At 41.4% G+C, this 144179-nt stretch overlaps 2 long non-coding RNA genes across 2 annotated transcripts; one reads left to right on the top strand and one right to left on the bottom strand.

Annotated features, from left to right (window-relative positions):
- Nucleotides 1-10237: 10237 nt before the first annotated feature.
- Nucleotides 10238-16746, top strand: LOC135327331 (uncharacterized). The gene is made up of 3 exons (XR_010387443.1): nucleotides 10238-10332; nucleotides 14040-14112; nucleotides 16473-16746. It is a non-coding gene; the product is annotated as an uncharacterized LOC135327331 (long non-coding RNA).
- A 72550-nt stretch (nucleotides 16747-89296) lies between these two features.
- On the bottom strand, nucleotides 89297-143068 carry LOC112991217 (uncharacterized). Its single transcript, XR_010387815.1, has 9 exons — nucleotides 142770-143068; nucleotides 132199-138264; nucleotides 130956-131048; nucleotides 129528-129599; nucleotides 117554-118618; nucleotides 107207-107345; nucleotides 105306-105372; nucleotides 97602-103049; nucleotides 89297-97069 (listed from the first exon to the last, which is right to left on the bottom strand). It is a non-coding gene; the product is annotated as an uncharacterized LOC112991217 (long non-coding RNA).
- Between the last annotated feature and the right edge of the window lie 1111 nt (nucleotides 143069-144179).

Here is a 144179-nt window from a genome sequence, read left to right as displayed (position 1 = left end):
GATTTACAGTTTTGATATAAAGTGTCAAGGATTTGGACTAGACTTCTTGCTCTTTTCCATTGGGATACTCAGGGAGCTGGTCATGACTTTCTCAATGCTTAGTAATATTTCACCTGAAAAAGTCCAAAGATCCAGCTGATGTCTGAGCTGCTGAGCTGGATGGAGCCAGCCAGAAATTCTACCCCTTTACCTTAACCTTTATCCATTTGGGGACTTTGCTCTTTGAAGAGGAATATCTTGCTTTTTCACTTGCTATATGCTGATAAGGCTATGAATTGACTCCTTTGCTCTGAATTTTCAACACTTTTGTTCTTTTAAAGATCATCTTTCTTCTTTCCCTTCTGCTCCCACTTCCCCCAAAGTCCCCTGGCCATGATGAAATAACACCGGGCATGACCTAGGAAGAAAGGAGCACTGTTTGAGTGTACGTGTGCTTGTCGCTTTCCTGTGCTTTCATTTGGCACTGAACTCCCCATGCAAGAAGAGAATTAAAATGACATGAAAATTTTTTGTTTTCCTCCTCAAAGTTTCCATTTTTGAATTCCAGGTAATGATTTTTGATTTCTGATGGAGTTGTCCGCCCCCAGGATAAAGCCTACGGGCTATATAGGATTGAGTGCTGTGGAACAGCAGCGTGCATTGAAAATCACCCTAGTACACACTTGGGGGCAGTTGTGTTTTTCTGCAATTCAGTCAAGCCGCTCTGTAAAGTAGGAATCATTATCTTTGATCCTAATGGCTAACAGGATGGCTAACGTGACAATTTTGGTGATAGTTACCTCTTGCTGTCTCATGTGGATGCTAGATAGTTACCATACGTGTGTGCCTGCAAGAGCAATTGCCCATTTTTTTCCCTCTGGTGTTATCATACAGCTGTCAGAGACAGGGAAACAGCTTCATTGTAAAAAAATATGTAAACAATTCAAATGTGGTGAAAGTGCTTATGGTTTTATATAAACTAAAAAAAATCAACCCATGAATCAAACAAAAGACTGAATACTAATTCAAAGAATGTATGTTTGCTAATAGCAAAAGCTGAAAGCCTTCATGGAAGAATAAACAGAGGACCAAAAGAAATTTGAAAGAGGCAAAGAGAACAGAAAATCGGCCGAAGAGGACTTGCATAAGGTTCATTTTAGTGCAGGTAACCCACTCCTGCTATCCCTGACCCCACCTTCTTGGCAGTGACAGCAGTGGGAATTGTTGTATGACCGGCTACCACCGGCTGCTTGTGCCTTGTCCTGGGCATTACTGGGATTTGCTCTGTGCTAGTTATCTCAGTGCTGTTCCCATTGCAGTTGCAGTAGTAATATCAGGAAACTCTAAGGATAAGCCCAGCTTTAGACCTCAGCTGATACAGGCTACCTGCTTGCAGCTGAAGGCGGCTGGTGCTTTATTTGGAGAAGAGTTACCCCATACAAGGTAGGAAATGTTCTGCAGGCTGTTTCTGTGTTAAATCACACCTCCTTCCACTTCTCTGAATTCAGTAGAGGGGCAGGGTTATAAACCAGAAAAAATCATAGGCCCCTTGTGTCTGCGCCTGGCCTGCTCAAGTTAATTCATTTTTTGGCTCATTACATTTTCTGCCCCATTACTAATTGCCTCTTGGGCTCTACTCATTGCCAGGGTTTTCTATGACCGTCAAAACATTACTAAACAAATGAACTAAATAAAAAGTAAGCCTTCTTCAAGAGCCTTCCCCCAACACTTCCCCTGTGTTAGTATTCCAACTGCACCCAACAGGTAGGTGTCTGCACTCATGTTATCTGTATTAATTAGACTGTAATACCCTTGGCACAAGACAAGGACAGGGAGGCTAGAGAGTCTCTCCTGCAGCTCTCTGATAATTTATACCAACTTAAAGCTTGCTGCAGTGTCTTTCTTTAGTGTCATATGTACCCATAGAGATGTATAAATAATATTAATTTTTATTAGAATTTTTTCCCTCCTTCCAACTAATTAGCACCTCCACCATAATGTCTGAGCCCCACACAGTATTTAATGAATATCCTGCAGCAGACTTCTGAGGCAGTACTTTTATCACCAGATAACTGGGTGTGTTGTCCATTGCCGTGGGAGAGTTCCTGATAGAGTGAAACCTCAACCCACCTTTTTCAAGGTCTAGGTTAGTGCTCTAACCAGTGAATCCTTCTGCCTAGCAGCTACTTCTTCTGCGTTTTTATTGCTCCTTGATGTTCTATACATGTATTTTATGCTGAGCTTACCTAAATCATATAGGTATAAAACGTAACAGTTGAAGCAATCTGTCGTCCATTATGTTTCTTATCCTCACAACATCAACATGTTGTGGAAAGAGGAGTGGAAACCTGACTGACTCAATAAACTTGCCATGTCTTTCTTAACAGCTGATTACTTGGGATCCCTCACATTCTTAATTTAATTGGTTCAGTAGCGAAAGTACTACAGTGGATTGCTTAACTTTGGGCCTCTATTGCTTGACCAGACTGTGATGGCTCCTCATCCCATGTTCGTGTTAATAATACCTGCCCTGCTGTTACAGTATGCAGCCCTGGTAATCAAAGAAGCACTGAATGTGGATTGAGGTATTACTGTCTGAACCCATGTTATCTGCCAAGGGCCACATCCTACTCTTGCATGGCTGGAGATGACTCTTCTTCTCCCACAAAGCTAATGGGACTCAACATGTAAAGGCAAGACAACCAATACACATCTCCTCTTGGCAAAATAGTGTAGCACCAGGGGTCATCCTCTGCTACTCATTGCTCCTCTTCCCTCCCCTTTTCCTCACACTCACCCCAGTGGTTTCTGTCTCCTGCCTACCTGGCCTTTGTAGACCCATTGCCCTCTTCCTTGGCAGCAGCAGTAGCTGGTAGAGTCAGACATCCTATGGCCCCAAGTGGACATCTTCCGTCTTGTGCCTGTTGTGATGCTGTAGATGAAGATCGAGAGCAGCATGCCCACACCCCCTGGACTGCACTTTCTGAGGCTGCTGCAGTCCTGTGACCGGTGTGGGAGCGGGGGGCATGACAGTGGAGATGTGTGAGCCCACGTGCATGGAACGGGTGGCCAGCCTTCTGCAGGAAAAATGGAGCACCACCAGATGCAGGATTTACTGTGGCTTTGAGGCTCTGTGCAGGAGGTTCAAGGTTTAGCCCTCGAGGCAGGCTGTAGGTTTGTTTAGAGCAGAGCTTTTTTCCCTGCTGTTCTTGCTATATTGTTGACATCATGTTCCGAGCCACTTTGGGAACTTGCACCTTTGCCAAGATCTTCACTTTGCTGCATTCTTTTAGTTAATAGAAATATTTAGCTGAAGCATGAAGGCATTGTATTTCCAAAAGGAAAACACACAGGTCCGATCATTTTTTTTTTCTTTGGGCCTGATTGTCTCTGCTTGTTTATGGCTGCCACTAATTTGCTCGTTTGCTTGCTGGAAAATAGCTAATTAAAACCCACTTCAGCTAACAAGCTGACTGGGACCATACAAATGTCACTCTCTGCTGTCTGCTATTTTCGTTTATACTTTACATTATTAGTGTTGTTTTTCCTCCCTCCATAGTAATAAACGCAAGGATAGATTTAGTACCCTCTTCACAGGTGTGTGCTTGTACATCAGCACATCATCCCGAGAAAAGTGCTGCTGTTTTACTGCACTTCAGTACTTTGAGTGTTATTACCCCTGACAGTTAATGGTTTCAGACTACACTGCTTGTTAGCACTAGATTCTGAACAGCTTCATCTATCTTTTTGTTTTTACACTGACTGGTCACATTAAGTATATGTGTCTGAGCTATTAGTCCCGTCTGTTCATTGCATGCATTTCATTTGGTGCATTTTTTCACTAAAATTAGTATGTATTGTCATCCATATACTTCAACACATCGACTTTTGTTATAATTATGCTGTCATCATTTTGCTTCCACACACTTGCTAATTTATTGTAGCTAAATTAGACCTAATATTAGCAATTTTGCAGCTGTTCGCATAGACCATGCTCAGCCATATATTTGTACATTGTTTGGTAATTGGATTTGAGGGCTCAGGAATGGACTGGGGCACTCTTTAGAAACAAGGGAAAGATTTGAGGAAATGGGAGAAAAATAAAACATACAAGTCCCAGAAGAGGCTTCGGGGTGAATTTCTAGAGCCAGCTTAAAAGGTTTTCACATGGCCAAACAAATCAGAGAGCTTGTGTACCAGATCACAAACTTTCCAAAAGGCATGTTGCATTCAGGCAGGGGATTAGTCATTCCTCTTGAATATGCTTTTTATTTTAACCAGGAAGGGACCACGAAAAATCTCCAGGGACCTATGGAGGGCCTTGGGAAATGGGTTCTTATTGCAGCGCTTTAGAAATCTCTAGGAAAGGATCTTGGCTTCAGGGGGAGGCTGCTCTGAAATGATTTCTTTAGATAGAACTGAGGGGAGAGATGAAGAAGGAAAAATGGTTTTGTTTTGAAGTGCGTGCACTCCATTGCCTTGTACTGATACCCACTTCTTGCTGCTTATCCATCCCCTCTTCAGCTGACATTAATACAAGCAGGGAAGAAAAGGGCTAGTTTTTAAAATAAGCAGAGAAAATGAAGAAGGCAGAATAGAGCTGCACAGCTCATGTACCCTTCCTGTCACAGGGCACACATTATTTTATGATCAAGGAGGGTACAACAAAAGCAATTATGAAAGCCCTACATTGAATCTCTTATGGCCTTTTATAAAAATAGTTTCCTGATATGGTAGAACACAAAATTGTGGCAGAGACTCTGTTCAGACTGACACCACAGAATCAGTTTAATTCCCAAACCAATGGAAGAAATAGAAGAAACATAATCATTAAAGAGCATATCCTCCAAAATGGAACTAAATTCTCTCTGCTCACAATATATCCACCTGCTTAATAGGAATATTATAATAAGATACAGTGCTGCTGGCAGATGCACATGCAAGTTTAAAAATAAGACAGTGAAATTAACCAAAAAAAGGGTATTTGCGCAGCTCTCATCTATAACACAGAGTTCTTTCCAACTCACTACAAGCTGTTGCAGCAGGCTACATTCTGCTCTGTTTCTCCCTCGTCCAAAGCTTAATTTCAGTTTGGAAAAGAATAGAGCAAAGTGACCTGCCAAAAAGTAATACTGCATAGGCCAAGTCACGTAAGAATTCAGGTCCAACGAATGTCTTGTGCAGGAAAAAAAAGTGAAGGGTAAAAGCCAGGCCATTTAACACATTTTTAAATGATTGCAACTCATAACAAAATATTTAAAACAACAAATCCAATTTAAAACAACTCACTCCCTCGCATAACACCATTAGTAACCAAATGCTTGCCAGATGATATTCTCTTGTCCTGACAAAGCCTTAATTATCCTTCCATTCTTCCCTAATGCTTGGGAAAATACATAGGGAGGCCTTGCAGTAGCTTGGACAGCTACTGGATGCAGAAATGGAGAAGCTGGTCTCTTGGCAGTTGTTTCTAGGAGATGCTGTGGCCACAGTCAGCATATACTGGTGGGCATAGGGAATATATGTGTTCTTCATTTATTCTGCTTGGGTTTTTTTGTTTTTTTTTTTCCATTTCATTTCACGCCAAACTTTCCTCTCCTGGATACCTTGATGGGAGGAACCAACTAGGTCAACTACTTCTTTGTGACTGCCATCAGCATACCATGCCCATTTGCACTTCCCCAGTTTTGGCATGATTTCTTACCCTCTTGTCTTTACACTCAGGTGAGATCCCCTCTCAAGTAGAGGAGGAAAAAGGCCTTTCTGCTTCTTTCTTTTCCCCAGTCATTTGCAGTTATGATTTGTATTGCTGATCAGTGTAGAAATATGTATGCAAACAGCACTGCAAAAGTGATCAGATATACGTTATCATATACATTCCAGGGTGAGCATAAAAAAAGAGGAAGTTTGGCTAACTTAAGTCTTAGCTTATACATACTCTTTAAGCTCTTGTTTTTATTATTTCACCATAACATCATTTCTGTCGAGCTGCTAAACACCTACTAAGAGGGTACAAAATGAAGTCGTTAGCAGAAACTTGTTTGAGGTCTCCACACACACATATGTGCTCTTCAGGTAGCTGGCTGGGCAGTGCTATGAGGCTCTTACTTGGAAGCTGGAGCAATAAATGTCATGTCAGGGGCCAACTGTCTGTAATCACAGTTAGCAGGTTGAACAGACTTGTGAAAATATTTTCTTTATGTGAAGGGAGATGCTGCACACTTTGCCACAGCAGAAGTTGCTAAACCTAATGTAATATGACAAGTCCTTTGGCAGCAAAAGCCATGTTTAATAGACATACTGCCTGTAAAATGGGAAAGAAACAAAAGCAGTTTGCTGTACAAATGTCATCTCCTCTCTTTTGTGCTGTCTCTTCCCTTCCCCTACTCCCACATCATTTGTTTTATGAGTGACACCAGTCATGCGGCGCAGTCTCCTGCCACGTTGTCCTCAGCCATCTCCTCTTTCAGATACCCCGGGATCAGGCCGTTCCTCATTCACAGCCTCCCCAGCGATTCTCACCTTAATTCACCATCCGCACGCCTAGAAATCAGCAGTCATCAGGATCCTTTGGGGTGCCATGAGGAGAAGAAAGTGGGACCAGGGAAAGAAAATGAATGAACTTGCTCTCTGCTGGCAGCCTCATGGGAGCTGCTTTGTGGTGTGTCCAAGCCATGGGGCCCGCAAGCACGAGCCCAGCTCATGGGTGAGGATGCCTGTCAGCCCATCCTCGCTCTGCTGGAAGGACACGGGGGCACGGAGGGAGGCTGGCACATGCTGATGGCTCCCCTGGGCTGCTGCAGCAGGAAGTCACCGTGCAGGGCCCTGAGGAGGGGGCCTGCCCCACACATTATTACCTGTGTCAGCCCCATGTTGCGAACAAGGTGTTTTTCCACCTGTGTATCTGGTCGTAAGTTCAGAAAGCTTCAGGGGACTGGTGTGACACAGGAAATATCCCTCCCTCTCACTTTGCAAATGCAGCCTGCACAGTGTTTGTCTCTACAGCTTTGCACCACACTGAGTGCTAAAACTATTTTGCAGGCATAGTGAAATTGCCCTACCAACTGGCCTGTCAGAAAGCATCCTTAAGTCAAAGGCAAAAAAATGAAGCAACTCTGTCCCCCTGCAAACAGGAGTGGAGTGCTTACCTGCCCTCAGACCCTCTCTAAAGCTTTTGGAACTAGTTCTTCTCTGTTCAGCGTGGTGGAAGAAGGTGATGCAAAGCAGCTGAATCAGACCTCTCTGCTTGCAGCTGTGTGATAGCATTTTGCACTCATTTTGCACCGATGTAAATGATTTCCTAAGGTGAGGCAGTGGAGAATCAGGCTCCCGAGGGCTTCTTACAAGATGGCAAATAATTAATGACTGTGCAAAGTGAGTGCAATAGCAGTACCAGTGAAATCAAGACTTCTACTTGCAAAACAATTGTTCTGTCACTGAACTAACAAACCATGGGTTTAAAAAAGATATTCATAGAAACATTCCTGGTATTAAGTCCCAGGCCCCAGGGTGTTACTTGCAGTGACTTTGCACAGAATCCAAAGTGAATCTTTTGGGCTAATGGGTCCTCAGTACCAAGACAAGTTCAGTGATGGAACAAAGGGACCTTGTCAAGAACTTTGGTTCTCAGGCTTCCCCTTCCTAAGAATAATTGCCATGATTCATGATGACTGACAACAACTTGAGGGCCTACAGGCAAGCTCAGTCCTGGCTTACCTGCTGTCCAGTCTTCCCTATCTCTGTAGGGCTTCTCTTTCCTTTGGCAAGCTCCTTTTTCCCTGGAGACCAGCTATAGGAGGAGTATGTTACTGAAGCAGTACAAGTAGTTCAAAGGGGACAGATATGGGGGCTTACAGTTATTGTCTGATCTTTTTCTGTTGAATGCCCAAGGATGAGACCTTAAAGAAAAGCAACAGGAAGGTGAAAGATGTTAAGGTTTCTGCTTCCTTTCACAGTTTTTTCAGCAATTTGGTTTCTTAATGAGACGATGTCATTAGGAGGATAGGAACAAAGCATGCGTGAGGGCATATGAAGGGAAGGAGGTTAAGAGAGACACTGCAGCAGGATGCCAACGTCTCATTTCTTACTCTTGAGTCATTCCCCTACAGGTTACTCCACATGAAAGAATGCAGTGGCAGTGATTGGAAAACCCAGTATAGCATCCCTTGAACTGCAGATTGTTTCTAAGTTGTGCTGGGCATAACAGACAGAAGAGCTGAAATAGTGGTGAGGGTATGTATGCTTCATTTCTTTAAAGCTGTAGTAGGAACCACCTAAGAATGAGTTAGGAAAGCTTCTAGGCAGAAGCATTATCAATGAGAAAAGTAACAGATTGGTACTTGGGATAATAGTGTTTGTGTGCCTTGAAAGAGTGATTTAAGCATCCTAAAATCTCAAGCAATTGCACATTATCCCTTAGGTTTTATCTGAGATCAGTCTTTGCTGTCTTTGTTGTAAAATCAGGCTGCAGACCTTTCTGCCTTTCTGCCATCCACTTTTCTCTCTAGCCATTCATCAGACTTCCAGGTTCATAAGAGGTAGGAGCACACTAGACTACAGTGGTCCTCCTTGCACCAGTGCCATCATCTATATGTCTTTGGAAGGCTAGTAGTCTGTAGTATTTGACATGGACACAGGGCAAGGGGAGTATCAAGGTCCCTGAGGGCACAGCCTCTTGGAGCTCAATACATCAGTCCAAGCTGAAACTAGGAAGTGCAGCAAGAAATAAGTACGTTTGAGCTGATTCATATTTAAATCACATCAGCTTGCTTCATAGAGTTATTTTCACCATCATGGCTTCTTAAGCAGCATTTAAACCTGTTCTCTTAGCCCACAGTTACACGTTGGAAACGACATTTTCAGAATGGCTCCAGGTCGCTTTCAGTGTACTTACAGATTTATAGCCTGTGCTGCAGAGGAAATATTTTTTGCTGACCTGGCTTTGTTTCTTAAAGCTCAAGTGGACCCTGAAGATATTTCATGTGCTGCACTGGTTAGCAATAGCATTAATGTTCCCATCCTAATATTTTTGAGAACAGCAACTGTATTGCTTTTAACATAGGAGTGACATTCATTTTGGATATAAATTCCGTACATAAATGTATAATAAATTGTTTAGTGGTATCAGGGCAGTAACTTTTTCTTTTCTGAACAAACCACCCAAATGACTGAACCAGTGTAGTTAATTAGAATCGATCTTACGTTTTAGCACCAGGAAGTGCATAATGGAAGATAAGATTGATTGTAATGCTGGATCACTTCATTTAAAGACTGCTAATAGGCTAAAATGACAGAACCAATCTAAAATTATAATTTCGGAATCAATATAATTTTTATAACATTGTCAAATCTGAAAAATTAATCTAAATTTATGCTGTGAAACCAGCAAATCCTTCTTAGCTGTTATAATGAAGTGAACCATCATTTTATTATATTACTTCTTTAAATAGAAAAAGGCGTCTTTATTGGTGTAGTGTTGCAGCAGGCTAGATATCCAGTCTCTCAATTTGGGAGATGTCTGTTCATTTCCTGCTTGGGGCAAGAGTAAAAATGAGTTTTAACCTTCCTTGTTTCCATCATTGACCCATTTTATCCACATTATGAAACCACCACAAAAATGGGAGAGCAGGCTTCATTTCAAAAGAGGAGATCAGGACTGGAAGGAGAGTAGCACTTCAGGAGGGAATTCAAGTTTACTAACAAAGCTATGATAGAAGCAGATGACTCTTCATTCTGCATTGCTATTCCTATGCCCTCAGAAGAAATGTACATTCACCTCATCCAGAAGAGAGAAATTTATGGGGGTGGTAGCTTAAAGATTATTTTTCCTTTTCTTACTAATTCATTATGGGATTAGGGCCTGATTAAAAAACACATTGCCAGTTTTGTCAGTACTGAGGATTTTGGTGTATTTTGCTACTGCAGAAATCAAAAAAGCTGCTAGCGTGGCTTCATTGAGGTTTCTTTGAATGTCAGGTGTTCAGGTGGTTCTCCCAATTTTTTTCAGTAAAAATTACCTCGCAGAACTTGTAATGACTTATTGCCATAAGTTCATAACCACTCTTGTATCCAAAGCCATGCAGTGTTAGCAGCGGTGACTCGGCTGAAATGGCCCCCATGTGTTTCTGGCGGCAGGGCTCACGTGAAGCTGTGGATTGTGCTTCTTTCACGTGCCCTCCTCTGCAGCAGCAGCAGCAGACCTCCCAGAAGCTTCACTAGCCATGTGATAATGCAGCTCTGTCCCACTCAGATCAGGGCCGTTTCCACCCTCGAGTGCCTGCTGGAGCTCCCTGCTGTCTGCAAAGCACCACTCAGGAGGAAAAGAGATGTTCTCCCCTTCTCTCGCGATAACCTGTGAGTAATGAATCAAACCACATTCAGGGTATCACCTGGCTGTGAATTATCTCTGTGTGTTTTCTGACTGATGTTAATGTGGTTGATAATAGCCTTATCCTCAACTCTTTGCACTGTGCTGTCTTAGCATGAGGTTGCTCTTTTCAGTGGTAATTACCCTATAGAGCCTTTTTCCTGCTCAATGCAAATGCCAGTCTGAGGTCCGTGTTTCCTTCTGACAGCACAAATTACATGTGAACTGTTCCCTGCACTTGTTGTAGTCACTCGGGACTGGGAGGGTGAGGGTCTTGGTGGCGCCGAAATCAGAAGAGCTTTGACATTGATTTCATTTAGGCCAGGACTGCGATCCGACAGCCCTGCTTTTGGTAGAGGGGATCACGATGTGTGCAAAAAAATTAGCTGGAGGGCTATCATTCCTGTTTCTCCAAAGGAGCTTCTTACTCCTCCGTTCTACAAAGGAGAATGAGACCCGAAAAGTAGGACAGGGCATCCTTTCACTCAAGGCAATTCCTAGGACTCCTCACAGAAGAGCAGTGGCTACAAACAAGCAAAACTCATCCTGAATTCATTTTGCAGTGATCTGGAGGGTGTGGTTGAACTTTTCTGAGTGGGGCCTGCACCCAGGAGCTGACCCTGAGACAACACTAATTACTGTGAGGAAGAGTGAGAGAACACGTGCGTAGAGACCCCAAAGAGCACTTCGGAGAGCTTTGTATTTCTCGGAGATTTAATGTATTATAATCTGATTCGGCACAAGCCAGTCAGGGAATAAAAGAGAAATGCAGAAAGACTAATGATTTGAAGCACAGGGGAAAGTGGAAAGAAAACAGCACTTTTAAGTGCATTTTTTCCTTTTTATGCAAGATCTGACTGGGGCCAGGCAAGAGAGCAAAAAGCTTCTGTGAGTTGACGCAAAAGTAAAACAGTACTTTAAAGAGGTGTTATTTTCTCCTTAGAGTCTTCTTTTGATTTTTAATATCTCTGAGGCTTGTCAGGGAGAAAACAGAAAAAGACATTAGATACCGAGTCTTCAGCAAAGCTCAGGGACTTGAGACATCAACAAAAGGAAAAAAATACAGCAAGAAAAAGTTAATGACATTACCCGAAGTGCTGCTCCCAAAACCAGGGCTGTGAAACATCAATCAACCAGGAGCAAGCTCATCCATCGGCTGTAGAAGTTGCTCATGTTAGCTGGAAATGTGCTCTAGGCTGATCCCAGTATACCCCAAAATTTCTAGTTGAATTATTTCAGCTGGATACAGAAGGAAAGTAAGTAGGGAAGAAGCCCTACACCAGAATGGAGCTGTCACCTCCGTTAGCTCCAGGAACTGGTAGCCGTCTGAGCCGGGAGTATGCACAACTTAGATTTGCTTTTTAAAACCAGCTTTCTTACTGGCTGATGGGCCTGTGGCCTACATCCAAGTCTCTGTTTCTGAATGCTGGATGTAGGTATCAAGGCACACTCTGGCTCTACCAGATGTTATAAAGGATGCGCTTTTTGTTCAGTAGGTCTGTAGCTGAAGAGTCCTGAAGCCACTTCAGCTCAGCAGCCAAGAATCTGAGCTTATTTTTCACTCAAGGTTAACTTGATTTGATTATCTGAGTCTGTTTTAACTACATAAAGGACATGACTACAGTTTTATAGTGTATCTGTCTGCTTCCTGACAGTTCTGTGCATTTGTGACACTTGCCTGCCTTCCACTGGTTTCAACCAGAAGAAAATAAGGTTAATGGTAAAGATGTTATAAAAAATAGAGCCTGAAGTAAATTTTTCTGAAAGCCAATTAGAGACCTGAAAAACAGATAGATGTTTCAGGCCAACCTGAAGCTTATCAAGTTGAAATTTTGTTTGTTCCAAAAAAAGCATAGATACTGAACTGACTTAGAAACACTGAGGAGGTGCTGTTAGAGAGATGTGCAATTAGCTAGACCCTCTACTGAGAGAGTCTCTGAGCCTGCAAGAAGCCCGCAGAACATGATGGCCGCAACAGGACATAGTGAGAGTGGTGGCGCCTCAGTTCTCTGGGACCCCGACCATGGAGAAAGTTGGCACTCTTAGGCAGCACCACAAACTCCATTTGAAAGCAGCCAGTGACCAGTACAGAGCACTTAAAAGTCAGATAGCTATTTTCAGAATCATTTGGAGTCTTCCAGTGGTTTGTGAAGAATAGGCTGCACTACTCTAGCCTAGAGATTGCAAAGAAGTGGGCTCCCTAAGCAGCGTAGGCCTTGACTTGAATCAAGCATGGGAAAATGGGCTTTTGTAATTATGGATGGAATTCATTGTGATAAAACATAAAAGCAGCTTGCATTTGTAGGTTAAAAGTCACCAGAGCAAGTTGTGAATTGGCCTATATTTATTGCCTGATTTAGGATAAGGAAGTGACTGCCACGAAAAGAATGCACAAAGAATATGTTGAGAGCCTACTAGCTATTTTTAAGCAGTTGATTTCTGCTGAGTGTGAATCCTATGTCCATTACTTAATCTGCAAGATTACCACCGTTCTTCTCAGTGAGGACTCCCACACATATCCTGTTTTTCACATTTCTGCAAGAACATCTGCTTGTGGTTCCTCCAGCGGAATTTGAAAATACAGAAGTCACTCGTGACGGGGGTTTTTCCACCATGACCTAAAACCTTAAGACTGCCCATTCCAGGAGAAAATTGAATGACTTTGACCATCCAGAACCCTTGGGTTTATCTGCTGGAACTTAAAGTTCTGAAGGTGGAAATGGAGTCAGAATAAGTGAGAAATGACCTGTTGCTAATACAAAAGAAAAGCGAGGACATTTGAGACATCATCAAAAATATGCTGTCTTTTTTGGGCAGATTCTTCAGAGGGAGAAAACATGAAAGATGATGCTCCAGCCCACCCAGTCTGTTACTGCTGTAGAAGTCCTGCTTGGATTCTGATTTCTGCTTATGTCTCTGCTGCTTACTGTCCATTACTCACAGATGTGTGAATTAAGAATCTCAAGGAATGAAGCCAAAGTTTCAATGCCTTTTTTTTTTCCTGAAGAAATGTCTGTGTTTTCCTTTAAAATGTGAACATATATGCATGGGAAGGAGAAACTAGGATTACAAACAGTTCTCAGAAGAGAGCAGCAATCCTCCTCCTCCACACCTGTCCATCAGCTCTAGCTAGGGAGATGATTTAGGGTCGAAAAGCATCATTGTCCCAAAGCCATTATTGTATATGATTGATGTAAACCTCACTTCTCTGTTACATCTGTGGAAGAATAGAGTTCACCCTCTCTAGACCACCCACTTTAGGGAAAAAAATGCACTCCACACTCCTGCATTCAGCAAGGAATCTAAGAGTATTTGTGTCTCCAATCTGACTGCTAGGCTGAACAATACTGGCAAAAGAAAGAGGTGGCCTCAGCGCATGTGTCTAAATCAGGAGTTTTCAAATTTTGATTTACAGCCATCCTCTGCTGCAAGAGAAGTTGCTTCAGGATCCTATGAAGCTCTAAAGAAATAAAGAATGTTCAAGACCAGGAGCTTTTCTTTTACATAGTGTGTAATTTTGGGGGGGAAAAAAAAGATTTTTCAATCTCCAAACTTCATGCAGCTATTTATATATTGTTTTCAATGTGGATAGAACTTCTCATTGAAACTAGAAAGACAGTCTCTTTCACCCAGAATAATAGCTCGAGATATTCATTTGATTCAGTGACTTGAGTCTCACTCTTTTATGTTGAAGGTACATGTCTGAAACTGCAGGTGACTGGTTATTCTCAAGCGGATAATCTCCTTCCTCTCCTGTGGTATCTCAGGTAACAGTTCTCCAGTAAATTTCTGAATATTTTGAAATGGATTAATTATCACAGATGAAAGCTTTTACAAAGCATGGGTTGGTTCTGCTGTGGAAGAAGGACCCCCATCTTTTTTTCTGTATTTACCTAATCCCAAAATGTTTGGTGGGGTGACTAAACTGTTCTCCCCCAGCTCTTGTTTTGATAGTTTGAAATCTATTTGCAGTCTTCAGAGTGATAACCTGTTTTCCTGAGGATTTGCATTAACCATAAGAGTGTAACAAGAACCAGTGGCTGAGAGTGAAAGGCAGGTGTATTCAATTTAGAAGTGAGGCATGTATTTGTAAGAGTGCAGGTGACTGTCAGAGACCTTCACAGACAGAGATGACTTTCTTAAATCTTGATATCTTCTGGCTAAGCACCTAGCAGGAAGATACACTTTAGTCAACATGATATGGGAGTAATAATGCAAAATTCTTTGATTTGTAATAGCTGGAAGATGGGATCAGAAATATTGGTATCCCTCAGTCTTGCCTATAGATAGTTCTTCATATATGGCAGTGAAGGGGCAGGGACTTGCAGCTGATGCCCTGCACCTTTGATCTGTGAATGTCTGTCTGAGACTGTGGGGACATGTCTGCACTTCTTCATGTGCATCACCTGGACTGTGTGCCTGCATGCACACCAAGCAACAGCAGAGCAGCTGTGCACCACAGGACTAGATGAACACTCACCTTAAAATCTATGCAATGATACAAGTACAAGGTTTGTACTGCCCAGGTAGATGTTGAACTGATTTTCTTTTCTCTGTGCCTTTCCTCTATATTGTACCATAGAGAATTTCTTATCTGGATGATAAGGAAATATAAACAGGACATAAAATCAGGAGGAAATTCTTGGTTTTAAGATGACAGCTTTTTCCTCTGATCCCATTCATAAATGTATTAAGGAAAGAGTTAACCTACACTGAAAATACTGCAAGGGACAGGTACTTGTGGAACCTATCCCATGTTTAAGAAGCCAGGGGTAATTAGGGCAGTTAGTTTTTAATTATCACTGATGTCAGTCCTTGCAAGGCCCCCCAGCCTGGTTAATGGTCATCACCATATTGCTGAGTCAGCAAAACCACCATGCTTGCTCTGAGAAGTGGCTCCTGCTTGGCTGAGGTTGGTGCTTTTTACTGGGTGTGCTAAACTCCTCTCTGAATCCAGAATAATTAAAAGAGAGAGTAATCTGTAGCCTTAATTGTTCTTGCAAAAATGCACCTTCCAGATTTTTTGAGATGAAGTTTTTGTTACCTCCTGTCCTCTGGCTTGGTAGCAGTTTAATGAAAGGCTGCATATTTTTCTGTTAGCAGCTCAACCACTTAAGTTCCTTCAGAGCTCTCAGATGTATGCCATCTGGTCATGGTGACTTGTTGCTCTTTAATTTGTGAATTTGTTCCAGCACTTCCAGTTTTGACACCTCAATCTCTGACAGAGTCTCATCTTTATTACTTGAAAAGGATAGCTCAGAGGGCTGTCTCTCTCTCTCTCTCTCTCTCTTACATGCATCTTCTTGTAGCTTCAGTTTCCTTAATACAATTTTAATTTAAAGCAGACTTTATAGCTTTTCCCAAATATGCCACCTCTCCACCTCCTACCCTTCCTACAACATTTTATTGTGCTATATTCTTATTAAATGAAAATACATTTGAAAACCTGTAGAACCTGTGCAGGCAGGTAACCAACACCTTTTTATACCTTATAAAGAGTCTTAAAGTGAGTTCAGAGAAATATTTGGTCTATTACATCCACCAAAGGAATATTATTAGTTCTTTAAAAAACAGGGAGTTGGATAGCTTATTTAAACACAACTAGAATGTCTCTTTGTGGTCCAATGTTATTTGTTTATGTATCGTAAATATTTATTATTTACACTATTTGCATTTTGAGGTTTTCAGGGAAGTTGAGTCTCCATTGTAATAAGCATTCTACAGGCACACAGTTAGAGGCAGTTCCTCTATTTTAGAATTTACAAATGAGAAGACAAATGGCTAAGAACAGACAACATGCAAGAAGTTGTCAAAGACAAAGTTCTTAATAGTTACATTTTAAATGGATTTTTTAATATATATATACACAATGTCCTCTACCCTGCAGTATTTCTCAGGACTTTTACCCCCAGCTCGCTTCATCAGGATTTCTTAGGATGTTTTATGTCTATCCTTTCCCCACTGCCGGAAGATGCAACAGCAAAAGTCTTGGCAGCGTAGGATGAGAGCCCATGCCAGCTGTTTTGTCTTCTTCCTGGGAGAGTGAAATGGTTTTCGAGAGATGTCCTTGCTCATGGTGGTCAGGGCAGGGGGTTCACATGGCTTCTCTGTTCTTTCTCACCCACAGAGTACTGGTGGCATGATGACTGTATTGCCGTAGCAGCGGAGGCCACTGCAGAAAAATGTCCTTTGCCTTCAAAGCATAGCACTGTGGGAGGTCGCAAGGGGATGGCTGTTCTGGTGCCCCTCACTGTACTTCCAAACAGCAGGAACTTTTTGCAAACCTCTGAAATGGGTTGGCTGGAAGGAACAATTATGGATGGGCATGAATGTGGGCAGTAGCTTGAACCTTCTCTTCATTTCTTTATTAAATCTGGGGAATAACAGAAGCACACTCCTCTCCTGACAAAGTGTGAGGGTCTCTAGTGATATTTATGTCACTGGAAAGGCATATAATATGTACACTGTGATTTAATTTTATCTTAATGAAACAATATACATATAAAACTATCCATTAAATATAAAACAGTGAAGTAATTTGCAAATTTTCCTACGGCATAATAAATTAAGCATGGAGAGCACTAAGGAATGCAATTTGCAGTCATTTATAATGCAGTGTTTTATGTTAATAATTCAAAATCACATGCTATTTGGAGACACTTCTAATTAATGTATTTATGAAATTGTGAACTGTGACTGTTTTGGTTTCATTTAGCTAAACATTTCAACAGAACGCGCTTGCTGTTGTTTTATGTTTGCTTAATGGCACCAGCAAGCATCAAACGTACAACTGGGGAAAGTTGGGGGTGGTATCTATCATGGCTTTTTCTATGGGTATGTGTTTTTGTCTGTATACTGTGTACATGCATGTGATTTCACTCCTGATCTCACTGAGGGAAAGTAAGTTCTGCAATAATTTGAGGAGGAAATAAGTTAAGGAAAATTTTATGGATGAATAGTTAATTGCAAGAAAAGTTCAGTACCTTCCTAAAGAATCTCTAAAATATTCAGTACTTTTCAAATAGCAGATCTGTATACTCTGACATTTCTCCTGACTGGTTAATTGTGACTGATACAGCTCATAAATTTATATTCATATTTTTATTTGGATATTATTCAGCTTTAACATCAGACTAAGTATTTGTCATGCTGCTTCTTTATCAGAATGCTATGAAGAATGCCATGATTCCCTAGAAGTTTCTGAAAGGAGAGTTGTAGAGTTTTTTGGGCATTGTGATAATTTTAAATGCATTTTAACAAAAAAGATACATATCAGAATTTTTAGTGAATTATTACAAATCAAGGCCCTGATCCTGAAAATGGCTTGAAAGGAATGGGCTTCTAGGTACATGCAGAACCAGATGCTAACAGTAGCTCTGCAGAGGAAAGTGAAGGGGAAACTCTTTAAATAATTCTCTATGAACAATCTGCTTCATATAGTAAAGCAATAAAAGAAAGGAAAGAAAACCTGAAGTTCCTCAAACCCACAGTAAAGAGGTCTAAGTCACTACATGTCACATAGAGTTCTGAGAATTCACCTGGCGGCTAGATCCAAATCAGCATGTCTACTAGCAATTTCAAAGTTAATTTGCAGACCAGTAGCTCCATGTTAAATGTTTTATTTCACCACTGTGCTTTCTGTATCATTGCTGTTCTTCTTCTTTCTTGCTTGTGTTTTTGCCTTTTCTTTTTCCTTTTTTTTTTTTTCTTTTTTTCTTTTTCCTCTCAATGCTTGGGACAATATGTATATGGGTGGAAAAATATTTTAAAAGTTCTCATGGCCTTTAGCTGTGGTCTTGGAAATCAACCAATGTAATCATTAGACTGAAAATTAAAGCTGGATTTTGACCACTTCGTGTGATTTATATTTTAAACAATGCAGCAAGTGTTATGATTTAGGAGGCAATATGGGTGCCTAGAACCTAGCTCCCTATTACTTTACATCATTTGAATTGCTCTATCGAGTATTTTTATTTCCTTAGTATCAAATAACAAATATTGGCAACACATTAGATTAGCTGAGCGATGATCTTTTAGATCATACTTTAATAACCTACTTCTTTCTAAAATGAAAAACATACCCCTTCTTATCCATATGCATTCAGAATAAGAAGTCCCATATATTTATATGTTTGTCTGCTTCTGCTTCTAATCTCAGACTAAACTGAAACTGCCAGGAATTAGTGAAAATAAAGATTCATATTTGGGTCATATTTTAGGTGAGTTATTTTATTTGAATGTCTTTTCTCATTTCACTGTTAAGTAGAACTGGGCTTTCACTAAATGAGATGGATTTGGGGGAGATTTCATAAACCAGGCTTAAATTTCTGGGTGAAAATTTTTATCCTAGATCTATGCTCTTTCAGAACATTTATCATTTTAAAAAGGGCTTAATACTTATCACAAGGACCGAAGATAATGGCGATGTCTGTGGTACAATAGCACAGGATTCAAGGCGATGCAGTGTACTGCGAAACATATTATGAGACATGAAGCATATGGAATAGATGTTCTGTGGACTTTTCTGAACTAATCAGCTATCACCTGTTTGCCAGCAACCATGGTGGTCTGGATACAATGATCCAGCTTTATTTCAAGCGTTATGCTCCCAGGTTTATGTCTGAATCTGAATTTTGTGGCTTGTGCCCACCTCTGAAATTAATTTATGGTAACACAGAAATAAAGTGGCTTTGCTGGTTTTTTTTTGTTTTTTTTTTTTCCTTCCACTTCGAGCACCGCATTTTTCACTTCACTGTAAGGCATGGTGGCTGCTTACAGCTTTTGTTTCAGCCTTGTGGTATTTTGGAGTTCAAAAGATTATGGAAGGCTTGTTTGAAAAATCCTTTCTCCAGTGGTGGGAAAATGACAAAACTTGGGAATGTGTGCACTGTTCTTTTTTCTTCTAATTCTTTTGGCATGATTTATAAGGCTAGACCTCCAGCTACTTCTGCTTAAAAGCTGTTTGTTAAAGGTACTCTAAAGCAAACAAACAAAAAAGAAACATAGATTCTGGATGTCCTGTCCAAAGTGATATTACCATTTTTGGTAGTAAGTTTTTTTGGAAACTGTGATTTTCTTTTCTAACATATACATTCTAACCAATGTTAGGGACCTACAATGAGGATGTAGTTTCCTATTGAATTTCATTGGTTGATCTGAAAATTCAGCAGGGAAGCTATCGTTCCTCGATGTTCTAAATTGCCTTAAAGGACTTTTATTAGATGATTTGTTTAGAACTCATTAGTATTTCTGTAGAAACAGTATTCTCTTTCTAGAGATCCCTGTTGCTTTACTTCCATTTCAACTGGATAAGATTTTTCAAAATGGAAGTCTGTTTTTTAAAAAACCTTGAATGATACCAAACATAAGGGTTTGAAGGCCACCAGAGAAAGATGGAAAAACAAAAGAAGACTTGAAGAGCTACTTACAAAGGAAGAAATGCCATATTTCTATTCCTTTTTTAATGGACATTTATTATCCTGTGTTCTGTGGATAAATACACCTATGTATCTAACTGTAAATTGCTACTGATTAAGGTAAATACACCATTTTAAGTCCTTTGCTTTATTAGCAAAGTGTTTCGAACAAACACTTTATCTGAAAGTCCTTTCCCCTCCTTTTGCCCCCACTATTTTTTGGATGGTAAGAGGACATGTCCATCCTCATTTCTGGTTCCACCCAGAACTGTAATGCTGATAGGCAAGATATTCAGGAGAAAGGATGAATGCATAAGCATACTCCAGAGATGGAGTATGTGGAGAAAGAGTACAAAATACTGCAAATCTTCCTGATGGGAACAGAGCACTCCCTGTTAGAGGAAAAAAGGACTGATTTTGGGAAAAGGTAGGCTGTGGGGCTCCGAACCAGATGGAGACTGGAAAAGAAGCAAAATCTCTCAGCTTCTTCAGCTATAGGAACTCATAAAAACCCTGTGTAAGGGAAAAAGTTTAGGGGATTTTGGTACCTTTCTACCACAAAAGGATAAATTAACCAACCAGTAAAAGGAAATCCAGTACCTGCCACAAAGGCAGCACACTAAGAGGTAAAGGATTTTGCCATAGAGCTTAATACCGCGCCTACTGAGTTTCCTGGGAATTGAATTGAGCCTTTTCAAGTCAGAGCAAAAGAAGTTTTCCAAGCTGTTCTGAATATTTGTATTGCCATGAAGAAAGCTACTGGGCAAGGTATAAACAAACAAACAGAAAAACTGAGATACAGTAATTACCAGCAGTTTATGAAGTTGTCTAGCAGCAGGCAACAACAAATATCCACACATACTCTGCTGAATCATTAAGCATCCATTTCAGCCATGTTTGTGACCCCCATTGCATCTGCTTGTCACACACATTGTGCAAATGAGTTTACTAGTCCAAATGCTTTGGGAAAATGGATTTCAAGTTCCACTTTTCTAATATTCTGAGGAAGAGAAGAGAAGAGAAGAAATATGAGAAGGAGTTTTATGGGCCAGATTTTTGGAGATAAATCCCCATAAGCCACGATGAAGATGATGGGACCTGGGAGTGCACAGGCCTATGATCACTGCTATCAAGGATCACAAGAAGAACTTAGTAGGACCCACCTTAAGTAGGTCGATCATTTGAATAGAAACTCTTGAACTAAATAATGTTTTCCAAACATCATTTAGTTACCAGAGCACTTTAGAAAACAATGGTATCTTTAAGACCATTAAGCAAACTGAAAAATAGGGAAAAATAAAGGAACAGTTACTTGCTCTGGATTATTTCCTCAGCTCTTTCCCCATCGCTTGGTTAAATAAAACCTGGAGTAGCTGTTTTTTAAAACTGCCCTCTCCCTATTTCCTTCCCCTGGATTTCCTGCTACTACAGTGTAACTACAGGGAGCACGCTGGGAATTAATATCAGCGCTTCCAAGACTTGCAGTTCGAGGGGTGGTGGGGGAAGGCTTCTTGTGACTGTGCGTCATCAGTAGCGCAGAGGGTTAACAACGGCCAGAGACACAAGTGAGATAATGGAATAATCTTGGGCAATCCAAATGTACTGGGAGAAACCAGGCTGGACAAAAACCCCCAACTTTCCTCTCTCCAGGGCATTTACACTGCCAAGCAATTTATTTTACATCCATCTATGATGCGAGTATGTTGTGAAATGTAACTCACTTGCTAAATATTGTTTTGATGTGTTGTTCCGGACGCAGAGAAAGAGAAATGGACTGCATTCAATCTCTATTAAAGCAGAGAAATGTCTTACACAGAATTTATTTTCAGAAGCTTTGCGTTAACTTCATTTTCTTATTAGCTGAAATTGCTAGTGAGACAGTTTTAGTACTGCTGCTAAATGCGTTCATGGAAAAAATGTGTCTGTCTGTCTGTACTCAATGAATTGCCTATTGTTGTGTCAGCTCAGACAGAACAGATCTTTACTGTGGGATTCAAGGATCTGGGATTAAGTCCTAGTGATAATTCATGTGGGAAAAAAACGTTATAGAATTATAGAAAGGCAGCTGTGCAAAAGATAGCATGAAAGTGTCACAGGTAATTAGAGTTGCAGGAAAACAGGAATTTGTAACCTGCAAAAAGTTCTGATCTTTTAATGTTCGTGACTTTTGAAAATTGAGTAAAAAAAATCGGGATACTGACTTTTTTTTAAATCAAAAGTCCAAAAGAATTAGCTTGGAAATACACTTCTGAGGCATTTTTTTATCTCATAATGAAACACTGAGAGAGAGAAATTAAATTGATCCAAAACATACTGGTTTAGACTGGTTCACCAGAAAAATGTGTTACCCAACATGGTACACTGAAGTTGAAGTTCAGGAGCATTAGGCTCCCATTTTTTCCACAAGTGCCTAATTCCTTATTTGAACTGCATCTCTGATAATGCATCTGTAGGGATATGGTTCCCATGGCAAACCCTCCCACTGAAGGAAGATATTTCATGGCATCATGGGATGCATGGGCCCATATGAGGCTATGTACCGCTAAAAGGAAATTTGCTTTAGGCTGGAAATGCCTCAAAGTAGATGTCTTAGGTCAGTTCAGCAGTCTAAGGAATTCTGATTTGGAACAAGTTCATGCAACAGAAAGTCTTTAATGCTGATATTTGTGACAGAAAAAATTAAGAATATTCTGACAAAAATAAGAAAAAAATTGATCTGGAAAATTTCAGCCTTGTGGAAACTGCATTTTTCACAGGAAAGTAATTTGGAGGAAGGGTTACTGAGCAGCTGTCTTGATAGCCTTCAGGATGGTAATCCATAACTTCCAGGAACCTGACAGTGCAGCTTTAATACTCCTGTGGATAGTCTTTTTATCATTCTCCTGCATGGATCATGTGTTGCACAGGAAGGAAAGCTGTATCTTTAAAGGAGCACTTGTCTGAAAAAACTGAGGGGTATGTGTAGAGAACCTGGGCATTATACAGATTGTAAGATGGACTGCACTATTTAGGCTCCAAAAGCTTCAGAGGTAGATCCTATCTTATCTTGTAGCCTTACCTCTATCACCTCCTTCTTAAAGGTCGAGCATGAAATATAACTATCAGACTGGGTTGAATCAGCCTTGATGGGCCATACAGATATATGTTACTGATTTCGGGTCAACCCAGTTCTATAGGGAGTACATCACTGGATTGTTCCCATTTCATGAAAGTCTGAAGAATCTGGGGTGATGTTAATTTGGAGGGTGGGAAAGGTTGTCTCAGCTGTAGCCTATCAAAGACAAACCTGCCATATTTTGTGCCACTTTTCAGAGTGAGCTAGGAAGCCAAGAACTATGTGGGATGCAGATACTCAACTGCCTCTGAAGGAAACGTTGGGATTGATCAAGCTGTTGGATTGATGTGTATGGAAAGTTTGATCTGGGGCTGCCCGGGTGAATTTGTTTACCCAAGCCAGTGCCTTTCAACAGCTCTACATTAATACCATTTTTATCTGCATTCTGTAGAAACATAGTGTATAAGACCATGTTCTGTCTGTATATCTGTCTCTGCATCCCTGTCCCCAGTAACTTTTGCTGTTTTATCCAGATTTGACATAGGGATAGAGGTCTCACCAGTAAGAAAATTCCTAATATTGTAAAACTGATGGGTACACAGAATAAGAAAGCCAAAAGAAAGGCTGTGTAATGAGCTCATATCTTGCTAGGGACTGGAGATACCCTTCTCCACCTTCTCTCTGAATCTGTGCTAGAGAGATGGAGACTGGAGAGTTTATAAAAATGCCCCAGTTTTGCAAGAAGCTTACAGGCACTCCTCATTCTTCCGCATAGAAATCAATCGACATCACAAATAACCCATTTGGAATCAGATTTCTTTTGCTTTGGTTGATTTTTAATGTGATATTTATAGTTATTTGCCAGCTTGTTTGCTGGATGTGAGTTATCAAACATGGAGCTAACAAAAACATGATAGCTCTGGACATGCATGGCGGCTCATTTACAAGATTATGCTGTTGCTGTTCACTCAGTATTACCTTCACTTGCCCATTCTTTACTTAACCCTGCCTTTAGAAGCAGGATCAAGAGCAGAAGCAGCTGCTGCCAGGAAAGGAAATTGTGGGAGTCAGAGGGACACATGTGAGGGAGTGCAAAGACACAGGCTTTCACTGTTCATGGCCTTGGCTTCTGGTATATCCCATGGTCAGCATAACTACTTCTAGAACTCGAAAGCTCTGGGGCCAAATTGTGCATCCCATTTAGGGTTCTGGAAATGGAAAAACCTGCTCTGCTTAATGAACTCGGTGAATTTTTACTTACCATTACGGCAGCCGTATGTGAAAAAAATACTTCTAGGAATGATCTTACCCTTTAAAAAAAGACCTAATCCTCCATAGCCATTAAAGGGACACGGGCCAGTACTTGTTTCATCGTCCTCTCTGCTCTCCAGCATTTCATACACTCTTGAAAGCATTTTGTTCAGTGTTCATTTCTGATGAAACGTTGCCCTTATTTTTACCATTCTGTAGGTATGACTCTTCTTCTCATGAGTTACATGAAACCATGTTTTAGCTTGGTGTAGTTTCTTCTCCAACCACCTCTTATCCAAGAAAAAGACCTTTTTAGGTGACTGTTGCTGTTTCTGTTAGATATGCAGTACCATCACCAGATGTATGTAAAACATTCTGGAAACCTTATTGAGGGAAGGAAAAGCACTGCCAAAAATGGAGAGTTAAAGTAAATAAAATGAATTACTTTTTAAAAAGTTCTAGCTACCCTTCTGCGGTGACGACCTTTGTATAGACTCGGGAAAACTGTACTCAATTTTGTTCTTTGGTGGAGTCATGTACAAAATGAGTTGGACAACGACTAAATAACATGGACAGTTATTGACACTTCCAGTAATCACATTTGCAGGTGATTGCAGCAGCAGTGAGGCAATGAAGACTCGTGCCCAAGGAATGTCCTCAGAAGCCTTTCATGTCCTAGGCCTGTAAGTAAAATTCCATCTGTTATTTCACACGATGTTCCCTTGGCTACATACTTTTTCATTCTCACCTTATTTGTTTTCTATCTGCTCACACCACCTTTCCATTTTTCTTAATTTTTTTTTCTATTTTTTCTCCTGCCTGTTTTCTGTTTTCACAAGTGGAATGAGAATCCAATAAATTCAGATTTAAATACTTGCGCCATTATATTTGAATGAGCTTGGAATTGCAAAAAATAAATGCGTCCATTCCATGATGCTTTTCTTTTTTATTTCCTGCACATCCCCAAGGATAGTGAACATTAAATGCTGTATTGCCAAACTTAAATATTAAGATGGTTAAAAGACCATCAGAAATTGCCAATAAAGTTACTTTTCTACTGGAAATATTTCTGGGGAGAGGTTGTGGGGAATGATGTTTCTTTAATGTGGGAGTAACATGTACCAAGTACTGAATATATTTGGCCAGCTGATTTCAGTAAAGGACAATTCCTGCATTTTTTCCACTCTACAGTGGAAATTCTACAGTGTGAATTACCCATGAATATTAAATTGATTTTGCAGAGGAGATATGTGAAAGCATGGAAGTGATCAACAGTTGACCCCCTGCTTCAAGTGGAGCTGTGCAGTTAAGAAAGCAATAGGACAAAGAAAGATTTTTTCTGAGTGGAATATGACTATGAGATAAATAAGAGGCTATTTTCATGCAAGTTTTGAGTTAAAAGCAAGAAAAAAACTTTACATGCATCAGGAAGCAGGGCTATTTTAAAAGTTATTGATAACCTTTTGGCCAAGAGGAGGACTCTCCTTCCATTTCCATGGCCTATACAGAGTCATGATGATTGCTACACTGTACTTTTGGCTTTCAGTGAAAAAATTAAGGCAAGAATGATTTTATTTTTCATCCTGGAATTATTATTTTTTAAAATCTTCTCAATTCCCTTAATGTCATGAACATTTATGTACTATTTTGGTAGAATTTAACCATGACCTAGAAAAACTTATGTAGTATCTGTGGTAAAGAGTGACTACGTCTATCCTGCAAGTGCAGGTGCCCTGTAGTGTTCGCCAGCTGTGCTCTGGGACTCAGCGCTTCTCGCCTTCCCCTTATACACCCTGCTTCTGCTTGGAAGGAAATCCAGGTGCATAAGCATGGAAGGAACCACGATGCCCTCCAAGAAGTCAGGGGCCAGGTCTGTGGTGGACATTGTGGATCTTATCTGTCCCACAGTAGGCACAGGTGGAGTTAGTTCACAGTAACTGTATTAGTGCCAGTAGCTACATCTTTGTGCCAGTTAAAGAGCTGAATCAGGAGGAGCTAAGAACACGGCATTCTCCTAGATGGAGTTCCCTACTTTCCATCCACGAGGCTCTCTGGGGGAAACTACAAAAATAAAATATCAGCCTTTGAACAATGAAGCTTGCCTGGATAGCATGGACTAAAGGAAGGTAAGTAAATGAGAGTCTGAACTGTGTTTGTTGTCCTTGAAGTGAAACAAGCCCAGTATCTTTCGGTACCTGCTTTGATGTAGAAAGGCTAGAGCTCATTCACTCGGTCTTGTTGCATGCTGTACTCATTTCAACTCTCTTCACCTGAGCCAAGGAATTTGAGTAATATGAATGGAGGCTGTTATCTTGTGAGCAATTATATCTGAGTTTAACATAGCTGTAAGGCTATAATAGGTTTAATTCCCCCCCCCCCCCATTATTTTATGGCAAGAATATTCTATATATGTAGAAGGTATAATGTGGCCTTTTATATTTACAAATCTGTTTTCAAGAATTCTCATTTTATAAAATTACATAGGTTTGTTCCAGAATAAAATCTCTGGCTTTTAACTGGCTGTACCTATTTTTATAAGGGATAGAGCTTTTCCCCACTGTTCTTTTCCTTTGACTTTAATTTTGTTTGCTTTGTGCAGACCTTAGGTCAAAGAATTTTTACATTTAACATATGTATCCCGATAGGGGTTCTAAGCACATTCTGGAATCTGGGAATCTACAAGGGAACCTCTATTTGATGTGTGGAGATATATGCCCACAAAGTCTCAGCGAAAACATTCAAACCTGCAGCCCTTAAAGTTACACTTGTGATCCCACACACGTACTGATTTGTGCATGTACCTATTGTTCCCTTTAACTTCAGAAGCTGAGGGAATTTAATGTCTGAATATGCTGTTTGGGATCTAACTGGAGGCACCTTGGTTTTGTGAATGCTGCCCTTGGTTCACACAATGTTATCGAATGGCCAAATGTAAGTGCCTCTTTCTTTTCCTCTTTGTTGTAGGTGTCACCGTAACATAGTTATATCCCTCCCTTTTCATGTAACAGCAGCCTAATCATGCTTTTGTAAGAACTGAAGTCTTTTAGACCAGTGAGTTGTGTCTTTATAATGTCCAGGGAGCAATAGTTTCATGTTCTTTGACTAAAAGCAAAACAAATCCCCCCTTGTATTCAAGGTTGAACACACTGTCATTATTTCCATCCCTTCTGTGTTATAACATTGCAATGTAAGGTGTCAATGTGTGCTTAGTGATGTTTCCCAAACACAAACTGGGACAAGCACAAGCACAAGCTAGGGTTACTTAACTAGTGTTAGCTCAATACAGAAAGACTGGATTGTAGGCATTTCTTACTGGCTATATCTGTGTTATACCATATAATGCAAATGGCTTCTGCCAGCAATGCTGCAAATCTGTTTTGTTTAGTAGAGAAGTATTTTTGTAAGAGGTTTGATAAATTGTCTTGTCACACTTGGATTAAACTATTGATTTACCAACACTTTTTGTATGTTGACCCAAGAAAACACAGCGGATGCTATTTGGAATATTACAAACTCTCTGCCGTATGCATGTTGTCTAGCCTACACTTCAACCCTATCACCTTTCAGCAGATTGCTTTAGACAAGAGATCTCATGGGCAGGGAATCTGCAATGCATATAAGCTTACTTGCTCATTTAATACAAAAGAGTCCTAGACACTGACCTTGTCTATAGCTTGCAGCTTGGCAGGACTCTAACACTGCAAAGACCTGCAAATCCCTTTTTAACAAGGCTACCTGAACCCTGTGGCCCAAGTCCAAACAGATGAAAACTTGAAGATGTCCAACAGATCAGTTGCTTATACTATTAAGTAGAAAATTGTCTGACTCTGCACATACTGGTGTCTGCTCACATGATTCAGTACCAGCTCCTTCATAATAGTGTATCTGTTGTCAGTTCCTAAAACACTATACATATTGTTATTTCAATAGTGAACTGTGAAAGGGTATTATTTTACATGGCAGATATGGAAGTACAAATGTTTACCCAACTTGTCCCTTGATTTGAAGCAAAAAATAGGTTACATAAAGGTGGATTTTAATTTTAGTTGTTTGAAAGAGACAACCCCAGAGTTTTGGGGTTGAATAGTCTAAAAAAAGCCTTAATGTAAATAAGAATGAGTTTCTTTGTCCATATGATTGTATCAGGACATGAGCTAAGAAGGTGTTTGGGGAGTGCATGGAGAAAGGAGGGTTCTTCTATATCCCCACAAGCTTGTTTTCACCCTCCTTTCTCTCAGTCTTTTTCCTCCATTTATTGTTAACTGCTGCATCTTTAACACAGAACAGAAGGGAACTAAATATATAAGGATACATTGTGAGGCTTCTGAGCAATCAGGTACAATAATGTGACATACTAGATTCCTACAAGAATTTGCTATTTTACAGTAGCAACCCTCCCTTGGTTGAGATCAAAATTTCCAGTAACATCAGCACAAGCAGGACCTGTCTGAGTGTATTTAATATTTGTTGTCTTTTTAATCATTTTTATAACCATTATATGAGCCATTTCATGGGAGTGGTATTGTACACCTAGTACCAGCAAGTAATATTAAATTTGAAATAAACAATTAAAAACATGTGTTTGACCCCAGGGAGAAAGTAGGTAGCCAGTAAGCCTAAATGCAGTTTAGCAAAAATGTATCAATTAGGGGTTACAGTCTGACAGAACACAACCAAAGACAGTTGTCTTTTCTGGTTTACCCAGACCAGCAAAATTCAAGATAGTGTCAGAGATAAGTGCATGAGATTTCTGATAAAAAGACTTTTGTCTTGCCTTGGACTTGCTTGTGTGTTAGAAGCTATACCATGTTTTACTTCATCAGTGATAAAGAAGGGGGAATGCCATAGCAAAGTATACTAGCTGCATTTTAAAGCATTAACTGCGTAACTCGGCAGGATTGTCAGTCTACTGCTTGTTGTATACATATTTAAATAGTTACACGACCAGGGCCCTCTGCACTGCTCAGAATTTGCCACGTCCTTCTTTATGCTGTCTCATTCATGACACCACTCAGATTGTATGACGTTGGGTCAAATGATGTCATATCATAGGATGTGATATTCTCTGGTACACTGTGCAATATAACAACCTCTTCAGCTTCTAAATAGGAAGAGACAAGCACTCTTGAAAGCTGGATATTTTGCTGCTTTGTTATTTAAAGATCTGGAGTGCCTGTTGACACAGACAGCGGTTAGTCGTGTGTTAAGACTTTACATAAAAATAATAAAATGTATAAACTCACCACCCACAATGGATGCAGTTAAAATTGCCACCCTTTTGTTAGCTTTACATTCAGGTTAAAAAAAACCCTGAAGTCCTGCAGAAGTGAAAAGAGCTGAACCAAACAAACTCCTCTTAAATCATGCTCTGAAGTTCATGGAAGATGTGCATCAATAGACGTATTAAAGGGAAGATTTCCAGACAAAAGTCCTTGCATAAGAAAGCATTGCCTCTGAGCCTGCCAGCTCCAGGGACTGACAGCAAAAGCTACTCGGCTGCATTTATCTACGAAGGCTGGAGGGGGTAAGTGGCAGATGTATAGACAAGGTGGTGTCCTTTGTACAGAAGGCTCTGAAAAAGTCAGGGTTATCACTGACATCTTGAGCAGTGCTCAGAAAAGCACAGCAAGTAAGTGTAAGAGTGGAACATAAGATATCTGTGTTTGCAGCAACCCCCCAGCAGGCAGGAATGGTGGTAGTATGTAGTTGCCATATCACTGTTGCTGCTACAAAAATGCTGTATGTATCAATCACCCAATCACACTTAACAAAGGCACCCAGATGAAAGGTATAGAAGGTGTGGCTTGGTTTGTGAATCCTGTTTCTCAGCTGTTTTGTAATGTATAACATGCCCAGCATTGTGACTTCTAAGCACAAGAAATGAAAATCAAAAATGAAAATCACCAACCTGTGAATGTGTGAGATTAGAATCACTGTCCACAATTTACACCAAACATTACCAAAAAAGAAAAGAATAAAAAAAACAGTCAATCGAACAGTTGCTGGGCAACCAATAGATAACTCTCATAGTACAGAAGGAAGTTGTATCACTCTCTTGCCCACACTCGCCAATATAACGTTCTCCAAGCAGGCACCATTCTGGCTTCAGCCGTGTAAGTCCTCTCCATGCACAGATATCCTGAGACAGTTGATACAGGAGGACAGATGGGCAGAGTACCAGTAGTGAAAAACACTGCTAAGTTTTCTGGAAACTAATGCAAAAGGATATTCAGAAGAGAAGTCTAATTAAAGGAGCTGTTTGGTAGTGTGTAGCTTTCTGAGTCCTTGCTGTTCCCTGTGTAGGCAGATAGTAAAATATTTCCCAGGGCAAGGAGGGAAACTTTCTCATGGAGAAGGCTGCTTTTTGTCTGGATTTCATTTTCTGCTTTCAAGAATAGGGCAGGGAAATGATTTGATCTTTGTAGGCTGACTGCCAAATCAAAACACTCCACCAAATTCCCAATACCCAAGTTTTACTTCCCAGAATCACTTGTGATGGCTTTGGTAGTGTTAATCTCCATCCCTGATTCAATGGATAGCATAAATATCCCTTACAGTGCAGAACACTAACAGGAGAAACAGGAGGATTCCTTACCTCAAATTATTCTATAATTAGATGTTGAAGATATTTCCTAAAAAACATAAACCTTTTCTTCAGTCATGTCCCAAGTCTACATGTCCACCAGCCCTCTTCTTTTCTGGTTTTGAGGTCATCATAGGTAATGTTGGATGTTCATTGATCATTCCCTCAGTAAGTAGCTTAAGGCTTTTCGTTAGGATAATTTCTTTTTTCTTATTTTACATTTAAAAATTTTCTATTGATGTTCAAAATAATTGCTCCTCATCATTAATACCATTACTTATTTTGTTATCTTCACAGTTTTTATAGACATTCCCATTTTCTACTCATTTTAACTTTTTGTACTGGGCAGATTCAAGTATGCTTATGAATCTTATATATTGTTGGGATTTTTAATGCATGCAGTTTGCAACTGTGCTCTCTTCCACCTTCCTACTAGAACTTTGATTGTGAATAAAGACATGGTGGTTTTTCTTCCTCCTGTTCCTCTAGTGAATGACTGCAGCAATATCTACCGTACAAGTGGCATCAATGCTATTCTGAGAGCTCTATGTCCACCCTTCCTTGTACAAGCAGGAATGAACATCTGTTACATCTAGGACTTGTGTGGTTGAAGAGAAAGGCTAGACACACTCATGTTCTTGCATAAAACCAATTCAAATGACCTCCGTGCAAACAACCACAGGTTTGTTACAGCCCTAGTTCCATTTCTCTCTGAGTCTTTCCAGTTGTGTTGATAAATGGACCCTGCCACACAGCTATTCAGATTGTGCTCATGTGCCAGTTGCGACTGGATTTGAACTCATGCCTTTGGTGTCTGAATGCTTTAGCACTAACCCAATTTTCACTTAAAAAGAAAAAAGAAAAGTGAAAAAGAAAAGCATCTGTCCATGCCTGTAATAAAAACCTAAATTTTGACAGGTCTCTTGGGGAAGGTTTGGCCCAGGCAAGTAGGAACACCTCAGAGAAGAATTGTATAGATTTCCCACTCAGACCCTACTGCTGATGCCCTTTATTCAGTCACCCACAGCTGCAGTAATTGAATCTTTAGGCACAGGTTAATGGCTAATTAGCCAGATGAGCTCAAAACTGTATGCTGGGTAGAAATGGATGGTTGCTGTCTCACAGCTGCTTCTTGTATGCTGCTAGGGCAATGTGCATCTCTTTCAGATGGGCAATAAAGTAGGAGATGAATTCAATGTGGGTGATTCCATCTGCTCCTGGTGGTGAGGACAGCTTCACTGGTATTGCCGTATAAAGAGCAAATAATACAATTAGCAGTTGTGGATGGAAATAGATTGGCAGGGATGGCTTCCATTCATTGTTCTCTCAAGGCAGGCCAAGTACTCGAGCCTAAACAGTCTCAATTTGAGGCTGTTCCTAGGAAACAGTACTGCCAAGAGAAGGGCTGCCTGCTAAACTGTCCTGATATAGAGGACCCTGAACACTCTTCATTTTCTCTAATTCTATAATAGAACTGAAACAGACAGCTCTGATGGCCCATGGAGCTCGCATTTCCTCATAGTTCATAGCTGACATGGAACTGACCTATGGCTTGCCTGATTAGAGTAAGAGAGGATGGGCATATGTTCAGATCTGAATATTTCCAGGAATCTTTCAGAGGAAAATATTTTAGGTTTTAATCTGGGTTTCTAGGACTACCAACAATGCTTTTCGTTCCGAGATCTCCTTTTATATCATGGCTTTAAAGGTCTTAGAGACATAAATGGACTAATATTCTTATAAAAGTTATGACAGAGGCTTTATTCTCCCTACACTGATAGATGAGGGAGCCCACAGAGCAATATTTAACTAATGCCAGAAAGATGTTTTGTGGTAGAGCTGGGAATGCCATCCTGGTTTTCAGACTTTTATTACTTACTGAAGAAGCCATCTTCTACAAACTGAATGATTCATGCATACTTATTTGAAAGGAATGTGTTTGAATGAGCTTCCTGTGTATTTGTCACAGTTTAACCATGTGGTTATGGCTTTTTAATAACAAATTATGATTACTGTGAATTATTAAGCCAAAATCTTCCATAAATCTTTTCCAGTTGATCTCTATTTATATCCTGGGGAGGAACCTGTTTGCTGTTTTTTTTCATTCCATTGTTGTTGATTCACTGATTATTATTAGATAGCTTTTAAAAATTTTTCATAGCATCAGAGAGTAGATTTTGTTCACAGACTCATGATTTTTTACTTTTTTTTTGTAGTGACAGAGAGTCAGCTTCATTTACATTGCATGCTACAGTACAGAGTGCAGATACTACTGACAGCGTAAATCATCACCCAGCAGAACTGAATCTGTCAAGCTGCAGACATGACTCTAGTGTAGTGCATTAAACTAGCTGTAAACCAGCTGAGGAAGGGGGTAAACTTGCTGACAGCGAGTACTGCACTGTTGTGGCCAGTCTGCCACCTGAGTGGACTAACTTAAAGTTACATCAAACATCTCCACCTAAACTGCAGTCACATTTTAGATTAGAGTAGGGACACAGATAAGATCCATTTTTTTCCCCATTTGCTGCAATTAGAAGCAGCAGTTGTCAATGAGCCAGAAATAATGTGAAGGCTGTGCAGATAAGCACCCTGAAGTTTAGCAAGTCAATCTGAGCTCATAAATTACATTTGGACTTTACTTCCTAGCAAAATTCCCAGAGCTTCCTGTTGCAAGCGCAGTAATAACATGGACAGGTGAAGGTATATAGACAGAAAGGATAAAGTGAACCCTTACTTAGACTCCTTGAAAGCTTCCAGTAATAGACTGTGGTTTTTAGTCAGCAGGCATATTGAAGAGTTGGGTCTGAAAGCTGATTTTTCTTAACTGGTTCAGCCTTTCCTATACGTGACCAGCATGGATCCTGAATCTGCAAGATACTGATAAATCTATAGGAGGCAAAGGCATTCATCATCTCATAGAAAGTGTTCATTGTCTAGTAGCATGAGGCCATGATGTTTGTAGTCTTCTAAATTGGTGAAAGCATTAATTACACGGAATAATGGTAACCCTGGTATCTTGGCAGACATCTGAAACCTTGGATAATTATAGCTTCTGCTAAACAAATTTTAGTTCTTCTCTGAATTTTGATTTTAGGAGACAGAAATAATTTTAAATAACGCAGTGCCTGAGAAATCAGGATGTGAAGAACTGGAGGTTCATCTGTACTAAAATGACTTATAGACAGCAGTAAAAGACAGAAGGTAAAAGACTTTTCCTAACTACTTCTGATGAGATCATGTATTTTACCTAACTCTAAGGAGATGGAAAGCATTGAAAATCAGTGCAAAAGTAAACCAAACAAACTTAGAGGACACACGTTTAACAAAGGAACATGACATAATGGAACGTGAACTTAAAAGAAAAATTAGAATCAATCTTGATGAGGACTGGAAAATCTACATGTCAGCAAAAATAAACTTGTTACTTAATAAGTTTAATAATAGATAAAGTCCCATAAAAATGAATTGTTATCACAGTTGATGACCATTTTATTAAAATGTTAATGGCCTGAGGCAAAAGCAAACTGTTCTCTTAATCTGCCAGAAGAACCGCTTTCTCAGGAATTATACACGCCAGAGCACTTGGGATCTGAGCTAACTATAATAAGCATGTTTGAAAACTGGAGCATTCACGGCTTGTGAAACTCTGACTAAAATGGAATGGATCTCACGTGTCTTAAAATGGCTATATCTTTTTCTGCCTAACAAAACTTTCACTCACGTTTTCAAATGAAAATCCGTTGATTCAATTGCTACAGTTAAAATAGCTGAGATGTCAGTGATTGAAGAAAGGACTTCTTCTCTTTCTTCCATACTAACCATGCAAAAGGTATAGCTTAATAAATGCAATTGCTGTAATAGCAAGCAAAATAGAACTAAGTTTTTATCAGCATCTTTAAGAGAGGCAAAAATATAAAGCAAGTTGGCAAGCAGCTAAGCATTCAGTGAATTGTGATGGATTGTTTGGGATGAGAACATCAACAACCCCCCCCCCCCCCCCCCAATATTTGAAGAAAATTCAGCCATACAGAGGTATTTTTTTCTACGAGCATAATATCAGCTTAAAACACAAAGGAGCTGATGGAGGACAGTTCATATCCTATCTTTCCTTGTGAGGCATTGACATGCATATCCCTCAGAAGCTCTTGGACACCTGAGCGATGAGAAAGAAAAGGTAAAGCAGAAAGCATTTGTGGTGCTGAATATTGTATTTCTTCTCAATATATCTAAATGACAAAGGTATAAAAAAATAAAGAAAAGCTATAAAATACATGCCTAAACCTCAAATATCCTCTGCCAAATTTTTGCATGAAATAAAAAGGAAAGACTAAGATTAAACCAGTTTAATATCACCTAGGTTGTTTCCACCTTTGTGGAAGAAGGTATATCCTGATTTCTGAGTCATTTCAGCATGGGGGATCCAGGAATCTGGGACATTCTGATTTAATTCTACCACCAAAGCTTGCTCATGTGTGCAGCAGGCATTCAGACTCCACCGAGTCTGATCTGAGGAGGAATGTTACCAGACCTTATCACCTTCCTTCCCTCCCTTACCCAGGGGGTGCAAGGGGGGTGTGGGTGTGGGTGTGGGGTGTGTGTGTCTGTGTCTGTGTGTCTGTCTTGAGAGGCCCTATACTTGGCACCAGCCCAGGGGGACTCTGGGAAGAGGCATAAAATGCTCCACTCAAACCCAGAAGGCATTCCTTATGTGTGTAGTGTTTACAGGCACTCTAGGTCACCTAGTGAGATAAAAGAAGTGGTTATACCATCTTATCGTTGGTAGCATTTCTTCTTATTTTAACCACTCTTCATGTATATAACTTAAAAGCAGTTTTTAAACATGGGTTCTCTACTTTTACTCAAAGAGTGCAATTATTTAAAGTGAAGCTTCCTCCTGTCTTTTATCTTTATAAAACAAAAGGCAAAGGTTTCATGGATGTAAAACTATCACTTTTTTTGGGAGACACTATGCTTTTTGTTGAATTTTCTGTGCCAGCAGAATCAGAGAGAGAGAGAGAGAGAGAGAGAGAGAGAACAGATATTTTGGTGCAGAGATATAAAAGAAGATTGGTAATGCAGTCTTTTTTTTCTTTGTAACACATATGCATGCACTTATTCTCCTTTAGTGCCTGGTTTCCAGGCCAACTATTAACTTTCTTTTATAGAAACTGCAATTTTCTGGGCCCAATTGATTTAACTACCTTGCTACACCTGCAGTTCATTTAGTCATTTCTTTCCACAACAGATATCAGTCTTCCTGAAAAATTGGGATATGGTCAACTATTAATTACTAATAACATTCTCACGTTTTTACCTTCAGCTTTGGTATAACAAAAACTATTGCTTTGTGTTTTCTGCATGAATAGAATTCTCACCTCTGAGATAACTCTTTTTTAGACTGATGTAAAAATTTTCTACCTAATTATTGCAGTTAAGAAACTCAACGGGGCAGAAAAGATGGTGTCTGTGGTTATTTCTACATCGTGAAAAGAACAGCGTGCTCAAACACCTTTCCTTCTGCAATGATGGCAATTATTCCATCCAAGGTTTGTGCTGTGCTTGGTAGGGATGAAGCTCAGGATAACTACTTGGGAAGTAGCTTGTGGTGTGCTTAGCTTTGCTTGGCTTGTCCACACTGCAAGATATTTGGTCTAAGCTAAAGCCCAACATGTGTTCTCTCACAACAGGAAAGGCTCCAGAACTGTGTCTGTCTTTGTGCTTGAGAGAGCACCATGCACTTGCAACAGGGCCCTTTTGTGCTTAAGGCATTTTATGTGTGTCCACTTTCCTTCATTGTTTCATCATTTTTCTCCTCAGACCAGCCCTGAAAGTGTATTGCCTGCTTACGGTGGCCACACAGCAACATGTGCAGGGCAGGCCTGTGCGTGGGAGGCAGGAGGACAGTAGGCAAGTGGTAGCATCCTCCTTGACAACAACTGACCCAAGATGCTGCTTTGTCAGGCCAGTGTAGACATAGCTATGGCTTCAAAGCAAGAAGCAAAGGCCAGGATGCAGAAGTAGGCACGCACTGTGTAAATTTTAACAAATAAGATCACATTTCCTGTGACTGTGAATGTGAAAGCATTTTATCACCTTTCCCTTCTTCTACCCTGGTGACTGATGTGAGATGTTGCAAGTGATTCAGAAGTGGTACTGGTTGGTGCTAAGTGGAGATGACTACACAGTTTTATTAGGCTGGAGCACTTCTGCATTGCAGTGTCAAGAAATACAGACAAAAAATACAGTACAGCAACATAGCCCCCAGTTTGGTGCTTTATTTGTAGATGGACAGATAAAGCTGACATCACCCAAATAAAAAAGTGCACACCAGAATGGCTCCCTTTGCTTTTGCAATAGCAGTGGGGATTTTGCAGTAGTTGTAACCATTCAAAAGAAGTATCTGTTAAGGGTACTGGATGATTGACTTTCAGGGGACTCCCTCACAGAGCTCTGCAGTGAGGCTGATGTGTGGTGGGCTTGTCTGTACAGGGAGTATGGATACGGCAAGGGGTGTGTGTTTTTCACGGTGGAGTGAGCAGCCACAAAGCTGCTAGTGGGGTGGTAGGGAATGTTGTCTGCATGGCTGGGGTTTGCCCATGGACTCTCCCAGAAGATGACAATCTCTTGTTTGGAAGTGCTAAGTCTGCGATGACACATTCAGATTTTAGCAGAGTTTAGGAGAAGCACTGCACTGTTGCAGCTCTACAGCTGTCAAACCAAAGCCCTCTTATGCCTGGCCAGCTCAAGCTCTAGCAAATGAACATGTGCTGGTCTGTGCCCGGCCTAGAGTGTCCAGAAAGGGTTAGTGCCAGAAATTAACAGCTTCCATTATAGCACTCTAACTTCCCCATGTGGGCAAACCCTCAGAAGCCACATTAACCTGAGTTTAAACCGTAATATGAACTCTCTGGCAAAGGTACTTCCTAACTAAATGTAGAAAATCTCTATGATGATCAGTAACAGTGCATATAAAATAAAATAACAGTAGGACTGGGGAATAGCAGTGGCATATCTTTCCTTCCAAATTGAATTGTTCACTTTGCTGTAAGAAGAAATAATTATTGTGTTTATTGTGTTTGGCACAATTAGGCTGGAATCTTAGGCCAGGAGCCTTTCTTTTTACATTTCTGTAAATGAGGACCATGTATGGCTGTGTCAGCACTGATTTTGCTATCATGATGGTACCGCACCTGTCCTGCTGAACTGGAACATGCAAACCGATGTTGGGGACCAAGATAGAATGACACTGTGCAAGACAGCAGAGAATCTTTAAAGTAGAAAGTAATGATGTAGTAACTATGATTGGTGGCCAGAATGTGTGCATGTGAGTTGCCAGTGATCATGATGTGCCTTCCTCCCTATGTACCAGCAGCCATGATGTGCCTTCTTCCCTACGTACCAGCAGTCATGGTGTGCCTTCCTGCCTACGTGTCAGCAGCTACGGTGGGCCTGCCCTGCCTGCCTGCCTGCCAGGGATCATGAGATGTCTTCCTACCTATCACAAGATGCCACAATGCTCAGGAGGTACTTGGAGGAGTGGCTGGGCTTGGTTGCTATATAACCGGCCATTGTGTTTTCAATAAAGGATCTTTGCACTACCCTACCTGAGGTCTGTCGTCACTGTCGTCATATGCCACAAACCAGAACTAATTGTTAAAGCTGGTGTTTTACTAGTTTTAACAGCTAAACTTGTTAGTAAACTGAAAGAAAAGCAAGTGAGCCTTTTATATTATTTTTATAGAAGATTTTCCTTGAATTAACTCATGGGATGGAATTCACTAGGGATGGAAGTATAGAATGAAACCCTTTCATTTTGTACATGGTGCGTATTTACTCTTGGAACTCATTGCAACAAGAGTAGCAACGCATTGAGACCATGTACCTAGAGGGATTACAAAATTGCGTCAAGTGGCATATACACAAGACTGACATATGGCAAAATGAGATCAGAGTAGTAGATGGTGAAGCTTGTAGCAGAGACCAGTGTTTTATACTGGCGAGAGATGGGCAGAAGATAAGTACCTGAAGCAGAGAGGATAGGCACACTTAGTTTAGTTAGCTGTCAGTCTGTGGGGGACAAAGTCCCCTACTGATTTCCATGGCAGAGGTGCATGTTTTTAGAAGCTATATATTTAAACACTGAAAGCGATATATGTAAACACTGAAACCTCTTTCAAAGACATTCATCTTCATGCTCCACTTGTGAAATCTGGCCTCACAATGGTCCAGAATGTGGAGGAACTTGACCTAGAGGTCTAGGAAGTCCTCCAAAGAGATAGTATGTACCTTGGTATGAGATAGCTCTAGAGTGTTTGAAATGCAACCATTTGAACACTGTCTACATCACTGGCTGGGCATGTTGTGTCTATCAGCATAACCCAGCAAATTATGTGTTTGACTTCTACACTAGCCCTTTGTCAGTGTTAGGAATGCATCTGGTTGCATCGCTGCTACCAGTGATTAATAAAGAAGAATAAAAGAAACCCTACATTTCTAGAAACTGAATTAGGTCCATTTCCTCTGATTCTTTGAAATTTTCTTTTTATGAAAAGACAGAGAAGAGATAGAAGAGATAGAAAAGAAGAGATAGAGATGCATAGAGAACCACAGAATATCAATGTGTAAATAAAACAAAGTGTTAAGTGAGGGATAATACATCTCTTGGGCACTAGAAAAATTTCTGGGGAAAGGCAGACTCTTAGTTAGAGGGATATCAGAGTGAGATCTTTGGCAGAGAAGTCTATCAAGGGATAGATTAGGGATAAAGCGATAGGTGCTGCCTCTCAAAATTCTCCTTTAGGATTCATGATGTTAGAAAATAGTTCTACATCCAGTCAAAGACTGGACCAAAATTATAGGTGAAATGAATGCAGGGCAGGTTTTGTATTAGAAAATTAGTCTAGAAAGATAATGGTTTGTCTGGCTAGAGAATGAAATAAGAAAAGGCACTTAAATAAAACTTCTATATGCCAATGTGAGAAGTTGAGGTAAACTAGAATACACAAGGGAGGAAGAGAAAGCAAACAAAATTGTTATGGTTCAAATTTGTCAGAATTTTAGAATGAGGTGGCCATGATGTCTGACTGTTAGCCCAGCTTGTCGTAATGTCCTAACCCATAGAAAGTGGACAGGTGCAGCTCAGAAAAGAGTTGTATTAAAAAGACACTGATAGTATTTGTTTCTTTTGTTTCTTCATACGGTTATTTGTGTTAGTTGGCAAAATTCCTCTGACTGCTTGCATAAGTCTATTGTCCTTGTTGCTGTACAAAGAGAGAACAGAGTTCACAATTTAAATGCAAGAAGAAAGCAGGTGATGCGTGAAAGCCTGGTGGTGCTGATTTAAGGATCTCCTAGGAGCATGCGACAGAGGAAGACCACTCTGGCAACAATGCCCAGTTCCCTCCTCCTGTGGCCAGCCGCATGAGAGATGGTTAGTCCGGAAAGGTCAACAGGCAACCTGCTCCATGCATTGCCTCACACTACAAGACACAAAACAATTCCTGATACCCTAGCACACAGCTGAGACTTTAAGTCTAGCCTGAACCACAGGACAATACCAGTTCAGAACTAGTGCAGTGTCCTAGATGTCTGTAACACACACCACACGTACATACAACATGTATAGACTAAGTTCTTCTGTCTGGGCTGGTTTGCTTATATAGTACCTTTGACAAACAAAGAGTTCCTTGAATATGCTCTTAAAAAAATAAAGAAAATCCTGGACTTCCCTACCAGTGTACTAGTTTTAGTGCCAGAATTGCACTTTTGATTGTCCCAGGACTTGGTGCTTTTCCCTGTATCACCGCATGGAATTCCACATTCAGGGTAACTTATACAGTTTCATACATTCCGAGAAGTGCTGCTTTAAAGAAACCTGTGCTGCACATGTCTGTGCAGGTATTGAGGAAAGTGCTAAGCAGGGATTCATCTCCTTGAGAAACCAGCAGAAGACTTCCCACTGCCTGCAGTGATGCTGCACTGTTTCAGTCATGCAGAGACGGGTGAAGTTTAACAGCAGAGGGACTCCACACCATCCTCAGAGCAGGCACGTAGGGAGTTCTTGGCAGCTCAGACGGTGGGTCATAAATTCTCCTTTACTAGTTTGGGGGCTTGATTATTCTTTTGTGCTCTGCTGGAAACATTACTTATGAGAATTGGGGCATTTTAATTTGGCTGTGCTACCACTTTATTAATATTTGAACATCTCACTGTTTTCTGTCTTGGCACAATGAGATCCACAAAAAGAGGCTTAAAGAGAAAATGTTCCCCTCCCTGGCATCAGATTCTGCCCTTTTATTTTTAATCATTTTGAATTATTTCTGGAACTTTTAATGCCATTTTGAGAATACAAATTAACTTTTGACTGTAAAAAAGAATACTATAGAATGCAAGCAAATGTGACCTCACAGGTTCATCCAGAGACTGCATCAAACATACAAGGGACAGAGACTTGCCAATTTATCCATTATATCCTGGCATAACAATGATCCATTAGCCTGAGCAAGGCCTATGTGAACTGCACGCACATTTGGCTAAACCCAGCCAGTTTATTTATATTATTTATAGAGCCTCTAGTGTGCTCTAGATTAAAGCAAGCACTCATTAGAGAATAGCATTTCTTACACAAATGCTGTTTTCCATCATCTGAAAGAAGTGACAGAGCTTTTCAAAAGCCTATGGTTTTTAAGGACGAATGCTTCCTTCTCCTTGTAAATATTCATCCAAGATTCTGTAGGTTTTAACCTGTTTCTAAAGGCAAAAGTTGATCTTAGGCTAAAAGTAAAATGAGAGTCAGAGAAAATTACACACCTTTAGCTGGGTTGTGCTACGTATTTATCTGGTGAATTTGAGACTTACCACTTAATTGTGATGTGTTTCCATTTCCCAGTGTCCTACCATAAAAGGTTGAATTCCCAAAGTTCAACCCACTGATATTTCTAAAGATGAGAGGTAGGTAAAAGTTACTCTTTCTTTCGCATGCATGCATAGCTGGGTAATTCTCTTCCATGGCTTTCCAGGATGATTCAATCACCAAATTGGGGGTTAGAAGAGAGAGATATCCCAGAATATGTAGTAACTACCTGACTGTAAAATGTAGGGGCCTGATTCTTACTGACATTGAAGCATCTTTGCACTGACTACATAAAGGGCTTTAGATCAGCCATTTTAGGCACATTTTAGTCTACTTAAGGCATTCAGACTTTCCAAGGATCTTAATGTATGTGACAGGGCAACATAGCATCTATGTCCTTAAGATCACATAGGTGTTTTTTTAGCAAATTCTTGTGGAGAACTATTACTCCTCATTGTAAAGGCATTCAAATACATCATGTATGTTTCAGTTAACACAAAAGCCATGGGGTCAAGCCCTGAATCTAATTAAAATCAGTGGGAGTCCTCACATTTTTTTCACTAGGACCAAATTCAGTTCATGATCCTTGGCCAGAGAAGATGACATGCTCAGGTATACTTCATTGCTCTAGAGTGCAGTTGTATTAATATTTTTATGATAAACATGTAAAATTCAGTCAAGATATAATTCTCCTATCCTGAATTGCCAGTTCAGTTGCTATCCAAAATGTGTAAAGCTTCATAGATTAACCGAGAAAACCTTACTGCCAGGAAGATTTCCACTTACTTTTAGATTTTACTGTGAGTTTCAGTCATTTTCTTTGTGACATGCACAAAACCTACCCACTTTTGGAGTTATATGCTCTGCATATTCAAACATATAAATAAAAATGCCTGACAAAAGCAACTGCACATTAATTTAAAACAACCGCTTCCCAGGATGTAACTGATTTCATACTTTCTTTTAATCCTTGGAGCGCAAAGTCTATAATCTGTGTACCATATATTTTACTGTAGGAGGCTCAAGGCATAGTAAGAGGTCTAGAACAACATGGTTTGGCTATACACAGTATTGTCACAGCTTAGTGTAATCCCCCCTTTCAGATCAACCACAGGACTGTGCTGTTACAAAGCTTTCTGATAGTAAAGAGCAACCAGGTGCAGCCTCTGCCTCGATCCCTGAGGAATTATTAGGCAATAGCACATGAGACAGTTGAGGTAGCAGGGTCAAGGCCAGGGCTAAGTGAAGGAGGTACATACCAATTAGTAAACATGCTATCACATTATCTGAGCTTACACTATTTTAATGGGAAAAGACTGGCTAGATTTTAAGATGAAATCTGCCCGAAAGACTATCTCTTATCCTTAAAGACCTTTTGGGGAGGGCTTTTTCTTTTTTTTTTTTTTTTAAACTATTTTAAGGTGTGCAGGTGGGGTGTGGAAGGAATGAGAGGTAGGAGGGAAACTGAACCACACAGGCAGTGGCTCTTCACTGCAAACCAGGACAGTGCTGCAGGGAGCAAAGGGGATATTGCATCAGCACCTTGGCTGGTCTCAGCTAGTGCTGCAGATAATGTCTGTGTGAGACCTCATGTGATAAATGAAAAAGAACCAGTGAGTCAGTACAGAGGAAAAGATAAGGCATATCATCTCAGATATGCCCTACATAACACTTTGTTCAGAGAAAGGTACTGCCAGAGAGCACTTCTTCCCGTCGGGTGTTTAAATAGCTTTCTAGTGATGTCTGTCTCTCTCTATTTTTTTCCCAACTTAGTGAAAGGGTTTGGTGCCTAAACGTAGGTGGATGAATCCAGGACACCATGCTGTCATTGCCAAAGGAGCTAAATGGCATTTTGAAATGCAATATCCGATGTGGTGTTTTAAGATAACAGACCAGTAAATACATTTCCTGGCTGCTCCTGTTGCTTCTGATCCCTAAGCATTCAGAAGTGGATGGGAGTCTGGCTAGAGCAGCCTCTGTTAGTTAACAGATCTGCATAAAGTAACAGGATTTGTTTCAGTGCACAATCCCTGAGCTGAGAGAGCTTTTGCTCTCTCTTCCCCTGCTTGTTTCCACCTATCCATTAACTTCACCTCTGTCTGCTTCAGATTAAATCAGCTCTCCAGCATTCAAGCCCTGAATCCAGCAAGTGTGAGATACAGTCAGCCCCAGTTATGTAGAAATTGTAGGCCATGCTGTTTTGCTTTATTTCCCCCACTGTGCACTGAACAGAAAGGGAACCAGAATGCTGTGTTGCCATCAGGAGAGACAAGCAATCAGTCTTCCCAACCTGCTTCGTCCCCTCAGAGGGAAGAGACTGGGGCTGCTGAAAGGCAATGTCATCTATTCCTGCCATGTCAGCAATACTTCATTGTATCGGAGGCAGCTGACAGATCAGAAAGGATAGTAGTAACTTTATTAACCACTTCTCTTGTGTTGGGCAGCTTTAATAGATATCTGAATAACTGACTCATCCCCTGGGTTTATTTAACGTGGTTTGTTTTGCAAGTGGGAAAACAATTGTGAATTTCATGCCTAGATGAGTGAACGCTTTTACTTAACACTGCTGATGCAGCAGAAACAGGATACAATATGTGTCAGATACTGCTTGGGCTGCAGGCAAAATAACTGTTGAGCAGAAAGGCAGTGCTTAGCGCAAGACTCCTTTTGCTGGAGACAGCTGTTGGGTACATGTGAGGGAAAGGGGAAGAGAGGGGGACTAAATGTTCGACTTGGTTGTTGCAGAGCAGTTCCCAGAATGAGCACGAGTTTGCCAAGGATGCTACTACTTTCCTCCTAGTAATGAGTCATAACAACTCGCATCAATTAATTTGTTTAGAGTGGAACTGGAATAGTATATAGACCTCAGCTTCATTCTTAGCATCTGACTCAAAGCCACCTCACTACGGTGTGAGATTCATTTCTTGTTTTGGATTTCCACTGGCTAGATTTGCACAGTCTAATTCCTGTAGCACGATGTCTGCACAGCACAAAGAGAGGGAGCTTTGCTCTTTCTGACACACAATAATAGTAAGCACAGAAAGATGGGCATTTCAGATGATTGGCTTAAAAGAGCTGTCCTATAATGGTAGTACAATTACAAGCCTGCAGGGAAAATTTCTGGGCTTTTGTATAAAAAGGAGCAAAGAAGAACACAAAAAGGTTTTACTGAGCCTCAGTGCCAGGGTTTCAGTTACCAATTCTGCAGGAAAGCAAATAAGAGGGCTTAACTAAAAATATTTCCAGCACTAAGCCTGTATGCAAAATGGGTGGACACACAGGAGTGGGGCAGCAGGCAGAATGAGAAAAGAGAAAGGGCTGCATGGACAACCTGCTGCAATTAAAAAACCCCACAGAAAGTGGCCAGACCAACGAGGAGCAGAGAGACTTTCTGGACAGAGAAGGGTGGTATGTTGTTCTCTAAATAAATGAAGATTTAAAAAAAAGGAAAAGAAAGGGACAGAGAGGGAATGAAATCAGCTGCCAAGGAGTGCTGGGGCCAGAAAAAGCAACAAAGCCCTATTTTTAATTTAACTTTCTTTTCTTTTTTTTCTTTTTTCTTTTTTCTTTTTTTTTCTTTTTCTTTTTCTTTTTTTTTTTTTGCCAGTAAAAATCAAATGATAAAATAGGCTAGAGAAAGGAAGCAATTGGGAATGGCTGAAGAGGATTCCCAGCTGTGCTTGCAATCAGTGCAATTCATGACTCACAACATGCTGGCCACATCACTTCCCAGGAGCAACATATTCTCATGAACAAGCAAAACAAGTCAGAGAGAATCTTCAAAGGCTTTTTGGATGGTTCATGGCTTAGTTGTGAAATCACCCATGGAACAACATGCTGGTTTCGAGAGTCGGGGTGATTTGAGAATTGGTCAGCCTTCCCTTTCTGCTTGAGCTGCCTCCCCATCCACCAGCCCTTAATGGCATGGCCAAGCAAATTTGTTCTTTTCCATCTTCTGACTGGAAGGAAGAGTTGGAAAAGACATTGGTTTACTGGCTTTCAAGCAGTTCTTTTTCTTCCAGATTCCCATAAGGACCTTCTGCTGCCCTGCTGACATCAAGAAGCAAAAAAGAGCATCTGAAAATAATATTTATATCTTTATCCTAAAACATATATGTTAGAACTGACTGCCTCTGTCTGGGCCTTGCTAGTTCTCACCCGGCTGGTGTGGTAAGTTGGCTGAGTCAAGTCATAACCTTGCTCTTCCATCCCAGAGCTTCCATTTATGCAGAACTCTACTGTTAATGTTTAGATGGCTGCTTTTACTGATTAATAGTTTTAAAAATAGAATTGGACACACACACTACCACACAGAGAAATGTTTAGCAACATATATAATTAATATGTAGCTACCCTGCTAAAATAAAGGAGAAACACTTAGTGCTGCAGTAACCTTGAGTTTTTCTCATGGTTGTTGTCATATTTACTTATTCTCATGGTAGGTTTTTTTTTTGCTCATTTCAGAAGTTTCGTCACTGATAAAAGGCTAAAACCTACCATTTGGAATAGTGGTGTGGACCACACAGTAGTGACTAGGGTTAGATTTCAGCTAAAGCTCCAAGTGTCTGTGAAATGCCAACAAAGTTTTCTTACGCTTTCATGCCTTATGCCTTGGTTTGGAAATTTCTGTGCAGAGGTTACTGGTACAGACCCTTGGAGTAGACAATCTTCTTTCCTCATGGAATTACAACCTTTTAAAATTGGTTAGTGCTCTGAATCAGAATGCGAAGTCAAAATATTGAAATTTTCATGGGAATGAATACTCTGAAAACATGCAATAAGAAATGTTGAAGTATTTGGTTCCTACGTGATTGAGACATTGCATCCTTTTTTTAAATAAGGTAAAAATAATTAACTTTTATAATATTGAGACATTAGAAAACAATACATGCTTGATACAGTATTGGTAAATTTTCCGTGCATAAGGAGAGTAACGTATACTGTACACTAATACATATATCAAAATAAAATAACATCAAAATGAGATATTTCTACTTTCTTGGAATAACGTTCTACTATTATTGAAAAAACATGAGAATGCTGATTTTTTTTTTTTACACACTTTTCTTTTGGAAATGCAATTGGATTTTGTGAGGATTTTTAAACAGAACTGCATTCTCTGATGGAAGAGTGTCTCTCGTGTTTCTAACAGCTCTGTGACTAGTATATCTTGAAGAAAAACAACTTACAAGCTGTAACAGAGAGGAGGAGAACTCTTCTAAAAAATAAAATTATTTCAGTTTTAAGGATATAAAATATACAGGCAAGTTACTGTGTTTTAGTAATATTATGGTAAGCCAGATGGCAAAAACCCTAAAGTGTTGATTATTTTGTGTACTATCACTGAATCACATACTTCAAATACATGCTGTAAAAATATCAAGCCAATGGGCCAGTTAAGCCCCGTGACTTTGCTTCAGGATGAATTTGTTGAGAGGTGTATAGAGAAGGGGCAAAGCCTCATAATGGCCTCATATTGCGATGTTTTATAAAACCCCTAAAACAATGATGTAAAGCCATTTTAACTTGCACAGAATCACCAGTGACTACAATGGTAACTTCTACTTACAGCTGGGGCCCAGAGGTTCCTGGTAATCCTGCCCTCTTTTCGGACATTGTCGTTTGGGTTGGTTTTTCTGGGATTGTTCTGGACTTTGTCTCAATTTTCAAGCTTGCAAAGTCTGAGAGCTGAATTTTGAGTGAAAGTAAGTGTGTGAAACTCTAGTGTGTTTTTTCTCTTTTCCTGTAGGGCCTAATTTTTAAGGAGGCAGAGCATTTCAAAGTCACTGGCAGATTCAGAGTTTAGCACATCAGTAAACAGACCCTCAGGTTTAGCTTTTGATCTAAATTGGAGTCTTAAAAAATGGGAACCAGGGGGATACAATAGCACTGTTTTTCTCCTGCGAAGGCTACTTTCACCACAAATAAGTCACATCTTCAAGATGTTGACGTTCTCTCAACAGACCCCCTCCATTCTCCTCAGCAAGTAAAAGGCCAGAGTCTAACCATAATAACAAAAAATAGTTTTTCTGTTGCTGAGAGATTTCATTAAAAAATCCATGAAGTATTGACATATGTATTGCTTCTTCTCTTTGAAATTGTTGCTAGACAAGATTTGACTGATCTTGTTTAGTCCAACCAACAGAGGCTCCAGGACTGGGTACCTGTGATAACTCTCACAGCAGTATTTATCTCTGCACAGTTTGGAAGTCTAGTAAACAGGGAATTACTGTATTAAATGCTGAGCCACAACAGAAACAAGGAAATAATGTTTCAATTTTCAGCATGAGAAAGGGGAGGTCTCAGTCCAGCAATATTTATGAGCTGGTAAAAAGCTGTTTATGTCACAGTGATCATATGTTCCTTAAATGTCAAGTCACGATCAATAACCTCACTGAAATTTGACCCATTGGGTGTAGCATAGAAGAATTGGACACTCTCCAGGCTATCGGCTGAAAGGCAAGAAACAGCAAGCGACTGATGAGAAGCTGTCAATAAAACAGTATTGTTTGAGTTCAATTTCAAGTAATTGCTAGACATCTGAGATTGAATCTACAGACATGAAGAGGGCTAATGTTGGCTACTGGTAGTGAAAAGTAGGTTTCTTCAAAATAGCAGAACGGGACTTAATAGTGAAATGGCTTCCTGTTCGAAAACCAAGTTGCTCTATGAGCCTAGAAATCAGTGAAACCTGGTTTCTTACGGATTTGTGCCCTGTGCCCTTACAGCCTTCTCTTGTGGTAACCCCTTTGTCCTTCCCTCTTCCCTCTCGTCTCCAGTGTCTCCACTTTCTCTCACATATCTTCTGCTCAGTGTCCACAGCAACGTGTCTCCTATTTATTACTCAAGCATTCACCAAGATTCCTTGCTATTCAAAGTTATGACTGGCCATTTAGGTCAGCTGTGGGGTTTTTTTTCCTTCTCTTGTTTAATGATGGAAACTATGCTGGCACAAAATATTCTGTCTCAATGTTTTTTTCAGATGAATTCTCCATGAAAGTGCCAACTCTCTTTGGAAAAATGGGACTTACTTAAAAACCCAAGTTAAAGCAAAAGTTTAAATGAATACATTTTGCCTCTCAGTTGCGGGCAGGCCAGGTGTGTACATATGGGGGATTACAGTAGCTGGGCTAAGAAAGGGTAAATTGCTAAACTGCTGTTAACATAATTATATGTGGTCATGTGTTGGAACCCTCTTTTTATATTATTTAATGTGCTCTGCAAAATAATTTGCCATAAGGTTCTTCAGTGATGCATAATTCAGAAAATGAATCCTCAAAAGAAATGTCTTCCTTCTTTCTCAGCTGCTGTTAGCTAGGAACTTGCAGAACACAAACTTCTGGTAGAAATAGTATTGAGTATGTAATACCACCATTGAAGGAAATTACAGTCTTCATGAGGCTTTCACTTCCCACACACAGTTCCACATCATTTTTTCAGTTGAGTTCTCTTGTACTTTGACCCTATAATATTTCAGAAAATGCTCAGAGGCAATGGTGCTAGCAGGCACACTAGGTTCAGTGTAAGGATTGATTCTGAATCAGGATTTAGTGTTACAGATTAGCTAAAAGACTAGGTGAAATCACTGAGAAAATTCCCTTTCTGCAATCGCATTCTTACAACCAATTAGAAACCTGGTGACATTTTTCTATTTCCTTGGCCAAAACCTCATAGAAACAGGTAGTTACATACAATTAAAGATGTATTTGGAATCTAAGTTGTTTTTTCTATTTTATCCTCTTCTTAGGCAGATTTGGAGCTCTGAAATAGCAATAATGGAAATAAAATCCCAGTTCTCTATCCTCATTTCTCCATTTAGAAAGTTTCTGCTAGAGACTGTATCTACTCTGCAGTATTCTTTATCCACACCCCTCTGCTTTGATTTGAAGGCAGTGTCAGGGCACAGTCAGAGAGTGGCTGCCCCCAGGCAAAGGGGAGCTGGGAGCCAAGGGTGACAGCAAGGCAGTGCCCTCACTGGTAAGGACACAGTCACAGGGCAAGCAGAGTAGGTCCAGTGATGATAACCATGGTCAGCCACTGTCCAGCGATCACCAGACAAGCCCACAGGTCTGAGGTTAATTTGGGAAGTGAAGTGAGTGCCTCAGGGAGAGCAGGGAGGAACATGGCCAGGCATTGCCATGGTTGCAATGTAGCTCAGGTAAGGACCAAGGGCAATGGCTTAAGCTTAAATGCAGCTCCCAAGCACCCTGTTTAGACCTCACAGCACTTCTCTGATGAAGGCTACATACCTGCACTGCACCACTGTGTGCCTTGAGCACTGGCAGCCAAGACCTGTGGGGCTGGTGGGAGGGAAGGAAGAGGATGCAGAGTCTGTGGGTGCTTTCAGGGCCCTGACATGTTCAGCTCCAGATCTAACTGTGGGCTGGTTCATTTCCTACAGCTTTAAAAAGTTGCCTATTTCTGTCTGAACTAAGAGTGTTTTGTTCCACAGCTTGCCCTCTGCCCTGGCTGTAGGCTAGGACGGGGCTGCTGGGGACTGGACACATTGACTGTAGCATGGGTTTGTGGTTTACAAAGTGCAGGCCAATTCTATGTCATGAAATGCTTCATTTACATGAATTCCTGCCTTTTATGAAGTACTCCAGCAGTTTTTTTCAGCTTCAGTGTGGAACAGGGACAACAAGCCTGACTGGACCTAACCTTGCTCTGACACAGAGACAGTCCCATCAACAGGAGTGATGCTATTGGCTGTCTGATACTGCAGTACCTGTGACTTACATTTCCAAATCATCTCTCTAACTTTCTGCAGGTCCCTGCATGTGCCTCTCCTCCCACCCCCTGAATTTCTGGACTTGATTTTTTTCTTTTTCCTGCTGGTGCACAGGCTTTGGAAAAACTTCATTCCTTTGATTCCATTTTTTAGCTGCACATATGTGGCTATTTTTATCTTTTTTTTTTTAAATGGCCAAGTCAGTCTATTGTTTTTAAACAGGACCAATATCACACAAAGGGCAAGAATGCAATTTGTTGCTTCTTTCTGGCAAGCCAGGCTTTACAGCTCTGATAGACAAGCGTATTACTTCATCTCTCTGCTGAAGTCTTGTATGTTCAGGATGTGCTGAAGTCAAGTCCAGGCCTAAGCAAGAATAGCTGCAAATCTCAATGTAAGTATTGCACAAAGTTTTTGTTGGACTCAGCCCAGAAGTTCAGTCAAACATGAATTCTTAATGAGGTGGATGAGGTTTACATTCATGATATTCTGGTGCCCTTGTGACTGAAGCTGAATAACTATTTCATTGGTATTGTCATTATATTTTCTTTTCTCTGTCTGTTTTGCCAGTTAGAGTTTACCTCTTTGGATTGGGGACAGGAATGGGAGATTCTGCTGTTGCTCTTGAGACTCTTTTGAATCTTACTTTCATGATCTTGACATTTGGAGATTCTGGTTCTCATCTTGACACAAACAGGAATAGATGCACATATTTGCCTGTGAAAATCACTGAGCTAAACTCCATGGTTACTTTTAAGGTCAACTGACATAAGCATGTGCTTCAGATTGCTTGTTGCATGAGCAGGCTGTGCTAATACATATGAAGTGGTACAGGCTGATGCTTTTTAAACTCTTTGTAACAGCAAAGAAGAGCTTGGTTTAAGGGGTGATTTACCATGTGAATATAACTCCAAATGTGGCAGAAAAATTCATTTCCTTTGTGGAAGATTCTTAGCACTTGTGATTCACAGGGAGGAGAACTGGATAGGAAATAGGGCTCTTAGAGCTCCTGTTGTAATGGCCCAGTTAGCAGCACTCTTGCCTCTGGGTTGCACTATGCAAGATGGAGAGGCTGCATTACAAAGCAAAGGACCTTAAAAGAGGAATTGGTCAGCCCTATCCAGTGAGGAAGCATAATTCCAGCCTGGGATGCAACACGTTTCAGAAATGGTCCAGAGCACCCTTTCATCTCTATAAGTAGTGCAAATTTCAATGTCTAAAATGATGTGTGAGGGTACCATAATCATCAGCACCCACTCCGTACCAACAGCAAGGAGTCAGTCCCAACAGCAAGGGCTAGTTCAAACTGAGTGTAAAAATTATCACCTAGATACCACCTAGATATCACCTAAGCTGTCCTTGTTATTTGTTATCCCTTTTTCAAACTCTTTCTTCTCTACTTCTCTGTTTTCACTGAGGGACCTCAAAATGGACAAAAGTAGGCGTAGGGGGAAAAGTCTCCTTCCCACTCTGTTTTGTGAACACAGTCTCTATAGTATGTAAAGCCCGATTTACTTTTTTGTGAGAGGAGAATAGAAACAAGAAAGTAATATTAAAGATTATCATTATCCAGTTTTCTCTTTCTTATCCTAATGCTTATCCCAAATCCTGGAGCCTCTACTGCTGTGAAGTTAATCTATCATGCTAACAGACTTTTGGAGTAACAAATTACCTTCTTGCCTAAGTGGGTAGAATGCATTCAGTCTAGTCAACATCTGCCTAAAGGGCTCAAATTAGTTTTGCCTGGTTCCTCTGTTTATTGTTCTTTGCTCCCCCCATCTCCTCTCATAAATCCAGGAGCATTCATTTCCCCTTGATCCTCTCCTTTTTCTTGCCACTTCCTTGAAATGTTGACACCTGGCCTGGGAAGATGAGGACAGTTCCATGTCTCCATTGCTATAGAAGTGGCCACATTAGTGTCAGGGAACCCTATGAACTAGTTTCCTGAGGATGTTTTGGCACATTTGCTGTGGCATGTTTGATGGAAACTCACAGCCTCAAAAAAAACCCATTTCATGTAACCCCCCATATTACCATGCAACGTCATGGTGGCTTCAGAGAGCCTTGCAGAGCTTCTGGAATAATAAGGGAAACTGAGATGACCTTAGTTTCATAGAGCAACATCTACTTATTACTTATTTCCTGTTGTTGCTATACTTCCTAGTTTCACTGAAAGAAGAAGAAAAAAAAAAAAAAAAAGATCAACTTCCACTCAGCGTTAGTTCCTATGGGGGAGCCTCTGTTGCCTCAGGAGCAACGCTCCCATGCACATCTATTTGCAGTGGTGACTATGAACTATCTACTGATCTGGCCGGTGCCGTCACTCTCTAACAATATATTTCAGCAGCAAATGCAGAGTTCTCCATCTATGGTGATTTTCTTTGATCAACAGTTGTTAATCGCATTACTTTAAAGACTTGTCTTCTTGGGATTGGTGAATCAGTAATTTGAGTCTACTTTATAATCCAATGTAGTAGAAGTCGATTATGAAAAATAAGAAATGAGAAAGGAAGTAACCTCACCAGGTTTGTTACACTTTGGATTTGTCATTCGCTGATCTCCTAAAGAATACAGAAAACTATTTCTTTCCAGCCAGCTTTGTGACTACAACTCAGGTTTCAGAAATTCAGCCTCTACCTCTGATTGCTTCCTACTCTAGTATGTGAATACTGACAAGGTCTTTTTATTGTTTGTGGGCTTGGTTTTTTTAAGATACTACTTTGCTTTGGAGAGCTAAAAGTTTGGGGTATAATAGCCTCACTGCTCAGATGTGCAAACAAAATAAACCTAAATAATCTTTTCCCCATTTGTAAATTTTAAAAGATTCATAGGATCCACAAAAATGTTACATATTGACAACATCTAAGTACCTAGCTGTACAGAAAGACTAGCATACTGTAGCATCAACATCTGTCATTGATGCAGCAGGTGTCCAGTAAGATTCCATTTTATTCGCTTGTCTCCATGTGGGCACGTAAGTTTTGAAATGGGAAACAAAGTATGTGCCATCTCTTCCTATTACTTACAACATTCAGTTATGAGAATCTCACAGATAGATGTTTTTTTCCAGGTCAGATCCTAGAAATTAGAGTTTTGCTAGTGTTAGGTTTTGGGGGCTCTTTCTTCTGCTGAGGAATTGCTGAGCACAGGGCTGTAATACAAAGGTTTATGTTTAACATTGGGACTATCTGCAAGGCTCTTTTGTGGAAAGATGTGTGGTGTAGAATCAGTGATCAGATTTTATACTCTTGGAGTACCATTAAAACCCAAACTTTTTCTCGTAGCTTGTGATTGCGAAAGTTTATGATCAGGTTATAAACAAGAGAGGGCAAGTAATGTTAATGAAGTGAAAGCCATTTAGTATGGTACCATCAATTTATTAAACATCATGCACAGGAGAATGTACTTCCAAAAGGAGACTAAAAGCAGGGCAGCATAAGACTTTGATGCAGGTGCAAGTTTGGGATAGAGAGGGGTTGGAAAAAGGACAAAGCAAATTGTGGAAGCTGGCAAGCCTTAACCTGTGCTCAGACGAACTTCCTCCTAGCTGTAAATTTAATATCAAAACCTCTTAATTGACCCTACTGTATTATCCAAACAGTATTCAGTTTTTCAGCTTCACAACTCTCATAAATGTGACTGGGAACAGCAGTGTAGCACTGTGAATACTGTGTGCTGTTAAGCAACTAACTGCTGCCTTCGGTGTCAAGAAATATCCTCCCTTCAGTGGCAAGTGAAATGGTAATAGTGTACATCATCTCAGGAGCAAACTCTTGCTCTCTGTGCCTGTATAACACCGATATACTGCTGCTTGCTCTGAAATCCTATCGAATGAAACAGTTTTATTGTTACACATTGTCTGGGAAGCTGTCAAATTCCAAGCCAGTGCATCACCTTGGCCACAGACAGTTTGAAAAACTTTCATTTTGTTGAATCACAACACTGGTCTCAGTTTTTTTCCTTAGGTATTATTGATAGTTGGACTGTCTGGAAATAGCAAAGAGCAGCTGCAGGTGAACTTCACCACTTCAGCTTTACCTAGACTGTAAGTTGATATGATACTATGAACTACTCCAAACATAAGGTGTTTGGAAGTACAGCTGGAAGGAAATTTAAATTAGATTCAGCCAGAACTTTGAATTATTGCTAACATAGCTAGGATTTTATTTTCATTGTTAAAATTTTAGTAAAACTCTGAATTTTAAGCTAAAAGAGATTTTTTTTTGTCTTCACAAGACCATAAATCCAATGTCATTTATTTTACCTACTAGCAGCTTAAAAGAAACATATGATGGGAATAAAGACACATTCTTAGCATGCTTCTAGCACAGAATCATTGGTAATTCACCTCTTCTTGCCTTCAACTTACATATCATGGTGCACTACAGAGGGGCAAATATGAACTGTGGTGTAGCTCACTGATAAAGATGTGCACATTGGTGTAATTTGGTATATGAATGTGATTTCACTTAGATGACAAGATAGTATAGCAAGGTTAGTGCACATCTATTGAATTATTTTATTAAAACCCATTGGCTGCACTGACTTCTCCCCTGTAACCTCCAGCTCTTAAGCCCTTCTATTGCCTTTGAACTAGGCTCATTTTTACTCAATTACTGAACTATAACTCCCACCGCTATTTATGTCGTGTGGATGCAGGTCACATTCTATCCTTTCTGGGAAATATTAGCTATCACAAGCCAGGAGATGCTAAAACCAAAAGAGATCATGCTTTCTTTACCTGCATGTCTGCTTTTTCTCATGCCTTCTCCAGTGAAAAATAAATACGTGGGGCCATCTAAATGCAATATTGCATTCAGAATCAAATGTAGACATTGTGTTAGTTTATTGTTTATTTTCCTTTACTACTCGGTGAAGGTTTGCTGGTTTCTAAGAACAGGCTGGGGCAGAGGGAGTGTGTATTGGCCTGTGCGTGCAGAGACCCTGCTGGAGTAGCGTTCAAAACTTGATGTTGTTAAGTTATCTCTCCTGAAATTAAGGCAGATTATCATTGGTTTAGCAGCATCTGTTGAGGCTTGTTAATGAGGTTTTCACCCACAGAACCCAAGTTTGAGTTCTCTCTGGTGCATACACAGTAGCCCCTAAGGTGAATGTGGTAAATAGCTCTAGCTGCCAAGGCCCTATCTCACCCCACCTCCATAGATTTTGAAAGTAGACACATACCTGTGTCATATACCAATATAGTAAGCTTGCATGACAGGGCCACCATTTTGAGTGCAACGATACACAAACTTTCTGTCTGCAGGGTCTCATGGTCTAGCACAAAAGCTGTTGAGAGCTGCATATTATGGATCCATCATGTAATCTCACACGTCACATGCCCTGCAGTGTATGTGCCCGCTGCCACATATGGCTGCTTAATAATGTTTAGGGATCTTTATTTAAAAAGAAAACAAAACCAGTACAAGCACTTACTTAAAAATCAAGAAAATAAATGACATTGTCTATAAGCTCAATGAGCCATATTTCTCTACTTACAAGCAATGAATTAACTGCTCAATAAATGGGTTTACACAATCAGAATGTAAACTGTAGGGAGGGGAAAGGAGAAAAAGGAAAACAATTTGGAAAACTTGAATTGTTCACAGTGGGTTAAATTCCTACCCTATGGCACATTGACAATAGCCCCTTAGAAAGCCTTTCTGTGGCAGTCAGTTGGTGGATCACATTAGCATTTGAGTTTGAATGAGGTGTGCATTTCTGAAATAAATCTCCGGATTACCCCCACACTCTTACTGTGCTTTGGTTCACTTTGTGGAGTTGTCTTGGAGCATGCAAACTGGATTCATTTTGGATGAGACTCAAGTGGAATATGTGCTCCAACAGCAGGCTTAATGTGCTCCAGTTGCCATTAGTATTCATATTCGTGGGACCAGACTGAATCTAGTCTAAATTAACACCCAGCCAAACACCTATAGTGCAGACATGGGACCCTCGGCACCACTTACTCTGCTCTACAGATGCTCTTTGGCCACAATACTTGCTAATGAATAGCCACAGCTTGCTAAAGTAGGCAGCTACTACTTCTACCTCCTCTTCCACTTCTCTCAGAAACTGCTGCTGAGACTCAGAGAGCTCAACTGAGCTGTTGCCGCTAAAGAAGATATTTAATTCTATCTCTTTTCTATGGAGATGGCAGCTTTCCTGTAGTTGCAGAGCTGAGAATGCTGAAAGGCATAAACCCTTTATCCTCCATTTCTCTAAGGTTAGTCAGCAAGTGTCATCTCCACCCCAGTTTTTCAGTGTGGGGCCAGATAGCAAACAGTATCTGAGCTGAGGGAGGGGAGGATGTTCATATGTTCAGCACTGAAATGTTCATGTTGAGATTGGGACAAACTGTGCAGAGGTGATGCTAATAACACATGCTTCTTAACTTCTCCGTTTCTTCCACCCTTTGGAACACCCAAACCAACCTCAGGTTTCCTCTAAGAAGTCTTTCTGTGGGGAAAAATATTCTGAGGGGTGATAGTGGGCCAGTGGACCCAGTTAAATATCTTGATATGATACAGTCAAACTATGGCTGGGCTAGTAATTCCTTCCTCTGCTGTCTGAAGGGAGTTCCAGCCAAGGCAAAGGCCGTGTTCCTCACTATGAACAGGCAAACTGGCAATACAGTAGTTGTAGCATATACATTGGTGATAATCTTAAAATCAGAAAGCATCAGAAAGTAGAGTAGTTAAAATACCACGTGTGAGGAGGCACCTCCAATAACTTTTGATGCCTGAGCTTTGGATACTGGCTTTGCCAGGCTTGTATTAGACTTTGGCTTATGGTTCCCTGAGAAGAATACTAAATGCTAGCTGTACTGGGCCAGAATATAGATCCAAGAAGTTCAGTATCGTGTCTCTGACTGTGGCTGGTAGTGAATATTTAGAGAAAGAATAAGGAATACCCAGTGTGGTTCTAGCTTCAGAAAATCTGAAATTTATACTCTTCCTGACCTGGAAATTGCATCTACATCATCAGGTTTAACACCCGTCATAGACCTTTCTTCCATTAATTTGTATAATTTCTTTTTGAACTCGTTTATGGTTTTGGCCTTGCAAGCATCCTGTGTAATGTGTTCCACAATTTCATTATGCAGTGTGTGAAAGAGTACTTCCTTTTGTTTGTTTTAAGCCTGTTGCCTGATAATTTCATTTGGCGTCTTGACTTCTTATATTAGAAGAAATAGGGAATAGTTTTTCCCTATTTACCTCTTCCAAGTAATCTTTAATTTTATAGACCTCTATTATATCTCTTCCCAATGACTTCTTTCTGGCTTTGAACTAGAAAGCCCTCTGTGATTTAAAAAGCAAACAAACAGAAAAACCTCACTGTGTTTCTATATTCTCATTTTTGTTTAGAGTGAAGTTTTAAAGCAAATCTCCCAGTGTCATTGCTTGGTTGCTTTTGCTTATACCAAGTAGATTCCTTTCAGATCTAAACCAGAAGCTCTGCTCCAGGGTTGCTGTAAACATGCTCCAACTCCTACTGGAAGCAGAAGGGACCAAAACAATGTTTAGTGCCACAGGCAGCTTTTGACCCCAGATGTGGTAAGGGCATTCAGCCCAAGGAACCTGACTAAATCTAGTCTGAAATAACTTCCCTTTTACAGACAGGCAGCTGTAGAGGTCTCAGCATCAATTGCTTTGATCTCTTGGTCTCTCCTTTAGCAGCCAATTACGTTCTAATGTAGATGTGGCCTTAGTCTCTTCCTGTATGTTGGCTAACTCTCAGTCACCCCAGCTGCCCTTCTCTGCGCTTTATCTCAGTCTGCTAATTCTTCTTTGTGGTGATAGTGGCGGTGATGGGAGTAACACAAAATGTTTATACAATGGCATAATGCCCTTTCTCTTTTGCCCTCAATTTCTTTCTTGCTAATTCCTAACAGTTTATGTGCCCTTTTGAACAGGTGATAGGCACTGAGCCCATCGTTTTCAGAGCCTCGTCCACATGACACAAAAATCTCTTTCCTGAGTGATAAGAGCTCAGCTAGAACACACTGCTGTACATGTGCCTGTATACAAATATAGATGTATATTGAATGTTGTTTTCTTCATGTGTGTTCTTTCACAACTCTCAGAAAATCATATTCACTTTGCCCTGTTATTTCCCAGTAACTCAGTATCATGAGATATCTCTGAACTCTTTGCAGACAAATTGCATTTTTGCTGTCTTGAATCATTTAGTATCATCAGAATACCTCATTATTTACCCTCTTTTCCATCTTATTTTATGAATATGGTCCTAGTATGCATCACTCTGTGATTCCACTAGACCTTCCTCCACTGCAAAAACTGGCCACATACTCCTTTACTTCCTGCAAAGGAATTTTAGCAATTTACCACTCCAGGTGAGAATCTTGTCTTTTGCTTTTGATAAGGTTGAGACCTTATCAAAAATTTTTGGATATCCAAGCACACTGTATCAGTGAGATAACCCTTTTCCATGTGCTCATTGACACCCTCTGACAGCCTTCATAAATTCCTGTGGCGTGACTTCCTTCCTCCAAAGCTTTGTTGGCCTTGCCATTATGTGGAATCTATCCAATGTCGACTAATTATTTTCTTTCTTATAATTGCAAGATTAGTTCTCTAGAACCCCTCCTCTCCAGGGCCTTTTTTTTAAATACTGGCATCACTTCTGCCACTTTCTGTACCTCTGAGACAGAGACCAGTTGAAGAGATGGACTACATATAAGTATTAGTAGTTTCACAAATCAGTATTTGAGTTTCTTCGGAACTTTTAGGTAATACCACATGGATGTAGAGATTTGTTATTATTAATTTTGCTGATGTATTTTGAAATCTCTTCTACTGACACTTGGGTATTAAACGGTTGTTCAGACTCATCCCTTCAGGTGCTAGTGTGGGAAATCCCCTAAGCTTTCCCGTAGTGAAATCAGATGCAGAGAATTAACTTAGGTTCTTGTCATTCTGGTTAAAGTTCCCTAGGTTTTCATTCACAAAAATGTCTTAGATTTCCCTTAATAAAAAAAGTCTTGGTCATTCTGTTGAAGTTTTATGGATTATCAGTAATTAAACAAGTTGCAGAGAGAAGAGCCAAATTTGTTTAATTGTTAATTCACCTTGTCTGCTATGAGATCACTGTTGGTTATGAGAGATAACTTTATCTGTGAAAAGTGGTCATGCTCTTATCTCTGCTACTCCCATCAGTGAAATACCAAGATATCTAGGAGACATTTAAAGGTATAAATAAGTGAATATTTTTTCCTCCTTCTCACTTCTTTTCACATTTCTTTTATGGAAATCTTGTCAGAACTCCCTCTCTTTGTGCCAGAATATGTGGGGTAATTAAAAAATATAAGTATTTATACTCCTAGGTGAGGAGGATAATTGACTTTTATGGTTCCTTTGCATTAAAATCATTGCTGTCTACCCATAAGACTTCTGTGCCTTTCATTTTCAATTTCCTGTCAATGACTTTGGCCTCTAACTCCTCATGTTGCGGATCTTTAATCATGAATTACTAGCGAGCTGTTACAGCAGAAGCAGGATAGTTCACACATGCCCTGTACTCCAGTTAGTGTCTGTGAGAAGTGCACAGAGGCTTCACTGTTTTGCTTTTAACATTGGCAGAGAAATTACCAGCAGCTTATCACCCCAGCAAGTTTTGAGGTAAGCTTAGCAGTGGCTAAGTGTTGATACTGGAATATTTGTCATCAGCACGCAGGGGAACCATTCACACTTTGGATTTGTATAAGCTTTACATCTTAATGTGAAAAACCATATGCATCCAACACATGTAAAGCTGCATTTGAATTCAAATGAGATTAAGAAGTGGTTTCCTGACAATCTTGCTTTTAGAAGAAGTCTGCAACTAATGCCTTGCTGCCGATGGATCTCTGTGTGGTTCCCAGTGATGCTGGATGCCATTTGCTGAGAACTGCTGAACCTACAACAAAAAGGCAATAGCAAACCTTGCTTCCAGTGATAGGGACCATTTCTGGTCATCATGAATTGTTATTCCCATAGATTTTTGCCGTGGTTGTTCCTCAGTGTTAAATCCAACAAATGGCCCTTTGTGATACTGATATGAATCAATGGAGACACATGTAAGTGGGAGATGACAATAATTGGAGAACCTTGATGACTAAGTAGTTGCTAGCTCAGGGACTCCCAAATAACAACCCAGCCATCTGGCCAGCCATTCAGCTGGCTGCTGTGAAGGCTCTGCATTTAAAAATTGTGTTATCAATTTCACAATAAAGAAACACTCATTTGAGCACCAGCTTGCAAAGCAGGCAGGACTGAGATGTCCATTATTTAAATACAACCCTTTCAGCCTGATATGAGTAGGAAGAAAAAAGGGAACTCTCCCTTATCACTCAACCACCCAAGCAGCAAGAAATGAACAGAAAGATGAAGTTGGGAGAGTTAGTCCTAGTAGCTCATACTGCCAGAGGAAAACAAAATTGGTGTTGCTGTGTCCCTTCCACCTGTTCCACATTATCTTCTCCTCCTTCCAAAGAAACTGTAGAAAATATTGTTTCACACAGAAAATGGGCAAGATGAAAGGCGCTGCCAAAAAACATACTTAAAAAGATAAAATAGAGATTGTTGAGTGTGCTTGCATAGATGACAAAACAGACATAAACTGGGACTGAAAAAATGCAGGTAAATGGATAGATAAAGGTCTAACTTGGTCTGATCACTGTAGATGGCTTTGTGCAAAAAAAAGATGCTGAAATGGATATTTTCATCTCAGGTAAGCTAGTACGGCAATTAAGACAGCTTTTTTTAATCTTGATAACTTGGAACAGTTGACACGGAATTGCCAGAGAGAATAAACTCCTCCGAGAATTGTTATTATGAGCTGAACTTTATTTACTATATCGAATATTCAGTGGACATCTGGTAAAGGTGCTGTAAGCAAGCAGCACCCTTCTGTTGCTGTGAACGCAAAATCTGCTCAACGAAGATAATCCAAGCTCCCTTCTTTTAGGGAGTTACCCTTACAGATAATTCAGATCTTGCTTGGGCAGAGACTGTCACTGTGGTCAAATTGAAGCAGCCCACCAAAGTAATTTTTCATGTTATTCTGGGAGCCAGGGACTGGTTATGGTCTTCATTCCTTATACAGACACTGATCATTAGCAGTAAGCAGTGTATTTGTAATGAAATAATTACTAGCATACAAGTATTGGAAAACTTGGCAAGTTTCACAGAGCTGTGAGATAACATGCTGTGGGGAAAAGCTGGGAGGTAGGAGACTAGCCCACGTGATTTCAGTGATTCAGAATGTATCATAAATGTATGATACACACATAAACATACATGTGTGTATGCACATGCCTACCATCAAAGGCCATTTATAATGGCAGAACAGAACATTAGCCATGGAGGTATTCTTACTCTTAAGAGATCTTTTCCAAATCTCAGATCTTGTTTGTATTTTTTATGATGAAAACATTTATGCATTTACTGTGCATGTATTACATTCAAATGCTGCCCTACAACTGGTTTAGGGCAGTTTTACTCCTGTTGAAATTAACAGCAAAATCTCATTGTCCTCTGTGGTACAGGAGTGGGCTTATAGCTTTTTAATGGGATTTGAGTGTAGTGCACAGCCTTTTCCTGTGCAATATATACTAAAATGCAAGTCAGTAGCTAAACATAATGACTAAGTTTAGACCCTTAGGTGTGTCTAAATGTTAAGCCAACAGGAAACACTCTTTGCTTTTAGTGTACTTATTTTTTGTCAGAAAGACTGGCATGGGAAGGGTAACAGGAATGAGAGAAGCTTACCTTCCCTCTGTCCCTTGGTCTTTGCTCTTCTCCCTTCTTTCCCCCTACCCTTTCCCTTCCTCTCCCTCCTCTTACGCATCTACTGATTTGAAAAACAGTTACTGGTGGCTGATCTTGACTACCTTCATGAAAATTCAGGATCCCATTTTGAGTGCTATGTTGGCCAGTGCTGTGGTAAGAAAGAAAAGAATAAAAAAAACCCAACTAGTTATCTTCCCATTTCTCTAGATGAGCTCTTGGTTGTTCTGTTTCTTTGAAAACCTGCTTTCTCATCCAGAGAAGAGTCAGGAGCTAGAGTGGGTGAGTAGATACTGGGAGGGGCAGATGCTTCACAGGCATCATTTCTTCTTTTCTTAGCAAGGGTATCATCTGTTCCTCAAAGCGCTTTCTTTTTTTCTTCTGCTTGCTTGGAAATGTGGTCCACACAAGAATCAGGTTGTCTGTTTTTGTCGGCTCCAGGCTGGATTATTGAGTTACATGTCACACCTGAAGCTGAATGTGAATATAGTATGCAAGCTCTGGCCAGCATAAGAGGTGTCTGTGTACTTTCTCTAGGGTTTCTCACAAGCCTGTGCTCAAGTCTCTCCCTAACTGGTTCCTAGAGAAATTCTGATATTTCTTCATTTCCAGAAGAACAAAAGGTTCAAGCCTTTGCTACATGGGAGATCCCAGTTTGACCTAGGCGCTACCGTTCTCTTGGACTATGCAGATGTCAAAGTCCAGGATGAGGTGTGGGAGGACTAAGAGTCCGGCATTCCTTGCTACTGGGACCCAGCTATGGAGCACCCTCCAGAGGAGATCAAGTGAATCATGAGTCTGGCTGGTTTTTGAAGTACTGAAAAAATCTTTCTCTTTGAGGAACGTCTTTGATGCTGCTAGATCAAAGAGAACTTTTATTCCCATGACTCTCTCAGTCCCAAACACAATTTTGATTTTATAAATGCCAAAGTGCTAGATACCACAAAGGTTACTGCTGTTGTGATTTTGTGCTGATGGGGTTCTGTTGGTGATGGCAGCAAGCATAAGACTCTTCTTAATGTCGAACATTGATACCAAGTTTCCTTATGTCATCTTCTTCTGCCTAATTTTGGTCTCATGTGGAGATAGGCATTGAAGAGGCTAGGAAAGAGGGTAGGGAACTGATTTGCTTAAGGAAGGGAAACCCTTTTACTTTTCGGCTTCAAAGCTTGAAAGAAAAACACAGAGAATAAAAGAGAGTCTTCAGAGTCTATCTTCTGGCCTGAGGCAATGGAACAACCCTATAATAGGCTTTTTCTTCTTTTTTTTTTTTTCTTTCTCAGGCATCCTGATAACATAAATTACTTCTGTTCTGTCACAAGATCACATTAGGGATGTGTCATGTAAGATCCCACAGTCTCAAGGCATGACTCTGAATGGCAACAGAAAACCACGTAAAACCTCACAGAGTTATTAATTCAACTTGTGTCACACTAGACAGAGCTAGATACAGAATGTGCCATGGCAAATTACAGCCATGAGAAGCTTTGGCAAAAATACTACTTGAGAAGAGAGCTCTTTGTCTCAAGAATCCCTCCAAACTACCCACCAAAGAGGAGCAGATTTGCTTTTTCATAGGGCTGCCTGGAGGATTCCTACTTCTCTCTGCTGCTGAGTGGCTTTAAGTCTTGTTAGTCAGTAGTAGTTACTAAGGGCAAGGGCATGCAACTGAACACAGTCAAATTATCATGGTTTACCAGCTATTTTACCAGGTATAATGGACGGGTGTATGACTGCAGACCTGCTAAAATATCAATGCAAGTGCACCCCTCATTGAAGAAGCACATGTTGAAACTGCTTTGGAACCGAAGGTGGGCCTGCCAGGCCATTCTTAAAATTTGGGATGGCTGATTCTCTTCCAGTGCTCATTTCTCCTTTAGAGTTCCATATGTCCTTGGAAAAAAAGCAGTATGTGGAAGTTTGGGGGCGGGGGGTGAAATGGGACACCTTCATGGAGTACTGTATGTTAAATAACAGACTGAGAGAGGGAATGATGGGTCTCTCAAGGAAGCATAAACACTATGTACTCATTAGAAGACTCATTATAAATAAAGTACAGGGAAGGTGCTCTGAGAGCAAGCTCTTTCATTGGTATTTATTAGGACAAAGAGCTCCTTTAATAGGGCAACTGAAAAGCGCTCTGCTGCAATCATTAATAGGCATTACCACTTTTACTGACTTCTTGGGAACTGTTTTTTCCCTTCTCGCTGCCTTTGCCTTAAAGGGACAGGCTCTATTCCGTGTTTGTTCCAAAAGTAAGAACCAGGCCAAGACTGGGAGGAAGGAGAGCAAAACCCCAAGAACTTTTACATCTCAGCCTAAAGCAAAGCTTCTCTGGTGGAGTGAGACCCAGCAGGCAGCTGATAGAACTGGGTCGCTTCTTCTGCCTGAATTTCTTCTTTTTTGTGAGCTCCAACTGGATGCCTCATCCCACCAGGGGAAAAATGTAGCAAAAGAAAGGAAAGGAGGAGAGAAAGAGCGGAGCTCACTGACTGAAGTTCTCTGTGTGTTCTATTGTGTCTACCAGGCTGGGGCAGTCTTTCTAAACACTGTGCTTCTGGTTTTCAAACCACAAGAACAGTTGTAATTTGGCACTTGAAAATGGCAGCCATTTTGTTTGTTGGGTTAGCTTAGCCCTCTCGAAGTTGTGAGACCTACAGACTTGCTGGAACACAGCATGGTGAAAGGAGGAAGTTTGCTTTTTGCATGTTCTAGGGGTTTTTTCTCTCCTTGGTAGAATTTTGTAGTATAAAAATTGTTCTTTTCTTTTGAGATTCCTCTCCTGCTTGTGCTTCGGTTTACCAGCCTTTGCATGATAAATGTGTATGGAACGCTGAGCAGAGAGGACAATTCGCAATTTTTGCATTATGTGATCTTGAGCCAGTGCATGTGATGAGCGCTTGGAAAGAGAAACACTTAAAACAATTGTTAAGAGAAGTGAACTTTGTTATTTTTCTTTAAAAAACATACACGTGTAACTCCGAATAGGCTGGCTTTCCCACCTGCATGGGCACATGTACATAGCTGGCCTTCTGTTTTTCAAAAAGAAATGAAACAGGTGAAATATTTTTGCTGAGAGCCTGTGCCTGCAATTGCAAATGTTACATTCCCTAGAGGATTGTATAGTCACCAGAACAAGTGCAGTGGAGAGCCAGGCTTGGAGTAATCTATCATGTCTCTCAGAAAGATGTATAGCATGGTACTGAACCCAAGCTGACTCGGCTACCTTGCTTCTGTGCCAGAGGAACTCACCCGAGGCTGTCCCAAAATGCAGAGAGAGAGGACACACCAATGCCCTGAGAGGGCTATGTCAGGTAGTACAGACAGACAAGCACTGCATAGAGTGTGAACTTGTATGCACCACAGCACTTGGTCCTTGTCCCCACTTCTCTTCTCCCAGGGCAAACACATCAGTTACCAATTAAACCCTTGAGAAGACATTTTCCTTGCAGTCCCACTCTCTTGGGTTCTGTCTTTCTATTTCCTTTTTTTTGTTTGTTTGTTTTCTTTCTCTTTCTCTTTTTCAGTTCTGCTTGTACGGTTCAACACTGCATGGCAGTGATTCCCTCAGGCCCAGATGTGAGACCATGCTGGGTCAGATCAATGATCTGTCCTGCCCAGCACCCTGTTCCTGAAGTGCAAAAATGTGGATAGAGGTGGCTCTTTGCATTTTCAAGTAGGACTACAGTTTACTTTGGTGTTCATTTTGCCTATACAGAAGCCAACTTAGAATGAAGAAAGTCACCTAGCTGAATTCTCTGGCCCATTATTTCTCATTCTTATTGCTGTGACACAAACTAAGTATCTCTTTCTAGGTTGTCTGTGTTATATATTTACTTAGGCAAAATATTGATCATTCAGCTCCTCAAACAGGCTTTCCCTAGTTGTCCATAGAAGAAGTTAACGGGACTATTGTCTTTGTGAGAAAAATATTGCCATTTGTTCGAAGGTTTTTCTTTTAACTTCATGAACTTAAGCAACTGCATAACACTGCTCAGACAGGTTAGTTCATTTGAATCAGGCTTATATCAATTTAGATTAGACAGATGAGAATCAATATGAGCTGTCATCCATGCTTGCCAATGTTAAATTGAACTGAGAGTGACCACACAGTGGTTTACACTAGTTTAATCAATTTTTAAAAAAGAACTTACACTGAACTGTTGTGACCATCTTGTAAAGAAAGGGCTTTGCTCTACTCCCAGTCATGTTGCCTATGGGCTTTAGCTGAAACAACAGGACCAATAATGAGAATTTCTTTTTGTTCTCCCTCTACATGCATCTCCACCAACATGTTTCTATTTTATAGCATTGAGGCCCCAGGGAGGATTCTAGGGAAGGGCATGCTTAGGTGGTACAACACTGTGCCATGTAGCAGGATCAACACTAGCTCTGAGTGAGGCAGCTCAGGCACTGGGGGAAGCGTTATGCTCTGCTGCAGTGATATGCCCAACCTAAGTATATAGGGTTATATCTGACTGAAAAGGTGCAGCTAGGTGGGACTGTGGGCTGCCTGACAGCTGAGAAGGACAGGACACAGGGAAGAGTGGGTGAGAATTTAACCTCACTCATGTCAACCTCCCATGTTCTGCTCCTGACAGCTGGGCTCAGGGAAGGAAGTGCAGGATGTTTGCTACCATTCTCTGTAGCACAGGCTAAATTCAGAGCCTCCTGTAACGAGTGGAATATCCCCACAGTCTCCAAGTTCAGAGCTTCCTCCTGAATGGCAGCGAGGCTTCTGGAAGAGGTCTCTTCCTCTTTTAAATGGTTTAGAGGGGAGTTGAGTGTTGATAGTGGGAGGAAGTGTTTGCTTTCTTCACAAAACCTCTTTGATTTTCAGTTTGCAGAGCAGACCTAAGAAACAAAGTGAGGAGAGGTTTGCCTGAGAATCAATTGCATCCAGGTCCCTCCTCAGATTTTCAGCCTTAGATGAACTGGGATCACAGGTCAACAGTCTTGACCTGTGTCTAATGTCCCAACTGCCTATGATGCTCTTACAAACAACTAACTCCCTCCCTCTCTCAACAAACCAAGGGAAAAGAAAAGCAACCTTCCTTACAGCAGGCCTATGCTGAGTAGTATCTAACTTCCTTGAAAATGAATCTGGACACCTTCCCAGATAACATATCTGTCCCTGTAATTCCTATCTCAAGGATGAAGTTGATCAGAGAAGAACTGCAGAGGACTGGTGAGTTATTCTCAGTGTTTATCAGGGTAGCACCTGGAGGTGATCTGATCTTCCCGCCTCCTCAAAAAATAAATCTGTCTTCCCTTGGCTAGCTCACAAATCTGCACTCAAACCCTTCATGTGCCAAACATGTGCAGGTGTACAGTATGTGTGTTACTACTGAGCCATCTGCAGCCTCCCCTGCATGGCAGTTGTTTTACTTCGGAGTTCCTTTCCTAACCAAATGGAAGTCCGTAGAACAGTTTCAATAGTACAAATTAAGAAGCTAATGCTTTCTCACAGTGAGATCAGCTTTGCCTGAGCTCACGTTGCAGGAACAGGAGATTTTCTCCCATATTTCTTCTCTTAGTAAAGGAGATAAATGACAGACAAAGCAAGTGATATTGTAGGGTCCACCCAAGGCCTTTATCCCCCACCAAGTGTGTTCACTGCACTGACGCTTCCCCCTGCAGGGAAGCAAATCTTGTAATTCACTTTCACCCTGGGAGCTTTTGGTCAGCTGATCAAGGCATCATGGTCTGAGTGCACTGAGGATGCATTTGCCTGCATACCTGGCCACCTCCGCAGAACCACACCTGAGCTCAAGGTCACACTGGGCATCCACTGTCAGATACAAGAGGCATACCAGCTCCCCACCCCACTCCCCCAAAGCACTGGCTTCTCCCCAAACCAAGCTGTTCCCATCTCTAGCTCCCTGTAAGCAAACAATGCACCTCCTGTATTTGTAAGTGAAGGAGGACAGTGGTGTGTCTGTGAAACAGGGAACGTCACCGTTTCCAGTTCTTGTTCCAGTTGGTGTAACAGAAAACAGCAACGCACCCTTCTGTTTTCTGTAAACCTCAAGGAGCTGCCAGCCAACACACTGAGCTGGTGAAATTGATGGCTGACTAGATGAACAAAAGTGCACTTTGGGGACCTCCCCATAGTCTGTCATTCACTAATGTTGTCCTCCCCTTGACTTCCGTGGGCTTCCTGAGGAGCCAGCTGTTCCCCACACGTAGGTCTGTGGCTATGTTGCGGGTGAGATTGTAGGTGCAGCTGTGAGTGGTGAACCAGAAACAGGTAGAGAACTTGTCCTAATGGCAGCAGGACATACTATAGATAACATGCAATCTGGAGACTTTCTGAAGCATCAAAGGGCTTGTGCCTTATGCTGCTTTAGACCCCAAAACTACACTCAGGTGACCACAAGGGGCCTAGAAATAACATGTTCTTTTTAAAGATCCTCTTAACATCATGTAACATTTTCAGAGATCTCAAGAAAGGCAAGTAGAAACATTCCTCTATGTATATATCCTCCTATTTCCTGAGTTCCACCAACTTAAGCCACCCTATTGCCTCTCTGCAGAAGCACACTCTGCCTGTTTCCATGCCTGTCCAGGCCCACAAGGAGATGGGGAATTTGTGACTGGATGACTTAGTGTCTGTCTGCTTCAAAATAAGCATTAGCTGAGTAAGTTCCATTTCTGTTCCTCATGATTTCAAGAGCTTATTTTACTTACATGTTTTCCATGCCCCTGCATGGCTTTGTATTTTAGCAAGATGGGAAAAATGATGGTTTACACCATATCATCTGATGAAAACAAGGAAGTTTGGGACCTGGAACTCTGCATATCAATGGGAGAAACATGTTAGCCCAGACTTTTCTGGACTAAAGTCAGAATGTTTAAAAGTCAGTTGCACAGGAAAGGTGTGCTTTCCTTAAGAGTCTAAAATTGACAAAAAAAATACTGAGGTCTTCCTTTATTTGTGTCATATGTAGAGCATAATATTTAATGTAAGGAGTCAAGCTGTCTAAATAAGCCTGAGTAGTATTAAAAAATATACTGCACTGTTAGAAAACACTGCCTGTGTTTGCTGAAATAATAGATATGGCCTCAGCCAGTGCCTCGGATAAGTAGAAGAATTAGGCCTTTGCTTCTCCAAATGTCTAAAAAGTACTGAGTGTCTGCATTTCTAATAGAGTCACCAAAGTCTCTGATTCTGAGAAGTCATTTAAGGTGTCTCAGTTCCAGTTTGTATTCCTTTTTCTTTTTCCTGTTTTTTTTCCTCCCTCTTCTTCTTTTCTGAGCTGCCTTTTTGCATGTTAGTGCCAAAATAGGACAAGGAAAAGGAGAAAAATATCCCCAAACTGACACAGAATTATTATAGAAAGTTTTTGTAAACACATTTTGTAAGTTCTGGGATGTGTTCTTTACTAAATAATGTCCTAAGCCCTCTGGAACAAAAGTGATTCAGAAACCAGCAGTTCAAAGTTATTCAGAGAAACAATTAGCAATCTTGGGCACTCTCATAAAAATTTGTTTAGACCAAATCCTTCTGCTCAAAACTTTCTAGGGACTTATTGTGTCTGCAAGTCAGACACAGCCTGACCTTGGACAAATATTCTGTTCGCTGTTCCTCTCTACTGGCAAGCAATCATTAATCCAGAGAAAACCTCACTATTTTGTAAAATATAATCTCCCCCCAGCATCACTTTAACCTTATGCGATTTACAAAGCCTTAAACTTAGTTAAAATGACCACATGCATTGTTTATGGCTTATCTGTTTACCTGGAATAATCAAGTGTTATTTCTACAGTACTTCTCACCTGTCCTTGGATCTTTCTCAAAAGGGAGCACACCCTCTCTCACGCAGAGATGCAATAGCGAACATTTGGCAGGGGTATACTCCTTACCGACCTGCTCCCTTTGTTCACGGTCAAGGATTTTATTTTAGCAAAGGTATTGCATTCTTTTCAGTGAACCTGCACACTGCTGTCTTACTGACCTCAGTCTGGCAGTTTCCATGTGAATGGTATCAGTGTCATTCTCGCCTAGAGAAACTGTTCCTAAAAGTGAGCAGTGGCGTCAGTTTCCGAACAGACTAAACACAACGCTTTTTCTTGTATGTAATGCACTTTCTAAACTGACAGTTGTCCAAGTGCCTATCTTCCAGTGTCTTACTTGGGTTTTGTCTTCAGTTTTTTAATGAACTTCAATCAAATATTTCATATGAAATCTCCTATGAAAAGGAGTCTTTCCTTTCAGCCTCCTCAGGTTTTGTGGAAGCTGGTCTCAGTTGCATGCACAGAAGAAACCAGCTGGGTCCAACAATTGCATCTGTACCCCAGATGTTTCCTCTTTTTTGTGTCCTAAGGGTGGAAGATAGCCACTCTTGTCTTCAGGGCTCAGTTTCTGTATTCTGCAGAAGGCAGGAACTGAGAGATTAGCAACATTTGGGAAGCCAAAGCATTATTTTAATGGAAGAGATGATCAAATTAGGCAAAGAAACCTAACTATGACAGATGTAATCTCAACTGATCAGTTTACAATTTACTACTACAGAAAGAATGCAGAGGAAGGTGAATACTGACAAAAAAGCATTATCTTCCAAGCTAACTGCTTTTCAGATGAATGTCAGCTCCTTACCTTATAATGAGACATATGTATAAGTCCTTTATGTGAGAGGTTAATAGGAGCTGGCAGTCTCTAAATCGTGTGGTCTGTTCAGCGCTACAAGGAAAGGACCACAGGCAGCACTTTGACAGAGATGTGTCTAAGTGCCAGGAGTCAAAACTGGTATCCTCCATAGTGATTAAATGGTACATTTGATATACGCTAGAGCTGGATGATTGACAGAGAGCTATGTGGAGATGGCAAGATCTTATATATAGTAACTACTTTGACTCTCTGGAACTGATATATCCTAATAGCTACATATATCTTTTAAGAAGTCACAGAAACCTACAGCCAACCACTGTAATGAATTCAGGGGGTAGTTTAATGGAAATCTCAAGAAGGAATGTAATTGGATGAAGTCAATTAGGCTGCTTGGGGATTTCTAGCTGCTGTTGTTGCTATCTGGGAACCCTAATAGGACGATTAGGACTAACTGAAATCAGCCTGATTGATTAGGGCATATAAACCTGCATATGCCAAATTCCAAGGGGGACAGTGTGCTGGAGCTTGAATCCATCTGGAGCTATGAGTCAGGAGAATGAGTTTACTCCATTGGCCTTGGAGTAAGTGACAGATCAAGACCAGATACAGACAATATAAGCAAAGCCAAGCAGTGACACAAAAAGGCTGCTAGGGAAAGGACTGATTTTATCTGTTATGGCACTATGTGTGAAGGCTATCCAGTCTATCCAGAGGGAGTGAGAATAATACTAATCAGATATTTTCCTTAAATAGAGAATATAATAAGCAGAGAATAGAATATGTCTGCATCTTCTTTCTCCTGCTTTTTAGGTTCAAATCTTTATACAATTTTTCTGTGAAATTTCCCAGGACTTTGGTATTTTGTTATTACTGCAGTTCTGTTAGTTTCAGAGCCAAATTTGCAAATGCACATGAAAAAAATGTCAGTGAGTAAATCCTGATGTTTTTGTGTCATGGGGTCAAGCGCACAAACACTTATTTGCATACATTTAAAATCCAGTCTATGCTCTGCATGGGTACCCCACCTGCAACCTAGTTAGAGGACAGCTGAGTTGTCTTGTCTGTATTTTGTGGAGAAAGATCCTTATGGCTACTAAAGAACTTGTGAATAAAGGCTGGGGGGAAATATAGAACAGCCCTCTATTATTCAAAGAAGCTGCTCTGAAGCAAGGTAAAGCAGAAAACAGAAGCCTGAGGGATCTGATCCCAGTCATTACCACTCATGCGAGGGAGAGGATATGTCAAGGGTAGGGAACGTCTTGGGGGACCTGCAATATGGTAACTCACTTTCAGCTAAGTGGAGAACAACAGCTTTAGCTGTACAGTTTAATAACAGGCTAGGCCACTTTGTGCACTGGCAGGGCTGTTAATGCACAGTAGTCTGCCTTTCATTGTTAGGAGAGGAACCCCGCAGTTCCTATTTGACAGCCAGGAGTAAAATTATTTTGCAACTACCATTTCTGTTCAGCTTGAGACAGTGGGGTTCTGCGGTGCACTCATCCTGCCTGCAGCCCACTGCACCTGCAGCTCCCTCCTTACAGCACAGGAAGGTTCCCATGGGCTTGGAAGCGAGGGATTTTGCTTTTCTCCTGTGGCTTCCATGCTATTCAGCACTATTTGGGTGGCGTAGCTGCCTGTGTACCATGGCTGCCAGCTGTGGAGTGCTGTGCAGTATCCTGGAGTGCCTCCAATGGTATTTTGAACAATTAGTAACCAGCCCGGCATGTTCATATCCTAATGAATTCCTGAACTGTTTTCTTCTCATTGAATACTGGTCTAAATCCTGAAAGAAAGTGGACACCTGCAGATTGTATTGGCCAAGACCTGTCAGTGAGAATTTGCCTAAGTTAGGACCTCAGGATTTGCTTCAACCCTTCCCAAATATGTCCTATATTGACCTTAATATTGTTAATTTCTCTTGCCATTTTAGAAATCATGCTTCATGCAAACATCTCACAGCAACTCAAAGAAATGGAAGTCCTATCATAACATGGAATGCCACAAATACATAAATGGCACTTTCCTTAGTTACCTGTTGACCTGAGAAAGCATTTTGCTTCCATTCACTGGGCTTTATTATGAAGTGATGGGGAGCACAGGATTCTTCCCAGTACTGCCATCTTGCCTATATTATTAACAATCCATCCCATATATTCACAAAGCCATGTAAATCTTCCAAGAGAAAACCCTTTATCAAAAACAGAATATTCAATGGAAAATGTCTGATTTTTGTCCAACATTTTGCCTCTCTTGCTCTGTTTTGCAACATCTTTATCAATACATTTATTTGGATGGTTATAAAAATTCTATTGTGACCACTTGTGAAATCATTTTAATCAAAGCATTTGCTTTCATTGAAGCATATTGAATAATATTTTAATAACATGATTTACAAAAAATTCAGTAAAAATTATGAAAAGAAATATCCTTTGAATTCAGCTCAGTAGAAATCGTTTTGTTATTTCCCCTACAAGTCAAGGATCTTTTTTTCCCTTTCATAAAATGTCTCATATCTATGGGTTTGACTTTGTGGTAGTTGTAATTGTATAGGTAATTCTTTCAGCAAAACTGATCACCTCTGACAGGAGATACTAGTGTGTTTTGTCTTCTATAATAAACAAGTTGTAACTGACTGGGGTTCTAACAGAGATGTTCTTCTTTCTGCTGATATTTTTGTGCTATAATCCTTTTTTTTCATCTATTTTGTGTTAAATTGTTTTATTGCACCTGGCTTGCAGGAAGATTTCATCTGAATCAGAAATGGTTCAGATCATTCTTTTTTTCCCCCTAGTTTTAATGAACAAAAGCTTGGTATTTCATGTAGCTATTTAATGCTATTTTTCTTTACAATGAATCCCCAGTATCCAGACAATCCTGGATAAGCAATAGATATTGTAGCCAGCACTTCCTTTATCGTTAGACTGTTTCACAGTTTAGCTCGTTTGCTGTAAGTTTTTACAAGATTTGATAGAAAGTCTGTAAGACTTGGGAAAAAAATAAAGAATTGTTTTTAACATGGTGGCATTTGACCAAATGGGAGGGAGGCAGAGGGGAAATGTGAAAGTCAGAAGTGTAATAGAGGCTGGAAATTCTTGAACAGATGTAGCAGGTGTAAACCATGTTTCCTTATTTTGGTTCCTGGATTTAACATCCTCCTACAAGACTTCCATGTACTCAGAAAAAAGGTTATATGTACAGATGGTAAACTGCTAAAATGCCCAGAAGGTTCAAACTCATCTGTGCTTGTGAAGACTGGGAGAATTTCCCCTCAACTGACTCACAGGTGTTTGGAACACGCTGAATTAGAGTCAGGTTCTGCACTCCGGTTTCATTTGAGTGGATGCCTTAGGTTATACGTTGGAAACACGCAGGCTCTTTTTCTTAGGATGTCCAAGCGGTTAAGAACATTAGGAGAGCTCCCTGGAGCAAGGAGGTGGGGAGAGACTTTTTGGCATGTGGTCCACACAGTCATTACAAATTGAGGCTCTGGGCTGTTGCTGTCCCTGGGCTGCTGCTCTCTCTTCCTGACACATTGTGCTGCCTCGGGTCACTGCCTCACTGCTTGCCTGCCCATTGTAGTTTTGATCATACATTCCCTTTTGGCACAGAACAATTATTTTCTGCATTCTGCTAGGTCCTCTTCCTGTTTGTCCCTATTAGTCCATGGCCAGCACAGGAGCGAAAAGAAGCAGGTGTCTTAAACGCTTGGCTGACACAGTGGAGAGGGGATGCATGGGGGGACAACCCTGACTGGGCAAGCCCTGCTAACAACGTGCTCTGCTCAGCCTCACTTAGCACAAACAACAGCAAAAAAGCACAGGGCCTGCCTTGGAAAGGGTTACTTATTATTAATAATAAATACACCTGTCAAGCCTTGCTTTTAGGGAGGTACAAGGTACAATGATACCACCACCAGGTGGAAGAAAGATGGGAACTGCCTTGGCAGGTTAGATAGGTCTCAACACTTAGTACAGCCATGCTAAGTCCACCCCACCTCCCTCCACTGCAACATCTAGCTGAGGCCACCTCACATCGGTGTAAGATGTCCACCAGCCCGATGGGCTGACTAACACCCATGACTCCACGTACTAGGCCAGATCCTCAGCTAGTGTAAATCAGTTATGTCAGCTGAACAGCTGGCCTTACGCATGCTGATAGCCTTTGCCAGCATCACTCCAAATACACTGCAGGGTCAAAAAGAGCCTGCCAGCACCTCCCGGAGGAGCAGCTGGCTCAATCCAAATCTAGGCGAGATGTAAGCACTGCTGATGAATAGAGGAGAAATAGTCAAGATACCCACTAGTTCCTCCCCACAACTACCCTCCAGTTTTGCCAGGATCTTAAATAGCTATCAAGTCCATCTGCTGGACTCATACACTAGAAGAGGGATGGATAGCAAGGTGGCAAAGTTAGTGGGTGATGCTAAGTTATTTATGGCAGTAGAAACATGACACATGATAAAAACACGATCTCATGATACTGAGTAATCGGGTGATAAAATGAAGGAGGAAATTCAGTGTAGATACATGTATTGTAATGCCAGTGGGAAAAGCAGACAACTTTACATACACAGCTAAGGGCTCTGAACTAGCTGTTACAACTCAGGGAAGAGATCTTGAAGTTCAGTGAAATCTAGACATATTTATGAAAATGTCAGATCAATCCTCAGCAATGTTCAAAAAAAGCAAATAAAATTTTTGCAATTTATATGGAAGGAACAAAACTGAAAACACTGTTACAGCATCACATAAATCTACAGTGTGCCTGCATCCTGAATACTGAGTCATTCAAGTCCCCTAGCTCAAAAAAATGTATATATATACTTGAACTAGAAAAAGGTATGGGCTATGGCATGGCTTCTGTATTAGAATTTCTAAATAGGCGAGGAGTATCTGTCTGGAAAATGAAAAAGGGAGGGGTATATGAAAGAAGTCTGTAAAATCATGAATGACAGAGAAGGCAAATGGGGAATGATTGTAATTGACTCTCATAATATGAGAACTAGGAGCATCAGATGAAATTATTAGGTGGCCTGTTCAAAACAAACAAAATAAGGGCTCTTCTTTACATAATGCTTTGTTGAAGCATGCCACTAATTGTCACAGGATGTTGCAATGTCAAAAATTGATACGAGTTCAAAAAGCAATTACACAAATTCATGGAAGCTAAAATCCATCAAGGGCTATTAAATTTAAAGATACCACATCTGGCTCAGGGAAGTCCCTGAGCCACAGCTTGTTGGAGCTGGGGACAGCATGCCAGGGAACTATCACTGTGTGCTTACCCCACTCTTCTGCTGTTCCCTAGGCATCAGCTGTTGTTTATGTTTGAGACAGGCTATTGGGCTGGATGGACTCGTCTCAACCAGTATGGCTGTTCTTATGTTTGGATGCCAGGAAATTAATTTTTCCACATCCAGTCTGTCGGAAATGATGCCCTTTCTTTCATACAAGGACTTGGGTACAATGATTCACGAATTTGTTATCTCTCGATTATTGTAATCACCTGTAATGGGATTTGAAGTCTGAGGCAGCACAGACATCGTTCTGTGCAGAATGCGTTAGTGCATCTCCAAAGCATGAGAAAAAAACAGAGGATATATGTTTCACTCACTTTTAAGCATGTACATATGCTAATTCAAGGCCTAGTGCTCAACCTTTAAGGCCTGAGTAGACTGGGGTTCACTGAAAACCCAGAAATCTTCCTCTCCTAGGTCTCTGAGACTTCGTGGTACCACAGTGAATTGAGGAGGCTTATGAGAGCCTGAACAAAAGCCATCACAAGCAGGGAACGGTGTTCTAAAAGGCAGGGGGCTCCACCAAAAATCACACCGACTGACACTGTTGAGCTAATGCTGGGTTAGCTAACTCAGACCGAGCTACGAGCAGAAAGCAGCTGTTTGTATTGTAACGCAGGAGGCCAGGAGTTTTCCTCTACTGGCTGATTGAAGCTGAGGCTGAAGGTGGTATGTCCTTGCTACTGTTTGACTCTGAGTTAGTCAGCCTATACTAGACAACATATCTATTCTTATTTATTTATTTACAACATAGGTATATTCTAAGATTTAGTTTTCTGCATCTTATTTTAAGCTTTTTACCACCCACCAATGTGTCTAACTGGGACCATTTTCCTACGTTCAGCTGCAGAACAGCTTTCTGTCACTCTACAAACACAAATGCCCAGTCTCACATACCCTTTTTCTGCAAGCGAGCATTTCACCCTGGTATTGCGATTGTCTGAGGCGAGGCTCGAGAGCAGTGACACATGGCCAGTACTTGACTAGTCACCATGGTAAACAGAATGTCATTTTTTGTCTATTATTTTTAACAGTGGCATGATGGCAGAGTCCTGATCCCGGAGTCTACAGCCTTGCAAAGCTCACAGAGATCTACATTTGCTTGCAGGATGACTGTATTATTCAGCTTTTCAGGGGAAATGGTATTTTAGCTAATGGGTCGTATGTGTTGCTAACTAGAGTTTGTGGTAACTACAGTTATTCCACAGCCTTGTGCCTTTTAAAGAGGGCTGATCGTGCAGTTATTACCAGTCAGGAGTTTCAGTAAGGTTTATCTTTTTATTTATTGTTATTGATGCCAAATCAGGGACGGATGATTCTGGCTTGAGTAAGTAACTATGAGGCTTGCTTTACCTGATAGTGTCTCAGTGGCGGTCTCACCCCGACATACCACTGCAATTGCACTTTTCCTGTGGGCGCATAAACCACCAGCCATGCCCGGGCCCGCAGCCTGGTGACCAGAGCCAACACCATTCTTTTTTCAGCCACAGAGGTGGGATGAAACATGTCCGGGTAGAGGAGGGAAGGGAGGTCTTGAAGACAGAGGGAAAGATCGTGATTTTTAATTTTTTTGTGGGGGGGAGTGAGGGAGGGCAAATAAGCCTCAGGGCTGCGCAGCGTAGCGACACACGCCGGCGGGCGGGTCGCGGCGAGGCGCCCCCCGCCGCACCGCCCGCGGCACTAGTCTCCCGGCAACAGCCGCCGCCCGCGCCCCGCCGCCTCTAGGGGGAGCCCGGCGGCCGCTGGCCGTTCAACCGCCGCCGAGCGCCATTAGCGCGCGGCCGGGGAGCGGCGGCCTTTTAAAAGCGGATCGCTGACAAGGGCGGGCTGGGCCGTCCCCTCCCCCTGCTCTGAGGCGGGAGGGCTGTGGGGAAAGCGTCACTTCTGCTTCGTAGTACCAAGCTCTCCGCTTTTCCAAAGGTTTCAAGTACACAAAGTAACAGTTTTCACTCGGGGTTTATGCGGTAATCTAGTGTTTGAGGAGGTGTTTATTGTTTGGTGGGTTTAAACACTAGGGAATCTACAGAGTTTTTTGGTTTTTTTAATAGAAAATGCTTACAGGCTCAAACACTTCGCATGTTTGGTGACTTCTTGCCACACCATTATAGGACAGATGGGAATAAATATTGTAGGGATGGTAAATATTCTAGGGATGGCGAATTGTTAAGTATTAGGAGGTGAAATGTCCAGTACTCCTGGTGTCAGAGCTGAATATCAGGTGAGCTTTAGATTTGTTCCGGTAGCTGGGAAAGGGCAATGGGGCCTATTTTATGACAGCATAAGCTGAGGTGGGAGTGATCTGCTCAGGGTCACAGAGGGAGTCCTGGCAGAGCCTAACTTGGAGCCTGGCATTGCCCAACCCTTATTGCCTTTTTCTAAGGGCTCCAAGGCTGGGCTACATTGTCACAAAGGTATTGTCTATGGGGTTTGTTGTCGTTTGGGGCTGGGTGAGCAAAGGAGGGCGCACGCTGAGCAGGAAGGGCACCTGCAGCTCTGAGGCTAGTCACAGTAACCCCAGGACGAAAATAAAGGGCTCCAAGGCTGGGCTACATTGTCATAAAGGTATTGTCTATGGGGTTTGTTGTGGTTTGGGGCCGGGTGAGCAAAGGAGGGCGCATGCTGAGCAGGAAGGGCACCTGCAGCTCTGAGGCTAGTCACAATAACCCCAGGACAGAAATAGCAAGTGATTTACAGGGTAGACTTTGTTTTATTCTTAGCTGACTACACGCCAGTGGTTGGCTCTGGGGAGCACAGTGTGAGCTGGGTTTGTAAAAAATTGTAATCTGTCAGTTTCCATTTTTCCCAGAAGTTAGATAGGGACTGACAGCTTTTCGAGCCAAACCTTGGCTTTGGCACATTTGCGGGCATGGAGGTATTCTGGAATTGGGGGGAAGGAGGGGCAGCCACAGGTAAGGGGGTCTATTTTGCCCTGACACAACTGTTTCACTACTCCTTCAGGACTCCGGTGACTGTTCACAGTCGGTATTGGGAGAGGGATTTTCCCCATGGCTAATTGACAGGCATCCTAAAGAATCTCACAGGCCAAAAAGCACACATACAGAGCTGCTCTGGATGGGCATTGCCAAAATGGAGCTGTCATTGGCAAAGAGAGGCAAAGAAATGCCTTCTGCAGCTATTTAACTTTCCTTGGAGGAACTTTAGTATGCGGATGTATTAATGTTGCGATGAATCCATGCAGTGTTTGGGTTGACATTTTGGTCTGGCTGCACTGATTCCATCCATTCCTGCATCTCACTGTGGCTCCTTTGATCTGGCAGTGCTGCCTCCGTTACTGAGAAGTGCATCTTGCTGGTTCAACAGCTGCCTGCAGGGAGGTGGTCCGGCCGTGGCAGGGAGCACATGCTGCATGCCTTCCAGGCAGCTGCTCCTCCTGCGAGGAAGTTCCTTCCGTTAAACACAGGGGCTTCACAAGCGCATGCCACTACAGATGCAAGAACAAAAGAGAGTGAGTTAGCTTAGACCACCACTGATGGTTTCTTCATTCAGCAGGTTAGACTATGTAACCTGGACAGCAATATTCAACTGCGGAGCAGTATCTTCTACCTGATAGATTGTATTTTCTTAAAGGTGCTAACTTCAATAAGTGAGTATGCCCTTACCTTAACCTTGGGGAAAAGTGATCCCTCCTGCAATACCACATCCTTTCTGGCATACCTCCTGTTCTCATCTGTCACACAGCTACAGGCACAGTGTCAACAGAAAGATATGAATGTTCCTTACCTTTGGAGAAGCATGCCAATGACAATTGCGTTAGTGTTCTTTGCTAACAAACTCCAATCATCAACAGACAAGTTACAATCAAGATTTTCTTTCTACCCCGAGACCCTACTGCTGGTTTGAGCAGCGTATCATTAAAATGATTGGATAACAGATACATGCACAATGCTGAAATTAAACTTGACCTGTCTAATCATATCATAAATAGCAACCGTTTTTTTTTTTCATCTGTCAACCACAGATCCTGTCTAAAATGTGTTGGTGTTGGGGAAAAGGTTATGCTTGGTGAGAGGAGGAAATACTAGTAGAAAAGGTATGCAGAATATGAAGATACACAAGTGAGTTAATTATCTTTGCCTGAATATATTGGCATAAGCATTACAAGAAGTTACTGGGAAAAGCATTTGTTATTAGGTAAAATTCCAAGCAGTGGGACCTGAGTGATAATAATCCTTACCCTCTGTCTTTAACTTCACTACTTCCTAATCCTGTCAAAAGACTATGGAGTCAACAAAATATTTGAAAAAATAAGCTTGCCAAAAATATCTGAGAGTTATCACATTCACAGAAGCTAAAAGGAACATGGACTCTCAGTGGATCCTGCTACATGACTAGGGTGCCTCATTTCTTAGGGGAGGACTCACAAAGAGGTTACCACAGTGTGCAGACTGGACCTATAGCACATAGCCTGCTCCTTGGTAACGGCCCAGCTGCTCTCGCACTCTTCAGTAAATGAGAGGTAAGGTAAGGTAGTTTACTCCCTCCTTCACTCGTCCTAAGGGCTGGTTGCACATAAACTAGCAGTTACTGTAGAATATGTGATCCTAGTTTACTCCCTTTTAGTTTGTTTGCCCACCCCTTTGCAAAAGGTTAACTATCCAGGCCTCCCGTTGTCAGTATTTGTCAACAGTCACACCACCAGCTGAGAGAAAATCCCTCTCTATACTTGGAATAAGATATAGCTGTCCTGTCTCACACACCACTCTTGAGTGGTGAATATTGTACAAGGTCAAACAATCCTCTGCAGATCGTTAGGAGAAAAGCCAGGTGAAAATGTAATAGTTTGATAAAGTGTCAGAACAAATAATATACACCACATAACAGTGTAATAAAAACCTAAACATGAAACAATAGGCTTCTAAAACTGGTCCGACTGTCCTGCCATAAATTGTGATAGAGCTTATCCATCCTAGTGCTTCACAAGGGAGCTCACTAGAGATCCATAAGAAAATTGTACTATACATTTTGGTGTTAAAAGCTTTGCTCAGAGGTTTTTGTGTGAGAAAGAGCGAATAAAAAACAAGTGAGATTTCACCATATCATCATATTTTTCAGGTGATTCTTTCAATGTAAGTAAGTCATGAAAAAAAGGGAGAGGCAGGATGAAACAGAGGAGACTGCCAAGTCTGTCCTGATTTTATGCTGTATTTCAACCAAATTTCCATGAGTTTGCTTAAGTGCATAAGCCATAACAATGCATGACTTGGACTGATACGTTTTTCTGGAAGAAAGTGTTAACAATAGAAATTATTATTCCAGGCAGCACAAACCCCCCCACAGACAGAAAATTTGGTCAGATGAGGTCAGCAATATGCTACTGAAAGTCTTTATTAATAATTTATATAGTTGGGGAAAGTTCAGAATTTATTGTTCACTGGAAATAGTTAAATATAAGGAAAATACTTTTTTTGAAATTTTCTGAAAAAATAAAATAAAATTCTGAAAGTATAGTTCAGAGATGAGAAGGGAAATTTTTGAATTCCAATGTTCCTTTTAAAAATATTAAGGGTAATTTCTATTTAAGGCTTACTAGTAATGACAGATAAAGATAATGATATCCATTTAGGATAACTGTCTTCTAGTTCACAGTGTCTCTCATTTATGTTGTAATGCTCAGACTGTCAATATTATTTCACTGCAACGCAAATAGGAGACATATGAAAATTAAAATTGTTTCGGTACTAGATAGCAGGAGTCCTTAATGATATGACAGTAAAATTAAGCTGTTTTGCAACTGTCATATTATCACATAGGTAGCAATAGTTTGCCTACCATGAACCATAGCTATGAACATGTGAGGAAATAGTGTGAAAAGATTTGTGTAAAATTTAGCCACTAACATAACATTTTAAATTAGCCTTTAAAATAACATTCACATTTCAAAAATGTGTCTGACAGTTGCATTTTGAAATAGTTTTAGCCATTGGAAATTTTGTGGAAAATTGAATTTTTTCCCAGAACTTAAGCATCAGCAACCTTTGATAAAAAAAGAGATCCTACTAGTTCTTGCTATGTTGGGGTTTTAAATGGAATGGATGATTTGCCTGATTTTTGAGGCTGCTTTCTCAAACAGCCGTCGGGTGAAATATGGCTAAAAGGTTACTGTAGCTGATTACTAGTTTGCAAACTGTGGGATGATTTGGTTTTCTCAGTAGAGGTTTTGCAGGTTTACCTATGGAAGAACGCTGAGGAAAAGATATGTGGCTAGCACAGATTTTAAGCTGTTCCTGGGGATCAGATAAGCCTTAGTGAGCCCTAGGGAAGAGTCAGTAGGTTACCATCTCTCTGTTCATCCAGGTCCAAGCATTGTTTTGTTGAACCAAAAATCAGACCCTACCTTTGCCCACAACTTTTGTTTGAAATCTAAGCCCAGAGCACTATGAAGACTGCATTAAGTCTGTGCTCTAGACCTTTGTTATTAGACTGCTGTCAATCTGTTGTCTTTGTTGTCCTTGGCTATTCTACACTGAAAATCAGAAATATTTTTAAGTTTAAAACGATGACTTCCATAAAAAAAGTGTGTCTTGTCTTGGAATAGTAATTTTCCACCTTCTTTTTTAAAAATTTTTGTAGTCCCTAATACTTTCTAAAGCAAGTGCAGATCCCCATATGGCCAATTTCACCTACAAGCTGACAGTAGGCTTGCTTGTCTTGGTTACCTTTCACCCTTGTAAGTAAGCCAGAGAGCAGGAATCTGCAAACCAGAGGTAGGAAACACTCTAATGAAACATTACTGGAGACAGAGGATACTTAGGGGTTCCCATCTTAAACCAAGCAAAATTACATTGCTGGCAAGCTATACTCGCCTAAGAATTATTTCTTCTTCCATGAATTATTTAGAGTACATACTGTCTTTTCATTATAGATATGTTCAGATCCAAACAAAATAGAGCTTCAGTCACTAGGGCCCCAAGTAATATCATGATGCAAATGTTAAACAGTAATAATAAAGCTCTAACTACAGCCAGTTTCCCATTCGCTAGATGCAGATATTAAAACTTTCTGTTTGTGACAGTACATTACAACACATAAGAAATGATGAGTTGATGCTTGTTCAGTATGTAATGAAAGAGGATAAGACACTGAAGTGGATGAATATCAAGAGTGGCCAATAAAAAATAATCTCCTTATGTTAGTATTTTGAATATATTCAATGCTGTCAAGACCGGAAATCACATAAATCAAAAGGTAGCCATTGCAGAACTAAACCTGCTGTGGACAGAGGAGTTGCAATTTTATAGGCTAAATTGAATATAGTTGCAGGAAAAATGTATGCTGAACATAGCAGTCTTGACAATGTCATTCAGAGAGCTATTCAAGATGGAAGTTCTGTGTGGTGGTAAATAAAAAGCCTTCTGAAACCATAAAAGCAGCACTCTGAATCTGAGATGAGAAAGCTCTAAATTACTGTGACATGTCACAACCTGTCAATTTATTAGCATTAGTATTTATTAGTGTTATGCTGCTACCTCAGGATTAGGAGCAAAACATCAAAACCTTCAAAAGTGGCATAATGGAACTATGTTAAGCAGGAAGAGAAAATATAAGCCAGAGGAGTAGGGTTTCTAGAACTTTCTCTAATGATTTTTGGAAGAGGGATGCAGATGCGAAAGCAGATCACGAGCCACTGATGTCAGTTTTTCAAAACAGCAATTGATTTTAGGCGTATGGGACTAGAAAAACTTGTGCAGTGACTCTGAGAAAACATTAGTGAGGAATAGCTAAGAAGAAAAAAAGGAGAGCTGATTCTGCTCTACTTTGCTTCGTGTTACAATATCAGAATTTTCCTTTCACAGGGGTGCGCGAATATTTTACTTCCAAGGATACGCATGAGTATAGCTCAGGGCCGAGGACAGCCTATGCAGTCTAATTTAATGTAAGGGGTCACAGCCGTTGATTCAGCTGGCTTTTGGCCTGTGGGTTAAGCAAGATGTAGCTTTGGCTGACTGTCGATAGTACTGTGGTTATCAGCAAAAAGTTTTTTACCACTTCTGAATTACCACATCAGCAAGAGCAAACTTGAGAATAGATCACTGACAGGAGATTTAGGACCAGATTACTCCTAACAAAGTTGAATTGCTTGTGTGGGATGATGGAATTACTAAGGCTAGTCTTAGGGCAGTTCGTTGTGAAAGAGGACACTTAGCTGCAGCATACATTAATTTGGCAGCAAATGGTAGGTCTGACAAAAAGGGAGGAGGGTGGAGGAAAGGTATAAACCACCTATCTGGCCTCTTTAAATGGGGTAAAGCTCTTTAACTAATCCTGACAGCTCTTGTTTGCTGATGGTGCAAAGGAGATCCTGACCTGATACATGAATTCTGTCAATCAAGTGCTATCAGTTAGCTTTGGATTGGGGGAACCTGACTGCCAAGATATATGACAGCCTTAAGCTAGCTGCCATAAACAGAGCAGAACATTTATGGAGGAAGAACATAGGCAGGAGGCAGGCAGGCAGGAGAGAGCACAGTGCAAGCTGTGCCGCAGCAGTGCTGCGGCCTGGAGCCACTCTGTGGGAGGCACTGCACAAGCCCAGGGCGACAGGCCTCGTTGCAGCAAGTGCAGGAAAAGAGCTGCATATGCACGTACGTGCGCGCGCACACACACACACACACAAACAGGGGCTGCATAAGCATGGACAGATGAGACAGTACCAGTCTCCCACATGGGTGGTGGTCACAGCTAGAGTGAGGGGCTGGGTGTATCGATTAGCCAAAATACTTCATCTCTCCTCCCCAGATGATGTGTGTATTTGGCTAAGCAGGCGGGCAAGTACTTAAGGGCAAGAGGCTCTCTGGCTGCCACTATTCCACTTCGCTGAAGCACGTGAGCCCATGCTGGCACCCATGTGTTTACCCTCTCAGGCAGGTGCCCTAAGCTCTTCACTAAAGAGTTATTCTCATGCTCTCTGACTCAGTGAATATTCAAACATTGCATGCGAAGTGGAATAGATCCACAAGGAGAGACTGAGGCAAAATGGCCTCAGAAGCAATCGCCTCATATTTAGGGCTCACTTCTAAGGCTGTGGTTGAATGATACAGTAAATCCAGTTCTGGCGCTCCTACTGTGCAATCAAATACACCCCAGGTAGGATTTGCATTCCAGGTGCTGACCCTGGGTTCACACTGGTTCCAGAAATATTGATGGGTTATCTGCACCACCCAGCCTTACGTTGACTGAGACTGTCTGTTGTCTTGCAGCCAGCAAAAAGGCCAGTGCAAGGATTAAGACAGCATAAAGACCAGTCACCTGGCAGGGTCAATGGAAATAACCTCATGTGGTCCTCTCTGACCGGAGTCACATTTGTACTGCTGGCACATGTAAGAATTTGTACAGATCTATGTCGGAATCATAGATCAGAGGTGGAAGATGCCTTTTCTCAAATCCTTGCTCTGAGAGTGATTGGGACAGAGAATAATCATTGTAGAGCAGATTATTCAAGATATTTGCATGAGAGGAGAGGCCCTTAGTTCAGATCCTGATTGGGTGGCTGTCAATTTATTTTTCATGCAAAACACTAGAAAATGAAGAGATTAACAGCACGGAATCCTGAGAACACATATTGCCTCTTATGTGGGGATCTTATTAGAGTTTGTTGAACTGTTCCCTTCAAAAACAGTTTTAAAAGGAAAATGGCATTTTTTCACACACAAAAAAATCCTTTTTCTCCTTAGCTCAGAATGCCTATGTTTTCCATGGAAATAGAAAAAAACTGGCAATCCCAAATTCCATCTTTTGCTGAGGACTCAGCTGAAGCAAGCACTTTACCATGTGCCCATAACTGGATGCTCCATGCAATGAGCTGTTTATCCTTGCCAGTGCTTGGAGAAATTTTGCCCCCTCTCTCAAAGGCTAAACCAAACATATACCATTCACTGTATATTAATTAAGAAATGATGGTCTCAGCGAAGGGCATTTTCTGGGGATTATTGACTGGCTGGGTGAGCTGATGGCCAGAGACTTTTAATTAAAAGCGCAGGCTTCCTCTGCTCTGTCATGGGAACTTCCATTTAAATTAGGTTCTGTTGAATTCAGAGGTTCTTCATGCTATGAAATTCACCAGTGCCGACAGGTCCATGTCCCCATTTTAATGGGGGCAATGCACACTAGAAAGATAGCATTCTATGGTCTCATCCATGCTAAAGCATTCATGCTCTGAATGTGGCCAGATAAAACCATTTGTTTTCCTGGGGCCTTCAGAAAATTTTAAGAGGTTCCTCCGTGGTTGTAAAAAAGTTTTGAAAGTTTTCAGTGTGAGGTCATACAAGAAAAAGGAGAGATCTTTCCCATTCAAAGTCTACACTGAATCTCATCACTGACCATCGGCTAAATAAAAGGCGGGGTAAGAGAGGGATTTATGGACAGAATGAAAATAAGAAAGTGTACGGAAAACAGAGATGTGCCTTGCTTAAGTACAAATAGAAGAAGCCTTTTTATGTGGACTTCTGTGTGGACCATGGTAATAGCTGTGACATAAACCTAAGATAAAATAAAACTCCTTCGGTTTGTTTCCTTAAAAACAAAACAAAGTGCATCTGTTACAAGTTTTTGCTGTTGAAAATCAAAGGTCTTTGCTCTGCTTGACTGAACAGAGATTAAGTTATATGCAACCTCTGTTCCAGCCAGAGAGGAAATTCCCAAAGGGCTAGCCATAAGAGCTGCTGCCAAAAGCAGTATCTACGTAACTGAGTCAGGCCTGGACAGGAGACCTGTTAGCCCCAGCAGAAATAGGTTGAACCCAGAGTGGAAACCCTAGAGTTAGCTCTGCTGGGCATGGGAACACCGCATCATCTCCACCCTTCACCTGTCTCTCTTTGCTGAGTTGGGACATCAGTTCTGTCCTCAATTTGTCTGGAATTCATGCATTATCTCCCTCTAGTACTCATTAGCAAAGCAAAGGCAGGATCAGGCCCTAAATTTATGGAAATTACATGCTGTCAAATCTGTTTTATTCCTCTAGGACTTTTTCACAACTTTATTATAGTTGCATCAGAAACTGATTTGTGAGGAAATACTAACACATTTTCTGTGCCCCCCCCCACCCCAGCACTACTGTACAGAAACAATGGTCTGAGGAGCAAAAATCTCAGGCTGAATCAAGAGAACTAGTCATCATGCATTTAGGTTGCTAAAATGCATTGCTGGAAATAAATTCAGTGTTATGCTGAAAGTCAGCAATGAAACCTTATTGAAGATGGAGGGTAAAAAAGGCCTCCCTTTTTGAAGAAGAAGTCTTAAAATCAGCATCTTTGTGGAACATGATCATTGAAACACCCGGATCCACACCATACCACACCACATGCGCCTGGCTGTTCTGAACTGTGTGGGCCAAGGCATTTTGCTAGGCTCTCACTGCAAGCTCTGGGGACAGGGTGACATACGATGAAACTGAGCGATTTAGAAAGTGACAGCAGAAACATTGGAGAAGCAGATAGAGGAAGTAGCAAGGACACGCCAGATCAAGTGAGGGAAACCCTTGTAGTCTGACCCTGAGAAAAAGCTAAGAGAGAGCAAGCTTGAGTTCTGGTGCAAAAGACGCTTGGAAGTGTGAAAAGAGAAAGTGCTGCCTATTGTTCTGCCTCCCGCTGTGCCCAGAGTAACGGGACATTGTGTACATTCTTTCTAAACAAACAGAAGCGCATTAAAAAACTCAATTCATTCCACTATCCATTTGTTCTCCAAACAGAAACAACCTGTAGGGACCCTGAATATTGGCTAACCACCTGGGTCAAAAAGGGTAGCGAGAAGCGTATTAATAAAGGGAACCTTCTCCTGAGAACTGATTTTGTCTTTTCTTGCATCTAGTAAAAGATTTTAATCCTTGTCTGTGATGATATTGTCTTTAATATTGTCATAGCAACTGATAAACAAGGAGAAAGGGATGTATAACAACTTTTTTTTTCTAAACAAGCAGTCCAAATGTCTGACTAACAAGTAATTTGTTGACAGAATTTAGCAAACCAGTTGCACAGTAAATGGGTTTATCTTTAAACATAGTGCTCTTTTCCATTTTAACTGAGCACAAAATTGTATCTTTAAAGGATCGGCAAACAGGGAGAGTTTCATGCTTCTTGAGCAGTTCCATGTGACATATGGTCTTTCCAAGCAATAGTTTTATCAGCTGTGCACAGTAGCAGCAGATTTGAGCTAATGTTCCTGTGAAAACAAGTAAGGGTTTATCCAAAAACTTGAGAAGGAGAGGAGAAATGCCTCTTTGCCTTGCTGTATATAAAACACAAATCATATCTTAAGTCAAACGTACAGCCTACCTCTATAACTGCAGGTGCTATTAGTAGCAACTGTTTCCAATGTTTTGGTACATGCACTATGTGGGGTTGAAGAGGACTTGGTGGTCTTCTAGTTCTCTAGCCCACCTATAAAGCTCCCAGGTATATTTCCTCTGTATGTTGGCTGAAACATTAAATGGGCCAAGGTGGCTGATGTGGCCAGATGGGGCTTCACTTCCCAGAGGGGCTTAGCCCCAACCTTGCCTGTGTGACCAGGCCTCCTGTTCCCAGCAGGCACGATATAATCAGTGTTGAGCGCAAGAAGAGAGAACATGTTGCTTCTTGTTAATGAGCAGTATGGGGTGTTGAAGAGCACCATGCCTCCCTGCTCCCAAACATCCTGCTTCTTGCTGGGAAAATGGTTCAGAGACTGTTTACTGAGCAGCTGATGTTCTGCAGCACTGAAGCTCCATGTACAAATATACATCCCCTGTGTTTATTTTAGCACAAGGCTCTGGCCCAATATTGGCCTAAAATTATTTGCAAGCTCACTGTCACCTCAGCTGGGGACTGCTGCCACTTGACTAGTGCTAGAAATAATCCCTATAAATTAATTGGTGTGGGCATTACAAATGCAGGAATACGCAAAAATTAACGTATTGTAAAATATTTCCACTTCTAAAGGTTTTTGCTATAGTAGTTGTACACACACAGAACAGAAATAAACAAACATATGCTCATATGGTTATATTCATGCATACACACATGCATGCATATTCATATTTATTTTATATTTATGTATGTGTGTGTGTGTGTATATATATATAAAATAACATTAAATTACAGGTAACATAGCAGGGAAAATTGAATGGCAAAAAAAGAAAGTTGGAAAAAAATTGCTTGTGGCTCCATAGTTCCACAAAAGACATGTTTTCAGAAAAGCTTTCAGTATGTTTGAATGGCTCTATGATGCTTTTGTACTAATGAGTGGTTTTTCTCCCATTCTTGCAACAAGGTAATGGGGCTATAATTTGTAGGTTGAGTTCCTCAAGGCCTCTGCATCAGCAAGAGTGGATTCACTCCATTTTGATGTCTTTTGTGAGCTTTGTGTTTCTCTCTCCCCTGCTGCCTGTGCTTCCCCCCTCTCCCAAGCATAAGTATCAATTTTACTCCAAATTCTCTCTGAAGTGAAGTGACGTTTTTTTCTAGGACATAGTTGAGATCTCTGTATAGCACCCTTGCAAGTTTTCAGAATTGACATGAGGCTGAACGCAAGGGACGGAGCAGTAATCCATCTATTTAGTGGTACCCAGAAGAAATATCCACCACCGGTGATAGCCAGAGATGAACAGCTGCCTCGATGAACTGGGGGGAAATTATATCTCCTGAAAGCTTCTTGATTTCTCTTGGTTTCTCTTGTGTAACCATGCAGAATCTCTTACCACAGGATAGTAATGCCAACCTTTAAACATTGTGTGGATACAGACGACACTGTGGTATATACCCAACGTGCAAAGTACTGAGAAAGAGAGTAAGGAAAGCTTGTGCTGACTCAGCAGAACGAGATAACAAATGCAGCTTTAATATAGCTCTTTCCCAAAACAGGATAATCATCTCTTACCTTTTCTCATTATGTGAGATACACTATAGGCTTTATTCATTAGAGAGCATTCTGCAAAGTGGAAGTAAGAAACAGGAAAAATAACAATGGCAATAGAGTTGTAAATTCAGCTTGTACATCAAAGAAATGACAATGAACTGATACAATTTCTGGAAAAGCCTCTGGTAATATATGCCATTCCTAGAATGAAAGTAACAGGCATTCAGTATACCAATATCTCTAAGGTGTACAGAAAGATGTGGCTATCACAGAACCACAGAGTGGCTGAGGATGGCAGGGACCCCAGGGGATCACCTAGTGCAACCCCCTGCAGGGGTAACTACAGCAGGTTGCTCAGGGCTGTGTCCACTCAAGTTTTGAGTATTTCCAAGGATGGAGGCTTCAAACTTTTCTGGGCAATCTGCACCAGTGTTTGACCACCCTCACAGTAAAAATGTTTTTTCTTAAGTTTAAATGGCATTTGCTGTATTTCAGTTTGTGCCCATTGCCTCTTCTCCTGTCACTTGGTACCACTGAGAAGAGTCTGGGTCCATTTTCTTTACTTCCCCTATCAGGTATATATATATGTACTGGTAAGATCCCCCTGAGCCTTCTCTTCCCCAGGCTGAGCAGTCCTAGCTCTCTTGGCCTTTCCTTGTATCACAGATCCTCCAAGCCCTTAAGCATCTTTGTGGCCCTTTGCAGGACCCACTGCATTAGGTCCCTCTCTCCCTTGTACTGGGGAACTGAGCACTGGCCCCAGCACTCCAGGTGTGTCTCACCAGGGCTGAGCAGAGGGGAAGGATCACCACCCTCCACCTGCTGGCAATGCTTTGCCTAATGCAATCCAGGAGGCACTGGCCAACTTTGCTACTAGGGTGCATTGCTGGCTCACAGTCAACTTGGCATCCACCAGGACTCCCAGGTCCTTTTCTGCAGAGCTGCTCGGCCCCCAGCATGTACTGGTGCATGGGATTAATCCTTTTCAGGGGCAGGACTTGGCATTTTGCTTTGCTGAACTTGAGATTATGATTGGTCCATTTCTCCAGCCTGTCAAGGTCCCTCTGAATGGCAGCACAGCGCTCTGGTGCATCAGCCACTCCTCCCAGTTTTGCATCATCAGCAAACTTGCTGAGGGTGCACTCTGTTCCATCATCCAGGTCACTAATGAAGATGTTGCATAGTACTGGCTCTAGTATCAACCTGTGGGGTACACTACTAGTGACTGGCCTCCTGCTGGACTTCATGCTGCTGATCACAACTGTTTGAGCCTGACAGTTCAGTCAGTTTTCAGTCTACTTCACTGTCCATTTATCTAGTTTGTACTTCATTGGTTTGTCAATGAGGATGTTATGGTCAGTAGTGTCAAAAGCCTTGCTAAAGTCAAAATAAATAATATACACTGCTCTCCCATCGTTCACTGAGCCAGTCATCTCATCATCACCCTCTCATCTCATCTTCAGGCTGGCCAAGCGTGAGGCGACTTCAGTATAGTTCTTGCTGGTTTGACTGGAGGGAGCTGAATAACTTCTAATGAATCATTTATTTAATGATATTTGACATCCTGATCACAAATTGTCCCTGAGCGGACTGTGTGGGGTTCCCCCCAGTAACGTATTTCATATACTGTGGTTGGAAGCATTCTTCATCTGCATGTCATTTGCATGTTATTTTTATAACGCTGATCTAATGTTCAAAAACTGGGCCATTCTAATTAGCCATCTATTCATGTAATATGTTTTGGTTCCCTGATTAACTCTTAGAATGAGGTTTCAAGTGCACCTGGTCAAAACTGGCTTGCAAGTATTGATGTTCACTGAAAAAACCAAAAAATTTCATGTGCATCACCTTTTTTAATGAGAAATTCACAGCAACTAAGAGATGGACACAGCTGAAGGAATTTACTTAAAATGAGAGCTAGCATCACCAAAAATATCCTGAAATTTTAATGGAGGTCAAATATTTAATAAAAGACCTTGGCTTGAGATTCTGCTTTGTTTTACTTAGCATCAAATTTGTCAAGGCACTATGCATATCCTGGGGAGGCTCTGAGAACCTTTCATGTTTATTCTTGCAGTGGCTTCCCAGCTCCTTGGTGTCCAGTTACATTAGACCCCTAGAAACAGAAGATAATGGATGGCCCCTAGTCACATTAGTTGCCCTGCCTCGTGCCACTCTGGTGGCAGAACAGTCAGACTTAATACCAGGATCAGTTAGCGTGTCTATGCTACTGTTCTTTCTGCTCTTCCAATTTTTTCTTGAATGGAATATCAATTTCTTTAGGCTGAATTAGACAGGGAGGGGTAGAAACATCTTCTGTATGTCCTTTAACTCTTGTTATCTTCTCAATAGCTGTCAGTTTTAGTTTGTTTATCGATCATTCAGTTGAGCTAGAGCGAGAAGATGAAGGACCAGTCACCCCTTGATGTTCTTAACAAGCCTGTCATACTTTGACAATTTGAATGAGAGAGATTTCATAAAATTATGAGTGAAAATTTACATGTCTCATTGAGGCATACCACAAAATCCTTCACTGTCAAATGAGCACTCAGGCTTTAGATTTGCGATAACATTTTTTTATCTGACTCAGCACTCCACTTATGTCAGACAGATCAGGTTTCTGGAAACATCTCTTTTACAGTGGGCGTGCTTAGCAACATGAACGCAAGTGTTAACAGCATGAAGTTTTAAGTGTTTATTTGCTGACAATACTCTTACGCATCAGTACAGTCATTCATTTGCATGCAGCAAAAGGGCCAGATAATTTAATGAAGTCTCTTAAAAGTGGGCTAAGCTTTTCTTTTTCCATATCAATATTGCCTCCTGATTCAAACTAACAACACATTACAAGCAATTCACTGTGCTTTTTTTCTACTGCTCCTGACTGAATGGTCCACGTGGATTTTAGGTGATGCTTATTACCAAAAGAACAAATACCCTGGGAGTGCATCTTTTTAAGGATTTTTTACTACAGCCATATCCTAAGTTGACACAAACAGTCTGGAAATAGTAGCCATCCAGCTGTGGGCCCAGACAAGAGGTCTTTGCAGCAGGCGATGCCACCAGTCTGGTCAAGAATAGTACTGGTGCAGCAATATTGGCCACCAGTGGGGCACAGGAGCCTAAGCACAGGGCCAGAGGCTTGTCTGCCTCTCACTGGGACAGATGTCCCAGCAGCCTCTGTGAGGGCTTCCCAAATTCTGCTCTTCAAGGGACATCCAAGTGTGCTTGTTTCTTCCCATATAGGCTTCTACTGAGGGGAGCATAAGCCGTCATTGCTCAGTTGACTGCAAACCCTTTTGAACAGAAAATTTTGGTTTCAATGCACACGCATGTTGTGCCAGATGGATCTATTGTGTTATGTGACTAAGTCATGGTAAACTTGTTTCAAAGGGGATAGGTGTCTGTTTCTGAGCCAGCAGCCAAAAACAGATGTAACCATGCAATTTACAGCTAACTAGGTAATCCATCAGCACATAGGCTTCAGCTTGGCAAAATATTTTGAGTACCAGCTTAACTTTAAGTGTATGTTTATATACATAGATTTCAGCAGGGCAAATGCATGTGCCTAGAGCTCTGTGTGATTAAGTGCACCGTTGAAACAATGTCATTAGAAAAAAACCTAAATTTTAACTGTGTGAATTTGTCTGGGAATAAATGTAACAGCTCTGCCTTGGCTGGCTCGGTTTCTTTTTGGCGTAATACAATGTAAGCAGCATTCTATCACACTGCAATACTGATGGCCTACCTTCATGCCATATATGTTAACACATTCTCAGCATATCACATAGCTTAAAGCTGATCCTTGTAAGTATTGTGATGCCTTCTTTCTAGCTTTACTCCTCAGATTTTTCTAGGAAAAATAATATTGATCCTGCACATTCAAACTATTTAAGGAAGAGGGACATATGTGCTTTCCTAATTTTTTATACTTTTCTTCTCTGCTGTCCTTAGTGTCTGTACTCTTTTCCATGCTCAGAAGTGAGTCTACTTCCTGTCAAAGTTTCAGTATATTCCTCTGTCACACATTCCTCTGCTTCAAGCTGTTTTGTTCTAATACTCTTGACATTTAAGCTTGGGCACTTTAAAGGTTCTCTCTCTTTACTTTATTCTATGATTTATTGATTACTTCCAGCTTCTGTTTCCTTAAGTCTATTTCCTTTCGTGTTTTCTCACTCTTCCCAATTCTTGTTATTTTACCTCTCGATACAAATAATGCTTCACAATTCTGGTTTTAAAGGCACCACCATGCCAGATTTTCTCCTATTGGATTGGCATAGCAGTGCTTTTTTACAAACTGAGGCCCAAAGGCATTGTAAATGATTACAGGGGTCATTGTTACTGATGAATGTGTCAAGGCCACACAGTTACAAAGAGCCTGCTGAGCCGCATTGTCCTTTGCAAGTAGTCCCTGTAGAAGTCATAGGCTCTCCTCACAGATCAAGGGACTACTCCGTGTGGGAAAGTGACACTCCGAATTGGGGCTCAAATCAGCATTGTATGGCGAAGCTCCTTCCCAAAGGCTGAGGTACATCTGCTTTGCAAGTCTGACTTACTACCAGAATAGCTGTGAAGCAGAATGAAGCATTTTGCCAGCACTTTAAGATTATTGTGCCTTCATGTTGTGGGGCAGATTTTGTGCTTATTGTTATGTGGTGGGATCCACACTGCTGGCAACAGAGCATGGCAGATGTGGCTGTGTGTGATGATCTACTGTAACCTACTATTTTGTGTTAGTTTTGCTCACCGTGTAGCAGCCGGGTATCAAAGGGGACTTCCATTCACCAGGAAGACCAGTTTCTAACCTAATAAATAAGCATGCACCCTGCTTCCTGGCACGCAGCATGCACATGGTATTTATGCCCACCTTGGGGGTCTTCTGAGGACTGAATGGTATATAAGAAATTTTGAAATCATCAGATGGGAGAGCCTAGAACAGAGCAAAGCATTATTGTTGTTGTGTGGCAAACCCATCTGCAAGGCTTTGAACAACCTTTCTTTTCTGTCTCCTGCTTTGTTATGAGCAAGGATCCACGTCTTTCCAATAGAAATGCCTGTGTTCCTGTCCAGGAATGAGTAGCACACAGTGGGCCCTTCTACTTCCCCTCAGTGCCCAAGAGAGTACAGTGAGTTGCTGATGTCCATGTACTACAGCAAAATACAGTAATTCAGCTAGACTCAACTACAAGTTTGTTCATTAGGCATAAAGGGGTAGATTGCCCCAAGGTTATGACTTGATTCACTGAAACGCAGTGGCTAGGCACTTTTGCCTTCTACAAAGTGCCTACTCCCAACTGAGACATGGTGAGTTTGACTAGCAGGTTATAACCAATACTCTCATATAAAGCATACTCCAGTCAATTAGCTAGTGATTTTTCAGTCAGCCAGATTTCTCTGCATATGAAGAAATATCAAGGAAGTAGGAAATGATTGAACTCAGGTGAAAATGTTTCTCTTGCTTCTGTTCCAAAGCAAATAAAGACTTTTTACTAGCAAAAAAGAGGATGGTTCTTTACATTTTACCATTTCAATACAGATGAAACATTAAATTGCCAATAAAATTTTATGAGAAAGGAACTCTTGTTAGAAATTTTATCTTAAAGTATTGATTTTTCCACTGTGAAGAAAATTGCTGTCCAAAAGTTAATAAACAAGAGTGAGCAAGCACAGACTTTTAATTGTCTGACTTCATTTAAAGTCTAACATACAAAAATATTGGTAAGGTTAAGTTTTTTAAAAAAAGAGGTAACGATGCTATTCGTACATTCAAATGTCAATTAGAAGATTTTAAGTGGTGGAAAAGTGGCATCATGCATATGTTAGTCTGGGATACAGTGTCTTATTAGTCTGAGAATAAAGATGAGTAAATCATGGTCCCTAGTTTGTCTGTCAGAATGTATAATTCACATGCCAGCATGATGTTTCCCTGGTTCATTCTCCATACAACACGCCAAAGGGGTCTGTTGTGCTGGAGGCTTGAAGTAGGTCTTTTTTTTACATTAAAAACAGCCAAAAGTGATTCAGCCTGAGAGATTTATAAATAGCAATACCTTTGCTTTCACTAACACCAGAAATTTGCCAGTTATGCTTCCTGTAGAAAAATGGGTTCTCCCCAGTGACAAATAGTAATTAGACTGTCGCTGGGTTTGCGTACATATGTATGCACGTGTATTATACATGCATGCTTGTGTTTTTTGATAGGCAGCCACACAGTGACATGTCTTTCAAAGAATAAGAGACTGAATGGGCGCAAGTAAGAGAATGCTATGGTGGGTTTTTCTTTCACCACTGGGAACACTATTAGTCAATTATATGTTTAAAAAATATTTTGGAGAGAGCCTTCAGAATGTCCCTGTACTCCCCCCTTTTTTTTCTCCCCTCAGACTCCTCTGCATAGGACAAAACACATAACAAAAAAAGTTGAGGCATTTCAAGATGATCTGTTCTTCTGATAGAGGCATTTTACTCTGTCAACAGAAACTGTCAGTTTGGCTCATCCAGGCTATCTAGAGAATTGCTCCGGAAAAACTGGAAACATGTTTCCTTTCCCCAGGCCTAGATCCACAGGACCCTGGTGCTCCGCCAGCTCCAGGAGCGCAACACAAGTGAGGGATTCGGCCTCAGATCCCCATGTGGCAGAGTGATGCTGTTACATGGATTTTAACAGTGTTATCCTCAGATGAATGCAAGTGAGGCAAGCTCAGGAGCTGACAAGCCTAAGTAAATCTTCAAGTGAATGACCTGGTAGTTTGTGTGTGTATATGTGTGTGTCCTTCTTTCCTATTTAATTTTACTTCAGGAGTAGCTACCGTCTTGTACTGTTGTGGCTTTGTTTTTTAATCTCCTCACGGATGCCTGCCAGCTGGTGGACACTCAGGAGAAGACAGTCACTTGAGCTCACTCCCATAAGCCAAGTCCCCAAGCAAGTTCTCACACAACAGAAAAGAAATTCAGGACAACAAAAGATATCAGTGAAAGGTTCTTTTAGTCTAAAAATTTGGTGGAGATTAAAATAGGGCAAAAGTTCACACAAGAATGAGTCACTGCCAAGCAAGCGGGAATCTTGGCAAAAAGGAAGGAAAAGAAACATTGGTTTAAAAGGCGAGTAACCATGGCAAGGCAACAGCTCAATGCTAGAATCTGGTTAAGAAGTAATATCACACAGAGCTGTGATTGTTTATTCAAGGCTAGCCCATGAGAGAACAGTTGTCTCCAATGAGTGTTCTCACAGCTTGGATCCAAAATTATAACTGCATTTTTAAAGCATCCAGCACTTCTTCACAACTCATTTGCTGTTGAACAAAAGAAAAAGAAAGTACAAAGTTTATTCTTAGTGTCCCTTGTGTGTTTAAGGCACAGCTTTACATATGGAAAGGCATTTCATGTCAGCTGTTGAACTGGTATCATGCTAGTCTGCAGCAGTTGCCAATGGAAACTGTTGACACATTTTCAGTACCTTTCCCTAGTTTCAGAAACTGGAAGCAGAGTGGCTGGTGTAGGGATGTTTTTTCTGTATGGAGTTTTTGGAGGGTGAGAGGAGAGGTCCGTACCTATGAGCTGCATTATTGCAGTTGCGTTACCAGGCAAATAATGGACTGTGGGAGCTAACAGCTGGGGAATTAAGTTTAGGCATAGAATAAAAATAATGGCAGCTTTGATAAAAGTAATAATTTACTAAAGATGTTTTGTGCCTATCAGCAAACTCACAACATACACACACATCCATACACCTGCTTAAGTAGTGCACCTGTTGTCCTACAAATAAATCAAAAGAGAAAAATGGAAGTTCCCAATGTTCCGCTATAAATAAAAGATAATTAATACCATTATAGTGACAACCAGGTATTGGCAGCACACAGAAAGAATGGAAGCTTGTCATCTAATCTGAGCTTCTGTTTCGACATCTAGATGAGCTTGGAATACATACACAGTGCTAGAGGGCACAGCTGCAACCTAACAGATGAGAAAGAGAGAGCAGGTCAAATTCATCTCTTGCTGTAAGTCAGAAGTAGCTCAACCAAAGCAGAGATTTTCATGGAAATGAACACAACCTAATTTTTCCAAAAACTAGGTATTTCATCGCTTACACTATTTTATTGCTCAGAACATCTTGGGTTAACCTACAGCACAGCGGTCTGTGCAGGGTCTGTACAGAGAACAGCTGGGCAGGTCTCAGCACTTTGGGAACCTTACTGCCTTCACAGCTACTCCGTGGAGACCTACTGGTCTACATGGAACTTCTTTTGGAACTAGCATGCACATCCTTAAGAAAATCTTTCAGGCTAAGACCTAACTCACCACATTTGCACTTTGTGGACTCATTTACACATGTGCAAAGGGCAGCTTTGAATGTTGCTGGAGTCTTTAGTCTCTTCAAGTCAACAGGGCACATGAAAAATACTGTGTAGACAACTTCAAAGCTCCCTGTTTACCCACAGGCTAATTAAAATTTAGGTAATAGGACCACAATATCTTTGAACTTTCCTACTTCAGAGCTGGCTACATTAGCTGTTGAAGTGATTTTTTAAATTTTTTCTTCTTAAAGGGGTGGGTTGGATTTTACAGGGTAAAAGAACAAGTATTTCCTTTGCTCATCTCCTTTCTCTCCTCCCTTCAGACAAATGCTTGCCATTGCCCTCCACCGAAGCAGCCAGCTACCTGGAATCAGGCTCTCCTGTTGGCTAAGAACGGCAGTCATTAGACAAATCAACTTTATACCAGTGCCATTCCTTGTTTTAGGGGGCAAGGCATCTTCTCCAAGGTACAATTTATCTGAACGTATTTATGCAATGCAAAGTGTGTTTTGCACTCTCTTACGTAAATGTAACATGTATTAGGAGCAGACAGATCCAGCGCTGAGAGATGGATGGTTCTGTGCCTGATATGACTTCATTTTCCGTAGGCCTTTATATTCCCCAGGAGCATCTCCTGCCCCTCCCTCAGCTGCCGTTGTACAAAGCCAGACTGATACCGCATGTTAGAGAGGAGATGTGCACAGTCTTCTCTTCCATTTGTTTCTTTCCCTCTTGTCTAAAATGAAATCACTGAGAACATGAGTCTCCCTAAGTCTTTCTGCATGGAAAATCATAACCTTGACTTTTTGTGGTTCTTTGGCTCCCACTTGCAGTCTGGCAATCTCTTGTTGTCAGACCCTGTCTTTGTATTCCTTGTGCATCAATGGAGCCGCATAGAAAGAACAGAATTTGGCACATTGTTTTCAGCTGTATTTTGTTTAAGAGCTCAGAGGTCTTCAGGAGCACAGAAGCTTTGCATTTATTTTTATTATTACATATCCTTCCATGGTAGGGGAATCACATTTTATCCCATATTCTTATGCAGGGCAAAATTCTGCTCTCAGATTCTTTCTGCATATCCCCAATCCCTCAAGACGATCTTTGAGGTGTCTTATTTATTCAGAGCTTGATCCAAAGGGCAGTGAGTCCTCTGTGCATGTATTTCACTGCTATAAAGAGGACCTTTTACAGAAATCAAGAGGCAATCCAAAGCATTTGTAAAATGAATTTGGCCCACTGTTAGCGCATGTCTTAAGCCTGCTAAAGAAGAATATATGTTCCACTTTTGTGTTATCTGACGTTTCCTAGATTGTCAGTGAGAACTTTTTGATTCATAAGTATGAAATGGGGACATATTGCCACTCTTTCTTGAGAACTTTCCCCTTCGTCACTGTTGTTGGGAATATGCAATCCAAACGACTCATGTTATTTGAGCAAATATTGCCTTAGTTTGAATTATTTTATTTTCCCTGCAACCAACTTTGAATGTTACTATAGTAATATATCTGGTTTGCCTTGTCAAGGAACTGTGACAGACAATTTCATAAATCTTCAAGAAAGCTACAGTGCAAAGAAAGTGATGCGTTTATTTTACTCTCCTGACTTACATTTTCCTGTAAATAGAAAGGATATTTAAATGGATAGCACATAGGTACACCATAAGGAAAGACTATGAAGATCCAAGAGTCAAATAGATTAAAATATGAAAAAATACTGGAATTACAGTTGCAATTGTCTCCCTCACTCAAGCTTTCCCCAGAGCTCCTCCTTATCCCATTCACTCTTTCTTGTGGGTATGGGTAGATGGAGAACTGGGAACTGAAAGAGATAGGCCCCCCGGCTTTGTGCTCTAGTGGCAGTAACACATTATCCTACAGCAATTGAAAGGAAGTACTATGCTGTATTGCTGGCTAGAAGATGCCCAGTCACTTGATAGCAAGGCCATATAATTTGGGCTCTAGGTGTGAGAGGATGAAGTATCCTCACAGGAAGGCACTGAAAGCAGGACTTTTCAGATACTTCATTTTCCAAGCTTCAGCAAGTCTTCTCCAACATGAACGCATTAAGATTCTTGTTTTAAATAGATACAACTTGCAACATTTCGGAAAATGTCCACTAAAATGGCAAACAAGCTTATCCACCATAACATCCCAAAGGCAGATATTCCAAGTTGCACAGTACTAGAGTATCTTAATGAAGATCTCTTTTTTCCTAAACAAACAGTTTTCCATGATTTCAATCTCAAAATGAAAAAAAAGCTGAAGTATTTTAATTGAACTTCTCCCAGATCCTCAGCTTTGGATGGACAACAGGAAAGGAAAATATATTCAGTTCAAACAATTAAAGTTTGGTAAAGTTCTGAACAAATGAAAGCAGTATGTTACAATGGGAAGATCCTCCTGGCAGAAAACATGACCTGTGTGTCCTCTAAAGAAAAGTCATCCACCAGACAGGCCAGTTCAGTCTGGTCTGCAGACTTTGCCCACTATGACACCCGAGAGCTGAATGCCACCTATGTGTGGCAAGGCACCTGGACTGCTGGGGCATCCATAAAGGGTGAAGATGAGACTAGAGATGAGCCATCTCATCTGCATGGTCTTTTAGCAGGCCTAATGTCAACATCTGGTCTCTTCACCATGTGAAGACCTGTCACAAAAGAGGCTGTGAGTCACTGCTAGAAATGTTAAGATACATCTCTCTCCAACCCCTAATAACATACCATCCTAAAAGGAGCTGCCTGGCACTCCCATATGAGTGGCTTGATGCATGTTGTATGGGTTGGCTGCCTTACATTACATTGCTTCTCCAAGCATGGCTTTTTCTGAAATTCAGGAATTTGCTCAAAGCACCTGAGAAAGAAATGTGTTTGCAGGGACCCAGCTGCACAGATTGACATCAGTGCAGTGAGGGCTGATCCTAGACACAAATGGTTGAGTCTCCCTCCCTACAGTGTTGCATGCTGAAGCTCAGGCAGGAATTCCTCGTTCTTCCTGTCTGTGCCCTCCTTGTACCTACTGCTGCCAGTTTGCCCCCTCAGAAGAATGGGAGTACCAGCTAATAGTGACTTCAGAGGCTGCAGGAGAATGTGCGGGGGGCTGCTCTGTGCACAAAACCAGCCAAGTGTCTGAGTCCAGGTTTGAGTAACAGGATCAGGCAAAATGTGAACACAGGCTCAGGAGAGTCTGAGATGAACTAAAGCATCATCCACACTCCTGTAAGAAAGAAGTATAGTCTCAATAGTCATTTGGAAGTCCAGCCCTGCCCTGGGCAAGTGACCTTTCTTTGCAACAAATAGAGTTTCTGTACAGGCATTAGGATTTCTCAGTTGAAAACATTTCTGAGTAGATTATCTCACCTCTTTGAAGATGGTGAAAGTTTAGAGGAACCTAGGAGAAGGGATGGTGTTCCCAAAGTCCAGTGAGATACTGTGGCAACCCCACCACTGGAGTCGCAATTTCCTGCTGCTATACAGTGTGCTGCCCAGCGAGGCCTATTTCTTAAGCTTCTTTATACATCTCTCTGAGAAGGGTGCTGTTAGATAACAAAATCTGCCCATTTCTCTGTACTTAGATTAGTGGTAGACCAAAGGCAAGGATTATCTCATGGATGGATGCCTTGTCAGGGTTTAATTTTATATTTTAGGTTTCTTGTGTTTGTCATTTTATCAGTTGCTGTAAGCAGCCAGCAGGCTCTCATCTCACCCACAAAGAATGCAGCATTTTAGATGATGCAAATGGTGTTAGGAACTTGACATAGCTGTGGGATAAGATCTTTAAAAAAGAATGTGCCTATGCCTTGTGCAAATGCAAACAAATGCCCATAATTGGCTAGGGGCAAAGAATAAAGTGCTGGTATGGAAACACTGCTGCTGGACAACTGTCAGGAAGAGCTTACAAGTACTAAGTGGAGTCTATACAGTGGAGAGAGGATACGTGATGGTACATAATGGCATGCTGCACAACAAGTCCAAGAGGAGAACAGCTGAGAGAAGGCAAAATTGAAATGAGGAGCTGGAAGAAAAGAGAGAAGAGAAGGAGCTGGAAGAGAAGAGAGCAGCAGACAGCAGTGAGATGGCAGAGGCATGGCATTTGGTCAGAAATGAAGAGGTGAAAGAGTGCAGGAAGAAAACATTTTAGCCACTGTAAGGGGATAAGCTCACAGACTAATTCTGTTTACTTCCTCTGCCAGAAGTAGGCCATTATACTTTACACAACAACCAAAGCTCTGGTGACATCTCCCATCCAAGCTCACTGAACTCGCTCCTTCAGATGAAACCTTTCCTTCTTTGTGTACCCAAGGCTGCTCTGAGTTATGGGGAGAAGGGTGCTTGGGAGCATTTTGTCAGTCATCTTCAGTGGGACAGAGATCCAATATTTGGGGCTCGGGATCCAACTTGAAGCACTTCTTGGTACTCTTGAGAAGTTTAACGTCAACTTTTTTAACAAAAACATATTTGCAGAGAGGATACCACTGTTCAGTATTTCATGTAGCAGCTCTGAAATGAGAAGACCATATTCGATCTATATGCAGCGCTATATTTGCAGAGATTTCATCACTAGTGAACAATTCTTGATAGGCTCACAATATAAAATAATTACCCATCTTATTATTACCCATCTGTTTTTCCATTTAGCATTTGTCCATCTTGCACTGACACTTCAAGCTGGATTGCTGTGATTAGCTTAGTGTGACAGAGAGATTGCTCACATCATCAGTCAGAGCTCAGGTTCCCAGTCCTTAGCTGAAGCTGTAGGTTAAATTCACACCAAATGATGCGGCTATTGTAACAGCACTGGTGGTTATCAGAAGGATCTTTGCTCATTACTTTCTTTCTTAGACTGTTTTGGTGAAGGAGGTGTAGAAACAGGAATGATATGTAGGGGTAAGGAAGCAGCTGTAGCAGGGGAAAGGCAGAAGAGCTGACTTACTTCACACATATGAGCTGTGCATATGTTATGACTCATCAGGAGTCAAGAATCTGAAGTGAAAACAGAAGAGCAAAAGTACAAGTCAGGGTAGGGGCTTTTTTTGGATTTACAGTGACTTTCCGTATAAACTCTTCTTGGTCTTGACTTCCTGCAGTAATGGGAGTGGTCAAACCATTTTTAATTTAGTAATGGTTCCAGCTAAAGATATAAGTAATAGGCAGGCTGGCTGGCTTATGTGAGCGGTGACTAGTCAGCTGGGTTACCAGTTCAAATGTGGTCAGCTTCGTGTGCTAGCAGTTGTTCGAACCAGATGTTGCGGTGGTAGCCTGTGTGATGTTGGAGATCTTGGCCCAGTTTTTCTTGGCCACAGGGCCACATCACAAAAAGGAAAGCCAAACCCTCATTTAAGAATTTTCTTAGAAGTCTCTGCAGAGACTGGGAAAGCACAGATACAAAGGAGAAAATCGTATGAAGTGGGCATTTTGGCACTGCACACTTCATGTACAGCAGCATTCAGACATATTTTAGGCAGCCCCATCACAGCTCTGTCACAAATAAGATGGATACTCCTGTAGAGGAGCTTTGGGCACCTGCTTCTGGTGAAGGCAAAGAAAATGCCTGACATTCACGTCCTACTATTCCCTTGCTGCTGTGGGAGTCCCTTGGTGCTGTAAGAAGTCACTATAACAAAGGACAGCAATCACATCACTTTAATTTATGCAACCAGCAAAGATGCACAATTTTGAGAGAAATACATAAAAAGACCATCCATCTACCTCAGGGAAAGCTGAATTTAGAGACCTGTAGCAAAGTAAGGGTTTCCCGTATGTCAGCAGCTCACCTTGACACGAAAATTAAGAGGTTTGCTTTTTTTCTCTATCACCATAGACTGCTTTGTACCTAGCCTGAAGTTCCTTTAAGCAGGGGCTAGTCTTTGTCCCTCAGAGTGCAAAGGCAATATGCCCATTCAACTGAAAGGGGCAGAATCAAGCCCTAAATTCCACTGAATCCAGATATTCTAAGGACTTTTAATTTAGTAGTTTCCATGGAATTAAGAACTGATGACATTTTTTCCAACACAGTAAATGGAAGGTACTGTTGCCAAAATTCCTGCTACTATGTGAATGTGGAAAACCTGATGGTTTCTTGAGACATATTAATCTGAACAGATCCTACTGGCTTGCTATGGTTTCCTCCCAGTGAAGATCCACAGTCCTTTGAACCATGAGTTGCAGTAATATAGCTAATTATTATATAATGTGAACCCCATGTTATAACCGGGGAGGTGTTATGAGATGGATAAGATGCCTTTATAGGCAATCAGGGCCACTTCAGGTGCTCTTATAGTTGGTCCAAATAGCACTGTCTCCATTCTGACCCTGAGTGCCACAGGCCAGATGACAAGCTTTGGCTGCTTGTTTAAGGGAGCAAAGCTGCACATTAAGTCATCCTGTTTGCCCTTCTCAGCACTGCAGCTAATCTGCTGTATACCCAGATACATGACTAACTGACTTCGCGCCTCAGTTTCCTTTTGTAACGGCACACTCCTTAATATAACAGAGCCTTGGAGGCATCAGTCATTCACCTTTGTGACATCATTGAAATCATCACAAGAGTGCCAGGGATTGTAAAGCTGAAAACATGGGAACATCTCCTCCCCTGCTTCCTAGATGAGAGGTGTTTGTGTGGGGCAGCAGGCAACACCTCCGGGACCTCCGCATGGCCTGGCCAGCAGTGAATGCACAGGGATGCCAGAAGAACTCCCTGCCGGAGTATTATTAATGCAGTAAGGGCAGGTAGCTCTTGTATTCTCTGTCACAGTTATCTCACAGTATTTACTCTGGACTCCTCTCAAACAGAGCTAACAGTTGTGAACATTAAATCAAGGTTTATCATGTTTATTTTCAAGGCAAATATTTTCTGGCAGGCTTGTGTGTGGTTGTACGCACAGATCCTGAAGGGAAAGCAGCATAATGGAGCTGAGAGCCACTTTACTGACTTCTGAAGAGGAATTTCCTATTAGCACTCATATCCTGCATTAGTGGTGGGCCCAGGCCAGACAGTTAAGATTTGAATTTGAGGCTGGCTTACCCATCAAAAGGGATAGGAAAAGAGTTAAAGCACATTGTGAGTAGGCCATGGTGAGGACACAGAGGACAGAAGTAATGTCTAGTGAGAGCTACAGGCAAACATTGCTTCTTGGAGTCTATACAAGGAGGATACAACCCTAATCCCAACCCTGTGTGTTGTCATAGTTCTTTTGAGTGACAGGGGTAGTTTATAAAAAAATTAGAATATCAACTCACGTCTGAAGTAGTTCTCAGCTAATATCGCCCATGGTGGGGAAGATGGGTGTCCAGTTCTGGTTCATCCCTGGTGTGAATACATGTGCAAGCATATGTGTGAGAATAAATTGATTTAGTTAGCCTTTGTTAAATAAGCTATGCTAAGAAGAAACACAGATTTGTACAGTTTCAGGTTTTAAAACCCTTCTCCCACTTTCTATGCATGTTTTTAGTCCCTGTGTCTCTCTTTCCCCCACTTTCTGTCCCTCACACATACCTCCAGCTACCTTGTGATCAACTTCAGTTAAATCTGAACTATAATTTTTACTGTTGTGCAAGTGGTGTTGAAGAGAAGAAGCTTGCAAGTGCAAGAGCTTGGATGCTGGGGACTTGACAGTGAGCTAAATTGGTTCTGTCAGTAAAAATCTATTTAAGCATTATTTTCAAATAGGAAATAATTTCAGGTTTCAGAATCATTGTTCCTGAAATGCAGATGGACACATGCCATTCTCTCCTCCTCCCGCCTCCACTCAGACCAAAGGCTGGTATGAAAATTGGCAACTGTCATTATATACATATTTTTTTTGTTGTTCATCATTCATGATCCACATGCCTAATATTGATTCAGGGAGAAAAAAGATTAGAAGATAGTACATATCACATTTTTGTCCAATGAACCTTCCTCTTTCTCTCTACTTTCACATTTGAAAGTTCTTTGGTCTGGTTTCATTAGAAAGTGTAAATCCGTGAGCCCAAACAGAGACCAAAAGGCACTCAAGCCCCCTTCACTCTCTTCCAGCCATGGAGAGCCATGGATGTCTGGGGTGGAGGAGTGCCCCATGCTCTGGTGTCCATCGCAGCAGGTGACAACCTGCTGTGGCATCTTGCACCCCCAAGCAATAAGCAGCGCTGTGTGGCTGGCGGTGGACCTGGTACCGCAGCAGTGCAGGCAGATCTCCATACGCTTCTTGGTACCCAGTCAACTGCCGAGGAGCCAAAGGCACCCAGCTGTTAAAACCCCATCTTCATCGGGGAGACTAAACTGAGGTGAGGGACTTCACTGCCTTCTGGCCAGAAACCCACTCCCGGCTGTGACAGACCGTCTCCGACTGTGAGCCTTACGACGGAGGCTGCACCAGTGGGAACATACTGCCCTTGTCCCTTGTCCTCCCGGCGACAGCAGGAGCGCCCCAGCTGACTTCAGCCACTGTGAGGGGATGCAGAGCTAGCAGCCATCTCAAGTTAGCCACATCCTAAATGATTTGGGGCTGGGGAGAGAGCTCCCTCACACAATAGCTAGATTGATAGATCAAGATTTAATTAAAAATGATCAGCTATTGCAAAGACAGGCTTTTTTTCTTTTTGCCTTTTTTTCCCCCCAGGCACTTGGTTTACATGTTTACTGTGCTAAAAACAGTTACAAGCAATGTGGATAGCCCTCTGTTAGCTGTGATGAAAACATTCTCCAGCGTATCTGATGGTGTCTGCCACTGAAGAGGCCTGAGAAACACAGCAGCTAGATGGAGAGTAAGCCTCGCTCTCTAAAAATCATACACTAAAGACTTTATGCTGGCTTTCACCTGGGGTCAGTTCTTCAGCATCGTCCCAGACAGGGATTCTGGTTCATTCGCGATCTCTTTGCTAATTCGCTGGGCAGCCGCGCACACAGTGATGCCTGAGGGTGCCGCGCTAGGACATACTGCAGGCCCGTCCTGCCCCGTCATGCCACAATGCTCTCAGAGGGCTGGTGGGAGACATAGAGGTGGCTGGCGCGAAGCTCACTGTCAGCCTGATGTTCACAGGAGGGTTGCGGATTGGCCCCCTCCTTGTAATGCCTGGCCCTCAATTTGAGCCCTGTGGGTATGCAAGAGCTCAGGCACATGAAAACAAGCATATACCCAAAGCCTTTGCAGAAATATTACCCCAACAGGAGGCTGGATCAGGACATGGTAGCACCTCAAAGCTCTCAAGCCAGACATATCTTCTGCCGCATAAATGACTGCTCATTACATCCCCTTATGGGACACAGCTGGGCAAAGGGGGCCACTCTTGCTGGTAGGGCTGGCAAAAAAAAAAAAAAGTTGTCTGTCATTCAGTGGAAAGGTATCCATGCATTACCAACCAGCTATTCTTAAAAGTCCTTCTAATTTGCTTGCACACCTCTACCAGTGATGTAAAAATTGTTCTTCCTTCCCTTCTCACACACAATATGAATGTGTATGCGCGCGCACACACACACACACACACGTAATTAAACTCATGGTTATGCTTTTTTTTAGGCGCTAGTGAGCTGTAGCAAGTCAGAACATTCCCAAAGCAAAGCCATTTTATTAGCAATTTTGAAAGTGCCCCTGTCCATCATTATCAAATATCCTAAATACCCATGTTCAGCAACATTCGGCTGGTACTTAGATTATGAGTCACTGGGTAATTTAGCCCTGCAAGGGAGATTGTAAGCTTTTCTCCCCGTCTTTTTCAGAGAGGAGATGCCAGTGGGGACCTTCATTAACATTCACTGTAATGTACATCTGTTTGCCCCCTCAGCCACTATATGAAAATACACAGGGAGAGGGGGAAGGGCAGAGGGAGAGCTTCAAAATGTTTGTGAATCCCAGCGATGCACCTCGAGCTGTTTCTATCAGTCTGACAGGGATGGCAAACATTTACCATCTCCACAACCCACTCTTTGTGGCTTTATAATCACTGAAGCATCTGAAATAAGAACGGTGCTAGTTCTTGCTGAGGAATAACAACAAACAGAGCTCAGGTTGTTAATGGTCCTCAGTAGCCCAGTGTTTGGACTGGATCTTGGATGTGGACATGAGTGACCCACTTAAGATTTTTGTTGTTGTTGTTCAGAAAACCTCAGATTCTACCTTCTGTCCCATTGAGACTCAGCTACGACAGAGTCATACTTCATATTCATCTATAGGAACATCTGGCCCATGTCTAACATTTAATTTCCACACCATTAGAGTCAAACAATACGTGTACATCAGTAGATAATGTAATGCATTATCACGCAAGGCAGAGAGCAGCAATTTATTAGCCTAATTTAAAATAGCCTTCAGCAAAAAATAGTGCATCTTAATTCATGGATCTGAAAGGAATGACATATTTTCCTGTAAAATGCAAAGGTATGAACAGAGACATGCTTTTCCACGGTGGCGCATATATATATTTTTTTCCCCTGGTAAATCTTTTAAGAGATGAAACATCAGTGCTCTGCACAAAAAAAGAAAAAAAGAAAAAAGGAAAAAGTTCAAAACCAAGGTACATCCATAATAATACAAAAGGAGATTTCATACCAAGGGGACGAAAGAAGAAAGGCTGCCCTGGAACACAAGCAAAAGTGACCTTTCCTTTACAGTGAAGTTGTGATCTGAATGTGAAGATCACTCAGACTTTCCATGCCTGCACTTGAACAAATCCAGGCTCCTCAAGTGCATGTCAAGCATTTCCTCCTCTTTTTTTTATCTATTTTTTAATTCCATTTAAGGACTTATCCTAGATGGGACAAAAAATATCAAAACAAATTAAAAGCCTTTGCCACCTTAACAAAATGAGTCACTTTTCACAAGCCAATGCTCTGCCTTTGGTTGAAGACTGTAACTTCCTTCTAGGGGGAAATTAACTTCCCAAATAGCTTATGTGCCACCCAAAGTTCACATCAATTCTCTGAAGCAGGGTGAATTTACTCACTTTTGATTAATAAACAGATCCTGGGCCCTAGCCACACTGTTCAGCTCCCATCTCTGCTATACCCAAAGTTAACAGCTGTCTGAAGCTGAGTTTTATTCAGTGTCATTTCTGCCTACCCTCTTTTTTTTTTTTTTGACATCAAAATGTCATTGAACAAAATACACTGGCAGGCCTTGGAGCAAAATCTGGAATGCAGGACTTCCTCTTTCCCCACTCAGCACACACTGTCTAGCCCAATAAATTCTGACTTGTTTTTCCCACAGTGGAACAACTGCTTGAGAACTGGAGGGCCGCCCTGCCAAGCCTGGGACATAGCCTCTGCTGAGAAGGTGGCAGAATGCTCACTCCCTCAGCAGCACTTTAGGAAAAAGCAGTATTACTTGGGCAGCTCAAGCCCACTGGCACATATTAGATGGTTTGAGAACTTCTTGAGAGACGTGAGTAAAAAAAGCCTCAGTTCTGCATCTCATCTGTTTGAGCCCTGCCAAAACTGAAACCATGAAATGTTTGAAGGAGAACTTTTAGATGACCAGGAAACCTTTAAGGTAAAGAACACCATGCTTGTCTCAAAAAAAATCTGTGTCAGCACCACCCTTGTCTAGCAGTACCTGAATGGGGATTCCTAAGATCTCAGTTGTGGGCTTTGCCCTGGACAACGTATGAATGAAAATCCAAAACAAAAGAGGCCCTACAGTTAGTTATATTTTCAGCATCAAAGCCAGCTTGTCTCTAATTCATCACAATGAACTGCTCCATTCAGTGGACTTGCACAGGATAGTATAGCGACGATTGATCCTGGGGAATTATACGCATAAAAAGGTGACCCAACACTGAGGTATACGGAGAGTCCCAGCTGACATAGGTTGGCGTGGGCACTGTTCTGGTTAACCAGTGGCAGGACCTCCCTGAGCTGCACCTAAACATCACAACTGGGCTGAGGGGCTGGGCTGGGAAGTGGAGGGTGACAGAGGTGTCACCTGGTCCCCTTTGGCCAACGGTTTTCTGAATAAGTGCATACGTGGAGTTCAGTCAGATCAAGTACAGTCTGGCTGTGACTCCAGGAAAGAGTTGCAGGTGCAAAGATACTGAAACTGGAGATACAGCCAAATACAGAGTATCTCATAGCAAACCTATGATGGAACATGCCTGTCAGCAGAGACAAAGAGAGCTTTGAAGATGAAGTTCAAAAATTTATGAGTTTGACCAAATTTAACAAATCTTAACTTCACCAGTGGAGACAATCTCCCTGCTCACAGGAAGGCTGGTACACTTGCACTTACAAAAATACTCTGCTACTCACTTAAAAACATGAACAGCAGCAAGAACAGGCAGAGTCAAAGATCCAGGTGGGTGATCCACCTCAGAAGTCAAACAGATCATCACTCTTCTGAAAATAAAGGGGCCTACATGAGCAAAAAGCCTTGGAGGTTTAGAAGGAGTCATTCTTTACACATGTCTAGACAGAAGCAGAAATTGTAAATCTCACACCCACCAAAAGTCCTCTCATCCAGTCTGGCTGGTATACTAGAAGCTTTATTTGGATAGTTTATTGTTTGCAATACAGTACCTTTGCCTGGGGCGCAGCGGTGGTGGTGGTAGTGGGGGGTTGTCTCAATTTGTGTGTGGAAGAAGTGAAAGACGGAACAGCGGCAACCAGAGATTTTGGCTACAAGAGAAGGGTAGAGTCTTCTGTCTACCTGACTTCATGGTTTATAAAGTGTCCTAGAAATTAAGTCTTACCTGACCTTCTGTCTACCATTCCTGTATTAGAGGCAGCTGGACATATTTTCCTGGCACAGTTTACTACCCTTGTAAGGATGTAGCTTATGCTTAGATACCTCCATCTCTCTAGGAAGGAAATAAGACAAAGAAAAGGTGCTTGCATTAATGCTGCCTCAGGGCACCAGCAAGTTACGGGTTGGTGGGTTTTACAAGACTACTTACTATGCTATTCAATTAAAAAAAAGAGCAGTTACCATAGCAACACCCTCATCTAATGGCTCTTATGCTACCTCTGAGATACAAAGCACCTTCTTACAGAGATACATTGACCAATACAGCATGTCATGGGAAGTTTTATGCTTCTAGCAATGGTTTAAGGGGGAGAATGTGCATTCCAATAACCAGACATATTTATATCCCCAGGTTGTAATATTAATTTATAACAAATTATTTTGGTTCCTTGATATCTCTTTTCTTCTCATTACCATTTCCTTTCTAATAGTGCCTTCATTTTTTCTTTCTCGCCCCCCCCCCCCGGATGGATGATGTTTGATTAAGTTCAGGATGAGATTTGCATATGGGAGCTTAGGGACAGGTCCAGCAGATAGGTGGGTCATATCTGTCTGTCTATCTAGTATCTAGGAAATGCTACCACTTTATCACAGTTGAGCAGTCACAGCCAAGTGGAAGCCAGGGGCTAGTCGGTGTTTGTGGAATACATTCTGACATTATCAGTGGTAAAGGCTGGCTTTTCAATCCTGAGCAGAAATGCAAGGCAACATTTTTTATTTGTTTTCCCCAGGGCGGGAAAGTGGGAAGGGGAGGGGAAAGCAACTCCTCAAGGAGGGGAGAAGAGGGTGTGGAAGTGTCTTTCTTCTTGTGCTTCCTTACAGGCATGGCCAAGGGGAAGACAGGTTCCGTGACTCTTTGAACATGGAGTGGGCCAAGCTAACATCTCCACAGGCATGCCAGAGCTGGAGGGCACTGTCAGGAGAGGGACTGGAGGACAAGGGAAGGTACGGCTAGGCCTCAGGGCATCCTCCTCACTTTGGCAGTCTCTATGGACATTGCATTTCATAGCAACAAGTCTCAGAGGGCCATGGGTCCTTTTTGTGGACAAGCAAGATATACTGTGTCCCCTGTCCCCAACCACTTCTTTAACTACTTCCCCACCAAGCAGCACATTCCTGAAGCATCGTCACTTGTGCAGGCAGGATGTACTCCTGCCCTATGTGGACCTGGAGGGGGAACAATGGGGCGATGTGAGAGCTGCAGAGCTTCTTATCCCTCCCTGAGCAAAGCACACAGCTTGGCTCCCTGGGTCCAGCTGCTCCCCTCCCCCTCACGCTCCCTCCACGCTTCCGAAAAGTGGGGTCAAATCTGACTATTAGTTTCCAGAAAAAGAAAAGCAAGCTATTGCTCAATAACCTCTGATTTGCAATCTTCTAATTATGTAGCCAGTGCAGTAGGAGAGGAATAGTGTGTTTGGCCTTCTTACACCAAATATTCTTTTTAACTCTAAAAATCTTTCCAGAAAGAAACCTAATGATTTAAAGAAAGAACTAGATATAGATTAATCATAGCAATTACTACTTAGGTGTCTGCATAAACACAGGACACCACTATTTTATTACTGCAGCACCACTGAAAAATCTTTCACATTCACAGTGCAAGGCTGAATAGCAGTTCCATGTTATTTTTCCATAAACGTAGGGCTCCATGTATTATTTGCAATGCTCCTAATTTTTAATTACCCCAAACTGAAAGAACGGGATGATATATGGTGAGTGAAACCAAGCATATGTTAAAAATGTCTAAACAGTTTTACCTGGGAAAATGAACAGAAACATAAATTGCTTGTATTGCATATTTAAAAATTCAATAGCAAGCTAAAATTATCATTTGCATTAATGTATTCTGAAATATGAATTATTAAGTGATTCACATTGGTGCAACAAAAGCCAGTTTGGAGAACCTAGTTTTAGCCTGAAGCATTCCTCAGCAGCCTTATCTTCCCAGGTCCCTCTAAATAGTGCTAAATATATAAAGGAGATTCTTCTAATTGGAAAAATGTATACACAACACCTGTACGAAAAAAACCCCTCCACATTTCCAAGCTGCTTTAAAAAAAGCCTCTCAAACAAAAGAAATTCAAATTTTCAATGCTATTCAAGCCTCTCCTGTCTCTTTTTCTCTCTTTCTATTTTCACCCCCTTTGTACTTTGCACTCTTGTAATTTTTTTCTCTTTGCTTTAATCCCAGCCATCGTTTGGTTTCTATTCTTTTTTCTTTTCTTTCTTATCCCTTCATTCTTTAAATACAGTTTCATTGTTCAGAGGTCAAGGAAATGACCTGCCACAGGAAAGAACGGCAAGAGCCTGCACGTGTGGTGCTGGAGGAGCAGCTTGCAGCAGCAGCCTGGGGAGTGCGGGGCAGGCAGGCCCAGGAGCCTTCTCAGGCCGTGGGGCAAGAGAGCTGCCTTTCTTTGCTACACAGGGGCAGGAGGGAATGGGGGGGGGAGGGGAAGGGCGGGTGAATGACTGGAAGCAGAAACATTATTCAGTGCTGCATCCAGCAAAATCTTAATTCACGGGCTAATACTTCCTCCTCTGCATTGTGTAAGAAAGGAGAACCTGTCAGCAAGGTCTTCTGGGACTGGGGCTTGGAAATTGTAACTCAGGATCCCTTCGTAGGGGAATTTTTTCCCCCTGCCTTTTGTTTTAGGCTAAGGCAAATCTGGCATTGATTTACACACATGGCATCCATGCAAGGAGCAGTAAGGTGGCAGGGGATTAAGTCAGGGCAAAAGCTGGTCCTTCGTAGCAAGGTGCAGCCACTGCCAGCAGTGCTTGGGTCAGAGTAGGAGGTGCTTCTTGAGCTACTCTCTGGCATTAACCAAACTTGCATCCCTCTGGTCTAAAGCAGAGATGCTGCATCTCTTTTCAGATATTTTCCTCTCTCCTGGGGCACGGTATCACTGGGGTCTCAGAACACGTGATGGGAAGGGTATGTATCATGGAAAATGGGCTCAGGTGCCAGCCTGAAGTGGCATTTTCCTTGACCTCAGTGACAGTGGGTACCATGTCACAGAGCAGGCTAACTGCTTTGAAGCAAGGGATCATGGAGTACTAAAAAGCTGCAGCTCTGTGTGGCAAATGCATGAGAAGTGGGCCTGGCTATAAGGGGTGGGTTGCTATAGGTAGCTCGCTCCACACTGATAAAAAGACACCCAAATACAGAGGTTTACAAGACAAAAGAGATCCTGATGGATAATGAGAGGGAGAGCAAGTGCTAGTTAAAAAGGGATAAGGACATCACAGTGATGGAAAGCAGCCCAAAATGACTCTGACTCCTGTTCTTCATTTGATGTGCTCAAGGTCAAGCAATGAGTCAGGGGAAGAGCCAAAGTTAGCAGCCTGTATTCCCAGCTCTCTGCTTTCACTGTAGAGGCTTGATTTCCCAGAATGCTCCCTTAGCTCCAGTCGGCTTCAGTGAGAGGACAGTTGCAAAATATCTTTGACAAATCAGGGCTGAGATGCTGCTGTTTCTCAAAACAGTTTATCAGTCATAAATGCCAGATCTGTGATGTGTGCTGTACAGCCCAAGTTTGCAGACTTCCTCCTGTGCTCAGACAAAAAGCTCAGCTTTTTTTCTGAAACTGAGTTTCTTTTCGTGCCATGTGATTACAAATACATTCTGACTTGCTACTTCCATTTCTCTTATATATTAGTAAAAAGAAAAAAATGGTTGGAAAAAAATCTCTATGGCATTATTTCTACAAAAATTCATTTTGTATGCAAAATGTTACACCGCTCTGGGAAAAGTGACACTGAAGGACTTCTGTGTAATTATATGTATGTATTATGCATATACAAACACACACACAGAGCCTGGTGAGCTACAGTAATAAAGACACAAAAAACGGATGTGACATTTACCCAACACAACAAACACAGGTCAATAAACAAGCTGCCATGGGATCACTGGGAGCACAGTTACACAGGAATGGTTTTACTTGGCCAGCAGTCTTGCTAGACCAGTATCTTGTCATCACACAAGCATCTTCAGGAACCCTGGTTCGGAGGAATATTTTAATCCTAGTCCCCACTCATTAGAAATGGGTCGAAACCTTGCAATTGTAGAGTTTTTTTTGCTTTTCTCAAATCTGTTAACCTGGCTGGATACTTTTGTTAACTGGGTAAACATCAGGCCCTTTAAAAAAAATTCTGCTATGCTTGCCCACTGAGATCTCCTGGAGCAGTAAATATCTTACTTACTTATATGTATGCATAAAAATCATTTCTCTTTCATTAGCTTTGAATTTTCCACTTTCCTATTTCTTTGAATGCCCCCATGTTCTGATGACAGAGTGAGAAAAGGCTCTTTATTGTATCTACATCTCGTTCTCCACTCTCCCATCTTCCAACACATTCACTGGGAGAGAGGCAGGGAGGGCAGGAGCTGCAGAACAGGTACCTGCTTATGCAAAACTCCCATGTTTCTGCCCAGGAGACTCCAGTCTGAAGTGTAGCACTCAAGCTTGCCCAGTGAGTCCATGCTTTGTGCATGCCCAGGGCTGGGTGACCCAGGAAGGCCAAACATCAGTCAAAGTATGTGGAGATATTGCTCCAAGTGAGATTCCAGGTGGCCTGGACTGATTAAGTTTAAGAGGAGTGGGTCTGTTATGGTCCACTTTGCTCATGCTCACTTCAGACACATTTCTCCTGCTTTGCTGCTTTGCATGAGACACGTGGTCCGTAGTCTGAAGTAAGCATGGGCAAAATGAACTGGCTGCACCTGCTCCTGAAGATGGGTTCTCTTGTAAATAACCTGGCCCCTACAGGGATGCTTCAAGTCACTAGTTGTCCAAAGCAGCTAATTTCCTCCCCTTCCCAATTCTCTACATGGGACAGAACTGAGGTCAACAGCTCCTTATCTTTGCCCATATCAAAACATGGCTGGGGAAAGGGGTACCTCACCAGGAAACCCTTGGGGGCCGAGCAGCCTGCTTCACTTTCCTTTTTGGCAAGATTTCAAAGCACCTGCTAGCCCAGCAAGGAGAGGGTGGAAAGAGCCCCTTTTGGCCATCTCATTGCCAGGTCCCAGGACCTCTCCCTCTGCATTTATCTGCTGAGCCTCAAGGCACAAGAACTGAGGTCACAATTGGTGCTTGAGCCCCTTCTCGGAGACGGAGTGCTCCCACCTGCTGAGCTCAGCTGGGCAGTGGTGAGTCGGGGCCGCACTTGCCCATTTCTCCACATTGCTTCACGTTCAGTTAAAAACAAAGCTGTCCATAACTAACAAAACATGAGATTTTTGAGAAACTAGATTTGCTGAGCTGCTATTTTAGCGAATCATAATGGTGTCACTGCCAAAATCATCACTTCCCTTCTCCTCTCTGCCCCTGCTCCAGAATCAGTGGTGCACTGTGAAATTGAAAATCTCTGTGTGCAGGAAGAAAGTGAGGTTCAAAGAGAACTGTAGTTTTCAGTTTGTTACACTACCAATGCAAAATATGCCATAAACAAATTAATGGCATCGTCTTAAAAATTCTCTCGTTTGAATTTTCTTGCTGTCTAAGTAATAATAAGCAAGCTAGTCCTAATCAAACAAAACAAGCACCTACTAAAGAGTTTTATGAAGAAATTGCCCTTGTCTTCCTTCTAAACAGATGGAAATCTAGGCTGGCAGAGTTGTAGTAATTCACGCAATGTGGTTTGCAGGCAGGGGCAAAAGCAAGTACACAGCTTCAGGGCCCAGTCCAGCACATTAACTGCTGGACTGCAAAGTTGTCACTTCCAGTGGATAAGTGTGGTTGCAGGATGGGTTCCCAAAACCAGAAATTATTACAGAGCCTGATTCTGCACTAGGTGTATTTAGTCTTTTATGATGTGAAGAACCCTTGTATCTCAAAACTGTGACTGAAACTGAGAGCTCTCACCCCTTCACTAGAGATGCTTAGTTTTAGCCAAAAAAAGCAATGAACCCTATACACTATAGAACCTTATTGTCTAGACATTTCTGTACATTTGCAAAAGCTGCTTATTCACCAATCTTTAGGCTTTGGTCTGAGTTGAACAGTGCTAGCAAATGACCTTGCTGTAGCTAAGAAATTAGGCAGAAGTCAAGTACTGCATAGAATGAGATTTGCTAGGAGTTTTGTTACGGGAACAGGACTGTAGGTGGTCAGACATTAAATATGCTGGAAAAGGCTATACAAAAGGCCTGAATCAAGACCTGTCATCAGGAAGTTTATATCTGACTTCCATGGACACGAGATCAGGCTGTGAAAGAACCTTATGATTTCATGCTTTAATATTCAAACTTCAAACTTTAGGATGACAAAGTTAGACTATTTACTGTGTTCCAAGGCACTTGGAATTGACAGCACTAAGTTACCTACTATTTTTCATATAACAGTCTAATAGGAGATATCTTCTTTTAGAAGCCATATACTAAACCTCTAGGAATTTGTTTTCATGCTGGGATGCTAATGTTAAATACACTGATGTAATGGATTAGCACATCTTTGTTGACTGATGGTGACATTTTCTAAAGTGCTTAAGCAGCTGAAGACTATAAACCAATTAGAATGAATTTAAGTCTCCTTGCAAAAAGGGAGGCATTTTCAAAGGTGTACATTTGGACACCTTTTCCCATTAGAAATGAGTTAGAACTGAGTGTCAACTTTCTGAAATTAGCTTTGAAAATCTCACCTTTAATTTTTCCTACAGTCTATATTTTAATCTTTTTCCATCCCAATACATTTATGCAAGCACTGTCACTCCATCTTGCTTTCCTAACACTGCTACTTTCAATAAACACTGAAATACTGCAATACTCACATAACCAAGATAACTCCTCTGTTGATATATATGCTGCAGCGTCACATTTCTCAACACGTGAGATGAGTTGTGTCCAGAGATCTGATGGAATTTCCTGGAATGCTTTAGCTTCTCTCCGGCATGTGAGGTTTCTCACTCTTCTCCTGGTGGTTGTTCTCTACCATTGACAATAGCTGAAAATCAAAATAATCTATGCCACCAGCAGTGAGTACATATGTGAACACAAAATTGTCCTTTTATCCCTAACTGTGACCAATCTAGGCTAAGAACCTTGCTGAGGACTTTGCATCCTATTGCGCTCCTCTGTGGCAGCTGTAGACAGTCGGATATCTGATGCACTGTTGATATGGGCATTAGCTTTTAAGATTACTCTGACCTCACTCTGGAGGCATTTGCATAATTATTTTATGCTAAGTAGAAGAGCTTCGTGTGTTGAGGAAGCATCTTTGCACCATTTTCAGTAATGCACATAGGATCACTAGATTTCCTTCTAGCATTCCTTCAGAACTTGGTGCCTCATAACTCAAGTTACTGGATACACAGACATCCCCCCGTCACTAGCCCTCAAGTGTGAGTTAGGTATGCTCTTGGAGCACCCGATCATTTGGGCATACCAAAGCAGAGGAAGCTAGAGATTGAGAAACCCACCAGACTTTTGGTGAGGTAGACCTCTGAGCAGCTCAACAGTAACATGGCTGAAATTGTTTTGCAGGTCAGGACAGGCAGAGAGGTAGCCAGTGGAAGGCTCTTGGTTAAGCAAGTGGTTGAGGGTCATAAGGAGAAGGTCCATAGTATTGAAGCACTGAAGTTAGACTGTGGTCAGAGATGCTGTTCAGGCTGCTGGTGATCCACATTGAGATACTGCCTCTTCTAGCCCAGTCCCAGGTGTTTGTCATGACTGGCGGCTACCACCTCCAACGCATCTCCAGGCATGTGTATGTACTCCAACTCAGTTCAGGCAAAACAAACTTGTTGAGCTTCAACAATTTTCATAGGAATTTTTTTAAACTTAGACTATTTTGGACAGTTGGGGAGTGACAATGATGCTGGCAGATCTGGGAGATCCTGGAAGGGGAGAGCAAGGGAGATAAGTGATGAACAGCCGAAAGCAGGCTGGATTTGGTAGTCTCTCACTCTATATCAGCTGCTGCCAAAACTGCTGTTTTACATCTGATTACAAGCTTTGTCTTCTAAAGAGCTCTGAGTAAGTCCCTTGGTAGATCATAGCAGTTTGAAGAAATTATCTGCTGTCTGCATATCCTACATTGCTTAGGTATACAAGTAAGATACTCCTTACTGCTCCTCCCTCAGACACTCTGGAGACATGAGACAGACAATTCCAGTCTGGATCCATTCAACTCCAATTATCCACTGTTTTTTGTAACATATATTTTATTTAAATAAATCAGAAGGTTCTATTTAGCATGTTGCATTTATCTTGGCATACACTTCACACATGCAGAAATTCTGTATTAAGGCTTTCATATAGCCTTTAGCAGAAGAATCAGCTAAATATATCCCTGGTGTAACTCTACTGACTTCAGTGAAGTTTCACCAGAGGTATCCCTGTTCTGTTGATTTATCCCATTCATTCTCATTCCAAAAGACAAAAAACAAGAAAATGCATGTTTGTATTTAGTTAATACAATGTATTCCCTGTATGATACATATTTAATCCCCTGCACTTTCCTTCACTGACTGCTATATTGCATGCTGGTTTATATGAATTATTTTCACATTTATATGCAGATGTTTCAAGAAGCAGCAATGGGAAAGTCAAGACACATAAAACTTAAAATCGCCATTTGCCCCGTGCATATAAGCAGGCCACCTTGAAGTGAGTCTGTTGGCACTGGCAAACATCAGAACAGCAGGAGTCACTTGGGTGATAAATTATGAGTGCCAGTCTCCAGAGACTAATTCTTGGCCCTATTAAAATATAAGGGTTAAAGCAGCCATATCAAAGAGGTGAGAAAAAGCAGATATGCTTTGCATGTTGATCCCAAGTACTAAGCAGGTGGGCAGGACCTCACCTGGTTTACAATTCAGTGCATTGCACTGCTTGAACAATCCTATCTGGGCACTGTCATGGTTCCATATTTGCTGGACAAGGTGTCAAGGGAGGTACTTCTCTGTGCAGTATAAAAATCAGGTAACCAAAACACTGCCAGCTGCAAGACTCACTTCAGAAAGAATTGACACAGAATGACATCAGTCAAGGAAGTGAGGCTTGAGTATCTCCCCTACAAATTAGTTCTTGGCTCTCTGCTATCAAACACCTCTATCAATGACATGGATGGAAACATAACTGTGTTACAGACTAAGTCTACTCTGACAAAAAGAATCAGTGGGAGTGATAAAGATCACAAATTGCTGAGGCAAGAGCAGTCTGGAGCACTTGCTAAATTAGGCACAAGCAAATGATGTGCCTGCTGATATAGGCCTGTATCTACCAACAGAGAATTCTTCACACTGAAGGGGTGCAAAGTCTGCCCCAGCAATCAGTGTCTAAAGATGCAGTAGGTGACGTGGTAGGTGGCTTGCTGGGCATGAATTCCCAAGGTGATGTGCTAGCCATTGCAATGCTCAGATGTAGTCACAGGAAATACTGTTTCTCCTTCAGCTCATGGTTCTCCTATGTATTTGGCAGTGATGTGATCTCTGCAGTACCATGTCTGTTTCTAGATGCTGAAGAACTGGAGAGTACGCAGAAAAGAGCTGGCCATGGAAATGATGGGCTTGAGACACATGACTGAAGCACAGGACTGAAGGTAAAAGGGTCAAGCAGCTTGGTGGGGTTAGCTTGTCAGGGAGAAGGCTAAAGACTGACTCAGTCACCATCAAGACAGGTAGCAGAATTTGATAAAGAGTGAGCTTTTCAGTTTACCAGACATCTAACAAGATTCTGTGGCTGGAAGTTGAAAACAGCTGAATTCAGAGTAAAACTGACATGCAAATTTTTAATTTAGGATAATTAACTAGTGGAATTATTTCCCAAGGGCTACAATAGAGTCTACATCACTGGAAATCTTTTCAATCAAGACAGGATGTTTTTCAAACAGATACGCTCTAATTCAAAGAGGAATTAATTCAGAGCAGTCCTGCAGTCTGCGCAATTCAAGAAATCGTGCTAAATGTAACCCTCAAAGCTTTGGGCATCTTTTGCTGCTTTAGAGGCCCAAAAGCCAGACTGTATGTACATAACAACAGTCTTATTTATTGCTAATACACAGCAGTGTGTCAGGACAAACATTATTAGGCTAAGTATTAATATGCTGAGTATCCATGGGGCAGTCACCTAGCAAGTCTCTGCTGGCCAAGATGCGGTCAGTCAAGAAATAATGTATCAACCTCTGTTTTCTACTTAAAAAAAGGTTGATCCTCAGTCCTGTTGATACACTATATTCCTCCTCTCTGCTCTGGGTTTTCAGATCTTGTCAAGTCAGTGGTGGTTTTCTGCTTTTTTCCCACTGAATTGCTGATGATTTTACCTCTCTGCTTCAAACTCTTACTAACTGGTATTGACTCAACAAGCTCACCTCTGTGGTTCCTCTTTGTTTCTGCTTTCTTGTCTTGCATGGTTTAGTATCTTATAAAATCTCTCACTTTCAGATTAAGGTGGGAGCTACAGCTCATCTCCAGTAGAACTGGGCTCTGGGTCACATAAATGGTTCCAGGGGTACCTTCTGATATTACAGTCTACAAACATACAAAAATCTTGACTGCTCCAAGACTCCTGCTCATGGACTGCCTTCCACAAGAACATGTATCTTAGTGACAAGCTTCTACATGAGGGCTGCAAACATACCCACAAGGCTGTAAATGGAAGGAATGGTTCCTGCCTTACCTCCTAGGAACATGAGCCATGACTATAGAAAGCTGGAAGGTCAATAATTAAAAAAAAAAATCTGCTGTTGTACACAAATACTGAGGGATGTCTATGAGGCATGTGTTTTAAACCTTCTACAGGCAAATGAATGTGTTAAATAAATAGATAGTACTAGGCACTGCTGTGCTCTTATGTTTCACATTTCATATCTCTCTTGATAGCTTTAACTACTCAGACAACCCAAAGGCACAGCTGTGCTGGGGATAATGTATGTACCAAAGCTCAAATATCTACATCAATCCTCCAAGGTGTTGGAGTTGCTTAAAAACCATAGCAGAAAGAGTGCATTTTCCCCCATTCTCTGTAATTCAAAACTTAAGTACAAAACAAAATCCAGCAACTCCAGTCTGGGTCTTTGAAGGGATATATAATATTACAGGGCAAAATGTTGACAGAATGATAAACATTCTGAAACCCCCCTGTAGAATAAAAGTATTTTAACTATGGGAGTCTCCAGAATATAAAGTGAAGGTTTTTCTAGCACTAACAACAAGCAATACCATACTCAGCCCTTAATGTCCTGCTGTATAAGCCTCTGCGAGCACGCCACCATCCTGCTAGCTGCACAGAACCTGCTCTCGCACCCCATCAACACTGCTATTGCTAGTAATGGAAAAAACTTCCTTCAGTTTCAGCGGATGCAAAACGTTTTTGGTGGATATGCAAGTAACGTTTGTTCTGACTGTAATATCGCTTTTAAATGTTATGTATTACAGTGCTTGGAAACGCTGTGTGTGAAACTGTGACAGATGGATTACAGAGACAGATAATACTGGACATTTTAATGTACTTGTAACCTGACCAAAAATATTTCATTTTTATGTCCATGGATAACTTCAAAGTGTAAAATGACACAAAGACCCCCCACACACTAGCAGAGATGCAAAAGAATCTGCAAGGACAATGAAGCTAATTATACATGCATCTACATCACCTTGATATAAGATTTAAGTGATGTTTCTGCAAGGATCATACTTGGGCTTGAGTGCCAGCCACACCACCATGTACTGCCAGTATGTACAGCCGAGAACTGTTTATTTTTTCTACACGAAGCTCAAGGGAGATGAGATCAAGCAAATTCATTCCTTTTGCATTTCCTTGAACTTGACCACTCTGCTGGAACTGCTGCAGCTTCAGAGCCTGCAAGGCTGCAGCCTGTCATCCCTGCTTGCTGTTAACATGCTGCTCCCTGCAGGACTGGCAGTACTCTTGAGACAGGTTTGTTTCATGGTACACACTGAGGACTCTTCAGTCTCTGAAATCTCCCCATGGGAACCTTGTTCAGAGGGGTGTGACATGCTTTGAATCTGGCTCAAAAGGAAGGGCCCACCTGATGACTTTTGTCTAGAGTTGAAAACCCCTAACCTGAATGCTCCTTTATCTATTTATGTTTATGAGACAAATACCTCCACTTCTTTTAGTTTGTGCAAAAGAAATTCAGTTTGTCTCTTCTTTCCCAAGCCCCTTCCTGCCTGTCTGCTCACCCAAACAGCATCAGAACCAGAGTGGTTCTCAGAACATCATTTACTTTGGTTCCTTTTTCAGAGAGTCAAAAAAAAATGACAGGGTTAATGGTTCTGCAAGCACTTTGCTGCTTCTGCTTCTAACAGAAACAATGCAGGGCAAAACTGTGCAAACAATTTGTTGGTTTTTTTTTAAATTAAAGCACTTCCATTCCAAGAGAGACTGTTTCAGTCTGGATTTTGAGGCAATGTTTGGGTTGTTTCTTATCTGAAAGGGCTCATCCATTCTCAGTCACGGCAGAGACTCTGCACAGTATTACTTTGGTGTCTGTCTGGGGTGTATATGTGTGTGTATGCATGCGTCCTATTTTTGAGCTATTTTAACTTACGCTTCATATTCTAGTGCTTTCTGATAAGTAGAGTTTATGTCAGAATAATTGGCCTGAGGATTTTTCTTTCCAGTCCACTACATTTCTGAGGTACAGCTACACGGAAGATAATGGAAATGCCTCTAGAGTATCTGTCTGACAAGGGAAATAGCAAGAGTAAGGAGTGAACACAAAACAGGGACCTTGTCAAAGAGTGTGCAAGTTAATCAGTCCAATCAGTCACTGTGGGTGACGTATCTGAACAAATTGAAGCTGACACAATGGTCAATTTGACTGGGGAAAGTATAATTTTGGATTAGGGTGAACACCTTTAATCTGTCAATTGTGGCAGTCTTAAACCTGTAATTGAAAGAGCACAGCACTGCTTTACTCCAGATGTCAGTCAAACCCATTCACCCTCTTCTAATCACTGATCAGTTTGCAGTCTCTTCTGCATTTACTTATCACACTCCTATTTATTTCCCCTTTTAGACAAAATTCTTTGCTCCACTTTAAGAAAACCTCAGTCTAATAAGGAGAGCCCTTCAGAATAACACTGGATGCACCTGATTTTCAAGCAGATGGTATTCAGGACACAGGAAACAAAACAGAGTATCACTGTGTGCTTCATTTTAGCTTTCACTCCCTGAATTGCTGTTTAGACCATAAAACACTATCTTATTTTTAGTCTGCTTGTATGCCTGAAAAGTGTCAGCCCAGCCATTCCAGAACCACAGTCTTGTCTCTCTAATGTAGTTCGGAATGAGGCAATTTCTTCCCTGGGAGCACCACTCCCTGCAGGTGGTTAAGTTTCCAGCCCAACCTACTTGTCCATCCTGGCCCAGTCTGGGACAGGTAGGTGAATGATTTCCATAGACATCTTACCCACTGAACTGTCTGTGAAGCTGCCCACCAAGAATATGGACTTACAGGATGCAAGGATTCCTTAACAGCTTCAAGAGAAGAATTACTACATCTCTGCCCACTTGCAAGGGGGATAGTCCATATGCTGCTCACAATCTCCTGAGACTTTTACCCCAGCAATGCCTCTTCCAATGTTTAGATTAAAGCAACATGAAATGTACAGTTCAATTGGCCTGACCTTGCAATGCACAAGCAGATAACAGAATGGTGTGCTGTGTGAGAGGGCTCTCCAGTTTTGTTCAGCATCTCAGGCAAACTCAAGAAGAGCATTTCCTTATCTTCGCTCGTGCTGCAGGTGAGCCATGCCCCACACTAAGATCCTTTTCTGAATTCTGAACCTGACATTCTCCATGGCATTTTGAATTCTAGTCTCTTTAACTCTTTGGTCATCACAGATACAGTTGTTTTAGATGTTTGAGGGGCCACTTCTATAGCAGCTCTAGAGGGAAAAGGAGAGGGAAACCTCTTGTAACTCTTAACAGTGATCTTGTCTTTGGGAGGCAGTCCACAGAGAAATACTGACGAGAGAAGCGGATTCCATCCTCTGGTAGGATAAAATGCAGCAAAGGATTAAAGGGACTACGCAAACTCATTGCTTCAGCATGTGGGGTTGGAATAAACAGGCAAAGAAGCATCCCACCCTCCAGAGCTTCTCAAGAGTAAATCAGCCAGACTATTAGTTCTGTAACTATTAGTATCTGTCCTCTACTGTGTCATTATTCTCTGCCTGTCAACTCCTTGTAGGGGCTGTCTGTTCCATCCCTCTTGTATTATTATGGTTGCCATGCCCTCCTCTCAGCAGCTCCTATCGGTTATAATGAATAAGTGAGAAAAGAAAAAGAGAAAAAGAACACTTGCTTTTCCAAATTACCAGGAATCAAAGGAACAACAACAAAATTGCTAAAAAGGGAATAAAAGGAAAACCAAAAAGAGAGAATGAGAGAATTTTGCAATCTGTAGATGATTTCTGCTTCTGGGATTGCGTTCATCATTAAGATTTATAGGTCAGTCCAGAGCTTAAATAGCAGATGTTTTCTCATTATTTATCTCCCTGGCTAAGGCACAAGATTCCTTTTTAAGGAGATCTGTGTAACACATGCAATGAAAATAGACCAGTCCTAGGATCAGCCCTTCTAACCAGTGAGCTGAAACACCCATCAAAGAGAAGTTTCATTTCATCCTTCCACAACAGGAAGAAGTGTGCCTACTAAGGACTTACTAAGGACTGATCCTGAAAATTTCAAATAACAGAACTGAATTTTACGTCTTGTCCAGTTGCCCTTCCATTACAGTTATGAGCATTTGAACAGTTTCATGTACAAACAGTCAACTTGCTGGCAGGCTTCAGCTCCCCTCTGAGAGCTGTGCTTTTGAGCTTTAATCAAAAGTTGGCATAGCAAGTACTGTTCTGAATAACATCACTGCTCTACATGGTCTTTATAAAGCACAACCTGTTAGTACTGGTCTGCATGTACTAATATTTAATAATTCCATATTATTAAATATGAAGCAAAGTATTTCACATGTAGTGAAGAGCTGTGTCATAAGAGGAAAAGAAAAGTCTCAGACCATACTGAGGGAAAAAAAAGATTCCACTTCTTTAACTCCTTCCATTTAGGTCTGAACTTTATACCTTATCTTATTCTATTACTTTCAGAGTCAAAAATGGAGATTTACAGTCAAGTCCTTTCACCTTACTCTCAATATGAGTAGAAAACCCATCTCTGCAAAATACACCTTCTTCATTAAGATCCTTCTATCTACTAATAAAATGATTTCTACTACCTATAAGAATTTACTGTCATGGTAGAACTTCACTCTACTAGCATTTTCGTTTTTCCTTGCCTAGTCACTCAAACTGATCAAAGTGGTATCATTTCCACAGGCATCTCTCCTCCTAAGAGCCCTCCTGGGCTCTTACTGCTTCCTGGCGATGTAGGTAGCCACTGAACTGAAATGCCTTTCACAGATCCACATACCTAACCGTTGTGCCCCTCTGTGCAAATCAGTGGCCATTTTGTTTCAAGTTGTTTACAAGCAGAGACTCACGTGCCATGCTCTATCCTGGAAGTGGGGTGGGGTAGAAATCAAAACAAAAAAATTCCCAGCAATTTAACTTTCTTGTTATGTTGCTTATACCAGAAACACCTCCTGATTTAGAAGTACAAGAATATGCTTTGCTTCTTGGGACATACTTCCAAAACACATTGTTCTGTAATACACGTCTAACCTCCACAGCTTGTACATGTACTGCAGACTCTGTTGAGTCTCCCTAGTCTGTTGTGATTGGCCTGGATGGGGATCCCACGCGTTCCCAAGCCAACTGTGTCTGGGTTAGATCCTGGAAGTTTTTCTGACTCTGCGACTACAGGGTTCACTTGCATGTGAAGGTCCCTTTTCTGGCTGCTCCTCCTTGAGTGTGGGCCTCTGCAATTCTGCTCCAGCCTTACAAACGCTGCCGAGACCACTCAGCCCTCAACATCCTATTCAAAAGCACATGCCCTCAGGGTAATAGATATACTTTATAATCAAAAGTAATGAGAAGAGAAAGAAACACAGATTTGCATAGCAACTTCACTCTCAAACCACACAAAAGTTATAGCTCTTCAAGGAAAATAGCAAAAGCCTTCATAATCCCGGCAGTATCAACAGCCTCTTCTTGGGAGTCCATGGGACCTCCTTGCCTGTGCAGATGCTGAGGCATGAGAGAAACCATGTCCTTCCCTGATATCTCAGGCTCTTACGCCAGCTGCCCTGCTTCACAGCTTCTTCAGGCAATTAAAGCCCAAACCCCATTGCAGATGAACTAGACCAAACAGTTCAAATCTTTCACTTTGAGAAATACAACTGCTGATCCCCACAGCAGCTGTGATGGGAAAAGTGGCCCACATTTCAGTGAGATACCATGGGAGATTTTTAACTATAAGGTCTGCCCTATGTAAGTGCTGGGTAAACATCACTCTCTTGGTATAGGTCTACATTCAAGGACACTTGTTCATTTGCTGCTGGTCCAGACCTTCAGAGCACTTAACTCACTGCACCTTCCCACTCCCTTGGCTAGATCAAACACAACAGTAACTGCACTGGAAACGAATAGCCTCTATTTCATTCTACAGGCAAATAGTCCACCCTCATCTTCCTCTGTTGATAACTGACACACACTCTGATGACGTGGTGAGAAGCCTTTGCTCTGCCATGAAGCAGCTGTTGTACATTGCAGTTGCTGCAACTGAGGAAAGAAGAGACAATCCTGCTGCCCACCTCAAGGCTTTTGGACTCTCCAGCCCTTCTCACCAACTAACCATTCATGTGCATTGCCTTATAAACAGAGAGATAATGCCCCTATATGTTGTGTGACTGCCCTCTAGAGTTCACAGGATGCTACTCTATGACTGCAGGGGAAGTGCTCTCACTGACATGGCACAGTCTCACCAGGTCTGAACATGGTGGGCAGAGCTGAGTACCAGTAACAGGGTCCATTGACAGTACCAGACAAACACAGGTAGGTGATGAACCAAGTCCAGGGTCCATCTAGGGTCTCCAGTCAGGATCAAAAGGAGATGGGGTCAGACACAGGGCTGGAGAAAAGCTGCCACATAGATCTAAGAGGTCTAGCCAGGAGACAAGCCACCTAAAGCATAGGTCCAAGGTCCATCCAGGAGGCAGGACCAGAGACAAGCTGAAAGACAAGCACACTTACAACATAGCTTAGGCAGGGACTGAAGGCCTGGGCCAGAGCTGAAATGGGACCCTGAGTCCATGGGCAGGGGGTGTAGGTGGAGGCCCCAGGCAAAGCTGGTCAGGGCCAGTAAGGCCTATTAGTGCACTCAGGGTTCTGACATCCACTACCCTATTACCCTAGGGTGTTGATTTTTGGCCTTGACCTTTAGGTATCCAGGTCAGGCACCTTATTCAGGAGCTGACCTATCTATTTCACAGAGGCAGATACTTGGATTCACTTTGACTGGCTGTTTTGAATTTGCTTAGATTAGCTAAATTGTGTGAATACCCCACTGCAGGTTTTACCACCTGTCCTTCTTCAGGGAAGTGTGATAATTTTACTGTTCTTGGGGCCCTGGGATGATGCAGGATTCAGCTCCAGGTAGACTATACTCTGCCTTTAATAGTGCAAGTCTCAAAGTTTGCTCAGTCATTCTCAGAGCAAGTTGCCTCCTCTAATTCTTGTCTTTAACCCCTTTCCCAGGCATCTGCATAGTAACTCAAAGAAGTGTCTGTAGTGCCAGTCTCTCTAAGCTCTGTTCCACTACCTATGTCCATGAGGAGGTAAAGAAAATACATTTAAAAACTGTAAAGCCAATGATGTGTGCTAACCATCCATGTCCCCTGGAAAATGTTTGCACTGTTCATTATTAACACGAAAGCTGTCTTGGTAATTCATACACTGCTTTTAGCTCTGCAGGATTCCTTCCCTCTTTGGCTTCCCTAAAGATATGTGCTTTACAGGCTAATACAAGTGTTCAGCCGAGCTCCAGTCCAGCACTTTTCTGTATTAGGCGAAAATGTTGTTTTCATTACCGATCTCTAGTCCTTAAAAAAAAAAATCCTGCAACTGAAACTGTTTCTCATAAAGTCCACATTGCATAAACAATCGCCCCAGGTCCTGGGAACAACAACCAGTCCGCACATGGACTGCACCACAAGAGCAACAGCTCATACTGGTCAGGCCAGGGCAGAACAAGGATGTGCTCACTTTGAGGGACAGATGGTATCTATTTAACTAAACATTCTTCCACTAAGGCTGTTTTAATGCCTAGATCATTTCTATCAGCTTCTTATCACATTTGGGAGCCCAGCATGCTTCTGGTGGAGGCTGTTTAAGTGCTTCCCAGAGACTGCTGTAGTTTCAGGGATCAAGGCAACATATCAGCATGAAGAGGAGGTGTGTGTTTGTGTGTGGGGGGAATAAAAACAACCCCACGCCATGTTTGTTGATTCTGAAATGTTCTTGGATGTTCCAGGTAGACTACAGATACAAAAATGTGGGAGGCCTCCTTCATCCATACTCAGTTTGCTATATGTTCAGGGCCAGGCTGTGAGCCTTTAACTCCTCTATGCCTGTGCGCTGTTTTGCAGACATAAGTGAGCTCTGCCAGTGCTCAGGGTCACTGGAAAACCTCACCAGCATGTGTAGCATGGTGCTTAGACCAGGCTATTCTGCTTTTCTGAGCTGGCTCACATCTGGCTGCAAAATTCAGTGTAGACATGCAGCTTAGCATGGCACCCGCTCCTAGGAATGCCTCCCTTTCCAGATACTTCTGTTGTGAGGAGGTGTTACTCATCCTCACTAAGCATATCACAGGGTGTCTTACCATTAGACTGTCAGGCAGAGCTGTTTATCTGAAACCTCTAGCGCAGTGGGGCCCTGTGTCAGTCCTCTTCAGCTGCGAAAGTACCACATATGAAACTATTAGCATGACATCTGCAGAGTGTAGCATGCACCCAAGCACCTTGATGTGAAGAAAAACTAGAGGGTGTTCAGACAGAGCAGAGAGAAAAGTGTGGGACACCTATGAAAGGCAAAGAAAAGTCTCTCTTTCTTCACCAGGGAACTGGCTCACACACTACTGCAATAACAAGCGTTGGCAGGCTGCCCAGCATCACTGTACTCTGGTTGTGAGTGAACTGTGAGGCTCGAGCAATCTTCTGGGAAAAGTTCACACCAAATATATTGTATTTATGTTTTCCCCTCTTTTTTTTTTTTTTTTTTTTTTTTAACCAAACCAGTCTATTATATTTCTTCCCTGTTGTATTATGGATTTCTGTAAGATCCTCAGGAGCTGTCCTTTTGAAAACCAAACATTGAGTAATCTAGCAGATCTGTTTTTAAGGTAACAGAGATAAACCAGGAATCTTCCCTTCAAAGAGACAGCCTTCAGAATAAAACTGGAGCACAACTCATTATGGTTTTCTGTTGTTGGGCTGGTTTTTTTTTCTTAGATAAAGCCAAGAAATTGAGTGTGAGAGAGAAGCATGTTATTAAAATGCTATCATTATCTATATGGTGTACGTCTTCTATAGACTGGAAACCAAAGAACCCCAGACTTTACAATAACAGTGAAGTAAAAGGGAAAACATTCCAAAGAGCATGTTTTGTATTTGTTCTGGACCTTTCAAAACAAGTTTGACATGGTTTTACAAGATAGTCCTGGTCACCTCACAGATGCCAACTATAATTCCCAGTGTAAATTCAATGGGCACACAGAGATTTTATTAGAAGCACATGAATCTGTAGTGCTTGAAGAATGAAGAGTCGCTTGTTCTGTGCTGCAGGCAATAATAAGATGCATTAGTTTTTATTTTTGCTTGTTTCCGAACATGGCTTTTACAGATTCATAAAAACACAAATTTTGTAAGTTCACAAAAACCATGAACACACTGTAGAAGACTTATCTGACAAATCAGATCATGGGCAGTCAGCTGGAACCGCGTAAGAAAAATAGGCCCATCTATACATAACCAGCCCAAGTAATATTCCCCATTGCTTCACAAATGCATATACTATGAATTTATTAATATTATATACTGTTGCTGTTACTAATTAATTTACTGTATTAGTGCCTGGAGGCCTTTGCTAAGCTTTGTTTTGCACTGTGTCAGGTGTATCTATGCACAGAAAGTTCCTTCCTCGAAAGGCTGAGGAGGTGAAGTTAGAGTCTTTTTGCAGATGTGGTGGCACTGTGCAGAAAGCAAAACATGACACAGTTCATTCAGCTTTGATTTGCAGTGGCACTGAGTACCTGTAATTCCTGGAGACCTCAGGAGAAGTTTTGGGTGTTCAGCACTTTCGAAAGCCAGACTGAAGTTCCCTGCTATACTTCTGACAATAGGTCCTTAGAAATTAGAGACAGAAAAGAATTATTAGGTTATCAGGCCAAATTCATCCCTGATGAAAACCTATTGAAGTCAGTGGAATTCCATCAGGGATGGATTTACCATAGAAAGATTGTTCCCTATAGTATATTTGGAAGTGTTTTGTCCTGTGCAGTTTTAATTAGCTCCATATTAGTCGAGGCACTATACCATTGTTTCAATCAGCTACCCTTGCAGAAAAATGTCTCTAGCTATCCTTGTCCATGTTTCCCCCCACACCCCTGCCTCTTATTACCTTCTTCTCAGCCCCTCACTATTTTATGTCCAATTTGGCTAATGAATTTCGCAGGACAGATGCAGCCTTCTTTCATGTTTGAGAAGGACCTAGCCTGTTTTGAGTTAAAAAAATACAAGAAAAAAAAGAACAAAAATTCTTATATGGAAAAAACCCAGAGGTGTTTATGAAGCCTTAAGCTTTTCTTCATCACTCCATCAATCCCTATATAGCTAGGCTACAGTTTTTCACCACATGTTGTGCGTTAAGACAGACATGGAGACTTTAGTCTTAACTTTACAGTTTCATCACTGACTCACTGCATTGTCAGAGCGAGTGGCTTCACTTTTCAATTCTCTGCTTAACCATTATTACAATGGACACAATTATGCATATATAAAACATTTCTTAAGTTGCTTCATAGAAATTAGAAGAACATTTTAAGTTCCTCAGTGGAAAAGCACAATAACACAAGGCAAAGCGCTGTGTTGTCATCAGTACTACTGTATTTTTATTTTCACCATTTTAACCCAAACATTCATCTTTTCTCTGAGTCTTGCCCATTTTTTTTAACCTTCTGTGATGAAAGTTCTAACAAGATTATAGGGAATTTGTAGTCTATGCTCTCATATGTATAAATACAACTATAACAACTGTGCATAGGTTCAGTGCTGCCTGCTGCCAAAGAAAAAAAATGTCCGCAGCTAACAGACAAACTCTAAAACCACATTGGATCAGTTACCAAATCCCATCTACCTAAAGCTGCATGCGTTCACTTCTGAGTCACCATGCAACAAACAAGACAATCTGCTTGAGGAATCATGAAGACCATGCAATATAGCCATGTTTTCAATTTTCTTAATGCTCTTCTAAAACATGCACAGACATATACTCACTTTAAAATTAACCACAGAACTTAATTAAGCTTCTCCTGATCATGCTGGGAGGGGTCCATGTTGTCTTCCTGTGGCCATTTCATCAGCAATGCGCTGCATTCATGTCACAGCATGGGATCTCCTCACAGACACCTGCTCTCAGCCTGCAAATACAGATTTTAACCCCTCCCTCCAAAAAAGGGGTGACAGAAGGCCGTATTATTTAATGCATGCTCTCCAAGACAGGGTCCACAACCTCACTTGTTTCATATGGCTCCTGCTATTTTTGGGGGGTGATCAGATAGGATGCTTGTTAAAAAGAATGCTTTGGCATAGACTTCTCTTTGACATTTGGTGAGAACATTCCATTAACAAAGCAAGAAAAGACTGACAAGATGAGAACAGTTACAGCAGAAACTGAAGAAAATCTAGGTATGGCAAATACGGTCATAAGATTAATTATTTATAGTTTCTTAAGGTCTCACTGTGAAGGTACTTAAAGCTGTACTGTGTAGCTTGGTTCTCCTCCACTACAAAACCATGGATCCAGGAGAAATGAACTGTGATAGCCACCTCTAACATGCTAAGGAAGGTGAAACCAATTTAACTTACTAAAGCCTTAGTCTAAGTTTGATCTGCGCCAGTGGTTATGTTTCCCTCAGGTGCTAGAAGGGGGAAAAAAAAAGCAGGAGGAAGATGAAAGAAGAGGTATAAACTTTTGGCTCTGCTTAAACAATGCATTTAAGCCACTTCAGTCAAAATCATTGAGCAATTCCTACAAAATCCACTCATGGACCAAAGCAAAGTGCAGCTAAATGTAAAGTTATATATTGTATCTGGCAAGCAATCACCATACTTGCATTCTCATTGCCCTCAACAGCACCTGCATTCTTTGATCACAGTCCTTTCATGTGTTACGCTGTATACAAAAGACCAAGCCAGCAATCAGCTATTCTAGCACTGGGTCCTGAAATGACTACAAATGCTTCAGCCCTTTAATGAATCCCTAAATAGAAGGAAGTTGCAAACAAAGTTCAGCTTGTGTATTTTATGCCAGGTTCCCACAGCACTGTAGGCTCTTAGAACTTAATTAATGACACTTGCATCCTGTATGCCTTCCAGAGTTTTAGTGGAAGCTTTACTGGTCACTTCAAACACTGACATCTTTTGGACAGTTGTCTTCAGCACACTGGGCAATATCACTAGTCTCTGGTAGGAAAAGACAGGACTTTGCTGCTAATCGTGACTCATCCATATCAATGGAAGGAACAAAAATTGGAGGGACAAAACATGCATCACTCACTAGTCATCATTCTCATACTTCCACTGAAATCCTACGCTTTGTAGAGGAACCAAAATGGGGGATGAAAATGAAAACCATGGCCTAACATACCAGCATTTGGGAACTCTGCCAATGCCCCTAATTAAAATTCTGTACTAATCTCTTCAGGGAATCCAAGAAATTCTTTCAGAAAATGGAACATTCTTCTATGCACATCCAACTACTTATCCTATAAGAGTGAATATAAAGGAGATTGTATACGATCAGACAGAGGTCAGTGGAGTGGAAAGGACAGTGTGAAAGCTACAGGAAATGAGCCATGTATACACAAACTACTGGAATTCCTTCTTGAACCCTAATTCACACAATGTGCAATTTTGCTGTCCTGGTCTAAAGATCATTACATTATTGGAAACACTTCATTAGTTTCAGTGGGTTTTTAATCAGCTCCCAAAACAGGAGAATATAAAATAGGTATTTCAGATTACAAGGTATGCCAAGATGTCCTTTCCCTTCTTTTTGTCCTACCATCATTAGAGAATTTGGTGAGAGTGGTTTCAGATAGATGAGAAGTGTAGAGGCTGGATTAGAGAGGGTCCGGGACAGCACCTCTGACATCGGTGCATAGGTAATAAACAACACGTTCTGTGCTGTTAGAGATGAAAGGAAGGAAAGAGTTGGTAACTGGTTGGTAACTGGAGAGGGAAGATATTCTGGTAGATAAGTATTTTTAAGAAGGGAAAAACCAAAGCTACTTCTATTTTTAGTAAAAAAAAGAAAAAAAAGCCAGAGAGAAAATTTAAGGGGAAAAGTAGGGTGATATCTAAGTGAGAAGGAGAGATAACTAGCAGGTAACTAGAGCAAGTGGATAAGACTAGATTAGAATCTCATTTTCCTGCATGGAAAAAGAGACAAGACAGGTAGGAGGCATAACAAAAGGCACAGACAACAGGAAATCACATCATATTTACCAGTTTTCTCTCTGAAGAAACCATCAAGGTCCCATAAAGAAGAAGGCAGTAGGAGAGAAGAACTCTGAAAGATGAATCTAGGCTGGTCTTGCAATGAGTTAATCTTCTGTCTAGCTGTGCTGCTGAGCTTTATAGGTCAAACGATCCTGTCCTGAGTTCAAGTTATTCAAATCCAAGGCTTTCGTTTGACCAGCATGGAACTACAGGGTTGAATCCTTCATTGCCTTACTCTTTGCATAGCCTGACATTCATGCAAATTGGCTGAGGACAGCCAAAGGGAAGTGGAGGCACAAGCATGCTTGGCATCCAGCCTTTGCAGGGGTGTAAATGACTACATGCAAACCAAGACAGGGTGGACTCAGCTCGCTTTTCAAATTCTCTGAAGTAAGCAAGGTCTGCAGTGAGCCCAAACAAGATTTTAGCTCCGATCCATTTCTCACTTGAACAGCCTTCCCTCTTCTCCCCTGCTTACAAACTTACAAAACTTCCTCTCTCCTATTCTTTTCTAAAGGATCTTTCTGTGGCTAAGCCATTTATGTGTCTATATTACATGTAATTCTCTGATGTCAGATGAGATAACAGAGATAATCCTCCTAAAGGATTTGTGGCATTATAGATTACAGCTTCCATTTGTATGTTGTGTGCATTGCCTTCAAGAGGCCTTGAGCAATGGTAAAAGATCTCTGTATTCAGATTAAAAAATATTTGCATTCGGCACAGCCTTATTATAGGTTTAGAAACACCAGCAACCAAACTAAGCAACCAGCTGTCCAGATCCTGCTGTTCTCTTAATGCATGCAAAGGTAAAATTCTACTGTGGTCAATGGGAGCCTTGCCAAGGTAACAAGATTTAAGCCATTTTCCTTGTGTTTCTTCACCTGCATTTTCACTATAGTATGATCACTTAGAAAACAGAACAATACATTCCAGAAAGAAGTCATCTTTGCTTCACCATAGTGTGTCCAAGCCAGAGTAAATACCTACTTACTGTGCCTTTTTTTTTTTTTTTTTTTTTTTTTTTTGATATCTTAACTCCTGTTGACATCAGCCAATGAGAATCTCAGCATTTGGTTTCTGTTATAGCTCAGGGGCCTACTTAGGGCTTAGACACTGAAACACTTTTGTGCATCTGCCTAAGGGTGCTGGATCTGCATAAGGGTGCCCTCACTGAGAATCTCTCAGGAAAAAGTTGAACAGTTACAGCTGAACTGCCACTCCAGAACTCAGTTGCTCCATGGGAATGTGGAATTAATACTTCCAGGAGGTGACAGTCACTAAGAAGATCTTTAGTTGCATTTCCTGCTCTGTAATGCAAGCTCCTCTGGTGAAGGAACTGAACAATTTTGGGAAACAGAAGAGCTATGCTCAACAGTCTCGCAATATGACTATTCTGATACTTAGCCAATTCTGACTCCCAAGCCTGGAAGACCACATAGCTGATCTCAGTTATACCGGATGGTGTGAAATAGTATTCACACAAAAGTGTATCCTGCTTAGCACATGTGGAATATTCCTAGAAGGAGCATGGCTAACGATGAGTTTGGGTGACATTAACACAGATATCACGTACAATATACTTTTGCCTAATTATTAGTGTATTTACATTCTATTGAACCTTGCAATGATCATTTTTTAATTTCCTCTCCTGTAAGAACATTCAGTAGAGTGGGGAAAATTTACGTTTGCTCTCCAACGATGATACGTAAATCTCTACAGCAAAAATCTGTGTTTTCTAGCCTCACCCATCCTGTCATTTTGCCTGCTGCAGTTGCTCTCCAGTAATGTTAAACCAACAACAACCATTTCCAGTGTGGAACAAAGATCCACACCTTCAAAGAAGTTTAGGCACCTCTTGCCTAAACTACTTTGAAAGAGCATAATTTTGGTATGTACAAGCAGGCATACCTCTAATGGAAATACACCTCTTGCAGCTTGTGTCTGCATGATTTAGGACGTTACAGATCTCAGCTGTTTGTTGTCTTTCCGACTCCCCTGGCTCTGTTGAAATCACCACTGTGACAGCCAAGATGAAGTAGCTGACTCTGTGAGCATTCCTAGTCCTTTCCAATACACAGCAAAACTCCTTAGCTTAAATCAGCACTGACGGGAACTAACTTCTTAAACAGGCTTGAACTTGATCCCTGTGAGCACATCTGACTGTGCCCGGGATTGTCTAGTTCAACTTGGAGCCGGAGCATGTACCCTATTAGCAGCAGCAGCAGCTCTACATCAGTAAGCAACTGGCAGATGGGCCCTCAGGGACTCTTCTAGCCAAGGCTAGTGCAGCCATATGGCTGCTTCAGTATATTCTCTCTGTGCAAAGCAGGACGCATCTCTGTGCAAACGTTGTTATTGCACAATGGGTGTCACTGATAGCAGGAAAGAGACAATGTTTGGGAGCTGGACATGTTGTTCAAACATCATTCCAGGCTTTTTATATACTCTGATTAAAGCCCTTTACTTAGAACTGCCATCGTGCTGTTGCTAGCTACTTCGAGTGCACAGAGAATATCTCAAATCCTTTTTTACCATTCTTTAAAAGTTGAACTGATTTGTATTTGAGTCCTTGAATTTGTTGTGTTTGTGACATTCTTTTAATGTAGATTCTGGCTTATCTATAAGCAAATACATAGAGATCTATGTACACACACTGGTATATTCATAGTACCCATCTTTTCAGCTGCTACATACATTTTCACTATTAGCCCATTCAGTTTCTCCACTACATTTCCAGGTCATAACCCCACTGTTGTCAACAATACTTAGCCCTTGACTTCCTAGCAGTATTTCTCTGGCAGTGGTAGGCAGGCCTGTTAGGCAACCAAGAAATCTAAAACAAAGAAAAACTGTTACAAGGAGGATATGGGGCAGGCAGAAGGCAACCAAGAAATCTAAAACAAAGAAAAACTGTTACAAGAAGGATATGGGGCAGGCAGAAGAGCAAGTAGAACTAATAGACGAAAGGCCTGAGGAAAAGAAATAAAGAGAGGATGAGAATAAGAATAGCAACATTCAGAAATATTTGGTCCCAATGTGGGTAGCAGCAGCATTAGCATTACTAGTGCTCAGATCAACTGGAAGTTCATCTGTTGAGGAAGTTCATCTGTTGCATAAGTACAGAACCAGCACAGGGCTAAATCTCTCAGCTTCCAATGTTCAAAACATGATACAAAATTAAGCATAAAGGCAAAAAGTAAGAAATAATGGAAGGGATTAATTTCATAAACCTGGATGTCTCTTTTAGATGCCCTAATTCCCTCCCACAGGACCTGTGCAACATCTACCAACCCCATGCCACCATCTCAGACACCTTAGATCTCCACGTTTAGGCTACTGAACTCTATCCACTATGTTCTGTTTTAGGCCTTGACCCCATGCTATTCATCCTTGGGGACAACGAATGGTAACAATCTCCAGCCAGAGAATAACTCTAACCAATTTGAGTTACAGCTTCACTTACAGCAGCTCTGCGATGACCCAGGTTGTACCGATGGCCCACTGATAGATCTAAGCCAAGGTAATGGGCAGCTCTCTTCTCTGCCTGGCTCAACCATATGGCCTCTTCTAAAAGCTTACAGCCACTCCTGTTCCCTGTCACATGTATTGAATGCAAACCCCATGCAGCTGAGCACTGTCATTTCTCATAATCGCCGCTGTAGAACCCAGAAGAAACAGCATAATCCATCGCCAGGCATCACCATTACCATAAGCACACAATCGAAGCTTTGCTGCAGCACAGCCTTTTCTCCTTACCCGTCCATCTGTTTTTCACCTGGTATCTTCCAGTTGCTGCTCTTCTTCATCCAAGCTCTCAAGTGGCCATGACAGAAATGCCTGAGGAGATGAGATAGAAGCACCTACAGCAAATAAATAAACCAATAAAGCAATAAAAAGACAAAGTGAGAGAACAAGGGGGACATGAGCTGTACAGAGGCTTGAAGGCCAGCCCATAGAGTCACTCAGTCTAGACTCCAGATGTGAACGCAGAGCCTCAGTGAGTGTAATACGGGACTCCGTAAATATCTCAGCCAGATGTCTCAGGGCCCAAGCTACAAATCCTCACAAATGGTGACAGAGTTGGCTGTTGCTGTTTGTAAAGCTCTGCTTCCAAGAGAATCAGTGGTCATTCAGTCAGCAGCAGTTCATTTTTGCTGCCAGATGGGAGAGAAAACCATGCTCAGAGTTGCAGTTAGTCTCACAGCAAACTCAGCAGTCAGTGGATGGGTCATGGAGCCCTTTGTGGGTACTGAGGTTAGCTCAAAATAGCAATCCGGGGAAAGAACTGAAAAGATTATGAGAAACATAAAAGCATATCGTCCTAAACTCACAAATAGCTTAAAGGAACTGGCTACTGTGTTTGGTGTCTGAATTCATATTTTGATCTTCAAGGCCCCTCCCATTTGGTCAGCTAAGCCTATAGATGCCTAACATTACACAGCAGAAGTACCTTACATTTCTGGAGATGTCTGTTATACTGGCTGTAAGGAGCTTGATGCTTTTATCTGCCATTTCACAAACTAAGGATTACTTTGCCTATCTTATGTTTTCCCAGAACATGCCTTCTAGACGAGGTGCCTCACAGAAAGTGGCACTCCTGGTCTGAGTACTTTTGGTCTATTGGCAGCTGTACCCATGCCCTGTGAGACTAGAGACTGGATTTGGCTCCCTCCTCTGCCCAGTTTAGAGCAGAGAACAGAACTCCTCTCTCCCAGGAAATTTTTCTACTAGGCTACAGTGTATTCTAAACTGAAGCTTTCCCAGTCTGTTGAATTTATCCCGTTCTCTCTAAAAATATTTAAGTATTTATTGCAGAAGGGGCTAGGACCTGGGTCTCTGCAGGGAAAGTCCTTATATAATCCACCCTGTCACTGGCCTAATTTAGGATATATCTATTTATGACCCAAAACTTGTTCAGTAAGTCACCCAAAATTGGAACTGGCTGAATAATTTATGAGATGATTTGCAGGCAAAAGCCCTGAGTTGGGTTTACTCTGATTCACAGGGATAACATTATTTATGATTTTTTGTTCAGATATAATGCATGAACATGTTTTAGTGTGGCCAATAATTGTCTCAAGATTTGCAGTAGGATTTTTTTGTTCCCCTGTATTACAGTGCCAATAGCAAAGTGACTTACACAGTATAAAAGATAAGCTTTTAAACTAAACAGCCCAGAAGAATTGGATAAGGAGACATGTGCTACCAAATCAGTCTCCTATTCCTGTTGTGCAGTTATACCCTGAGGTGTGGCCCACTGGAAAAGTATCTAAAAAGGCCATCATTTCTCTCTCCTCATAGGACCTAGACTCACAGAGATAACCTGGAGTGAAAGAAGATTAGGATAAGTTACTGCATTACTTTGTATTTGCTACAGGCTAAGAGCTCATATATGAGCAGCAGCTGATGCAGGATGACTAAGCTGCCATGGCAAACCACTTGGGACTCTGAGCCCTAACTAACAGCTGCTTTCATAAGTCCTGAGGGAGGTCAGACATCTGCCAAAAGACATTCTGAAGAATACTGGGCTCCCATCGTTGTGTATTTTCTTTGAAGGTTGCAGGGGCTAACTCTGATTTACACCTGTATCGCATCTGACCCTCAAACCATAGTTGGAATCCACTTAGTTCTAAACAAGAAGTTGCCAGAGCTGCTACGTGTGACCCTGGGTCTAAACTGATTTATCTGAACTGACAGGTGTATGGTTTTAAGGTTTAATTCATTTACTTTCCTATCCTGAACATGACCCCCCAAAAAATAGCACAGAAAGAGCTGTGCTCTGCCCTTGCATCCTTTTCCTTATTATTCTGCACTTTCCCAAGAGAAAAGGCATTGAATATAATGGTCTAAATAAGAGTTAACTCCAAGATCTAAACAAGTACACTGAGCAATTTATTCAGAGCACATCATACGGTTCTTCCACTTCTTTGGTAATGAATGCACAGCATCACCACGGCTGAAATTTAAAGGAGACATTTCTCCAGGTCCCTTAGGCTGGCTTATCCAGCAATTGTGTTGGCAGTTTGGAGCTTTTCCCAGGATCTTCTATGGTCAGGGATGCCACAGGCCATTTTATTAAATGTCAATGCCCACTGCTGGTTATTAAAAAAAAAAAACAAACAAATTTGGAATATTTTTTTCTCCTGCTCTACATCAAAAGAGCATCTACTTAAAGGTCTTTTTAGAGGGGGTCCTTTCTTTAGGAAAGAAACAGCATAAAAGAGTTGTACATGTAACCCTACTATGCACCAGTTTGCTATGTCCCAGGATGAGAAAGTCATTTGCCTTGTCTTGCCCTCAGATCTGCAGCAGTGTAGCAACTCTTCCTCCAGCACAGGCTCAGAATTCACCTCGGACCCAGAGATGCCAGCTCCAGTGGGTAAATAGTTAATCAGCAAGTTGACAGAAATATAAGATAAGTGAACCTTTCCCTGTTACTGTATAGAACTCAGAGAGGTGGAAATCATGTGGACAAGTAAAAAATAGGTGGTCAGATACAACTTTGAAGGACGTGCAGAAATTCCAAAACCCTTATCTCTGTCCCCTACAAAATCAGGGTCCTTCCAAATGACAGACCACAGCACCTTCCTCCTTTGGAAGATCACACTTATTTTTCCATTCATGCAAACATAGCAGTTATCTGATAGACTCAAAGTTGCACTTGTCAATGCCTGTGGCCTTATGAAACTTTTGGGAAGGCATGGTGAACCATTTTCAGGGAAATGGTGCTTCATTTACTCTCCAGCCCTCATAGAATTATTTTTTCTTCCTCTCTGTTTTGTAAAGTGCTGTCAACACTTACAGTGCAGTTTATTGTAAATACACAATAATAACAATTGTGCACATTCATCTCTGATTTGATTCCTATATAAATTTATGTTAATATGTATGCAGATTAATCCTGCTCCCCTTGGTCCTAGAAAGTTGTCAGAATGACATATGGGTTCTGAAAAGGTTGTGTACCACTGATCAGCATTTTTCTATAGCATTCAATAACTGATAAGCCAACAACACAGATACTATGGATATTTCTGTTCCTTTTTGCTGGATAAATCAGTGGAATCTTTAAGGTGGAGTTACAAAGGACTAGCCTCTAGAACCATAATTTGTCCGTATTTTTTTCTATTTCACAACAGAACAAATATTCACAGGTGGGTTCTTTAGAGGAACAGGATGGTACAAGGGAGTTTTGATAGTGACCCTTCAAGAGCTGATATGCCACCTCTCAGGTAGAAAAGCAATTCTTCTCTCTAGTATTCAGTAACCACTAAAGCAATTCCTAGCCATTATGGATAGGTCTCCTCCTTTTTTCCTGGCTAAATTAGTGCAGTCTTTAAAAGAGCTCAAAAAGGACACATGTATTTTATTCTCTCCCTCTTAGCCTCCCTTTTCTCTGTTTTAACATAAATACACTTACTTTCCTACTACGTGGGCAGCCAGAGCTGTTCTGAGCACCCAACTCACACCAGTGGCGAGGTAGCTGCAGTGCTACAGTTCTCTGCTGTCCTGCCAGGGATGTTAGGCTATGACACCTTCTGGTACTTTGCAGTAAATAGAAACTAATCTGTAGTTCATTCCAGTGCTGATTCCCTATAAGGCTCTCAGGCACTTCTTAAATAATCACAGCAGGACCTAAATGGTACTTTGAGAGATACATGGGCTCTTTGCACAAGGATGAATTTCCAGTAATCCAAAAGAGGATGGGGAAACTGCTATCAGAAACAGCAGGCGCCACAGTAGTTGGCTAAGAAGGTACACCAGACAACAGAATTCCAATTGCCAGAAAGTATTTTTACTCCTGCAGTTCACAGCTAAGGACTTGATCTTGACCTTTGATACATAAAACAGATTTGCTCTGCAGCTGGAAACTCAGTTGCAGCATTTGTACTTGGAGGGTAAGACTGTGCCCAGAGCTGATAAAGCTGGAAGCTGAGTCATCAGTTGTGAAGTAAGGCAGCAACCTCCTGACCAAAATTGGATACCACTCCATTTTCACACTAATAATGCTTACTGGGCTAAGAAGGCCAGTGATTTTGGAAAAAAAAACAAGTAAGAACAGGATAACTGCACCCTACACACTGATAAGAAACTTCAGTCATTGACTCTATTCAAGCCTGTCAGCTGGTTTTAAGACTGACACTGAGACAAATGCTTTTCTCTCTAAGCTCTTCTCACTTGACTCTGTTTTAGAGTGTTATTTGATTCTACTCTTTTAATCTCATTTTATCAAAGGCAAATGTAGCCCCAAGAGCAAAACAAGTAAAATAAAAGCAATTAGAGCCTGGAAGGAATCTGTATTTTTCCTTTGAAATAGAGCCCATGTCAGACAGCTTTTCACATACCTTGTTCCTTGTGGGTTCCATTATGGCATCCCATCAGGCCCATTCAAACCAGGTTGCAGAAGTACTGTGGCTGGAATCCAGCACTGCCTTTCTTCCTGCAATAGTTGTTGGTGGTGATTTCATCTCAATCATTTTCTCTCTCTTTCCACCTCTCATGCAGCTGCCTGCCTGTCTTGATAGGACCAAAGTGTAGCTCATGGAATCTATATGATAATCACAAAAATAGTTATTTCTGCTGAAAAATGGATTTAATTCCCCCTCTAAACCTTTGTGGATTGCCAACTGGGGGTGTGAAACCAGCTGGCAAAAGATGCGTTCAATTTCAATTTCATGACTTTCATATACTGCAGCTTCCTGACTTTAAATGGTTCCTCCCCTCTCTAATGAGAGCACCAGGGCCTTGAGTAACAGCCCTCACTTTAACCAGTTTTAAAGTAGCTTCCTTCTATGGAAACTTCTCTGGGGAAGTTTGACAGCTTGCTCAACCCAGGGGAACCTAATGCCTCTTCTTTCACAGCATGAGCATTTGTCAGAGAAACTAAGAGTCAGGCTTGGTGAAGACTTGTATCCCTGAGTACTCTGCAAGTAAGTGGCAGTGAGAAGGAAGCTTGAAAGTAGCACTGGAAAAACAGTGAAAAACTAATTCCATCAATGTTTTCAGAATGTAAAAGTGTATTTGAAATACACTGCTTTACTTTTTTGAATCTTCCCACCTTTTTCTTATAAAATTATTTTAAAAAGTGAAACAAAATGACGTTTTATTCATTGAAAACATTGTCTTTAGTACATTGTTTATAGGTCAAAAAAGGATTTTGGAGAGGAGGGATGAGTAGGGGAGGAAAACATGATATAGGGAAGAAACTCCTCATACATCTCTTTACAGTTAATTACAGAAGAGAAAGGCTATTTCATGGGAAAGAGTACCTTAGGCCAGGTAAAGTCATCTAGGTCAGAGCCTATGCTGAATAGTGCTTTGGATGTGAATATTGAAATCAAAGGTGTCATCCATGGAAACATACTATTTGCTTGCAGACTCTGGCCTTTCAGACTCTTCCAGCTGCCCACTTAATCAGTGAAAGTCTTTAATAGACACTAGGTGAGGGCCTTAGTAATAATTGAGTCTTTGAATCTGAAGTTACAGAAATTTTAAATGGGCTCTACTAGCAAGCTTGCCTGAAAAGGACTGCAGTATACATCCTTCCTGGTCAGAGGCCAAAATGCTCCCATTCTGTGACCTTGCCTCCTTTTCACTGTTCTCCCTTGGGAGATGGGAAAACAGCAAGGCCCTTTCAGTCAAGCCTGCTATCATTACTTGAGGTGTACATCTAAACTGCAGTCATGTGGTGGCTGCTGTGTAACGTAGGGTAGTTCATACCCCAAGCTATCTGTGAACCAACAGAAGTACAGTTG

Source organism: Dromaius novaehollandiae, chromosome 2 (assembly GCF_036370855.1).
Source record: "Dromaius novaehollandiae isolate bDroNov1 chromosome 2, bDroNov1.hap1, whole genome shotgun sequence".
In the NCBI taxonomy this organism is placed as follows: Eukaryota; Metazoa; Chordata; class Aves; order Casuariiformes; family Dromaiidae; genus Dromaius; species Dromaius novaehollandiae.
The sequence above is the reverse complement of the archived record's forward strand: the minus strand, read 5'-3'. Positions and strand labels throughout refer to the sequence as shown.